The 128919-nt window shown below is 44.6% G+C and overlaps 2 protein-coding genes and 1 non-coding gene across 5 annotated transcripts; 2 read left to right on the plus strand and 1 right to left on the minus strand.

The window, feature by feature from the left end:
- The first annotated feature begins 4911 nt into the window (after positions 1 to 4911).
- LOC128840432 (core histone macro-H2A.2) lies at positions 4912 to 42226 on the plus strand. 2 transcript variants are annotated; one of them, XM_054034410.1, is made up of 12 exons: positions 4912 to 5184; positions 15421 to 15654; positions 20655 to 20761; positions 21519 to 21716; positions 25170 to 25280; positions 27165 to 27264; positions 34468 to 34557; positions 37164 to 37338; positions 39879 to 40082; positions 40518 to 40650; positions 40823 to 40965; positions 41590 to 41678. In XM_054034410.1, exons 2-11 carry the CDS (start codon positions 15483 to 15485, stop codon positions 40958 to 40960), a joined length of 1428 nt encoding a protein of 475 aa, XP_053890385.1. In that variant the 5' UTR covers positions 4912 to 5184; positions 15421 to 15482; the 3' UTR covers positions 40961 to 40965; positions 41590 to 41678. The 2 variants fall into 2 exon arrangements, with proteins under 2 accessions (XP_053890385.1, XP_053890384.1); XM_054034409.1 differs by lacking the exons at positions 39879 to 40082; positions 40518 to 40650; positions 40823 to 40965 and having other exon boundaries at positions 5039 to 5184; positions 41590 to 42226.
- A 535-nt stretch (positions 42227 to 42761) lies between these two features.
- Positions 42762 to 74686, minus strand: AIFM2 (apoptosis inducing factor mitochondria associated 2). 2 transcript variants are annotated; one of them, XM_054034408.1, is made up of 9 exons: positions 74366 to 74686; positions 72903 to 73121; positions 70276 to 70391; positions 67822 to 67941; positions 61385 to 61471; positions 60789 to 60897; positions 53576 to 53728; positions 45033 to 45233; positions 42762 to 43273 (listed from the first exon to the last, which is right to left on the minus strand). In XM_054034408.1, exons 2-9 carry the CDS (start codon positions 73075 to 73077, stop codon positions 43119 to 43121), a joined length of 1116 nt encoding a protein of 371 aa, XP_053890383.1. In that variant the 5' UTR covers positions 73078 to 73121; positions 74366 to 74686; the 3' UTR covers positions 42762 to 43118. The 2 variants fall into 2 exon arrangements, with proteins under 2 accessions (XP_053890383.1, XP_053890382.1); XM_054034407.1 differs by having other exon boundaries at positions 42764 to 43273; positions 61385 to 61477; positions 74366 to 74684.
- Positions 74687 to 90743: 16057 nt separating this feature from the next.
- Positions 90744 to 90826, plus strand: TRNAL-UAA (transfer RNA leucine (anticodon UAA)). The gene has a single exon. It is a non-coding gene; the product is annotated as a tRNA-Leu (tRNA).
- Positions 90827 to 128919: the final 38093 nt, after the last annotated feature.

Genomic DNA, 128919 nt, shown 5'->3' on the forward strand with positions numbered 1-128919 from the left:
GCAGATGAGAGCGTTGCACAGATGTAGTTATACTGATGTAGGTGCACCAGTGCAAACCCCTCACATAAACACACCATGCCAGTGTAAACCATGACTTGCAGTGGTGCCGCTGACCCAAGCATAGGTAAGGCCTCAGCTTCACCTTGACATTTACAACCAAAACCAAAACTTGCAAAATGAGACAAAGTGAAGATAGTCCTTGGAGGGGGTGAAAAAGGTAAAGATGCAAAGGTGGACTGGGAAACAACTCTTATGTACCTTCAAGGAACATTTTCAGTTATGGAATTTGTACAGAAAAAGAGGATTCTAAATTGTTTGTTAACATGAAAATTACAATGATGAATGACTTTGATAAAAGCATGTGAAGCAAACTAGTATGGCCCTTTGCAAAAACACGTGGGGATGCTGTAAATTAATAAGCTAGGAACGTCAAAGAAACATGAAAAGTATAACAGTGCTATAAGCTGGATCAGAGGGTAGAGGGATACACTGAAAGGTGTCTTTTATATGCTTAGTGCAAAAAGAATCAGGGAAGAAAAGGATTAAAATTTAAACTGATAAAAGGAAATACCTTTTTTGCATGATCTATAATTAACCTATGGAATTCATTGCCACAATATATCATTGTAGCCAGTATCTTAGTAGGATTCAAAAAATTAGATATGTACATGAATAATACTAAAAACAAAAACAAAAAACTAACAACTTTTGGAAAAGATATAACCACTCATGCTTCAGGGCTCTAACTACTGGGTGTTAGGAAACACAGGAAAGTTATGGAATTACTGCCTACTGCAGGGTTTCTTACAACTTTCTCTGAACTATCTGGTACTAGCCACTGTTACAGACAGAACTGGACTAGATGGACCACTGGTCTAATCCAAATCCAATATGGGATTTCCTATAACCAGCTGGGGGAAAGAGAATATATTCTCTAGAAATATAAGGCTTTTGTTTCTTTACTGAAGCTAGCCCTCCTGTACCTATTTAGTTGAGCTCTTATAGTTTATGGACTAGATATTTTATACAAATCATTTATTTTGTTTTAATCTGAACGTGCTATTCCTAATAAATTATATTTTTTAATTAGACCATTTGAGTCTTCGGTTGCTTTGAGGTAAGGTCACTGCAGTCAGGAGAGGTGGAAGCAGCCAAAAAGTCTGTGTGTGGGGGGGGGGAAATTGCCCAAACAGTGGCCCCACCCCCCAGTCCCATGCCACCTCTTCCCTGAGGCCCTGCCCCTTGCTCGCTCCTCTCCAACCCCTGCCCCAGTCACTCACCCTTACAACCTGTAAGAAGTGGGAGGGCTATGGCTCCTGGTCTCCCCTGTTCTGGTGCCCCTGACTGCAGTATGTGTTGTTAGGACCACTTATGAGAGGCAGTTGGGAAGAAAACAGTCCCTTGTCTTGACCACTCCGTTAACTCAACCTTCCCCAAGAAATGAACCCAATATCAGATGCAGACAGTAGGAACATGGGAAAGCCAGCTGACCATGAGGAATAGGAGGATGGAAGATAAGACTCCTCTGAATTCCTTGTCTTGATCAGAGCAGGGAACAAAATTAGTATTTTGGCCTCAACAGAAAACTAAAACTGGGCCTCATCCAAAAGCTGGCAGTCTGTGCTCAGGAAAGTCCTGGGAAAAGAAAAGGAGACAAGAACTTAAGTGCATTAGCATACTTTTGTTGAATATATTGATAACACAGCACTTGCCTACATTATGTCTGGATCTAGATCATTCATGTGTGCTGATAGAGATTTGATTATACTGAAAAATACAAAAACCAGATGTACTACCCCATTCTGCCCTCCCTTTGTTATTTCTATTATTGCCATAAATTAAAGAGAAAAAAAAAAGATTAAAACTTCAGGTCAGATCTCCAAGGTAGTCTGATTTTTAGCCTGAATATATTTGAGTATTTTTTTTTGGTAAGCTCTATTTCATTTGCCTCTTTTATTCTTTACCTTATAAGGTCAAGCATAAAATCCACCTATCCTTTTGGTTGAGAAAGGCTATAAGAGAATTCCCTCAGGAGAGCGTTAACAGTACCCTTGGAATAGCTCAACAGTGTCATTCAAGTCATGTATGGTGCTCCCTCCCACATAAAGGAGAAAGATCCAGATCCTCAATGGTATTTAAGCCCCTAACTCCCACTGATGTCAATGGGAGTTAGGCACTTAACTACCTTTGAGGATCTGGGCCTAAGTCACCAAATTCAGATCCCAACTTGCATTTCCTGCATAACAGTGCACCGAGTTATCATAAATCCACTGTGATGGTCAAAATTGTAGTTTAATTGAAAAATCTTCAACTACTATTTTAAAGTCTACAAAAAAATGTATTGGATTTTAAAAGAAAAAAACATCTCATAATAATGAAGTAATTTTAATACTGTTAATAAGATTCTGAAGTTATGAAATAGTCATTACAATTCTTTAGGAGTAACAATTTCTATTCACCAGTAAGTGTGCCATATACAAACACTGTGACTCCAATAGCTTAGGAGTTAGGCAATCAGCAATTCATAAACCCCCTTCAATAGATGTTACTTATTTTTACAAAGAAACAAATCTGTTTTGTACTAGGAAGTCAACTGGCAGATGGTCTTTGTAGAAATAAACAGGGACAGACTCCATTTGTGTGAATACATTTTTATTATCCAAAATTTGTAAATTTTAATCTTAAAAGATTGCTAAACAGTAATACCATCTTTCCCTAAGATAGAGATAACTGACAAGGAACATTTGTTTGGGTGGAGAGCCAAATGTTGTGTTTTTGTCTGCCTCTTTTCCTTGTACTATAGCTGTTGTGTCATGAAAACCCTGGATGCTTGATAACACTCTGCATAATAGCAAATGTGAAAATATATGCCAAGACTCCAGGATCATTGCCTAGAGCAATCCATCACCAAATAATACCAATAAGCCGTCAAATGTCATTTTTCCTGTTGCTGATGTATAATGAAATGCAGTTTGCTTTTAACTCAGTGCAAACACATTCTTTATCCATTAATAACTTTTCTCGTCACTCTATTCTATTCATGTTTTTACACCACCCTCATCACTGTAATATCTGAATGCCTTCCAGAAATGTAATACTTTGTTAATGCACATTTAAGGATGAGAATGTGTTCTACCTACAAAAATCTAAACTTACTACAGTGTGGTAGTCGATAATTTAAACACTAAAAAGGCAAGGAATTCTCAATTAAGATTTACACACCCAGGACAAGTTCAACAATACCAGGAGCACACTGTAAAGCTCTTCAATTTCATACCCTCACCAGATTCCTATACTATGCTAGGGCTTGCATTATCCCTTCTTATAGAAAGGGCAGAACCAGGCTTCCCATAGAGGTTGCCAGCTCTTCTCAAAAGACAATTGCAAATATTATATTATTTTATTCCAGGTTTCTGCTGTAACATTTGTTAGTTGATGCCAGAGGAGCTTGGAAACTGCTTCTAGATATGTAACATTCATAAATGCCTTACACAGACTGTAATCTCTGCTATCCCCAATTCACACATAGGAGATAACTCTTTGGGTGAAATTCTGGCCCTACTGAAGTTAATGGGAGTGTTATTTACTTCAGTAGGATCATAATTTCACCATTACTTCTTATATGATGCTTTAAATATTCACACTGCTGTTCAAACATTAATTAAGCAATTGAAAATTTAATGACAATTTCTCAAACTCAATAAAACCCTGTGCCCTTGTTCTCATGAAGAACGCCATGACAGAACAAGCAGTTTCTTGAGGTCAGAAAAGTACTGAGTTTCCACAACCCTTTAACTCAAAAATAGTTTGTTCAATTATCCCCAATTATGCTCCTTTAAAACTTATATACGGAAATACTATAAGTATTTGGTGACTCCATATTCATGCAAAGACAAACACTAATAATTATAACTGCAATCCAGCACGATTTGTTTTATATAATCCATTTGAATGGCATTTTGTGATAGCATACACTGCATCTATATTTTATACATAATCCAAAATACAAAAATATGTATATAAACAAAATCAGGTCAAGAAAATTATTTATTGATACAAATAAAATGGCTCAGCCTAATGACAGAAGTTTTTGGTGCTACATAGGAGACCTAGATTTATTTTTCTGATCCAGTTTCTCCCCCCCTTTTTTCCATTGTTACTGCATAGAACCTGCCTGATGTTAATCTAGAGCAGTTATAACAACATTTCAAAACGTTTCCTATTTTCTGGTCTCAAAATAGTATTTTATGACCCTTCTTGTTTATTTACAAAAGGTGTGTATTGTATTATGGTTAAGCAATGTTGCCAACTCTTGTGACTGCATCACAGGTCTCACAATATTTGTTGCTTTTTCAAAACCCCAACTCCTCAATTGGTGTGACTGAACAGCTCAGCTTTCATTTTGAAAAAAGGCAAGTCTGTAGCTTTTGTGGTTATGGCAACAAGCTTGAAAATACTAATTCCTAAACACTTCCAACACCATATGACAAATAAAAAGAACCCCAAATATGTTATTTTTAAAAACCCTCATGATTTTAAAGCCGATTGTGATATTTGAACATTTAGGGTTGACAATACTGCATACTGACCTCACGCAATGCCCAAAATATTCTACTGGCTGGCAGATCACTCCCCCCCACATTTTGGGATGAGTGGCTCCCTTAATACCAATTGGGGCACCAAACCCTGGACCTGGGTGTTATGAACCAGCCCTGGATATTATTTAATGTCCCATCAAACATGTCATTTAAAGGACCCCTAAACCTCACAATGGCGCCAACTCTATCTGCCCCCCCCCACACCCCGGCAGGCCAGACTATCCCTGCACTCAGGAAAGCCTGCTTTTATTTATGCACTGACCCACGGCACCCCCGCAGCCAAGGCCGGGGAGCCCTTTCATCGTCAGCGGGTCGGTTTTGGAAGACAGGAGCCAGCGGGCCTGGCCAGGGAGGCAGCGCGCTGTGTGCGGGCGGCAGGGGCTGTTGCAGGCAAGCTGCAGTGACTCCTCCTAGAGGCGGTATGTGGAGAAGAAGGAGCCCCCCCTCTCCGTCCCCCTCCAGAGCTGCCGCCGCCATTGAAACATACAATACAAGAGAAAGCTAGCGGCAGGCGAGAGCAGCCCAGGGGAGTCAGCGGCAGCAGGAGCCTCCCGAGGCGGGGAAGGCGGCGGCGACCTCCGGGCAGGTGAGGAGAGAGGCCCGGCGGGTGCGGAGCATTGGGGGGGCCGGGCGAGGAAAGCGAAGATCGGACGCTCTGTCTGCCCAGGCTCTCCACCCGCGGCTGAGGCAGGGCGGCTGCCCCAACCCGCTAGCCCGGGGTGAAGGAATCCTCCGAGGGATGGGGGCGGGCCGGCGCTAGGCGCGGGCTGACCCCAGGCACAGGCCTGGCCGGGGGCACGTAGGGCCGAGGCGGGCCCCAGCTGTGGGAGGTCTGGGCGCAGGGTGGTGACCGGACCCCGGGGATGCGGAGCCGGTGCTCCGTAGGCTGCCCTGTGCGGCGCCAGGAGCGATTCCCAGCGGCCCGGTCCGGAGGGGGTGTGCGCTCTCTCTCCCGCCCTGTGTGACTCTCCCCGGGGGAGTGGGGCGAGGCGAGGGCACTCCCCCTCCGCTTCCCTTTCCGGGACGCCCTTTCGGTCGGAGCCCGGTTAATGGCAGCCTCCATCGAGCTAAGCCTACAGCCCCCCCCCCCCCCGGAGCCGTGCTCTGGGGGCGGGGCTGGCAGCCCACCGGCACCTGAGACTCGATCTTTGGGGTTTGCGCGGGAAGATCCCTTCCCTCCGGCGGGCGCACGCCCTCTAACAGCCCCCTCTCCTCTGGCGCGCGCGCCCCAGTGGGTCGCTCGTATAGCCCCGAGCCGTTCGGAGCGCGCCTCGTACCCAGGGCCCCCTTATGCCCTAGTCGGCGCGCGACTTTCACCACCCACGTCAGAGAAGATGTCCTTCGCATGTCCGAGTCTCCAGCCCTTCGGCCAATCACTTCACGCCCCCCTAGTTCTCCCGCTGTGCGCGCCGGTGCTTTAATCTCTGGCTCGGCCAATGAGCGCGCGCACCATGCGTTGGGGGGCGGGTCTGTTGTCTGGCGAAGAGCGCAGACAGCCGAGTCGCGCAGGAGGTGCCGGGGAAGGGGCCTTGGCAGTTTGCATTTGAAAAAAAAGGCGGGTTCAGATTTGATAAAAGGCTGCTGTTGGACTAGAAGCCCGGCCCCTTAAATAGACAAGCGCCGCAGAGGCTACCGCGGGGAAAACAAAACAATCGCAGCCCGACACTGCTGCGGGGAGACGGCAGAGCCTGTTCCCGTTCGCTGGGCTAGAGCGCCGCCCGCCCCGCACCGCTGGGTCCCCGCCTCCGCTGAGCTCGGACCCTGCGGGGGCTGAGCGCGGGGTAGCAACGGAAACATGTCTTGTGCACAGGCACGTTCAGAGCCGCCTGCCCGCCCTGGGCTGCCCTTTCCACCAGGGCAGCGTGTGGGGCGCCCGCGTGGGCTGAAAATGACCCCCGTCCCCTCAGTTTCCCTTTGTGGCAGAGCTGCGGCGGCTGCTCTCTCTTGTCTAATGTCTATATTAGCATGTCACGTGCCATTAGGCACGCTGGTGCTGCACACTGCTGCCAGCCTCCTACAAACTCACCTGGGGAAAGGGGGCTGCTGATTATCTACCCTCTGGTCAGCCATATTCATCAACTCCTATATCTCTTCCTCAACTCCCACATTTCACTTCATCTCCATCATTGGGGTCAGAAATTTGCCTGCCACCAACTTCAAAACATCTCAAACATTCACAGTTATCTCAGTTACTCTTGTGCTGAAGCTCCTACTAACTCCATATTTTCTTATGATTATTCTCATTTTTGGCCAGTGGCCTTCCTTTAGGGCCTGTTTAAAGGGATACTGTTAACTTTAAATCCAGAGACAAGGTGGGTGAGGTAATATCTTTTATTGGACGAACTTCTGTCCAATAAAAACACCCCCCGCCCCCTGACGGACATAACTTTCACTGCCAAAAGTGCTGGTGTCGACTGCTCTATGTTGGCAAGAGAGGCTCTCCTGCTGACATAGCTAACATCGCTCATTGGGGGTGGTTTAATTATGCTGGCAGGAGAGCTCTCTCCACTGCAAGGTCCGTAGTGTAGACAGCCGGAGACAAGCTTTTGATCATACACAGGTCTGTGAAATGTACTGCACATAACTGCACATATTTCAAGGGACTATTCAGGGTGAAGTGTCCCGTTCAAGGTGATTCACCCTGAATAGTCCCTTGAAATGTGTAGTAACTACTTAAGCTAAACAATCTGTTCAGATCTTGTATTAGCTGTGATACTGAGTATGTTTCCCAAACCTGAAGTTTTGTTCTGTGTATGCTTAGAAGCTTGTTTGTCTTACCAACAGAAGTTGGTCCAATAAAAGATATTACCTTACCCACCTTTCCTCTCTAATATCCTGGGATTGATACAGCTAAAACACAGCACACAACTTGAAATCCAGTTAGTTTTAAAAATTGAGTTAGAAATAATTGCAGTTACTATATCTGCCTCTGTATACCACTGCTAAATTTGTGTGGATTTATAATCTTATTTGTTTACAAGTTTCTATCACTGTTGTTGCTGTGTGAAAAGCATACCTAAACAAAAAGGGGAAATAATTCAGTAATAGGATAAAAACAAACAATATATTACCAAGTACACAAATTAAGCAAAATGAAAACAATATTTTTGAATCACTTTTAGATATGGTAATCTTAGGTGTTATGTGAAGCAGTAGTAGGCAAACATTTTTTCAGACAAATAATGGTTTTAGTTGTCCTAGTTTTCCAAGCCCCCTTCCTGTACATGCAACAACTTTTTTTTCTTGCTGGTGCCTATAAAAAGGAAAATATCTTCCCTTTCTGTTAAATTTTAACAGGTTTCTTGTCCGTTGTAGAATGCACTACAAACACCCCCCCCCCCTTCAAGATACATTTTGAACTTGTCCCCTTCCCCACTTTAACCACTGGAATAAAAATTATAATGGGGGTGGCAGTAGCCACTACCAGTACATTTTAAATGGGACCAAATCTGGCAGGCAGCTTCTGAACACACCTGCTGAATTGAGTCCTGCATGTAAGTTAGGCAGATGAATGTCTATCTTCCCTGGGCCTGTAGATTGCTCTGGTGCTTAGGTGGAAGATAGGAGTCCAAAGGCCTAGAGTGAGGTAACATTGTGGATGCTCAAAAGCAGAAACTTAGGTGTCAAGGGAACTTTTACCCTGAAACATATAGATACTGTGCAAGTTTAGAAGCCTACGAGTTTCAGCACAAATTTTGTAGACTGCAGTGTAGTCTAAGGCTATGTCTACACTACATACGTTACAGCAGCACAGCTGTACCGCTGCAGCTGCGCCACTGTAAAGGTCTTCCATATAGCCACTCCATGCCAACAGGAGAGAGCTCTCTCGTCGGCATAATTAAACCACCCCCAACGAGTGGCGGTAGCTATGTCGGCATGAGAGCGTCTCCCACTGACAGTGCTGTCCACACTGGCACTTTGGTCAGTGAAACTTATGTCAGTCAGGGGTAAGAGTTCTATAAACTCAGCTCATGCTGGCAAAACAGCTTGAGAAACAGAAACTCAGAGCTCACTTAAATTAGCATACTTTGATTGGGACTGGATGAAATAAAGGGAAGTCCTATTTCATAACTAGTGTCAGAGGTGTAGCCTTGTTAGTCTGTATCCACAAAAACAACCAGGAGTCCGGTGGCACCTTAAAGACTAACAGATTTATTTGGGCATAAGCTTTTGTGGGTAAAAAACCCACTTCTTCAGATGCATGTTGTAATTTTCACTCCATGCATCTGAAGAACTGGGTTTTTTACCCACGAAAGCTTATGCCCAAATGAATCTGTTAGTCTTTAAGGTGCCACCGGACTCCTTGTTACTTTCATAACTGAAGCTTTGGTCCCACAAACATATGTGCACACACATGCAAATCAGGTTGATTTGTTTTAGTGATCATGCTGTTGAGGGGTAACATCATTAGCTAGAGCCAGACATGGTACATATGTTTAAGCTTTCTTTACTCCATTTGGCCAATGCACCTCAATCCTGACTTATTCTAACACCACTTGCATGTTCAGGTTCTCACAAGGTTCTGTTAAGGTATCTCAGCCCTGACCTGAAGCTCATAAAAACAAATTCTTTAGAATAAGAAGGAAAGAGTGTTGTAATCCAACGGTTCCTTGACAGTTGGGAAACAGCAGTTGGGGAGAAGTGCAAGGAACAGTTGCACAGAAGTGTGTGACAGTTGTGGGACTATTAGGAAAAATAATGATCAGGTAAAGGGAGAGGATGGAAAATTAGACACAGTGAGGGACGAGGGAGTCAGGAAAATGATTTAATTGCACAATGAGAGAACATATATAATGTAATAATTTCTCTCATTACTTTGTAGTCGAGTACTTTTTCATATCCACAGCTCTACCAATGTGCTTTGATCTTTTAACATAGATGCTGAATGCAACCACAACATTTCTGATGGGCCAAATCCTCCTCCTATTGTAGTTTTGTCATTGACTTAGAAAGAAGCAGGATTTTGTCCTTCAAAAACAATGGAAGAGAGATTAATTTAGTGTGAGTTTGAGCTAGATAGATACTTGATAGCCATTTGAATGACAATTATAAGAACTAAAAAGGATGTGTTAGTGAGATTATTCAATGTTATAAGATAAAGTGCTGAGTTTAAGACTGGCTTGTGACAAATTAAATAAGTTTGGCAGTTTCATTTTGGTTTTTATTGCAGTATGCTATCTCATGTCCTCTTTTGGTCAACATAATTTGTAAAGTAGCTTATGTAATACTCCTTCCATCTTGTCGGAGAACTTGCTTTCATCATTATTTTGTAAAAAGCAAAAGTTTATTGAACAGTCACTGGGCCTGAAAACACAGAACAGTTACCAAGGGGAAATTCTGTTAAAATGTTGTGAAATAAAATTGCAAAAAGTTGTGCAGCACTGCTAAAGTTCGGGATTGAGGTGCATTGGCACAGTTGTGTGGCAGTGTATGGCTGTTTCCTGAAGCCTGGCATAGTGTTTATCACAGTATTGCATCCATTACCATGATATCCCTAATGCAATTCATCCTTTGCTGCCAGAGTGTTAAATTCAGCCACAGAATTAAAAAGGGGGGGGGGGAATCAGCTAATGACATCATAAAATAACATTGTTTTGGGATTTTTTTATTTTTCATTCAGTAGTCCCACTACTGACATTTTAGAGCAAATATTTATCCAGTAATTAGATTTTAGATCAAATGGCAATTTTATTAGTTCCCATAATATAACATAACAGCACTTGATTCAAAATTGGTAATTATTTAGGAATTCATAATGAGGTCACGTGTATCTTGAATTCTTAGTATGTCTGTCTACAAGGTTATTAGTTTATTCTCCCTTAGTTTTCGTTACTATACCTATTAATAAACACATTCAGAAAGGAAAATCAGCAGCATGGTGGATAAGGACAAACCGGGGGTATTTTAGACCACTGTTGACTCTCTGGTGTTTTTCTTTCTTAAATGTGGCATAAGTGTAGCTAGAATTCAATTTAGATTCCCAAAGAAAGTGTCCTTGATTTCCTGATGGCTGTTAAAGATGAGCAATTTAGAACATCTAAACTAGTATTGGACAGGTGGGCCTTTTCATATAGTCACTCCCTTGGAATAAACAGAAGAACTAGACCTGGATTTCAGTGTTCTCAAATGGATTTTGAATGTGTCTTTGTGATGCAGTGATATCAAAGGCTGTTAAGATCCTGATCACAGAAGCACACTATATTATGTTGTTATTCCCGGTTATAGTTTTGTCCTTCACTCCCAATCTATCAGGGATTGCAAGAGCTGTTGAGGCAACAAGCTTAGCGCCTGCAATGAGTGAACAACACATGTCACAAAGCAGTGCCCTCGCCTCAATTCAAGAGGTTTCACATGCAGCCCCCTCAGAAAGTTTGGTCGTGACAATGTAGGACCTTGAAATTACACATGTAAAATTGGAAAAGATCAGGTTCTCTGTGGCAACCCCTGTTTTAGGGCATAAAAACTGAAAGCAGGCTGAAAAATGTGGGTGTTAAAAAATAAAAAGATTTGAATGGAGTGGGAAGAGAGTTCTGTGTTGTGCCTTCATCATGCTCTGGAACTCAGAAATGCCCTTATCTACAGCCATAGAATAGATTTCCCACAGTGCCTCACTTCATGTCACCACAATCCTTTTCAACTTAACCTTTTCCTTTTTTCTTGTTCCTTTGCTGTGAATGCATATGAGAGAAATTCTATACATATGTCTTCATCAGCAGAAGCATCAGGTGCTGCAGCCAAATTCTTCATATACTTCAGTAGAGTGGCACAGGACTTACTGTGGAGTAACTGGGATCAGAATTAGGCATTAAGGTGGACAGCTATCTTTACAAAATTAAAATGTAGCAATTACTTGACTAATAGCTGAAGCTGTATCTGTAGCTAAAAGCCTTTTATACTGTTTAAGTAAAATGGCTGATTCCAGAGTCGTCATAACATTTACCCGGGAAACTTGTTTATTGTTTCCACAAAACAGGAAGAAGCAAGGAGGGAGCTAGATTTTATTTTCTTTGCTCCTTAAGCCTAGCCTAGATTGTCTCTTCCCATGGAAAACTTCTACAGGAGGAAGCCAGAGGGGCAGAAAAACTGGTAATCATTCCCTTTAGGGCAAGAGATGAGGGACCTCCTCCCAGCTCCATGGAGGTTGGCTCCTGTGGCTGCCCAGTAGCAGCTGTGAAGGCGACCCAGAGGAGGGTGTTAATACACCTCTGACCCATATAATTTGCCTCCCAGAGTTCCAGCTGAAAAAGCAGGAGCAGAACAAAGAGGGGTGGTTTTGTGGAGTACAGCCTGTTCCCTGTTTCTCCCTATCTCAGCTCAGTTCTACCTCCTGAACTTAATGGACCTCCATTCACATAAGACACAGCAAGAAGGAGTGTTACAGAGGTGGCTTTCACTCTCTGCCACATGGAACGGAGGAACACTAAATATAGCCTTGGCAGAATTAGAGGGTTTTTTTTTAAAATATAATTTCAGTGGATAAAAATCGATGCTTATTTATAACTTATTTTTATCAATTTAAATTTTCACAATTGCTGGAAATTATGGGAGGGTCAGATAAAAATTATGAAGTGACAGTAGACATTGAGATTCAAAAGGTTATAGCTGTATAACTGTTAAAAGACAAATTGTCAATATCACATGTCAAAATATACAAGGTAAATATCCTTAAATGAAACTATGTTCTCAGCAGCATATTTCTTACTTTGCCTATCTGTAAATTATGGATAGAAATATTTTTCATTGGTTTGCGTGTGTATGTTGAAATCAACGTTTGCCAACATTCACCGATAAACATCTAATCCTTCCAAATTTAACTATGTACACGTTCACAAGGGATGATCCAGCTCCCTGTAGTTATTATAGGCAGAACCGACAGTGAACTACTGTGAACAGTGAACAGACAGTGAACTACAGGTAGTTCAGCTTGCCTTCCACCCTAACACCCTGCTTTTGATTGCTTATAACTGCCAAACTTAATCATTGGGGCTGCAATTTTCCATGCTGGTGTCTACCTCAGGGCATCACTACACTTGCAGATGTAGAGCGCTTTGAGTTAAACTGGCCTTCGTAGAGCACAGTAGGGAAAGCACTGCAATCTGTCCACACTGACAGCTGCAAGCGCACTGGCGTGGCCACGTTAGCAGCTCTTGAAACAGCCACAGAGAGCAGTGCATTGTGGTAGCTATCCCAGCATGCAAGTGGCTGCAACGTGCTTTTCAAATGAGGGGGGTGGGGTGGAGTGTGACAGGGAGTATGTTGTGTGTATGTGGGAGGAGAGAGAGTGGGTTTTTGGGGGGATGAGAGCATGTCTGCATGCTGTCTTGTAAGTTCAGACAGCAACAGACCCCCTCCTTCTCCCCCCCGCCTCTCTCTCTCACACACAGCATTCCACAGTGAATGGTTGCTTTGTCTTGGAGCAGATAAGCATGCCGGCTGTCAGAAATGGAGCTTTCAAAGGGCATATCCACATTCCTGCAGCGATTCCAAAACAATGACAAGAGTGGCCACTTGATTTAAGGGGATTATGGGATGTTTCCGGAAGCTGATCAGAGCACAGTAATGCAACACCTTGTTCACACCAACGCCTGGGCGTTTCAATCAATGTGCACCAAGTGTTAATCTTCTCGCCGAGGTGGAGTACCAGGAGCACTCTAGCCCTGGAGTCAGAGCGCTCTACGTGCCTTGCCAGTGTGGACAGGTAGTGAGCTAGGGCGCCCAGGGCTGCTTTAATGCACTCTAACTTGCAAGTGTAGCCAAGCCCTCAGGCTGGGTTTTTAACAAATGGTTCAGCCATTTTAAAGAATGAGGTCTTGTAAGTTCAGACAGCAACAGACCCCCTCCTTCTCCCCCCCACCTCTCTCTCTCACACACAGCATTCCACAGTGAATGGTTGCTTTGTCTTGGAGCAGATAAGCATGCCGGCTGTCAGAAATGGAGCTTTCAAAGGGCATATCCACATTCCTGCAGCGATTCCAAAACAATGACAAGAGTGGCCACTTGATTTAAGGGGATTATGGGATGTTTCCGGAAGCTGATCAGAGCACAGTAATGCAACACCTTGTTCACACCAACGCCTGGGCGTTTCAATCAATGTGCACCAAGTGTTAATCTTCTCGCCGAGGTGGAGTACCAGGAGCACTCTAGCCCTGGAGTCAGAGCGCTCTACGTGCCTTGCCAGTGTGGACAGGTAGTGAGCTAGGGCGCTGGGTTTTTAACAAATGGTTCAGCCATTTTAAAGAATGAGGTTGGGGAGAAATATGTTGCTTTGCCCATGTTAAAAAAATTCGTACAGCCTTTTAATTGAGAAACTCCAGTTCCTCCATGATTTGAGGTGTGACAGGAGGATTGCTATGGTGCCAGGAGACCTTTGAAAATCCACCCAACTTTGACCAAACCCTGCTTCGTTTAGTGCACAAGGTAGATGGAGTTCAAGAAATGAATCAGGGTTGAGTAGTGAATTAGGCTGTTGTCTGTAGGACCCCTGACCACATTTGTTGTTATAGTGGGAAAGTGTTTAGTAAATGAGGCATGGAATTGCAAGAGGAGGAAGGATGGTTTCATGGTTAAGATAGTTGAATGCCACTTTTGAGAACTGGATTTTATCTGCATCTGCCAGAGTTCCAATGGAATGCTGGGCAGATCACTAAAATCAAAATTTTCCACAGGTGGCCACTTGTGTGTTCCTCCCTATCTGAGTGCCCAGCTTGATTGAGACATTGGGAGCCTCATTTGCAAAAATGTTGAGCTCTCATAACTGCAAATGAAGTTAATGCGAGCTATGCTTTGAACATCTGAAGTACTATAAAAATACCAACTACTCTGAAAAATCAGATTTTAAGCATCTAAATTTGGGCAGCAAAATTAGTGGACGTATTTGACAACATAGGCCTTAATCTCTCAGTTCCCCATCTATTAAATAGTAATAATGCCACCCCATCTGATATGTGTGTTATAAAGAAATTCATTAATGTTTGTAAATCACTCAGATGCAATGATGAGTGCCATAAAAAAGCCCATACACAGGTTTTGAATGGTATACAGTAATTAAAGCATGTAGCCACACACTAAATGGTGAGGATAAAAAGAAATATTAATAGCTACCCATTCAATAAGCATTGCCTTTTTTTGTGTACTAATGAGACGGGGCCCTAAAGGAAAAAATAAATAAAAGTATGTGGCCATTTAATGCAAGACTGCATAAGAATGCATCCACATAAGGCAGCTGACTTAAGGTTGCATGGGCAACCTCACTTCTGGTATTCCCTAATTTTTGAGTGTTTTACCGTAACATTCTTTTAATGTAGTTTATTTTATGTAGTTTTATTTACCGTAACAAACAGAACCAAATGAAACTTCATTAAATAATGATGAGTGCTACATGCCTATCTCCCACCATGGTATGCTGAAAATATTCCCCTCACTTTGTAAACTGATTTTAAGGCATTTAGCAAGAATTAAATCCTTCCACTGCAGATGCATCATCACTGCTATACACAACAAAGAAATGTTTACAGATATATTGAATAGCAGCAATTTTTTTCTATATTATAATCAGTTAATGTGCATTCAATTTTCTTGTATTCCCCAAACTGCTCTTCCTGATCTATTTCTGTCTTAATATACAGTACGCAAAAGAACACAGATTATAGTGTTCTGAGTGCTCAGATTGTATGCTGTTTGATAAGTGATGCTTCTGCTTTAATATCTGTATTTATTGTGGACAGATCAATGTCTCTGTGAGAAAGCACAAGCAAGTCTATATTGATACTGTTCTGTAGAACTATGCTATACTCACCATCAATCCATCTCTTTTCCCTTGCAGCTTTGTGTAGGTGCAAGTAAATAAAAACTTTGTCAGCAAATTGAAAGGAATATAGCAGCAAGATGTCTGCCCGAAGTGGGAAAAAGAAAATGTCCAAAATGTCACGCTCAAGCAGGGCAGGTGTTATTTTCCCTGTGGGGAGGATGATGCGCTACTTGAGGAAAGGAACATACAAGTACCGGATAGGTGTTGGAGCGCCAGTCTACATGGCAGCTGTCATAGAATACCTAGCAGGTAAATTAAGAGCCTCATTTTAGAAGTGCTGATCATGTACAGAGCCAAGTGAAGTCCATGGGCTATGCACACTGGTGGGGGGGCGGGGGAACAAGCTCTAAAAGAGTATAGAATATACCAAAATGCATTTAATGGGTTGAGGTGGATTCCTTCACATATTGGAGCAGCAGAGGCAGTATGCTTGATCTCTATGTGGAAGGATCGTGTTACTGTTCTGCAATGATCTCTTTGCCTGATCTAAAAGTGTGATGGGCCATAAAGGGTGTTGCATTGAGTACTTTTTTCACAAAAGAGAGACCAATGTAGGACTTTGAGAGAGTTGAATGAGTATAACAGACGAGAAAAAGGAGAATTCACATTAATTTAACTAGAACATGCTATTAGAGTAAACTACATTCTCTTTAACTGCATCTACCCTTACCAAAAAAAAGCCCACAAACAAAACCCAAAACAAAAAAAACAAAACTTGTTAAAGTGGCTGTGAAATGTGGTTGTGGTTCAGCTTTGTTATGAAACCGTTTCTGCTTGCTTACATGTCCAGAAAACAAACAAAAACCCAACCCCCTTTTCCCCCCCACACACACCTACCTTTAATGATGTTAGAGAATGTGTTTTAACTTCAGTAAATACCTAAGCTTTATGTGGTGCCATGAAATTGAACATAATGCACCAAGGATGGGGGTGGGGGAGGTGACACAGGTTGCTGTTGCTGCACTAGGTTTTCCCCTATGAACACATTCACGTTCATATTCTTATTCAGATCTAGAAGAATTAAGCTTCAGTTTCACCATAATATAAATTTGTTCACATCACAAAATAGCCCCTTAGCATAATGTCATTGTACCTGTTGGAGGGAAGGCTCAGGTTGGAATTACAGGGATGTCACAGTTGAAGACTGAGGTGTATTAGGAGAACTGTGAGGAGTCTGAGGCCTGGACTAGTTGAATGTGCTGCAATTCACAATTACAGTTCATTGCAAGAGCTGCATGGGGGAAACTTGCATGGAGTCTGCCTGTCTATGTAACAGCATATGTGTCTGTAGCAATTGCTATCTAGTCCCTTTTACACATATTTGATGCAGCCTCCGTTATAACTCCTCTCCTTGTCAAAAAAATCATAAGGAATAAGTTTCCTTTTCAAATGCATAATACAGAAGGCTTATTTTGAGACATTGAAGAAATAAGCAAATCTAGTTTTCAGGCTTTTGATTATGTCTAACAGGAGGGAGCAAAATGCTGGTGACACTTTCATATTCGCCATAAAGCAATTCTGGAATCAGAATTCACCTTTATCTAACACTGGTTTTGAAGTTAAAAAGAAAAATATTGTTTATATGGTACAAATACAGTTAAGTTTAAATAAAGCATTTCTGTACACCTATAGCTCATCCAACTGCAAGAAATAATAAATCCATAAAAATAAGTTAAGAATGAAATGCCACAGGAAAAAGATCCAACCTCCAGAGAAACAGACTCAAAGTCTGAAATGGTGGTTGTGCCTTCCTCTTTTTCATTTTCTAATATATTATCAATTAAGTTGTTTGTTCCAAAATCTCGAGTGTGCATACGTAAATAAACCCATATTTACACAGTCCTATTTTATATATTAAAGAAACATTGTTTCCCTGACCATTGTAGGAGCCTAAATCCCTCTTAGAAGGATATGGTGAAGTTATGCTATACAAGGGCAGGGGCATGATTTGGGAAGACCTTGCAGAGCGTCCTTAGCCCTCTGTGGCATGGAACACGGCTCTAAGGGGATACTTGCATAGCTGAGAGGGAGATTGGGAAGAGTGAGGCCAAGAGGATCCATTGTTACATGGATCCTCCAATATCTCCTCCCTTCCTAGCAACTGTCTTGGGACTTCTGTCCAAATTTGGCCAAGTTGTAAGCCTTTGAAAAAGCTGCAGTTTGCATATACTCAGTAGAAAGGTCTTTGATTTTTAAGAGTTAAAATCCTTGTAGCTTGCTCCAGCCTCACAGCTCCTACATGTGACTGGACTATGCATTCACCATGCCCACAATGGCCCTGAGCCTTCTACTGCCCAGGGCTACAGGGGCTCAGAAGGACTTTCCCTGTAATTACTGCTCCTGACTAGGGTGAAGCTGGGTACTGGAACTGAGAACAAGGAGCCTGTCTCTCCTGTGCTCACAATGATCCCTCTGCTGGTACTCAGGCTGTGTGGAGGAGGAAGTCATCTGAGCTGAATACAGAAGGGAGAAAAGCTGGACTGAAGGAAGGAGGGAGAAGAAGTATAGCAGAACCCTGTTTATGTGATCCAATTGGTACCAGAGCCAGATCAGATAATCAAAAATTCAGATAATCCAGAGAATGGGAAAGTGCGAGGCTGCAGCACCGTCTAGCAGCCACAGGAGAGATCGCCCACTTCTGGACCTGTGTGTGCTGGTTGTTCAATTAATAAGGAGAACTGGATAATGGAAGGTCAGATAAACAGGTTCTGCTGTATATTGGGACAAGCAATCTGGTGAGATTGGGATTGGAGGGGCGGGGAGAGATTGGGACTGGTTAGGATAGGAGACTAGGAGCCGGGGGAGTGAAGGCAGACTGGGAATAGCTGGGCAAAAAGATTGGGGTTGGAAGTTGGGGGAAGGGAGGTTTGGACTGCTTAAGCTAGGAGATGAACTGGAAGTCATGGGAGGCAGTTTGGGACTAGGAGCCATTTGGCAGGGGAAGAAGGAGAATTGAGATTGGACAGAAGAAACTGGACCTAGCTAGACAAGGAGACTGGGGATAGGAACTAATCAGGAAGAATGGGCAGCTAGGGGGGAGAGACAGATCTGACAAGGAGATGGAGTGTTGGGTGGAAAATAAGACTGGCTGGGCAGAGCTACTGGGACAAGGAGCCAGGGGGAGATTGGGATTGGATGAGGCGCCTGGTGAGAAAGACTGGCAGCCAATGTTTAAAAGAACATTATTAAAGTTGCAAAATTAAGCAATCAGAATTTAGGAAACACCAGAATGAAGGTTGCCTGTGCAAACTAAATGTTCCACAGATCCCCTGCCTCCTTCAGTGCACAGGATGAACCTGCACTGGGATGAATGTATATGTACAAGGGAGTCAGATTAAGGTCACACAGGCAGTCTTAATTCTAGCATCTAATTCTTGAGTGCTTGATTTTGCAACTTTAATAATGTTCTTTTAACATAGGTAGTGTTTAATAGTTTATGTATTAAACAGCTGCTAATAGTTTTTTACATAACTCATTACTAATAATTCCAAACAACTTTTACAGCTTTAACATTCATATTTTGCTGCTTAGGGTTTATTTTGTACACTAAGAAGTAGTAAAAACGGGAGGACAGGTTTGCAGTATTGAAGACCTCTTTTCCTCCTATGGAGTTAAACCTCCTGCCAGGGATGCTGGAATAATGTTTATAGTGGGGTGCTTAGAGCCATTCAACGAAATAGTAAATCAGTATATGATGGAAACCACTTCAAGCCAGGAGGTGTGGCAGCACCCCTAGTTCCAGCACCTGTGCTTTCTGCTGTTGTCCCTGGATGATAAGCCAAGTAGTTTTCTATAAATTTCCAGTGAGTTTTCCTTGGAGATTTTTGTATTTATACCTCTTGCAGTTATTTTTTTTTTCTATGAGAAAAAAGTACAATATCACCAATGAAGGACTGATGCAATTGTGACTTGAACCCCAGTTAACAAAATTTTAAAAAGCAAGAGAAGAGCGGGACATTGGACATTCTTAAAATGAATCAGTGCTCCAATATTATTTTTATGCTTGCTTAATGCACAAAGATACCCAACCAAACAACTCCCGCCCCCCATTAATATACTAGTAGCGGTACAAGGAACCAAGGAACAGGTTCTTCCTGTTTTTCACTATATACAAGGTTAAATTTGAGAAGTTAATGAGTTCCACTGATGGAGTTGAACATCGTTTTAAAAAAATTGTAGCAAATAAAGAAAAATCACATTGGCCTGTGTGTTACATCTAGATAAATCACAAAAAAGGTAACTGAGGTGGTAGGTCACAGCTGAAACCTTATTGCAAATCTAGAGAAACTACTTTTCACATCAACTATGGCATGACCATCAATCCCTGAAATTTCTGGAAGGGATCACAACTAACAGTTCATGCAGTCAGAATCTGGGTAGCAAGTTACCTGCTTGCATCCAAACCAAAACTCTTCCTTCTGTAAAATGAATCTTCACACAGCTTTGTCAGTGCCCCTCAATCTAGACCTGTAGCATTTCCTTTCAGTTCTATTCTACTGGCCTTCACCACAATTATATCAATGCACCTCACTCCTTGCCAGCAGCACTTTTACTTGTCTAGTCCTAAGAATCCTCACCATCAAGACTCTCTACTAGATTTTTGTTTTTTTCCGTTGGATGCTCACACTGTTTTATTGTTGTAGGATTACTTGTGAATTTTGGGCTGCTGACATTTTTTGAAAGAGCATTTTAACTTGAGATTTGAAGAAAGCAATATAGAATTACATGAACCAATTTTTAGCACCCTAGCTTTTTACAGTGTCTGTTTAGAAAAGTAGGAAAGGATCACAAAATATTTTTGGTAATCTTACATAAACATTGACTATTGTTTAGTTTCTATGTTTTTCAGTAAGGAGTGGTAGATTTGTAATAAAAAAGATGTTTAGCCTGATTTTCCTTTACACTAAAGCCAGTTTACACTGCTTTGGCGATATAAAGTGGCATTAGTGTAAATGAAAGTCAGGCTGTTCTTATCTTGAGAACATTTGCCACCAAAATAGGATAATTTCTAAGTAGATCAAACCTGGGATTTCAGTTATTTGCTATTGTCCCTTTAAAGCCAAAAAAAAAACCCCACATCTGGAAACGATACCTTACAGAAGTTGGTCAGAAAGATGCTGTGATACTGCACATCAGATTCTGGAGTGGGGAACAAGATGCTTGATTATTCCCTGAAGAAAGCCTGCACTCCAATTTTGTTAGATTTGTTGCTTTTCTGTTGCTGATTTTTGCCCCCAATGTGTTTGCAGCTGAAATACTAGAGCTAGCAGGGAATGCAGCAAGAGACAACAAAAAGGGAAGAATTGCCCCCAGACACATCCTCCTGGCAGTTGCCAATGATGAGGAACTGAACCAGGTATGCTTTCAGAATTTTAGTGTATGGTTGTCTGTACACTGTCGCTCAAGTACAGCTGCCATACTTAAAGTTTAGAAACAGTCCAGTGTGGTATTCAGATGAGTCCAAGATGGTTCCCACAACAGAAAATGAAACAAGAATCTGCCCGCCAACATAAGAACAAAAACGACTTTTATGCCATGGACTCTTATTTGTGTAAGGAATGGAAAAGGAAACTGTAGGTAATCCCTTGTTCTTTATGTTTTAAATGGCCACCTGCATGTTCTGTCAAGTGATTTGCCAGTAATATATGAATGCGTAGTTGACTTTGTGGGAGAGATTTTATTGTGTGTACATCAGGACCCCATTCCTACAGTGCTCCCATAAATAATGCCAGAATCTATCATTGTCACTTAGAGTTTCAGCAGTACTCTATCTCTAGTTTATTAATCTGATCCATAGCTGAGTTATTTTTTATACTAGGCTTGGCAGATGGAGAATTCCTTAATTGCTTTTATGTCTATAATTCTGTATCCCTAGCCAGCATCCTTTAATTTCAGGCTGTTTACCTTTGCTATTAAATAATTATTGTGAAGTGCATTGTTACTTTTGTATGAGCATTACAGTACAAATGCCACAAATAGAATAAAATGAGTGTTTTAAATATTGTATACTCTACTTGTGTATAGTGCAGTGTAGTCTATGAGGACAGTTCTAGTCAAGAGTGAGGGATTTTAATCAGATAAGTCATGCTTCTTTACACTGCCTCTCCCTGCAGTTGCTAAAAGGAGTGACCATTGCAAGTGGAGGGGTCCTGCCCAGAATTCAACCAGAGCTTCTTGCAAAAAAACGAGGTGCCAAAGGCAAATCTGAAACTATCCTTTCCCCATCTCCTGAAAAGAGAGGGAGGAAATCCTTGGTGAGCAAGAAGAGTGGAAAGAAAGCAAAGGCTACCAAAGCCCGGGCACCCAAAAAGGTAAGCAAAAACTAGGTTTGGTGTTTTGGGAAGTGGGAGAGACTGATTGAATGAAGAATGATACAGGGGAATCGGAGAAATTAGATGGGTGCCTTCCCATTGCTTATTAGTTGATTGGTATCTTGTTTGTGACAACTGGAAGAGGGAGGTAAGGGTTGATAATGAGTGAGAAGTACATGGTCCAGGATTTTCTCTCAAAATAGTAGAAGGTAGTGGAGAAATGAGCCATCAGATTATTTCTGTAATGAGATTCCAGAATCGTGGCAGTCACTGTTTAGAGGATACTTTTCAAGTACATTCACATTACCTTCTATGATACCTTTACGAAAACCCATACTGTCACTAGGATCCTGCAACACCTTTGTGGAAAGGATGCTCTAGCATATAAAACACACTTCCTCATCACCCACCCTTATTTTTTCCACCCTCCTTCCCAAGAAGTCCAACAACAAACCCACAGACCATCACCAACTTCTAGCTAAAAACTGTAAAGTTTTCAGCCACACTACTGCGACAGGATTTCTGGTTAAGATTTCCAGTGGTCAGAGAACTTGTCCTGACATGGGATATATATTTGGTGCTGAAAATGATGCATTATATCAGCCTTTTGTAATTCTCTCAGAGTAATGTCTGTATATTCACATCAGTCTCCATCTTCTCCTCTTACCTTTTGGTCTCTTGCTGGAGACATGATTTCAATGCTTTTAAAATATATATATTTTTAATAGCAATTACATCTGTGAGAAGAATGAATGGGAGGTTTTGACTGCTAAACTTTCCTTCACTCTCTAGGCCCTGGGGACAAAGCTGTCCTGTGTCCCCACCCAAAGTTTTTACCAAAAGTAGTAAACATACTCACCGTGAGTGTACTCCCTTGTGTTAGAGTGCAGTGCTGCCAGAGATCCTTATCTCTAGCACTCCTTGCAAACCACTAGTCTTTCTTTGCACACTGATCACCTCTAGGGTCTTCTTTGGCTTAGTCCTCTAGTCAAGTCACTTAGAAGTTTAAAACCCATTCCAGGGTAGCAAAAAAGGGGCAACAAAGACCAAGTAAATCTTTAAACTTATTAGTTTTCCGCCCCCTCAGGGGCCACTGAAGTGCTTTTACTGGGCCTATCTCAGGGTCTCCCACACAGGACCCTAACCTGCTTCTGCAGAGTTCTTTCTCTGTTGTTTCTTGTCTAGCAAGTTTTTCCCTTCACTGACTCCTCTCTCTGGGGACTCTAGTTGCTCCCCTTAGGGACAGGGGCAGCTCCAGGCACGAGCGCACCAAGCGCGTGCCTGGGGCAGCAAGCCGTGGGGGGCAGCCTGACAGTCGCCGTGAGGGCAGGAGTCAGGCAGCCTTCGGCGGCATGCCTGTGGGAGGTCCACCGGTCCCATGGCTTCGGCGGCGGATACGCTGAAGGCGCGGGACCGGTGGATCTCCTGCAGGCATGCTGCCGAATCCGCGTTACCAGCGGATCTCCCACAGGCATGCTGCCGAAGGCTGCCTGACTGCCGTGCTTGAGGTGGCAAAATACATAGAGCCACCCCTGCTTAGGAATCTCCCTGCTACTTACAGGCCCTAGTTTAAGGCTTTCCACCACAGGAGCCTACCCTGCTCCCTGTATGTCCTGCTGGAGAGTCCTGCCTTCTCTGCAGTCTCTCCCCTATTGAGCTTCCTTAGTCTGCTTATAAGGTCCAGGTATCTAATGGCTCATCACCTACCTCTGTCCCTGTCTAGCAGGAGGCCATCAGTCAATCACCCCTCAGGTGGAGCATGTATCTAATTGTGTTTTTTTCCCCATTGCTAGAAGTTGAAGGAGGTTCTGAGTTCCACCTAACTCAAAACATTACTCTTGTAGTCTCATTTGGTTTTTCTTTCCAAAACCTGATGAGACTACATACTCTGCATGTTAAGAGGTCTATGAGATTTTGTTTGGATAGGACTAAGTCATTTAGGTCATCACCTAGACTTTTTGAAGCGTTGGGGGATAAATGTAAAGATAATGCCATTTCCATACATCATCCATTGAAATGGATGAGATTATGCACTTACATCTTAGCTAGAGTACCTGAGCACTTTAGGGCTCCCTCTACAAAGGCTACAGTGCTATCAATTCATCCTTCTGTAATGTTTTCATCGTAGAAAACTACTCTGTTTACCCCTTTATGCAGTACTCTGTTCTTGACTTGGCACTTAGATACAATACTTACTTTGCAATCGTTGCCTAATTAGGGTTGCTCAGCCTGTCTTTCTGGGTTTGTACTGCTTGCCATTCTGCCAGAGCTGGGAAAATGCAGAGACCACCTCTAAAAAAAAAGTAGAATTACTTAACAATAACTGTAGGTATCTGAGAATAATACCTCTACATATTCACATCACTAGCCACCTTCCCCTCTTATTCTGAATTCTACATTCTCAAAATTCTGGGGTTTAGCAGGAGGAGTTGAGGTGTTGGTCTGCTTGGCCTCTTACATCCTTTGGTCTGAATGTTCAGAGCTGTGAGGGGCTCTGGTTTTTTTCCTAGAAGATTCCTTAAGCTAGGCTGCACCAAGGGGTGCATCTCATAGGTGTGAATTTGCAGATGCAACACTCTTGAAAAACTACAGTTACTGGTGACAGGTTTCAGAGGGGTAGCCATGTTCGTCTGTATCAGCAGTGGTATAAGCTACGGGTGCAGGGTTAAATCAATCTAATGCTGCTAAATTCGACCTAAACTCGTAGTGTAGACCAGGGCTAAGAGACTAACAAATTTATTTGGGCATAAGCTTTTGTGGGCTATAACCCACTTCATCAGATGCATGGAGTGAAAAAAAATAGGCAAGTTCAAATATACAGCACATGAAAAGATGTGTTATGTGCTGTATATTTATACCTACCTACTTTTTTTCACTCCATGCAGCTGATGAAGTGGGTTCTAGCCCACAAAAGCTTGTGCCCAAATAAATGTGTTAATCTCCAAGGTGCCACAAGGACTCTTCATTGTAGTTACTGGTAAGTTACTTTTTATCTAGGTCTTCTGAGTGGTTGTGTGATGGGTAATTATGTGATGAAGGCGCCATTGGATTATGATTTATTTTCAAGTTCTAGTGGCTGCTCCCAGTTTGTTTTTCCTTATAAATTAGAGCATTTGGCTGTTATTTAGTTTGAATACTCATAAATTAATGCAGCACAAGTAAAATTACAAAAACAAAAATCCTCAATAAGCTGCAGACATATGTATGTATTACTAAATCTTACAGTACCACAAACCTCCACTGTGCTCCATCTTTACTTTTCCTATGTTTAGTAACTAGTAGAAAAGTCTTCTAATACATACATAACTTTGGGGTAGTAAAACGCTGTGGTTTGGTTGTCATTCTATGAAGTTTAGATGAAAAAGCTATTGCTTTTATCTTTTGAAAGATTATAATCACAGACTTCTTTTTCCTGACTGTTATTGCTTAATTTTGCCTTCTTTCCCCCAATAGAGCAAGCAGAAGGAGAATGAAAAAGAGGGGGCCTCAAATTCAACATCTGAGGATGGACCTGGGGACGGATTCACCATCCTGTCTTCTAAGAGCCTCGTTCCAGGACAGAAGGTAATAGAAGTCAGAGAACAGATGTTATATAGTAAAATATGATCGCACCACGGAATCTAACATCAGCAAAAGAATATTTCCCATCATGCATGAACACAAGCTCTCCCCCATCATTCTGGCTCAGTTGTTTGGGATTTAAAGATGGATCCAAACCCCATTGAAGTCAGTCGGTTTTGGATTAGGCCCTTATAAGATTTGTCTGCAGACTGAAGGTTTACAAGATCAAGACTGGATATTATTTCTTCCTGGTGACAGTGAAATGATGATTTGGGTCTCCCAGTATAGCTATAGGAGAGGAGGGGGCTGTTTTAGTTAAGGCCTAACTATGCTGCTTCTCGTTGTGTTAACAAACCACGTTTTAATCTTCCAGCTAAAATGATTTCTAACAGTTTGGCTGGCCAGAATTCTAAAATGTTTCTAACAGGATTTTGCCATGTCCACATTGTCCAGCTAAACTGTTTAATAAAACTCTCTCCTTCCTCTTTTTTTTTTTTTTTTTTTTTTGCATGGAGGTCAGGATGTTTTTTTAGCTTCCTTAACCTCTTATTATCATTCTATTTGAAAGATACTGCATAATTTCTTACAGACTTAACTATGGAGATATCCTTCAAGCTTTTTCATTTTAAAGAGTAGGATCTTTCAAAGAAAAATATATTTCATGAAATTTCTTCTGAAAATCCCCCCGTAGGAGTTGCATGCCCTGCCTTATGAATCTCAGAACCTTTTAAAAATACTAAAAATAATTGGAGCCATATGTATGCTTTATCAGGCCCTCTTTGGCACTGGCTCCATTTGAAATCAGCACCCACGGCTGTTGGCCTGGGTCCCTTAGGCACAAGGACCATGTAGGCTTGTGCACCAAATCAACAGCACCTCTCCCAGGTTTCAGTTCTCCAGTGTGAATTTGGTTTGATTCACCAGAAACTGGACATGTTGGCCCCCACTCCTTCTGGTTCTTCAGCCCCTGCTAAGCCAGTGCTTTAGCATATGAAGGAATAGCCCCAATTTACAGATTGCATACCACAGCACATAAATCTGGCAGGTTCTTTTGGAGCAATAGTGTAGCTAAGTGGATGAGTGTTGGGTCTGCTCTGTTTGAGATTTGGGTCCTATTCCCAATTCCACCAGATGTGACTTTGTGCAGCCTCCCATTTACTTCTGTAAAATGGGAAGGGCTGATATTTACCCTACTCCTAGAGTAGAGTTATTAGGCCTTGCTCAATAATGAAGTGCACAGAATTCCACTCAGTGGAATTGGTAAAACTCATTGTTTTCTGGATACCAGCCCCACATATCTTCTCCAGACTAAAGGGCATTTTCAGCAGCAGAAGATTCAATTGTGTATCATCCAGAAGTTTAGGTCTGAATTTCTGCTTCAGAATGAAGTAGGTAGACTCAGTGAGGTTAGGGAGCATGCTCACTGCAAATGAAGTACTAACAGAATTTAAGAGCAAATCTCCAGCAAACTCTGCTTAACGTGCAAATGGTGAGTTTCCAAAGCTTATAGAGCTGTGATGTCATTTTTTGTGTGATAATCTCAATATTTCTGTCCTTTTTGTTGTTGTTGAGATTGAACAAAGAGAGAAATGAGACTGTAGAGTCTGTAGAATAGCTTTTTGAACTCTCATTAAGGCTTCAATTATTGGTTGTTTCCAGTTCTGTGATTGATGTGTGGGTGGGGAATTAGGCCTGGTCTACTCTAAGAGCATATAAAAGTAAAGTTTAAAAGTTGGAATCAGACAACTTGACTACAGTAAAATGAATGACCCATGAAAGTGGGGTCCATCTGTCTTCTCTTGTAGTAATTTGGTATGAAATTTGGTATGGTTTCACAATTAAAATTATTAGTTTAATTCTTTCTACATTCTCATTCTCATCTTGCAGCTTTCTCTGACACAAAGTGACGTCAGCCATATTGGCTCCATGAAAGTAGAAGGCATTGTTCACCCAACAACTGCTGAAATAGACCTCAAGGAGGAAATAGGTAAGGCTCTGTTGGAAGCAGCAAAGGCAAATCTAGCATTGGACTGATATCTGGTCTACTGGCTGACTGCTAAAATTTAATACTCTTTCATTTCTGTCCGGAAAACCAGGCTGGAATTGAGCAGGGATGGCAGGCTCCAGATATTTGCAGCTAATCAGTGACTTGCTAATAATAGCCAACATACAGATGAGATGACAAATGCCATGATCAAAATAGGATAGGTTTGATATCTTATCATTCTCCCTTCCAAGTCAAGACTTGTTAAATCTTCTGTGGTCCGTAGTATTAAGACTAAAGGTATGTCTATTCATACAGCGCTGCAGCGGCGCAGCTGTACCAATATAGCCGCGCTGCTGCAGTGCATCTGGTGAAGACGCTCTATGCTGACGGGAGAGAGCTCTACCGTTGGCATAAAAAACCCACCTCTGCGAGTGGTATAAGCTACATTGTCAGGAGAAGCTCTTCCACCAGCATAGGGCTGTGCACATGAATGCTTATGCTGGTGTAACTTATGTTGCTTAAGGGGGTGGAATATTTACACCCCTGAGTGACATAAGTTATGCCAACATAGGCTGTAGTATAGACAGCCTAATTGTGGACCTAGTTGATCTTTTATTACTGCCTTTCTCTTTTATTACTGCCTTTCTCTTTTATTACTGCCTTTCTCAAGTTTTCATCTTTTTAGAATCCAAGGGTGCTAACGCAGTTAAATAATCAATTGTTCTTCAAGTATTTTCCCTGTGGGTGCTCCACTTCAGGTGCGCATGCACCTCTGTAGCCCTGGATCAGAGATTTTCAGTTAGCAGTGCCTGTTCAGTCCACGCACCCTATCCTTCCTTGTGTTGACACTGAGGCTATAAAGGAATGTGCGGATGAACTGCCCTCAGTTCCTTCTCAACTGCCTTGGTCTGAGACGGAGCCTTGATGTGTCTCCCTTGAGCATGCCTGTAGTAGGTCCTAGCCGGGGCTCGACCCTTCCGGACAGGAGGGGAGCCACACCGACTCACTACTGTGGGAACAAGCAGTCAGTTAGTCCCGAAACTCCGGCTCTCTAGTGCCGAGTCGGAGCAACCACAGTTAAAGCTCAGACCCTTGACTGCAGGGGCTGAGCGAGCAGACAGTTCAGAGCCCAGGCCCTGGATCAGGGCGGGGCAAACACAGTTAGCTCAGGCCCTTGGTTGCAGGGGCTGAGCGAGGAGACAGTTCAGAGCCCAGGCCCTGGATCAGGGCGGGGCAACACAGTTAGCTCAGGCCCTTGGTTGCAGGGGCTGAGCGAGGAGACAGTTCAGAGCCCAGGCCCTGGATCAGGGCGGGGCAAACACAGTTAGCTCAGGCCCTTGGTTGCAGGGGCTGAGCGAGCAGACAGTTCAGAGCCCAGGCCCTGGATCAGGGCGGGGCAAACACAGTTAGCTCAGGCCCTTGGTTGCAGGGGCTGAGCGAGGAGACAGTTCAGAGCCCAGGCCCTGGATCAGGGCGGGGCAAACACAGTTAGCTCAGGCCCTTGGTTGCAGGGGCTGAGCGAGGAGACAGTTCAGAGCCCAGGCCCTGGATCAGGGCGGGGCAAACACAGTTAGGCTCAGGCCCTTGTTTGCAGGGAGCTGAGCGAGTGAATAGTTCAAAGCCCAGGCCCTGGATCAGGGCGGGGCAAACACAGTTAGGCTCAGGCCCTTGTTGCAGGGCTGAGCGAGCAAATAGTTCAAATAAGGTACGCCTAGGCTTCTGTAGCCGAGCGTTGGGTGAGGGGGAAGCCTGCCACCCGTGCGGAGGGTGGCAGGGGGGAACGCAGGCCCACCCACTCCACTGCGTTCCAGCCCGGGGCCCTAACAGCGGTTGCTGCCGCTGCTGGTCAGTGGGGTATCCAGACCGCAACACACTGACATAGGCTCACACTCAGTTGCAGCCGGACCGGGGTCGGCTACCCCCGGGCTACTTCCGTGATCCCCCTCAAAGCCTACCTCGTTCGTTGCGCCGGGATCGGGCCAGTCCACCTGCATGGGCTCCTCTCTGCCCGGGCTCGGCGGCAAGTCTGGTAGCTCTGCCGGGAAGTCCGGCCAATGGTCCTCAGGCGGCTCCTCTGGATAGCAGCAGGGGCGAAGGGGTTCGGGTCCAGTCTCACCCTCAGGGTTAGTGGGGTGCAGTTCCCAGGGATTCTCCCAGTAGCGGGCGTGAACGGGCTCCGGCGGCTCCTCCTCGTAGCGGGCCCGGGGTAGCTCAGGCCAGCTAGGGTCCAGGCCTCGGTCTTCGACGGTCTCCTGGCCGGGAGCTCCCGGCCGCACGTCTGCTCCCTCCGGTGGCTGGCCGCCGACTGAGCTCTGGCGGCCGGCCTTTATACTTCCTGTCCCGCCCCTTGACTTCCGGGGGGCGGGGACAGGCGGTGGTGGTTCCACCCACTCTGGTGCCTGCACGTGGGCTCCCTCTTCCGGGCAGGAGGGGAGCCACACCGACTCACTACAATGCCTCACTTTATCTTTCTTAGAATACTTGGTGTAGTTAGTTGTTAGTTTCAGTGTTGTTATAGTTAGTTAGTACAGTTAAGTAGGGAGAGGATCATTTCTCCTTTCTTTCTGTCTAGGGGACTTGTTTCCTCCTGGCAGGGCATTCCTGACTTCTCCAGGCTTCAACGCTGCCTTTCCTGCTCAGAGACCATACTGGTGAGCGACAGCCCTTCTAAATACTTCCATTGCTTGGGGGAGTCCTATATCACCAAGAAGTGCAACTTCCATCTAGCCCTCAAACCCAGGGCGAGGAAGAACAGGGAGATTAAGATCAGATTAATCATGGAACGCTCCCTTCAACCATCTTCTGAGCCAGGTCAGGAGACTCCCAACCCCTCTCCCTCTGCACCCACCCCCATTCATCTATCTCAGGAGAGATCCAGCACCTCTTCTATCTTAACACAACCTTCTCCTAAGAAAGGGGAGACATTGGAAGTGTCAGGGAAAGCTTCCAAAAACAGGAGCACAGACTCTCACCTTAAGGAGCCAGCTCCAAAAATGACCAGGTCTCTGGAGAGATCTACAGTCTCTGAAGCCTCAGCTTCTTGGCTTAGTACCAATGACTTGAAGGACTCCTCCTCTGGTACCGGCGGGTCCGTGGAATCCCAGAGACACTGCTCTGATAAAACTTCATTACCATCTTGGAGCAAGGAGGGTGAGCATAGACACTTGGGATGGGAACCATTGGGTTTGGCCCAGCCATTGGTACCCTTGCGTTCATCCCAGCTGTTACCTGTGTATTCTGCCCAGCCATCGGTACCTATGCATTTGGCACCCGTGGCACCAAGCATGTAACAGTGCCAGGTATTATTGGCATCAACTTTTGTACGCCCACCAGTGGTACCATCAGCAACTCTGTCAATGCAGCTACTGCATCGGTACTGATCTCTTACTCAGGATCGCAGGAGTTTAGGTATACAAGGGACCTCTCAATAACGGATGAGCAAGAATCCCCACTCCTCTTGGGTACTGACCATCTGTAGGTGCTGAGACCCTGATCTCTGGATTACCGCCTCTGGTACTGCAGGACTTTCCACCGTTTTCTGTGAGTGTTACCCCATTGGACTTGATGGAGGAAGATGAGGAAGATTTTCAGTTGGTCTCTTCTATTTCTGTTCAGGATTCTCAGACATGTCTCTCCAGGAAGCCTCTGTCTGATAGATATAGGGAGGATCGCACTTGCTATTAAGGGTGGTGGAACCAATCCTGCATGCCACACCCACTTCTATATGGGCCCCGCAATGGGGCATATTGGGCTGCCTATTAAAAGCAATTTGCCAGACCACTGGTACCATCTCATAGGGAGGCCAGAGTTGTTCAACTCTCCCATCCCCAACCTGTCCCCACCACAGGAGGAGACAATTGAGGAACAAGAGGCTAAGGTGAGTAAAGAGGTAACCCCTCAAATATATATTTCATCCTTGTCCCTGGATGAGGCCACCACTCCTTGGGAGATGTTTTTCTTCTATCCTGGAGGAGGGGACTGTTCTATGCATTCCCTCCAATGCCACTTAAACTAAGGGCGATGAACAAGATCAGACAGTTATCTGAACAGAGTTATCCTTACAGTGCTGACCTGGCTGAGACAAGATTGGTACTCTTACCTGCTTCACCCATGTGCCGAAACATCATTCAAGCTCCCAACCATTCCTCATCTCCTATCACAGGATGTGGGTCGCATGCTTCTTCCCAATCTAGCAGTTCTCTGCCTCAGAGCGTGGCTCCTCGATGGTTCACAGGGTTATAATCCTCCTGCTCTTCGGAAGTACAGCAGGTATTACTGAATAGTAGAAAGACGTCAATCTGTACTACTTACCTGCAGAAATGGAAGAGACTCTTCCATTTGTGTTGTCGCTGCCTTCTGCTTGAATCTGTGTCAGTTTCAGTCATCCTGGATTACCAGTTGGATCTAAAGAAATCAGGGTTATCAGTTAGCTCAATTAAGGATCATTTGGCCTTAATATCAGCTTTTTAACCTCCAGTAGAAGGGTGCTCCATATTTGCTCACACTGTGTCATCTAGGTTTGTAAGGGTCTGGGGAATTTCTTTTCCCGGATTAGGGACCCCATGCCAATGTGGGACCTCAGCCTGGTACTTAAATACCTTATGAGATCTCCATTTGAACCTATGGCAACCTGTTCGCTCTTGCATTTGTCTATGAAGACAGTCTTCTTAGTAGCCATCACGTTGGCCCGAAGGGTCAGGGAGATTGGAGCTTTGATGGCAGGCCCCCTGCCATCTCACGGCATTCTTTAAGGACAAGGTCTCTTAATGTCTATATATTCTTGCCTGAAGTTCTACTGGAGTTCCCGAAGCCACATAGTTCCCTATAGGAATCCTGCTTACATACCTGAACGTTAGAAGGGCATTGATGTTTTACTTAGATAGGACCAAGCAATTTAGAAAGTCACCATTTCCTTTGGAGATAGATCCAAGGAATCCTCAATTTCTAGTCAAGAACTATTGAAGAGGATTTCTGGATGTATTATTGCTTGCTATAAGGTTGCAGGTGTTCATCCCCCCAGAGGGTTATAGCACATTCAACCAGATCACAAGCAATTTCTATGGCACTACTGAAGAATGTACCAATATCTGAAATATGTAGAGCCACTACACATGCTTCAATACATACATTTTTGAAACAGTAGGCCCTGATCCAAGCTGTTAGATTCCATATAGCACTTGGTTCTGCAGTACTGTCTTCAGTTCTGGACTCTATTCTGAAATTCCCTCCTCCATTTGGGGATACTGCTCAGAAGTGGAGCACCGATAGGGACATTACTTGAGGAAGAGGTTACCCACCTTGTGCAGTAACTGGTTCTTGAAGATGTGTCCCCCTATGGATGCTCCACTGACTGCCCTCCTCCCCCTCGGCTTCAGACTGTTCCTTAAGGGATGTTTGGGTGGAGAAGGAACACAGTGTGGTTTGCCTGCACTCCTATATAGCCTTGGTGTTCAGCATGAGGAGGCATTGGGTGCATATGCATGCTGAACAGATGCTGTTAAGTAAAAATCTCCAATCAAGGGCTTGAGAGGCACATGCGCACCTGAAGTGGAACACCCATAGGGACACACATCTCGAAGAACTGCAGTTACTGCACAAAGTGAGTAATCTCTTCATATATCCCTTTCTGTATTACAATTATTTTGTATTTGCATTTGAAAAAGCTCAGAAGGAAATGAAATGTATTCATAATACTACTTATCATGTCTTTCGCTGTAGATCTCACATGCTTTGTAAATATCAGTGTCGTAAGCCTAACACCACTCCTGTGAGATAAGGAAGTACCATTATCCCCATTTAATAAGTGGGGAATCCGAGGCACCGGGCAGTGAAGTTACTTGCCCAAGATCAGTTGCAGTCAGGATCCCAGAAATAGGCATAGGGTCAGGGCTTTATACAATCATTCAGTAAGGATTTCATCCCCACTGGTATCTCAACTGTTTGTTTATTTTATAAATGATTGCAGAAAAACAATTGGATGAGTTACCTCAGCTGATTCTGGAAGTCCAATAAAATACAATTTCTGCTGGCACAATTCTCCCGATTGTTCCCTTTCTCCACCAGAGAACTGAAGTGAAGTTGCAGAGTAGCGATATCTCTGCCAATAAGCACTGTATTATCTTCTAAATGGCTGAACCTGGCTTTTAGGTTAGCAGTTTTGGGGCATTCTTGGAAAATTCTTGCAAGGCACATTTTGTATTTTGATTAGAATTTTTTCATATACTGTGCACATCTTATTTATGACAGTTTCTAGTATGAGATATCTGGTTCCCATGCTTTCATCCTTCTCAGAGCTATCTGAGGAGCAAGTACTGCAAACCCTACAATACACTTTTCTTTAAACCTATACTACAAAAAAGGTGGCATATTTTATAGAGAACTAAAGTTCAGGTACTTCAAATAATGAAATACTAACTCACTGTACCAAAACCAGTAAAAACATGCTGTGTTATTTTCAAGAACTCAAATAATAAGCAGACGTGTTGGACAATACAAAAAAGCATACCTTAACTTCAAGATTTTAACAATAAGGTCATTCTGCCGGTATCTCATATTATCGGGAGATGACTTAATTTAATTATGCATATTAAGAACAATGATGGTCAAATGTAACTGGCATTTAGAAAAATTTAGCACATTTAAACCTTTTAAATTTCCCATTCATGTATATCCTCTCACTTTTTCATTATCATATCAGGAAAAAAAAATAGAGGTGGCTTTCTGTTTGTGATGTCAGAATCTCATTTTTACGATATATCCGGAGAACTGAACAGGCTTCACTTAAAAAAATGCATTTTTAAAAAGTTAAATACAACATTATTTCCTCTTGGTTGTTTATATACTAACCTTTTTGCTGAGTGAAGTAGGAAAGAGGGAATTTTTTTGTTTGTTCAAGGTGAAGAATACGTGATCATTCCACATGGTTTAAACATACAATGTTTATTTTGTACATTTTTAGTTCACACATGTTAAACATTTATTCATTTGGCTCTTGTAAAATGCATAAATGTTAATAAAAATAAATACTAATAACAACAGGCAGTTTAGGATTGATAAATAAATCCTGGCGAATAAGAGTGGGTCAAGATAATACATGTATAATTTTTGTTCTTGAAACAATTTGCAGTTGTATTTCCTTTTAAAAAGAAATACAATTTGTTTTGTTTGTTTCAAATAAAAGCCTTTTGCTTTGTTTCCTTGCAGGCAAGGCCTTGGAAAAGGCTGGAGGGAAAGAATTTTTAGAAACAGTAAAGGAGCTCCGCAAATCACAAGGACCTTTGGAAGTTGCTGAAGGTAAAAAGGGTGCTATATTATCTTTTTGAAGATACCAGCTTTTCCTCCTCCCAAATACTCATTCCTTTCTCCTGCCACTCTGATCTGTTCTTGGGTTAATCTAGAGCTTTGTCTACACTAGGAAATATTTTTTAAAAAATCTCTTTGGTGATGTAGAGGCTCTTGTGCCTTCCTCCTAACTGGTTCTGTTATAGGGGATATACCTAGATGACACGGAGGGGACTAGGATCCCCCTGTTCTGTGCCCATCACGTGGCTTTGTTTTTTAGCCCCATGGTAGTAGTTAGGCTGCCTTAGCTTACACCGGGGGACCATTTCTGCCCATGGCAGCCCCAAGATTGGGGGAATGCAAAGGTGAGCTTTACGACCTTTGACCTATCCTCCACCCCCAGACTTGCACATTCTGTGTTCCTCAGCCATAGGTCAGGATCTAGCTCACAGTATAATATATTCAGTATAAAAAGAGCAGTATTCATAAGTTACCTTGTATTAAACCAATTTTATTAGGACTAATAATCAAAGCAGAAGTTTTCCCTAACTGTACTTTAATTGTTTGAATATAAATATAGATGTAAATCTTGTGATTATCTTTTTCCTTAAATTGCTATTCTCCACAACAGCTATATTATCAAAAATATAATTATGAAAGAAATACTTTTGGAATTTTAAAATATCTGTGGCAATGTATAGCTCTGAGCTTACTTTGTGGAGGTTGCATCTTACTTGTGAACAAAATTATCTGATTTATAGGGGTTGAAGATGGAAAAGAGATTATATCCAATGTTCCGTACAATACATTTTCTAATACATTGTCCAATCTAGTGTCTCAAAACCAGAGACTGGATGTCGTAAATAGTCTCATTTTAAAAATCCCCCAAATAAATAGCCTAGTTTTAAAAGTCCCAAATAAATGGTCTTCATTCAGGTAACCTGTTGCCAGGGAAGATAACAACCCCAATGAAATGAATGTATTTTCCATTTGTGTTGTCACATGCTATGTCGGTATTTTTAAAATTGCCACTTTCATTATTTTAGAGGCTAATGTATGATACTAAAAGTTTTTTAAATGGCTGGAGCTCTCCTGTAAATACTGTGCTCCATCCCAAAGGTGACTGACTGTATGTTAAAGTGATAGAGCAAAAAATTCTTGTGTATTTTTTAAGCAGCACCACTTATAGGTAAGGTTTCTTAACAATTTCCATTATAATATGAGTAAGGAGTAGAGATGTTATTTTACTATGTTTTTGGCATTGTTGTGAATACTGTGTCTAGTTCTGGTGTCTGCAATTCAAGGATGTTGATAAATTGGAGGGTTTAGAGAAGAGCCACGAGAATAATTAAAAGATTAGCAAATGTGCCTTATACTGATATGCCCAAGGAGCTCAATGTATTTAGAGAAGCTTAGGGGGTGACTTGATTACAGTGTATAAGTACCTGCATGGGGAACAAATATTTAATAATGGGATCTCGAATCTAGCAGAGAAAGGTATAATACAATTCAATGGCTTGAAGTTGAAGCTGTACAAATTCAGACTGGAAATAAGGTGTACATTTTTAACAGTGAGAGTAACTAACCATTGGAACATCTTACCAAGGGTCCTGGTGGATTCTCCATTACTGGCGATTTTTAAATCCAGATTGGATGTTTTTCTAAAATATAGTCAAGGAATTATTTTGCGAAAGTTTTATAGCCTATGTTATAAAGAAGATCAGACTAGATGATAACAATGGTTTCATCTGACCTTCTAATCTACAAATAAGACCCTGTTTTCAGTTGCTTACAACTTTGCCAAACTTTATCCATTTCCTTGAAGTTGAGTGGGACCCCGGAGAATTGGATTCTATTCCAGCCCCTGCCACCAAGTTCCTATGTGATCCTGGGCGGGTCATTTAAACCATACTTTTCATAGTTGGGCACTAATTGTATGTTCCTCGTTTTCTGGGGGGCCAATGTGAGACACCCTGGTGACAGATTTGAAGAAGTGCTACGCACTCACAACTGCAACTGAGGTTGATTGGAACTGTACTTTCAACATATAAAGTGCTATCAAAATATTAAGTACTCTGAAAAATCACCACCTAGGTGCCTCAAGCTGGACATTCAAAACTCTTGGAGAATTTGGTCTTAATCTCTTTGTGCCTCTATTTCCCATATGTAAAATGGGAATAATGAGACTATCTAATCTCAGAGGGGTGCTGTGAAGATAAATTCATTAAAAATCTATGATATAATTGAGAGAATACCATAGAAATGCCCATCAGAAAATTAGTAATACTGTATTCAATACAGAGTTTGAATGATGTGTGTTAAATAAGGCCTGAGACCTCACACTGCATGAGGATAAAGACAAGTATCTGATCATGTAATTAAACAACTGGATCTTAACATATAGCACAAGGGGGGCAATTAAAGTTGCAAGTGCAACCTTATTTCTGGAACATACCCTAATTTTTGAGTGCTTGATTTTGCAGCCTTAATGTTCTTGTAACAGTTTTCTGGAGTGAACAATAATTAGTGTTGTGAGTGAAGTGCTTTGGGATGGAAGGTGTGGTAATTGTAAAATGATTATATTAGAAACTAATCATCACTTTTTCTTTATGTATTAGCTGCCCTCAGCCAGTCCAGTGGACTAGCAGCAAAGTTTGTGATCCATTGTCACATCCCACAGTGGGGTTCAGACAAATGTGAAGAGCAACTTGAGGAAACTATTAAGAATTGCTTAACAGCTGCAGAAGACAAAAAATTGAAGTCCGTGGCTTTTCCACCTCTCCCCAGTGGCAGGTATGATATATTATTGCAAATTGACTATTGTAAGGGGCATCTGTGGCAGGAAGGGGGATTATTATAGAGGCCAGATTCTACTTCCATTGAAGTCAGTGGCAAAACTCCAGTTGACTTCAGTGGTGCAGATTCAGGCACAAAGTGCTCTTCTCGAGTAAAATGGTATGAAGTGTCATTTTTGCATGAAGTTATCAATAAAAAAAACTTTATAATAAATTATGTAGAACATAATCTAATAAAAAGGAGATCCAAATCTGGTAGATCAAAAATTGGGCCTACCAACTATGTTTTGTGTTGTTGGTGAATAATTCTCTTAGTCTCTGGGCCTAATTTATGACTGCGTTACATCAGTTTTATGCTACCTAATCTCACAATGATGTTTCTCACTATAAAACTCTGTTAGCTTCAATGCCAGCATAAAATTGGATATAAATAATAGTGAACCAAGCGCCTAGTCTATGCCTGAGCAGTTTGATAGAAGAAGGTAAATTTTGGTTTGTTTATATAGGTTTTCCCAAGAACACCCATTAAACAAGATAGTTGTTCAAAATCTTTTTTTAGATAAAAATTGTTTTGTTTTTAGAGTGTGATTCTGCTCTGAAAAGCAACTGTAAAAATCATTCTGGGATTGCAGGTTTGTCTCCCAATAATTAACAGATCAAATGTGCTTGGTTGACAAGTAAAAAACTGTTTTGCTATTTTTTTAATTGCCTGCCCACTAACCCACTTTGGACTCTGTCAGTAACAAAGCTTATGCAAGCCAATTTAAGCCTTCATTTACATTTATGCAACCCTGCTGGGTGCAGCAGATGCTCTTAGTTACACTTGCACAATCTTTTATGTTTGAGTTTGTAGAGATTTAAATGGTTGGACCAAAGTAAACTATTTTCTTGGTTACTTACAAGAAGGAGTAGACGCTATCTTACTCTTTCTCATGGTGTTGGCTCTACTGTGTTAATAGGAATAAAAAAGGTTAAAAAACCCCTTATTTTTACTCCTAAAATGAGCAGGTGTCGCTGAATGCACAGAAAGAGCTGATCTGATAAGTAATATGCTATTTTTACATAATCACTTTTCAAAAACTTCATATTTTTAAGGGATCAGGATATAAGTGTAAATGGAAATGGAGTATAGTTTAATGCATGTGTTGATTCATTCACTGTTTCCGTCCTTGGTTTGACTGTGTTTTAGTCAGTCAGGTTTGATAGGTCAATAGTGTTCTCTCTTTTTATTATTAAATTGTAGCTTTTAAAATAAATTTGATTTCTAGTTTTCAAATTAGTGTAATCTCCACTGTGACCCTCTTCTTTAGAGTGCTTGTTCATATATATTCCATGCTTGGTGCACCCGCACCCCATGCACTCGAGATTGGAGTTTTTGGCCAGTAGTGTCTATTGGGGCTGCACATGTGCCAACTGTCCTGGTGCTTCTGTCCTAAAGACATAAGGGGCGAAAGGGCCCAACTGCCACTTCTCACCATCCATGGCGGTGAGATGGAGCCCCCTGTGTCTCCCTCTCAATGTATCACTTCTTTCATAATCTCTAAAAGTAAAAGGTATTTATTAGTGTTCATTAGGATAGGTAGGGTTAGTTGGATAATTACCTGTTGGAACATTCTGAATAGGCTTTCTTTTGTTGGTAGTTTAGGAAGTTTTTATGTTCCTTCATTATTATTTTCCTCCCTGAGATCTTTTTCCTGTTAGTGGCACCTAGGGATGTCTCATCCTAAAGCACATGATTTTAAATATTGCCTCTTTCATGAGGCAACAATTCCTGTCTCTCTCTTTTTTATTTGGGGAATCCCATATCTCCACTAAATGCTTGGTGTGCAAATCCTTTTCTAAAAGGACTTTAAAATCTAGGGAGGCAAATCTAAAAATGTTTTTATTAGACTGCTCCATGGGACCAGCCTCTGATCTGGGCACAGCTGGACAAGTTCCACCATAATCCAGAAGTGCTCCAGTGAATTATGGATCCACTAGATTCGAGGTTCCATCTTCAGATTCCAGTAGGATGATTATTAAGTCCTCAGAGGAAAAGGAGCATTGCTGCTTTGGTAAAGTGAAAGATAGATCCTCTCCGGGAACTTCTAAAAAGATGTCTAAGTCTACGTACTGCTCCGATTCAGAAGAGGCTCCATGGCCCAAATTGGGTACAGTTGGAGCTTAGAGGGAGAATGGTGTGAGACTTTGGTATTGTATGGCAACTCAAAGTTAGCTGCCTCAGGTACTCAGACTAGAGCATCAGAGGTTACTTGAGCACCGAATGTCAACCAAGAATTGCTCCAAGTGAAAAGGACCCAAAATTCCTTGACTTATTTGGTCATGAGTGTTTCTCTACCATCTTACAATTCAGAAATTTGAATTATCAAGCATTGCTGGTTATGGTTTTTTGAACTAAAACAAATTTTTGGATTTTACTGATAAACTACCTCAGAAAAGCAGAGGAATTTAAATCTTTAGTTACAAAAGGAGACTTATTAGCTAGAACATCCTTACAGGTACCTCTAGGCGCTTCTGACCCTGCTTTATAATCCACAGCACCAGAAATTATGGGATGGGCACCCTGGCTCCAAAGTTCTGGCAGACAACTGTGGAGAATCTTCTTTCTGAGGGCTCAGACCGTCTTAGCTTTAAGACTGCCGATATGCTCCACACGTGGAAAGATTCCCAAATCACACTTCACTATCTTAGGGTTCATACACCTGGTGCCAAGAGAAAAGAGTTCCTGAGTTCCCACCCAAGGTAGTTTCAGACTTCCATTTGAATCAAATGTTCTGTCTGCCAGTATTCTTTCCCAAATGGCATTCTAATCAAGGAGGATCTAGGTTGCACACTTTACACGTTTGCATGGCCTCAGCGTTTTGCTTTCAAAGGACCAAGCCCTTCAGAGCTTTCCCAATATCATTTATAGAATTAGCTGAAAGAATGAAAAGGTCAAGTGATTTCAGGCCAGTGTATGGGTTTCAGGGTGCATTAAGCTTTGTTATGAGTTAATTAGTTTAGAACCCCCAATTATATTAGAGCTCACTCTACTAGGGCACAGCCAGCCTCTGTTGCTTCCTTGTAAAGCATTCTCACTTTGGACATCTTTAAGGCAGCTACTTGGGATTTAGTGCATAATTTTACCAAGCATTACTTCATAGTGGAAGCATTGAGGTCTCATGCTTCCTTTGGCAGAGCTGTGCTGCAATCTTTATTTAAATGGACTCTGAGCACCCACCTCCACGCATCAGATCACTACTTGGAAGTCAACAAGAATGGAATATACATGGACAAGCATTCGAAGAAGAAAAGTTACTTACCTTTACAGGTAACTGGAGTTCAAGATGTATTATTCATATGTATATTGCCTGACCCACCCTCCTTTCCCACTACTATGGAGTCCTATTGCACTGGGATTCTGCAGTGGTGAAGGAACTCAGTGGCGAAGGATCTGAGTGACGATTGGGCCCACACCATCCTTTATGTCCTCCGTATGGGAGCATGAGAACATGCAGGGCACAGGCGCAGCCCCCACAGACACTGCTGGCCAAGACACCAATCTCACCTGCATAGGGAGCATGCACACCAAGAGTGGAATATATATGGACAAACCATCTCAAATGAACTTCAGTTACTGAAAAAGGTAAGTAACTTTTACTTTCACTTAAAATTTGAGAATACATCCTGCTAAACAAGCAAAGGAACTAGTCCTGAGAATTATATCCATACCAAGTTTCAGATCTCAAACATTTTTGTTGTAGTTTTGTTCAAAAGAATGTTAGGGATTTTTGCTGGTATTTTTTTTTAAGGGGGGGGTGTTGTTTTACACCGAGAAAATATTTTTTCCACTCCCCTTTGACTGGGAAGTTGCTTGAACTTCTATGCCTGGGGGGAAAGGGGAGAAATGTAGGCATAGACCATTGATGGAAAAGGTCAACCCTAAAAATGAACATTTCAGAAAGATGTGTGAAAACAAATGATAATTGAAACTGTTTTGTAACCTTATAGTAACTGCTGCTGGTGAGTATAATACAGTGTCATTGAGTTCATGTTGCTATGAAAAACTAGAGTTTTATTTCTTGACTTGTGTGTTTTATACTTGCAATTAGTGTTGCCTTAATGCAGGATTTCTCATGTAATAGTATATACACTCATTTTGAAAATGCATTTTGTTCTTTTCAGTATCATGAGTACAGTGTTTCCATGCACAATTAGAATGACTGATTTTGAGACTAACTTCCTCTTTTCCTTTTCTTCTGCTGCATAGAAACTGCTTCCCAAAACAGACCGCAGCCCAGGTGACTCTCAAAGCCATTTCCACCCATTTTGATGACACTAGTTCTTCCTCCTTGAAGAACATTTACTTTCTGCTCTTTGACAGTGAGAGCATCGGAATCTACGTGCAAGAAATGGCCAAGCTAGACACCAAGTAGCTATGGCAGCCAAATGAAGCTTTATTTTTCAACATAAATTTGAGTAGCATTAAAGAATTAGAGGTGGGTTTTATTTTTAAAATGTGGTGAAGAGGGGGAATGTTAGTAGTTTGATGTTTTGTGACTTAATGGAGAGCTTTGCTATGGAGGAGAGGGTTTAGTCTGTGATTAATTCTTGCTATAGATACCCCCTACCATTTTATATCACCTTAAAGAAATCTTGAGTAGTTAATTTGCCAGCTCTCTTCAAAAGTTTGTTTAAATGTGTCTTGCTTTTTTAGTTTAGGACTCATTTTAGATTTGTAGCTTTGAATTTTACACACACAGTTCTTTGCTCCCCTTTCTTTTTTTGAGGGTGGATGGCAAAATGTTAATTTTTTTTGTCTACATTCCATGTTGGAGAGAGAATTTTAAAGATGTACTAGGACCTTCTATTTTGTTTTACCCCATAATAATCTCTGTAATTACTGAGAATATTTCATCTTGTTTTTTGTTTTATAAGAAAAAAGAAAAGAAAATATGTGTCAAGAGTATTTATTATAAACCGTACCCTAACTGCAGACACTTTTGCCTTAAAATGAAAGTCAACAATACCTCCAGTGTGTGGAAATATTTGACATATGAATACTTAGTGTACAGATAGTACCAAATCTGTGGCCACAAAATACTTCCATATAAAAGACACTGAATTAAACCCTGTGTGGAATTTTTGCCAGGTAATGGGTGCAATGCTGTGCATCAATTCAGGATGGCAGCCATCTGTTCTGAGTGTGTCTCAGGGCCAGACTCAGAGTATTATTGTCTTGAAGACTTAAGCAACCCAAGGCCTTCACTTGGACTATAAATTCTGCAAAAGCAGCTCTCTATGTTGTGAAGAGATAGGATTTGCTGTTGAACCAAACTGAGCAAAAATAGCAAATGAGGGTAATGGACTTGCAGAGACAACATATCACACATTTCACTCAAAGAGAGGACTGGTAAACAAAAATGAATGGACTTTTGAAAACATCTTATTCTGCTACTTATTTTAATTTAAAATACATTTAAACTGGATTCCTTTCTCAGCTCCATCTTAGCACGTGAATTGTGTTTTGAAAAAGTTTCAGCAAGAAATACAGTTTCTGTGCGGATCCACTTAACATAACCGAGAGCCACTTTAAAAAGAGGGCTTTGTGTTGTTGTTATGCACCATGCTAAAGAATGGCATTCGTAATACATGATGTTTTGGTGCAGTATTGATATCAGTCAAATAGCCATATAGCTTGTGTCATTTTGGTAATTATGCACCTTTTACTCTTTTCCAGCTTTGTTCATGCCAGTTGATACATGTATTCTCTTGCTACTTCATCATTGTCCTTTCTATCTAGCAGGGCATAGTCTGTCCCATAGTCTTCCAGCTCTTAGAAACAAAAAGGTCCCGGCTCTTGGCAATAGTCACCAAAAGACGTCCCACGTAGCATCCATTAATCTGGCCTACCCCATCATTCCGGCCCATCGAGAGCAGGAAGGTTAGTGATCCTAGAAGTGAGAAACATACACAGTTAGCCGTCAAAAAGTTGCAAATGAGATCAAACAGCATGATCAGCACCTGTGTGCTTCATAGCACAATAGAACCAAATTACATGGCAAGAAATAAAAGATTTTTTTTGCTGATTCTCTAGAATGCCCAGCTCTACGGGATTCAGTCATAGGGTTTTCTGGGCAGCCTGGCTTAGAATCTCCTCCCTGTATGCCAGGGAAGTAGGAAGCTTGTCAGTTTCAACAATTCATTTTCTCATCTCCATGGACTTCAGCCACTGCTCTGTTTGCCAGGTAGTCTAGCTGTCCAGCCAGCACTTCTGGCTCCCAGACCCCACGCTGGCTGGTTCTACATAACAATGAAGGAAGCATGCACTGCTATCCAGTTACTTCCCCCTTGTACAGAGCAAGGAGGACTTCCACACAGGTCCTTCACGGCCACGAGGGAGAAAACAAAATGTTTGGTACCAGGCTGCAGCAAAATGAATTAATTCTATAGTATCTTGGACAAATGCTAAATTCCACAGCTGTGGAATCACAAAGTCCATGGGGCCCTGCACTAGCTAAATTGGTCAATTCACAACCTCACAATCAGAGTCTCAGGCTCCTTTCAGACTTAAATGGGCATCAGTTGCACTCGATTCACATTTTTAATGTTTTTGCAACCACAGGGGTAGACACCTTTTTATTGTAATTATTAATTATTATTATTATGATGATGATGATGATGAAAGCTGAGATTCTGGAGCCTAGTTCTCCAACAAAGGGCAAATTCTGCTGCAAATGCCAAGGAACCATAGAATACACAAGACACTGATGATGCTTTTGCACAGCTATATCCTTTATTCTTATAATTTGGAAATAAGGGTGGGAGATGAAACAAGAGAACCTTGTTTCCTCCCTCTCTCCTAAACCAGAATTAACCTTCAGGTAACAGATGTTTCCATTTATAGAGGACTGTTTGTTTCTTATCTTTTACGCTGCTGTACCTCCATGAATTCAATGGAATTATTCATGATTTAGAGTAATATAAATCAGAGGAAAATTAGGCACATGGCATCGTGACATGTATGCACCTCTTGTCCTAAGCCTTGGCATTAGAGTGGGTCCATCCAAGCCCCTGAAATGTAATTGAAGAAGATCTGGAAAGCGATTCCAGAGAATATGTACACGGGCATCAAGAGCAAGTGGGCAATGCACTCTGGATGTCCTATTATCCCACTGCTACAGCAACTAGCAAGGAAGGCTACTGGTAAATATTTACATAAGAAATGCCACTGACTTAAATGGGACTAATTGCATAATAAAAGACTACGCATGTGATTAAGATTTTGCAGGTTCGGGTCATAAGAGTTAAGTCATGATATTTTGCTGTTCCAAGGACTTAATGTCATAGTTTGATAAACAACTCATTAAGATAATGGTTTCCTTTATAAACTGTAACCACCATATCCTCCCACCAATATAACAGTAATCGATCAGCAGCGAAGGGGAAGAACATTTCAAAGTACAGAATAATCAAACAGTGTGCTTGTTTTGTTTCTGTGTCAAAAGAATTGCTGAAGAGTTGGCAAGAATATTTTTTAAGAGGAAGAAAGTAAGAGTAATATCAGTGACATAATATTCAAATCCAAATTATTTCCTTCAACTCTAAATACAGTCCTGTGCAAGTTATGGATTTCTTACAAAGTAATTCTATATAGAGATGAAGAAAGAATCTCGTCAGCTAAGACTTGTTATGAGCAGAGCCCAGTTTTACCTGGCTGGTAGGTTTTAAGAGGTTTCTGTGTCAGACTGTTGATGATGTTTGTCACCACAATATTGGCATGGAGCCCAGCATGGTATGCCATTTTCGGTTCCTTCACATCAGTACAATCACCAATAGCATAGATGTTATCATACCCTTCCACCTGGAGGTACTGGTTGACCTTTAAAGCACCATTACTCGCCAGCTTGTCCCCTGTTTAAAAAAAAGAAGTGCATCACCTTACGGCCTGAGGAGTTGAAAAACAATGCATATCCAGTGACACAGCGCATACAGGTGAATCACTACCAAAAGCTAGATCATTAACTATTCAGTAAAGTAGTTGTGTAACTTATATTTGCCACAACAAGAGAATGACACTCGCCATGTAAGAAGTCACTCCTATATGATGCATGATAAATCATGTTTAATTGATACTTCAGCGGGTAATATCACCCGAGAGCCAACAGTGTATGCAAACCAGGAAAAGAATGGGCCAAGTCTTCAGCTACTGTAAATAGTCATAACTCAATTGAAGTCAGTGGAGCTATGAAAATTTACACAAGTCAAGAATCTGATCTGAAAATGCTAACTTTAGTATCAGGCTCTCTGAATTGACTTTCAGGACTAGAGTCAAAGGGTGGCCTGAATAAATTTGGTTGTTGAGGAACAACAACACTCCTAGTTTTGCCAAATGATAACAAGTCTTTCTAGTGAGAATTACAGAATTTCAAATCTATATTATAGCACATTAATTCTAACACAGACACATATCCCTGCTCCGATTTTCAGGCACCTATATATTTTTTAGGTGATAAGTTACACTTCGACTTGAAATTTTTTTATGAATTTTCTCAGCAGAAATTTTAATAGCTTTTCCATGAACAAAGGGTGATTTTCACTGTTTTTTTAAAAAAAATAAAGCATCTGAACTTTTTTCCACATGGATGACTCAATTACCCTTTTAAAACAGTAGATCATGCATGGGTTTCATCCTCTGAGGACTAGTGCCTTTCAGCTGCTTGAAAGAATTTCCTTTGAAAGTTGTTCATTGTATGTGTACAGAACACTGGTTCTTCTTCGAGTGCTTGCTCATATCCATTCCATTAGGTGTGTGCGCGCCGCGTGCACGATCGTCGGAAGATTTTCTACCCTAGCAACACCGGCGGGTCGGCTGTGGAGCCCCCTAGAGTGGCGCCTTCATGGCGCTGAATATATACCCCAGCCGACCCAGCGCCCCCTCAGTTCCTTCTTACCGCCCCTGACGGTCGTTGGAACTGTGGAGCGCGGCATAGCTGTTCTCCACTCTCCCTAGCTTAGTTAGTTATTCGCAGTTGTAGTTATAGTTATAGTTCTAGTGTTTGTAGTTTAATAGTTAAATAGTTTTTAAAGTTGTTAGATTTGTTATAATAGTCCAGGGGACTAAGGGGGTCGTCGCCCCCTTTCTCCCCCGGCCGCGGGCCCGGGCTCATGCCCAGAGCTCCCGGCTTCAAGCAGTGCGCCTCCTGCGCTAAACCTATGCCCACGAGCGACTCGCACGACTCCTGTCTGAAGTGCCTGGGAGAGTCCCACCAAACAGATAAGTGCAAGATCTGTAAGGCCTTCAGACCAAGGACCAAGAAAGAGCGGGACTTTCGGCTCCGGCAACTCCTGATGGAGGCGGCACTTAGCCCGGACACTCCTTCTACGAGCCAGGCCCAGGCACCTAGCGCCTCGGTGCGCAGTGCCCCAGCAGCACCGGCAATGCCGACAACGCGGGCGGTGTCGGACAAACCTCCCCGGCACCGGACCTCGTCGGCACCGCAGCAGGCACCTCGGCGCCGGTCATTATCCCCGGGGCATAAAAAAGCCCATAAGACGGGGACCTCTGTACCGAAGACGCCGGCTCCCCCAGTGCCGGGGGTAGAGCCGAGTGCGCCGGTGGAGCACCGGAAACAGGTGCCTCCAGCACTGTCGACTCCGGCACCGAGGCCGTTGAGTCCGGTGCAGATAGCGTCTCCACCGAGACCGGCAGTAATACAACTCCCGTCGACTCCGGAGACCTTCGTGGCGGCGAGAGACTTGATAGCTCTCACGGAGCCGGCACCGCCTCAACCACTGGCACCGACGGCACCGTTGACCCGCCCGGTCCAGTCAAGGGGGAAACCTGCCTTGATGCGCCCTCCATCATAAGGGCTGGAACCTCGGCACCGGTCCAGGTCCAGAAGCAGGTCCCCATGCCGCTCGCAGTCCCGGCACCGAATATCACCTCGGCACCGGTCGTACTCGCGGCCAAGATCTTCGTCGCGGCACCGGTCTACGTCTCGGCACCGCTATGATCGTCGGCACCGATCAACGTCGAGACGTAGTTCTTGGCACCGCTACGGTCGACGCTCGACGTCGAGAGGCCGCTCCCGGCACCGGGCATACTCCAGGTCCTCGTCGAGGTCCAGATCCGGCTCCCGGCACCGACGAGGTCATCGGCACCGATCGCGGTCCCGGCACCGTTCGCCGGCACCGCGCAGAGATAGATCATCTCCGGACCGGTACCGTGCGGCACCGCAGCCCACGGGGGTCGTTTCATCTCTCTCGGCACCGCCATGGCCGTCAAGATCGGTGTCTCGCTCCTCGGAGGACCTGTCGAGATCGGCATACCCCCCTCAAGGGCAAGCCGAGGAACGGAACTTGGGCCATTGGCAGGAGATGGCAGAGGACCACTCTCATGGACCATCTCACTGGTCATTTTGGACCCCGTGGGCGTACCACCAGGAGCAAGGGGCTCCAATACCATCGACCTCTCGCTCGGGTCACTCGGTTAGAAGGGCCCCAGAATCCACCATCTCTCGGCCTCCGCCAGGGGGCATGGAGGCTTCCGTGTCCACGCCACCTGACACCATAGACCCGAGTACAGGTGATGCTCCGGCCCAAGAGCAGGGGGATCAGGACCCCCCCTTGGATCCAGTACCACCGGAGGCGTCTTCCTCCTCCTCTCCGGATGAGGCAGTGGCGGGCACTTCATGTACGGGTCCCCCTCCGATAGATCTTCGGGCTCACCAGGATCTCCTGCGTAGGATGGCCCGTAATATGGACCTGCAGGCGGAGGAGATAGTGGAAGTACAGGACCCTATCGTGAACATCCTCTGAGCGGATGCCCCATCGAGGGTGGCGCTACCCCTGATCCGCACGATACAAACCAATGCGGATACGATATGGCAAACTCCTGCCTCTATCCCACCCACAGCGAGAGGGGTGGAAAGGAAGTACTTTGTCCCGTCTAAGGACTACGGGTACTTGTATACCCACCCCCAACCGTGTTCACTGGTGGTGGAATCAGTGAACGCACGAGAGCGCCACGGCCAGCAGGCTGCAGCGCCTAAATCAAAAGAGGCTAAGCGGCTCGATTTGTTTGGCCGTAAGGTTTACTCAGCCGGAGGGCTGCAACTTAGAGCGGCGAACCAACAGGCGCTATTGAGCCGTTACAATTTTAACTCCTGGAACTCTATGGGGAAGTTTAAGGAGTTGATTCCCCAAGAGTCCAGGGAAGAGTTTGGAGCCATGGTAGAGGAGGGTAAGAAGGTGGCTCGGACCTCCTTGCAGGCCTCCTTGGACATAGCAGACTCAGCTGCGAGGACCCTGGCTTCGGGTATCGCTATGCGGAGGATCTCCTGGCTTCAAGTTTCGGGTTTGCCTCCGGAGCTACAGCAAACCCTACAGGATCTGCCCTTTGAGGGACATGGATTGTTCTCGGACAAGACGGACTCTCGCCTGCAGAGCCTCAAGGACTCGAGAACAATCATGCGCTCCCTGGGGATGCATGTTGTGGGCCCTCAGCGCAGACCATTTAGGCCGCAGCCTCAGCGCTTCTACCCCCCCCCGCCTCGTCAGAGACAGGACTCGACCCGGAGGCGAGGGCGAGGTGGTAGAAGAAGGTGGGCCGGCCCTCAACCCGGCCAGAACCAAGGGCCACCTAGACCACCTTCAGGCCCCAGGCAGAACTTTTGAAGGTGCGGTCGAGGACGGCGCCCCAGTCATCCCCCAGGATCCAGCCCCCTCCTTTCGGGATCGTCTCTCCCACTTCCACCGTGCTTGGTCCCTTATAACTTCGGACCGTTGGGTCCTCCGCACAGTGGAGAGGGGATACACTATCCAGTTTTCTTCTATTCCCCCCTCCCACCCCCCTTCCCCGTCCCTCTTCAGGGACCCTTCTCACGAGCAACTTCTTATACAGGAGGTTTCCACGCTCCTTGCTATGGGGGCCATAGAGGAGGTTCCAGTAGAGTTAAGGGGCAGGGGATTTTATTCCCGTTACTTCCTGATCCCCAAGTCCAAAGGAGGTCTGCGGCCCATCTTGGACTTGCGCGGACTCAACAAATTCGTAGTAAAGTTGAAGTTCCGCATGGTCTCTTTGGGGGCCATTATCCCTTCCCTCGATCCTGGAGACTGGTTCGCCGCCCTCGACATGAAAGACGCATACTTTCACATCTCAATTTACCCACCTCACAGACGCTTCCTGCGATTCGTGGTAAACATGGTGCACTACCAATTTGCAGTCCTTCCCTTCGGCCTATCCTCGGCCCCAAGAGTGTTCACGAAATGTATGGCTGTCGTGGCAGCGTACCTTCGTCGGCAAGGGATACAGGTGTTCCCGTACCTAGACGACTGGCTGGTACGCGGTCGCACCAAGGAGCAAGTTCAAGCTCACGTCCACATAATAGTGCACACATTCAACGAGTTGGGCATCCTACTCAACAAGGACAAATCCACTCTAGAACCTACCCAGAGAATAGAATTCATAGGCGCAGTTCTAGACTCCAGACGTGCACAAGCCATCCTGCCAGACAACCGATTTGGCACCATCACGAGCCTCATTCAAGGGCTCCAGGCGTTCCCAACTACCACGGTGAGGTCGTGCCTTACCCTGCTGGGTCACATGGCCTCCTGCACGTACGTAACCAGGCATGCCAGACTTCGGCTTCGCCCACTCCAGACCTGGGTGTCGTCAATATATCGACCAAATCGGGACAGCCTGAACATGGTGGTCACGGTCCCGATCTCGGTCCTGACCTCCCTCACCTGGTGGCTAGATCACAATGTGGTCTGCGAGGGGATGCCATTTCACGCCCCACAACCCTCTCTGCACCTGGTCACAGACGCTTCATCTCTGGGTTGGGGCGCCCATCTCAACGAACACCATACCCAGGGCCTGTGGACTGCACCCCAGCTAGCCCTGCACATCAATGTTCGGGAACTGATGGCGGTGCGCCTGGCGTGCCAGGCATTTCTCAACCTCCTACGTGGCCGATGTGTGTTAGTTCTCATCGACAACACCACGGCCATGTTTTACATCAACAAGCAAGGAGGAGCACGTTCGTCAATTCTATGCCAAGAGGCCATTCGCCTGTGGGACTTCTGCATCGCCCACTCAATCCATCTCACGGCATCGTTCCTCCCTGGAGTCCAGAACACTCTAGCGGACCGACTCAGCAGGTCCTTCCAGACGCACGAGTGGTCTATCCGTCCGGACATCATACATTCCATCTTCCGGAGGTGGGGGTTTCCCCAGATAGACCTGTTTGCATCTCGAGACAACAGGAAGTGCCACGTGTTCTGCTCCCTACAAGGTCGAGCTCCGGGCTCCCTCTCGGATGCGTTTCTCCTTCCCTGGAAAGACCACCTGTTTTATGCCTTCCCTCCGTTTCCTCTGGTCCACAAGGTACTGTTAAAATTGCGCAGAGACCAGGCACAGATAATTCTGGTCGCTCCAGCGTGGCCGAGACAACATTGGTACACCACACTGTTGGAACTCTCTGTTCAGACACCGATCCCGCTTCCGTTGTGTCCGGATCTCATCTCTCAGGACCACGGCCGGCTGCGTCACCCCGACCTGCAATCACTCCACCTCACGGCGTGGCTGCTCCATGGTTCACCCAGGCAGAGCAGCAATGCTCACACTCTGTCCAACAGATTCTGCTGAGCAGTAGGAAGCCCTCAACACGCACCACGTACCTGGCCAAGTGGAAGCGGTTCTCCTGTTGGTGCGAACAACGAGCCATGTCCCCGTTGCAGGCACCCATTCCTCTCATTTTGGAATATCTCCTCTCCCTAAAACAGCAGGGGTTGGCGATATCTTCAATTAGAGTTCACCTGGCCGCTATATCGGCCTTTCACCCAGGGGAACTCGCGTCCTCGGTATTCTCTAACCCGATGGTCGTTAGATTCCTCAAGGGCTTAGACCGGATGTACCCACAACAACGTCAGCCCGTTCAGACGTGGGACCTCAACCTGGTTCTCTCCAAGCTCACAGGTCCTCCATTCGAGCCACTGGCCACCTGTTCACTTTTGTACCTATCCTGGAAGACAGCCTTCCTTGTAGCCATCACCTCAGCAAGGCGCGTTTCTGAACTCAGGGCGCTTACATCCGAGCCCCCTTATACAGTTTTCCATAAGGATAAAGTGCAGCTTCGTCCACATCCTGCCTTTCTCCCTAAGGTGGTTTCTCCTTTTCATATCAACCAGGACATCTTTCTCCCGGTCTTTCATCCCAAACCACATGCCACTCGCCAGGATCAACGTTTGCATTCCCTGGACGTACGAAGGGCCCTGGCCTTCTATATTGACCGCACAAAGCACTTTAGAAAGACGACACAACTCTTCGTTGCAGTGGCCGACCGAATGAAAGGCTCACCGGTCTCCTCACAACGCCTATCCTCCTGGATTACGTCTTGCATCCGGACTTGCTATGACCTGGCAGGTGTCTCAGCACCGCACCTCACCGCTCACTCCACGAGGGCCCAGGCTTCCTCGACGGCTTTCCTGGCACAAGTTCCGATCCAGGACATTTGTAGAGCAGCGGTTTGGTCATCAGTCCACACATTTACAGCTCACTATGCACTAGTGCAGCAGTCCAGAGACGATGCTGCTTTCGGATCAGCGGTTTTGCACACAGCAATGTCTCACTCCGACCCCACCACCTAAGTTGGGCTTGGGAGTCACCTAATGGAATGGATATGAGCAAGCACTCGAAGAAGAAAAGACGGTTACTCACCGTTGTAACTGTTGTTCTTCGAGATGTGTTGCTCATATCCATTCCAAACCCGCCCCCCGTCCCCACTGTCGGAGTAGCCGGCAAGAAGGAACTGAGGGGGCGCCGGGTCGGCTGGGGTATATATTCAGCGCCATGAAGGCGCCACTCTAGGGGGCTCCACAGCCGACCCGCCGGTGTTGCTAGGGTAGAAAATCTTCCGACGATCGTGCACGCGGCGCGCACACACCTAATGGAATGGATATGAGCAACACATCTCGAAGAACAACAGTTACAACGGTGAGTAACCGTCTTTTTCTATTTTGGCCACCTAGGATACAATTCTCCAGATACACAACTGTAATACAGTTTGAGCCAGACTATTCTGGATCCTCCTTGCACAATAGGCAGCATTTGCTCCCCTCAAATCCCTTTTACCATTTCTATCAGAAGGTGAACACTTGAATGTGCAACTGGTACAATATAAAATTCCTACGTCCTTTCTAATGCTGTCTAAAGGAAGAGTGGGTTAAGGTCATTAAAATTTGAATTAGATGTGCACTTGTTAACTCACACATTTAAGAAAATGCAGTCACGTGCAGTTGCACTAATTCTCACATTTTATTTGTCTTCCCCTTGAAAACACGGAAGACAGATGAGTGATATTTACTATACAATACAATTGGCTTTTAATTTTAAAATGTAAAATACTTTAATTGAAACATAATACCCTTGGAAATATTTTGTTGCATAGGTTTTTAAATAATTCACCAAGTAGGATTAGCTGAACACCAGGGCACAGATCCTTAAATGGCGTAAAATGTCATAGCTCCAGACTTCAGTGACAGTGTTATAATAGCTGAAGATCTGCACCCAGGCATTTTAGTAGGGGTTAACCCTTCACATTTAGGTGGAGAGTCCTACAAGTGTTATAGGCCCACTGCTAAGTGCACCAGCTACTAAAGTTTCATCCTAATTTCCCCCATTCACCGCCAAATGCTGTGTTTCTAGAGCACAGTATTACCAGCACATTGATGGATTCATTGCACTCATGGAGAATATTTGTTCTTACACAATTTAGCACATCTGGCATTCTCTATACAGGAGAGCTCCAGGACTGGAACAACGGGTAGCGGGGCTCAAGACCGTAGTGCACTGACAGATGAGTTTAGCAGCAGGAGTGAAACCCTGGCCTCACTGAAGTCAGTGGGAGTTTTGCCGTTGACTTCAGTGAGGCCAGGATTTCACGCAGGACCACAATAGTAGGATATATTGGGTGTCTAGCTAAAGTTAATGGTTGGGGAAGGTGAAGAAATAATACAAACCACTTAGTACATAAATATACGTCCTCTTCCACAAACTTCCACCAAAGGGCCACTTTCTTTTTTGAAGTGTAAGCTTTAACCACAGAGATTAAATGTATTCTAACTATACCAAGTTAAATTTCAATACCACTTGCATACGGTCTCTAAAATATGGAATGGAGATCAAGTTTAAAACATTTTATTACCTGTGCTGAAGAATCTTAGCCCCACCCTGTCCTATGGTTTTAACTTACCAAATGCACTGCTGTATGCTGATGAATTGATCTTTATACCAGTGCAGAGAATCACCATGTCAGCAGCAACCGCTGTGCCCTTTTCTGTCTTGACTGCCATATTCTCTTGGAATCGGTTTAAAGTCAGCATATGCAGGTTGCTGACTCTGTCACCTGTCATAAGAAGCAGCATATAGGTCTTTGTGATAATCAGCAGGGATGCTGCTACCCCTCTAAACCAGCGACTCAACCTTTTACTTCTTTCAGGAATCTGATTTGTCTTGTGTATCCCCAAGTTTCACCTCACTTAAAAATTACTTGCTTACAAAATCAGACATAAAAATACAAAAGTGTCACAGCACACTATGACTGAAAAACTGCTTACTGTCTCATTTTTACCATATAATTATAAATCAATTGGAATATAAATATTGTACTTACATTTCAGTGTATAGTATATAGAGCAGAATAAACAAGTCATTGTCTGCATGAAATTTTAGTTTGTACTGACTTAGCTAGTGCTTTTCACGTAGCTTGTTGTAAAACCAGGCAAATATCTAGATAAGTTGATGTACTCCTTGGAAGGCCTCTGCGTACCCCAGGGGTATGCGTACCCCTGGTTGAGAACCACTGCTCTACGCAGCGTAAGCTGCTTCCTTGGGCACCAAAGCCTAAGGAGTCCAAAGTGTGCCATTTTTAACAAAAATACTTTTATAAAGATTGTACATTTAGAACACATTACAATATCTGTTCTACGCAAGGCATACTAAAATATCTCCCAAAGTTTCTTTTCAGAGAATCATATTTAGTTTCCTCCATTTGTTCCTTTCCTGGAGTTTATCGCGTTTTCATCCTGAATTCCCACTGTCCCTTTTATCTTCTGTGAAATGCCTCCACATCCAATGGCAAAGCCTCTGGTCTCTGCAGATAGTCCAGTCACTTTTCCATTACCCAGAAAAGCCTGATCCTGTAGCACGCGGATCCTGTACCTCTTGGGTGATGCTGAGTGCCCTTCCTTTCCATTGAAGTCAAAGAAAGCTGCCAATGCTCCGCAACTTTGAAAATCACTTTGGTGTTGAAATGTGAATTTCAGAACCTAACTTTAGGACCTAACATTTTAAAACGTTGGCCAATATATACGATTATAGGCAGAACTGGTAAGCCTGACACTGTTTTAAGACCCTCTTTTCAATTGCTTATATATAGCTTTGCCAAACTATTAGGCTGAAATTTTCCATACCGGGTGCCTCCATCACACTGATTTTTTTTTTCCCCCCTCCCCAAAGCTTCAGCTAAAATTGTTCATACAATTTCAGAAGATAAGACTCGGGGGTTGGGGGGGGGGGACATTGTTTTGTCAGTGTTAAAAACAAAATCATCATTCTGTTTTGTTGAGACACTCTAGACCCTCCATGCTTTGGAGCAAAGACTTGAAATTAGCCAGGAGGGCTGGCTTTTTGTCAGAGACATGCCTTTTGCCATTCCTGTGACCAGCCATCAAAATGTATCCAGCTTATAAACCTCTGAAAAACTCAGTTTGCATATACTCAGTAGAGCCGTAAGAGTGTGTCAGCTAAATTCTCTTATGCATCTGCTCTGGGCATGCTCCATTCCAAACCTTTAGGGGCTGAGCAGGACTCTCCTGTAATTGCTCCTCCCAGCAGTCATGGGATACTTTGGTGCCAGACGGAAACTGAGAAAGGAGACTGTCCCTCCTGTGCTCTCAATTCTTCTGCTAGAGCCCAGGCAGAAAGGAAAAGGAGGAGGAAGCAGCTGATTTGAATGCAGAGAGATGAGAAATGGCGAAGGCATGCATGGCTCACAGGACCAGCTCTGCCAATGCAAAAATGGTTCTCTCCTGCACTACCTGTGGCAACAACTCCTTTTTCCAACATAAGATCTCTCCAGTATTTTGGAGGGGTTTATCCCCACCTTAGCTGCTTCTCACCCCCAAGACTGTAGGCTGAGGCACATGCACTTCATCTCTACATTTTGTTTCTTGTTTTGTTTTTTAATGTCAGGGTTGGAAGGGACCTCAGGAGGTCATCTAGTCCAACCCCCTGCTCAAATCAGGGCCAATCCCCAACTAAATCATCCCAGCCAGGGCTTTGTCAAGCCTGACTTTAAAAACCTCTAAGGAAGGAGATTCCACCACCTCCCTAGGTAACCCATGCCAGTGCTTCACCACCCTCCTAGTGAAAAAGTTTTTCCTAATATCCAACCTAAACCTCCCCCACTGCTCCTTGTTCTGTCATCTGGTACCACTGAGAACAGCCGAGCTCCATTGTCTTTGGAACCCCCTTTCAGGTAGTTGAAAGCAGCTATCAAATCCCCCCTCATTCTTCTCTTCTGCAGAGTAAATAATCCCATCGAGTTAGTGCACTAAAACAGGGGTAGGCAACCTGCAGCACACGAGCTGATTTTCCGTGGCACTCACACTGCCCGGGTCCTGGCCACCGGTCTGGGGGCTCTGCATTTTAATTTAATTTTAAACATTTTAAAAACCTTATTTAGTTTACATACAACAATAGTTTAGTTATATATTATAGACTTATAGAAAGAGACCTTCTAAAAACGTTAAAATGTATTACTGGCACGTGAAACCTTAAATCAGAGTGAATAAATCAAGACTCAGCACACCACTTCTGAAAGGCTGCCAACCCCTGCACTAAAAAAATATTAGTGTAGCCAGGTTAGTGAGAGTCCTGGCGAACAGCAGGATGGGATAGGCACGCTGACTACATGCCCAGGGGGTTCAGGTGGATTTGTACTTGGCACAGCCTATGCTGCTGCTCACTGCTACCCATGCTACTGCAGCTACACTGCTACATGTAGAGGGCTAGCTCAGAGATAGCTAGTACAACTATGTTTAAGCAAGCAAGAAATCACACCCTCAGCTCCAAGTGTAAACACACCCTACAAGTGCTTTTTGTAAAATAGAAGGTGTGGAGGGATACATGGTATGTAGCAGCATATTATGTAGAAATAAAACCTTTGGGTTAGAGAATAGCATGTCACATCTACTTCACAACATATAACATTTGCATGGTTGGATCACTGTGGGGGTGACCCAAGAAATCACAGAGTCTCAAAATTTGGTCCCAGCCATTCAGATTTAGTTCCTTATTCATTTGAATATTATATTAATATTAATTTTCTTTATAAAGGAAAGTGCCAGGGAGATGCTGAGGTGGCACAAGTGGAAATAGGACGTGGGGTGAGAGGGCGGGGCTGATGTGGCACAAGCAGGAACAAGGTTTAGGGTGAGAGGGAGGCACTGAGTTGGTCTGGCAGAGTGAGCTCAGTTGAGATGGAGACACTGAAATGATAGGGCTGGAGCTCAGAAAGAGGTGCTAAGGCTGCAGAAGCTCAAGCAAGGACAGGGTGAGAGTTAATTGGCATAAGATGAGCTTAGGCTCAGGCTTCAGTGGGATTCTGCCTGTTCCTAGAGAAGGGCAACAAAGGTGTGACAAGATTATGGCGATCAACAGATGGCTCAGGCAGTGGTGCTATAAGGAGGGCTTTGGGATGTATGGCCACTGGGACACATTCATGGACAGAGGACTGTTCTCTCGGGATGGATTTCACCCAAGTAAGGAGGGAAACAGACTTCTAGGATGGAGGCTGGCACAACTGATTAAGAGAGCTTTAAACTAGGAATTTGGGGGAGATGGTTGGGAGATGTCCAGGTAATCTCCACGCCGGAATTTAACGTTGAGAGGGAAGAAAACGAAGTAAGAAAGGATACAGACGTGGGTATGAGAATGGACATAAGGAGAAAGGGTAGTGTAGATACCAGTCTAATAGGTGATACTGGTGGTAGAATGTCTGTGCCTAATCGGGTAAAGAATGTCAGTGAAGACAAACGGCAAAAATTATGATGCTCGTACACTAATGCAAGAAGCCTAGGTAACAAAATGGAAGAACTAGAGCTACTGGTGCAGGAAGTGAAACCAGATATTATAGGGATAACAGAAACGTGGTGGAATAGTAGTCATGACTGGAGTACTGAAGGGGATGTGCTGTTTAGGAAAGACAGAAATAAAGGCAAAGGTGGTGGAGTAGCATTGTATATCAATGATGAGGTAGACTGTAAAGAAATACGAACTGATGGAAATGGATAAGACAGAGTCTGTCTGGGCAAAAATCACATTGGGGAAGAAAGCTACTAGAGCCTCCCCTGAGATAGTGCTTGGGGTATGCTACAGACCACCGGGATCCGATCTGGATATGGATAGAGACCTCTTTAATGTTTTTAATGAAGTAAACACTAATGGGAATTGTATGATCATGGGAGACTTTAAACTTCCCAGATATAGACTGGAGGGCAAGTGCTAATAATAATAATAGGGCTCAGAATTTCCTGGATGCAATAGCTGATGGATTACTTCACCAAGTAGTTGCTGAACCAACAAGAGAGGATGCCATTTTAGATTTGGTTTTGGTGAGTACTGAGGACCTCATAGAAGAAATGGTTGTAGGGGACAACCTTGGTTCAAGAGATCATGAGCAAATTCAGTTCAAACTAGATGGAAGGATAAACAAAAATAGATCTGTGACTAGGGTTTTTTATTTCAAAAGGGCTAACTTTAAAGAATTAAGGAAATTAGTTAGGGAAGTGGATTGGACTGAAGAACTCGTGGATCTAAAGGCGGAGGAGGCCTGGAATTAATTAACGTCAAAGTTGCAGAAACTATCAGAAGTTTGCATCCCAAGAAAGGAGAAAAAATTCATAGGCAGGAGTTGTAGACCAAGCTAGATGAGCAAGCATCTCAGAGATGATTAAGAAAAAGCAGAAAGCCTACAAGGAGTGGAAGATGGGGGGGATTAGCAAGGAAAGCTACCTTGAGGTCAGAACATGTAGAGATAAAGTGAGAAAGGCCAAAAGCCATGCAGAATTGGACCTTGCAGAGGGAATTAAAACCAATAGTAAAAGGTTCTATAGCCATATAAATAAGAAGAAAACAAAGAAAGAAGAAGAAGTGGGATCGCTAAACACTGAGGATGGAGTGGAGGTTAAGGATAACCTAGGCATGGCCCAATATCTAAACAAATACGTAGCCTCAGTCTTTAATGAGGAGCTTAGGGATAATGGTAGGATAACAAATGGGAATGAGGATATGGAGGTAAATATTACCACATCCAAGGTAGAAGCCAAATTCGAACAGCTTAATGGAACTAAATCGGGGGGCCCAGATAATCTTCATCCAAGAATATTAAAAGGAACTGGCACATGAAATTGCAAGCCCATTAACAAGAATTTTTAATGAATCTGTAAACTCAGGTGTTGTACCGTATGACTGAAGAATTGCTAACATAGTTCCTATTTTTAAGAAAGGAAAAAATAGTGATCCGGGTAGCTATAGGCCTGTTAGTTTGACATCTGTAGTATGCAAGGTCTTGGAAAAAATTTTAAAGGAGAAAGTAGTTAAGGACATTGAGGTCAATGGTAATTGGAACAAAATACAACATGGTTTTACAAAAGGTAGATCGTGCCAAACCAACCTAATCTCCTCCTTTGAGAAGGTAACAGATTTTTTAGACAAAGGAAACGTAGTGGATCTAATTTACCTCGATTTCAGTAAGGCATTCGATACGGTTCCACATGGGGAATAATTAGCTAAATTGGAAAAGATGGGGATCAATATGAAAATTGAAAGGTGGATAAGGAACTGGTTAGAGGGGAGACTACGACGGGTCATACTGAAAGGTGAACTGTCAGGCTGGAAGGAGATTACTAGTGGAGTTCCTCAGGGATCGATTTTGGGACCAAATCTTGTTTAATCTTTTTATTACTGACCTTGGCACAAAAAGTGGGAATGTGCTAACAAAGTTTGCGGATGACACAAAGCTGGGAGGTATTGTTAATACAGAGAAGGACCGGGATATCATACAGGAAGATCTGTATGACCTTGTAAACTGGAGTAATAGTAATAGGATAAAATTTAATAGTGAAAAGTGCAAGGTCATGCATTTAGGGATTAATAACAAGAATTTTTGTTATAAATTGGGGACGCATCAGTTGGCATTAACAGAGGAGGAGAAGGACCTCGGCATATTGGTTGATCACAGGATGACTATGCGCCGCCAATGTGATATGGCCGTTACAAAAGCTAATGCGGTCTTGGGATGCATCAGGCGAGGTATTTCCAGTAAAGATAAGGAGGCGTTAGTACCATTATACTGTACAAGGCACTGGTGAGACCTCATCTGGAATATTGTGTGCAGTTCTGGTCTCCCATGTTTAAGAAGGATGAATTCAAACTGGAACAGGTACAGAGAAGGGCTACTAGGATGATCCGAAGAATGGATCTCCTGTCTTATGAAAGGAGACTCAAAGAGCTTGGCTTGTTTAGCCTAACCAAAAGAAGGCTGAGGGGAGATATGAATGCTCTTTATAAATATATCAGAAGGATAAATATCAGGGAGGGAGAGGAATTATTTAAGCTCAGTACCAATGTGGACATAAGAACAAGTGGATATAAACTGGACATTAGGAAGTTTAGACTTGAAATTAGATGAAGGTTTCTAACCATTAGAGGAGTAAAGTTCTGGAACAGCCTTCCAAGGGGAGTAGTGGGGTCAAGACTAAGCTTGATAAATTTATGGAGGGGATGGGATGATGGGATAGCCTAATTTTGGCAATTAATTGATCTTTGATTATTAGCGGGAAATATGCCCAATGGCCTGTGATGAGATGTTAGATGGGGTGGGATCTAAGTTACTACAGAGAATTCTTTCCTGGGTGCTGGCTGGTGAGTCTTGCCCACATGCTGAGGGTTTAGCTGATCACCATATTTGGGGTCGAGAAGGAATTTTCCTCCAGGGCAGATTGGCAGAGGCCCTGGAGGTTTTTCGCCTTCCTCTGCAGCGTGGGGCATGGGTCACTTGCTGGAGGATTCTCTGCACCTTGAGGTCTTTAAACCACAATTTGAGGACTTCAATAACTCAGATATAGGGTAGGGATTTGTTACAGGAGTGAGTGGGTGAAATTCTGTGGCCTGCGTTGTGCAGGAGGTCAGACTAGATGATCATAATGGTCCCTTCTGACCTTAAAGTCTATGAATCTATGAGAGCCCTGTTCAGTCTTCCTCACCAAAAACAAGCATCAGAGACAACGGTTCCTTACAGGAGAAGGAGTTAGAGATGGGGGAGTAGGAGAGGAAGCTTTGAGGATTTTTAGAGACTCAATCTGAGTTAGAGAAATATTAAATGAAATTGGTTAAGAACATACTTAACAAGAGACGCACTTCTTTCTGGAGAAGAATCTCCTTCACCATCTGCCGGACACTTGGTAGAAGCTCCACATCAGCCAGTGCAATTTTTGAATGAATGAGGGTGACCTGCGGACAAATGCAAAATAACTACAGCCAACTGGGGAAAAACAAATAAGAAAACAAAAACAAATCAGAGTCAGCCAGGAACAAATACTATTTAAACAGGATTGCATCTGTCTGCTGTCCCAGCAAGTAGGCAAAAGCAATAGCCAAGGCTTAGGCTTCTGGCTTTCAGCATGCATTTCTTGGCAAGAAAGGCAGAGTAGGGTGGATGGGTGAGTGGAGGATCTCGGGAAGAACACTAAGCTATTCTGCTTCCAGCCAACCCCAGCACCAGGACGCACTGCAGGAATGCTGGCTGCGAGGGCGCTCACAGTTGCTCCACTTCCAACCTTGATGAATATGAGGCTCTATGGAAAATGGTTGTGAGGGAGTTTAGCTACGGCAATCCCAAACTGCTCTAGCAGGGGCATTGTGGAAGAACACATTTAAGTCACCAGATGAAGGAAGCAGCTGGTGGAGCATTAATTATTGTGCAAGTTGTTTCTTGTACCTCTTTGGCTGGATATTCTGTTTTGATCTCTGCAGCCATCTCCACTCCAGCAGCACCACCGCCTATTATCACGATACGTGGAGATTTCTGGAGCTTGCAAAAACAAAAAACAAACAAAATCATATCTCCTTGTTGCATTATTTCATACATAAAGTAACCTAGAATGAGGCATTCAGCCAGAACACTCATTCTGGCAGCACCAGCCGTGCACCTTCCCAACACGTAGGAAGACCTTCTTATTAAAGTGGTGTCCACACAGAAATTATCAATAGAACACCCTTTATCTTCTACCCTCTGGAACGAGAGGTGGAGTTGTCCCACCAAAAGCACCTTCTAAATCCCATCCTAACCTTGAAACACCCTTGGCAGTTTTGGCCCTCAAAAAAAAAAAAAAAAAAATCTTGTATTTCAACAGGAAGCATTGATTAGGATACCTGAGTCCTAGGGAAGGGCTGGCAACCATCAAATGCAACTTGTTTACCAGATTTCAGGTGAATTTTTACTATAACAATAAGCCACTCCAAGATGGTCATTCGTAGGGCAGCACTGCAGCCTGTTATGAGGCATGAGACGATGTGCCTTCATCTAACTAAGAAGTGCACCGATCACCTATTAATGCACAGTTTTACTACCATCAGAATGCAAGGCCCATTCATTTAGATCTAAAAAGAAAAATAAGTTTGGGGGCAGGGAGAAGGAGGAGTGCAGGAGCGTTGTGCAATATGTTTTTCCACTATGAAAAATAGTACTTGGAGGATGATCAATTAATAGTCAAAAGGGAAATGGCTGCTATGGGATCCGGTGGGTCTAGCATTTTACATGTCCTGCTTTAAAAATCATCGCACCTTTTTAATATAATGGGTAGAAGAATTTTCTTCTTTCAGGATGAGAACCCAACAGTGCAGCCTGGGCTGATGCCTGACTGTGATATCACCAAAGAGGTGTTTAGCAGTGTGGCTTGCCCATTAGGGTTGGAAGGCCTGGTGCCAACCAACTATGGTTAAGGGGTCCTGCTAAGGCAGGAGCGAGACCCTGATAGGGGAGTTTGGCAGTCAGAGCCTGAAAGCTGAGCTCCAGCTAAGTAAAGCCTGGGAGTAGTGACTCAATAGCTCTGAGGAGAGGGGGTGGATGGAAGAAGGATATACTGAACTGGCATAGGGCCTGGAAGGGCAGACGGTGTGTACAGTTCTTAAAGAGGTCCCTGAAGAGAAGGAAACAGGGAAGGTGCTGAAGCATGACCACTGGCCATGAGGGACTGTGCTGTTGGCAGCTGCCCTGTTACAAGGTCCAATGGTCTAATCTGCCCATAGCTTTGTATGGTCACCATCCCCACCCATAGCCTGTATTACAAGGAGGCCTATTTCACTACTGATACAGGCATCGGAGCCTCAACCCACAATTCTTCAGTTGTGGTATGCAGGATGCTACAGGAAATATTCCCTATTAGCCCTCATCCCTTGGTCCAGACTCCACTGTTGATTTAATCACCATGTAGAAAGCCTTGATTTAAACTGATTCTCCATTTGTACTTTTCTAAAGAAAACCGCTCTCTCAGTGATTGAGATTAAAACATGTTTTACTGGTTGATTTACAACTAAATAGAGCATTTACTCTAGATTTGATGTATTAACTATATACATTTAAGCAATTATAAAGCTTAATAATTTCAAATCCTTAATTGTACATTCAGTCTAACAGATGAGCACAAACAAGGTTATCTAGTAAATAAGCAATATCATTCACCATTTTGTGTCAAGGTGCAGTAGGATGGTAACTGGAATTTAATCCATCACGCAACAGCACAATGTTTATTAAATAAAGCCATCTTAAATGTTTTAGATACATAACTTGATCAAAACACATTTCACATTTACAACTAAATGATTTATTAAACAAAGGCATTAACTATATAGTGATGGAACTAAACAGATTTCAAGTCAGCCTGGAAAAAATTTCAAATATGCTTAAGTGAAAGTTCCTTACTGCTTAAGTCTTTTGAAAATGAGACAGTTACTTAGGCTGTCCTTCAAACTTTTGCAATAAGTAGCTCTCAACGTCTTCCTCATTTTTGTTCACAGACCGGAAGAGACAAGTATTCCTGCTTTTTCAACTCCCAATTTCTCAACTTTAAATGAATTAGTCCAAATTCAGAAAATATCCTCTGTGCCTGCAGAAGAGGCTACTGCTGTCAAGAGCTAGTTTTGCATATTCAGTTCTGGTTCCAGGTGCTTAGCTAGTGACTTTCAGTTCAGCTGCGACTTTTAAAAGATCAAACATATTGCTTGAATGGTTCACCTCCAGTCCTGAAATTTGTTCTGGTTGGATATGATTGATGGGTGATAAGATACCCATGTCATAGCACCATCTTCTTCTGCAGTTAGGCATCTACCCTGGTACTTTGGGTAGAGAATGTTGGCCTGAAAACAAGGTGGAGTAAGTGATTGATCCCATCCATCCCATTTCTTCACTGCTGGCAATCTAACTGTTGTTGGGTATTTCTTCAATGTCTCTTGAAATTCTTTACAGAAAGACTGCTGATACGGTTGATATTTAGAGTTTGTCCAAGGTTATCAAAAGAAGTTTCAGTATATTCAGCATATCCTCTACATTTCTCTTTAGTCCAATGTAGACTACTGTGGCTCCATCTATTTTGCCATGATTCTTCACAAGTTATCAGAATAGGCCAGTTCATAAGAAGTAGCTCAAAACAGCCAACCACTGAATTCCATTGTACATTTTGGAGAATTAGTTTGGATCTTCCTGCTCTCTTCAGTGAAGCTGAAGCAAAGTGATTATGGGAAGTATTTTGCAATTTCAAAATTTTCCTTAATTCCTGGAGTTGTACTTTAGTCTTTGGTTAAAAGGTGCATCGAATGAGTACTGCACACGTTATAAGTTTCAGGGTCCCTTCATTATCTTCTAGATTTATTTTCATCTGTGTTACATTTGCAGTATTATCTGTGACAAAACTTTATACTTGACACTTGAATTTTTGTTCAGTTTGTTATTGTTTTTACTGCTACTTGTAAGTATTCTGCTGTATAGGCAGTGTCTAATTGTTTCTGTAAGTTTGACAACAGAAAATAAGGTTGTCTCAATCAAATATTACTGGACCATTGTATACACCGTTCCACCCATCAAGACTCAGATTAACAAGCTTCCTGTCAATTTTTTGCACACTGTTCAGTTTTCCTTCTCATACACTGTATCCAGAAGTTTTCTAGCAATGTCTGCTTGCTGGGTGGACAGTGACATGATTCAATCATTATGGACCAGGCTAATGACATGTTTGTTCTGAACTAGATGAAAAGGAGACTTGTTGCATAAGTGAACCAAGTAATCTTTTCACTTATATAGTCTTGCTGGAATTTGCTGGTCCTGATTACCATGGGTTTATTGGATGAAGAAAGTCTCTGGTACAAGAAACTGACTTTATGTTTAATTGCAGCACTGCTAGTGATACCAGCAGATGATGGAAATTCATAACCTCTTACTGTATATCTAAGCTAGGCCCTGAAACAAAATGGCAAAGTCAGTCACTGAGTATTACTTAATGCACAGCTTTAAAAAAACCTGAGATTCCCTCCTACTGCAGCTGTGTGTATCACTGTTTAAATGATGATTTAGTCTAAACCCAGTTTTATAGGGAAATTAAATAAAGGATTATCTGTCTATTTAAACCCTTAATCCTAGCAACATAAAACATCTTGAGTTTAAAGGTTTAAATTCATAAATGCCTAATAAAACTTTAAACAGGAATAGTTAAACTAGGATGTTGGATTATACTGAGCAATGAGAGATCATTTCAGAAGTCCAGCAGTAACAGTAAAATTGAAATTAATATATTCCCACAAAAAACTGGCATACCAATTAGATTTTGAATGCTAACATTTTGAAATACATAAGCAATCCATTCAAAAGGTAAGCTTATGACCATCTAAACTGTTTACTAGCATAGTAAGACATGGTGGACGGTCCATAAGATTGGGGCAAAAATAAAGTTTGCTAACCAATTGATCCACATTGATGTAGACATGCTAAACAAAGTCACGGTCTTCTGAAGAGCATTTTTCACGGTGTCTTGTTCTGACAATCAGGCCTTGCAGCTCTGTTTACATTTGGCACATGTTCCTTTTTACTCAGAGGTACAGGAATTTCTTGAAAATTTTCCCAGATAGGATCTCTTTATGATCCGCAACCATGGCAGGCCTTCCCTATTCTCCCCACCCCCACAGTTCTCAGGTGTTGAAATCAACACTAGAGACTGCACTCTGAAGAATGCTATCCCTTCCTCCCACCATCCTGTTTTGACACCAGGGTTGCTCCTTTCTGGTTGCACACTCTGCTCCTGCTCCCTTGTTATAGACTCCCCTTATGACATTCTAGGGTACACTCCAGACCAGTGAGGGGCTGTGTCACCCCTGCCCTGCAAACTTGGATGCCTCACAGTGCTCTGCTGCTGTAGCACTCCCACCTGAGCCACTCACAAACAGCCTTCTAGTATGCAGGTTACACCCCAAGTGTCTGTGTGTAGTTGCAGCCTGTCAGCCACACACCAGTCACACTCTGGCTTCCTCCAGCTGTGGTTCCCACTTCCAGAGTGACCCCAGCACAATCCCAGTCCTGGATTTTCCTCCAAAATGTATGTTCTGCCCTGTCTAGTGCTCTCCTGAACAGCCCAGATACTAGATCTGTTGCCCCCCTAAAGGGAACCATTTGCTACCATAAATGGTGTTACCCACACAATTCAGTTTAGACAACACTGGATTAGTTTAATTAAAAAATAAAACAAGTTTAACTACAATGAGATAAGTTTTAAATACAAGTATAAGGGATCAAACTCAAATGGTTATAAGGTAAAACACTTCCTAGTACTAAAACTTAAACTAGGCTTGATTCAAGGTGAAGTCCCTTACACATGTTCCCAGTAACATTGCTGACCAAATTCTCAGGCCTGGATCTGCTCCCAAAGGCTGTTCCTTTTGTTATCTGAAGTGAAAAAAAAGATTTATAGGAAAAGGTATCTTCGAGTGTTTTGCCCCTCACTTTGTAGTCCTGTCCCCCTCTAAAATGCATTTTCCTGAGGTTTACCCCTAGATAAAGTCCATTACTGCTGTGAGGCTGGAGTTATGGAGTCTTGTGGTGAAAGGTTTCATGTTTTCTAAGATGCAGATCTGTTTGTTCCTGCTTTACCCTTTCTTGCCATACAATGGCCACTTGACACGAGATTGCACATCAACTTTGACACCCATCTAGAGGCATCAGCTTGTCCTTTGTCTTTGAGAAACTGGTTTACCCAGACTTGTCTGATAAATACATTTCAAATCTAATTTCGATTTGTTACTACACACTTTTCATCATGATATTACCGAAGTTTAGTGAGTTAGTTCAGATGATACTCAGAAGGCATATTTTGTACAAAGGTTACTACAATAGTGTGTAGGGTGTGCATTCAGGGGTGTATTCTGCTACACCCCGGCCCCATCCCCACACAAACCAAAAAAATTTACAATCCAAGACTTCTGCTTCTGTAACCCAAATCTCTTTTGCACTCCAATATTTTATTTGTTTAGAGACAGAAGAAGGCAGTTGAGAAATTAATGGATTTATATCTGTCTGCATATATAAGCAAGGAGACTGGACAACGCCATTTACTTGAAGTGCCCAGAACCAACCAGAAGCAAGGGCTGGTAGTTGCTGGGCAGATCCATGTTTTCCATGAGCTGGAAAGTGTTGATGGCGGGTGGAGTCATACGTATTCCTAATTTGAGATCGGAGCTTATCAGCACTCAGGTAGGGAGACACTATAAATAAGAGTAGAAGATCACCCAGGTGGGCTCAACGGATGATCCTGATGAGATACACGATGGTGACTCCTGGAGAGAGTGAGTGAGGCTGGGTCCCAACACCTGTGATGACTTTACCAGTTTCTCACACCCATCAGCACAGCCACAGGGTCCCTCACAAGATCGATCCCTTAATACACTACATGGACCATTGTGCCATATTTATAAAGTTTGATCTCAAAAAGGTAGAATGTTTTTCCCCTAGTTCTCTCTAAAAAGCAGCTTTTAACTCAACTTTTGATGGAGGATCATGGATTCAGTATTTATTTAAAAGTTTTGAAATTAATACAAAATGTGTTAAGGTCTAAAATAATAATTAAAGTTTCATTTTTAAAAAGAAAAAAAAACTTCAATCTGATTTAAATAAAATGTATCCATTTTTCTAGCCCGCTCTCTGATCCAAGCACCACTGCATTATAACACCCCACTCACCCCTGAACTCCAAATTTGGATGTTGCCAGCACTCATTAGTTTCATCCTCCCTCATCTGGAGACCAATAAGAGCTCTCACCATAACTATAATTTCTTATATCTTTCTCAAAAGGGACAGAACCACCCATCACTTTTTCCACTGATGGTTTTCAATCTCACCTCCTTGACCATGTCTTCATAAGTCTGAATGGCAGTTTCCATGTCAACGATCTGGTTAAACTTCCCAGGGAAAGGCCCATCACTGCCTGTAGCAAGGATGAGGTGAGAGTAGAAAAGCTCCTACAAGGGGAGAGAGTGGGATCAGACATCACTTTGAGAAGTCCAAGATAAAGGATACCGAACACTGGAGTCGCTTTGCAGGTGGTGCTCCGACACCTCCCCCTGCCCTGGGGCTAAATAGCAACACTCAGTTCAAAAACAAACATCTTTTGCAGAACTAAATGATTCATATAATTGTTTACCTGTATTCAATCCGAAGATATTAATGGGGACTGGGTGAGTCTGAGTTTGTAATGGGATATCACAGCCTCTTTTCTAGGGGCAATCACTATGCAAAATGGGTATTGTGGCTTCAGTCCAAGTTGTGACAGACAAATATGTACATGACAAGTTACCAGCAGAGCTGGCCCTCTTACTGGCCATCTCTGCAGAGTCTAGACCAGGGGTAGGCAACCTATGGCAAGCGTGCAGAAGACGGCAAGCAAGCTGATTTTCAGTGGCACTCACACTGCCCGGGTCCTGGCCACTGGTCCGGGGGGCTCTGCGTTTTAATTTAATTTTAAATGAAGCTTCTTAAACATTTTAAAAACCTTATTTACTTTACATACAACAATAGTTTAGTTATATATTATAGACTTATAGAAAGACCTTCTAAAAACGTTAAAATGTATTACTAGCACACAAAACCTTAAATTAGAGTGAATAAATGAAGACTCGGCACACCACTTCTGAAAGGTTGCCGACCCCTGGTCTAGACACTGAATGGAAATGGTGCAGACACATGGAAATGGTGCAGACATATGGAAATGGTGCAGACATAGCTACTCTCTCCTTTTAAGGGTGGTCCCTCCAGAACAGGGTTAAAATGCTTTGGCAGGGCAGTTCTGGGAAGCTTACACTGCTGCTGTCCATACGTTTATCCTGTGATTGAAAGACTTCTGCGCTGTTAATTCAGCATTTCTTACCAGCAACAAGGAAGGGAACAGCTTGCCTGAGGGCCTGACAGGATTGAATGCTGCACCACAGATCCAAACTTACTGAATAGTTGCTGTGCTCCGCTTCCCAGCTCAACCCTACGCCCTGTCGCTTTGATAAGTAGGAAGCTGCCACATGAGGCGTGTTTTGGGAACAAAGGGATGCAGATGTCTCCCTGGTGAAACACTACAATTAAAGATGGGCAACTACTCTAACTCTTCTGTAATCATTGGCTTGGGCTTTAAAGTGAGTTTGCTTGGGTCATGCCCTGCCCTCTTTTATATGGTCACTTTGCACAACAAGGGAGTTATTTGCAGAGGCTCACATAAAGGGAGTTTTTAGCTTGAACATCTGAGTACTCATAGGCGCTGACTCCATGGATGCTCTGGGGCTGGAGCACCCATGGAAAAAAAAAAAAAAAAAAAAAAAAAACAGTGGGTGCTCAGCATCCACTGGCAGCCCCACAGGTCAGCACCTCCCCCCTGACCGCCACCTGCCACAGAACAGCTGTTGCGTGGCGTGTAGAAGGCGCTGGGGAAGAGGGGGAGCAGTGGGGGTGGAAAGAGGTGGGGGGGCATAACCACAAGGGGGCCGCAGCCCACCCACTTAGCATCCAACTAGGCCCACCCAAATCGGGGCCGGAGCCCGCCGAATCCAGAGGCTGTAACTCCTGACCCTGGCTTGGTGTCCGTCCACCTGGCTATGTTCCTCTCCTGCTGGCGCTGCGCGCTTCTGCCCCAGTCTCTGGCCCCAGGTGCATTGAGTGTGCCTAGTGGGGGCAGGTGGGAGCGGGGCTAGCGCTGGGGCCGAAGATCAGGGCAGCAGCACATAGTACCAGTAGGAGAGGGATGTGGTCAGGCGGCTGGACACCAAGCCGGGGTTGGGAGGGGTGGGCGGAGCTTGAGCTTGGGGGCTTGGAGGAAAAGGGGTGGAGCAGGGGTGAGGCCTGGGGCACAGCAGGGCTGGAAGAGGCAGGGTGGGGGCTTGGAGGAAAAGGGGTGGAGCAGGGGTGAGGCCTGGGGCACAGCAGGACAGGAAGATGCAGGGTGGGGGCTTGGAGGAAAAGGGGTGGAGTGGGGGTAGGGCCTGGGGCAGAGCAGGGTTTGAGCACATACCCCTGGCAACTTGGTAAGTCAGCACCTATGTGAATATCTGCACCACACATGGGTACATAGGCAAACCCCAATTATCCAGATGATACGTCTGAAATTCAAAAGAGTTGGAACTTCAACACCACTTGAATTTCAGGTGGTATTCCCTCAGCTAGTAGTTTGCAATCAGTCCAAAGAGATAAACCCTGTAAAGAAACAGTAAATCTGAACATGAGAGTGAGAAGAAAATCATCTGCTCACTGCTGCATTTGCAGAGTAAAATTATTCATTGGAAGTCATTTAGTCAGTCTGTCCCCAATGCACTCACCTCATCATCATTCAGCAAGACTTTCTGCCTCAGTAGGTCTATTCCAACCACCTTGGCTTGTCGGAAGCTCTCCTCAAAGGTCACAGAGTAAGAGATGAAGGTTTTCTTGGCAAATCCTGCAATGAAAGGAGGATAATGCCACCTATATACTGGTTAAGAAAAAAGGAAAGTAGGGGGACTAGAAACCCCATTTTCCACTATGTTTCCAGAAGTCCTATTCAAATGGCCCTCCTTTGGTTATAAGAATTTGCTTTCTTGTTACACAAAATAAAGGCCTGCTCCATGGCACTAGTGTCCTGACATCTATTCACTCTGCCACACAGTAGAACCCAGAAAGTTTTTGCTTCAGTTGACAAGAACTGAAAAAGGCAGGCATACAATTAAGGGTGTCTCTACACAGCGACATCCTGGAAAACTAATCAAATTAAGTAAAGTGTGAATTTTAAGTGGATTAGTTAAACTGCATTAAATCCCTGTGTGCAGGCTTTTATTAAAGTACCTTTAATTTAGTTTAATTCACTTTGAAAGTGAATTAAACTAAAAGGAATTAAGACCACTTTAATTCAGAGGGCTTATTTTCATGTACAGTGGTGCAATTGCACTGGTTCAGCTGTAACTCTGTACGTGAAGATGCCCCTGCTGACAGTAGAGCTTCTCCCATCAGCATAGTTAATCCACCTCCCTAAGAGACGGTAGCTACATTCACAGGAGAAGCTCTCCCATTGACATAATGCTGTCTATACAGGGAAGTTCAGTCGGTATAACTATGTTGCTCAGGTGTGGATTTTTCATCCATTTTATAATCGATATAGGTCTGTAGTGTAGACCTAGCCTCAATGACAATGTACACACAGAGGTTTACTGCTATTTAACTAATCCACTTCAAATTCATACCTTTACTTAATTTGCATTAGTTTTCCTGGAAGTCCTCATGTAGCCAAGCCAGAAATCTCATTTGGAATTAACTGACTGAGGGAAGAAGTGTTTCATAAGAAAACCACAACTCAAGCCAACAAGGCAAAGCCATCTTAACTTTGGGGATAGTTCAGCAATTTTCAGACTATGGTCCATGGACCTCTAGTAGAACCCTATACAGTGAACCACAGAATGAATATTGACACCAGACCACTGGAGGGTTATGGGGATGGAGGGGAGGTAGGCCCCTGAAAGTCTCTCTCAAGGTGTGCAGTCAGATTTAGAATGAAAGAGTTGGAGAACAACCATGCTATTCCTAGCAGGGTAATCATGGGCCACAACAGGAGCTATTTTTCCTTAAACTGTCTCAGCTGCAGAGTAATGTATTAGACAAAGACATTAGCTGTTGGGAGGCATACCATTTTAATGTAGATCTACATTTGGTCTCATGCTATTTGACAGCATTTCTTTTATGACTTTTTACATTAAGTCCAGGACCAGGATATGTACTGGAACACTGAGGCAGGCTGAGAGGAAGGGATTTGTGTTTTTTAAACTAACTGATCACTATTGAGAAGAGAAAGTCAGTACATTACCAGTCATATTTTACACCCAGGCAGCATGTCTTCAGTAGGGGGGTTGAACTGGCATAGCTACACCAGTATTGCCAGCCCCAAGCATTCTCTCACACTCACTCACACAAAGCTACACAAGTCAGCTGACACCCTACCCTACCCTGTCCTTCCTCCCCTCCTCCCGCCACCAAAAAAACAACTAAAGATGAATGGCTCTAAAATCATTTACTTTTTTTAAGAAGTTAAGCTGAAAGTTCTTATTTGCCTTCGGGATGTTGAGCTTTCAGTGTCACATTATCACGCCTCTCTCCAACCTTAAGGGCTAAAACTCAATGTAATTAAACTGAGATTCTCAAGTAATTCCATTACTTCTGGAGCTGGGGCTCTAAAGGAAAAAGCCTAATATTGCAAGGCCCTCAACAAAACCATGTCACTAAAACCCCAGTGCAGATGAGCCCTAAGATCCTGAGGAATCTCAGCAACAGGGCTCATGCCCCCGCTGTTAGAGTAACATTCTAAGTATCAAAGAGGCTTAAGATAGCAATTTAGAGTAGCAGTCATCTTTCACGGTCTTGTTTATGGTATCTTTAAATCTTCACAAATGCCTGTGCAAACTCACAGCTGGCATAACTTTACAAATTTGTCTTTGCAGATAACTATTAGTGGGAACAACTGCATTTGTGCTGTCACTGTGCAAGTGAATCACAAATCTGCAGCTCAGGTTTCTCAGAAAGCACTAGCGGTCTCAAGTTTTATCAGAATATAGAAATAACTTAGTTTAACCACAGCTAGAGATATTTTTCTCTTTTGGAATCTTACAAGAGTTTTTTAAACCTGCGCAGTTCATCTTTCAGAAAGAAGCTCCACATATCCCAGTAGAAAGAAGAACAGGAGTACTTGTGGCACCTTAGAGACTAACAAATTTATTAGAGCATAAGCATCCGAAGAAGTGGGCTGTAGTCCACGAAAGCTTATGCTCTAATAAATTTGTTAGTCTCTAAGGTGCCACAAGTACTCCTGTTCTTCTTTTTGCGGATACAGACTAACACGGCTGCTACTCTGAAACATATCCCAGTAGGGTAAACATATTTCAAGGACCAGAGATGGTCCACAGACTTTAGGAAAAAGCAAAGTTACCACTCTCTACAGAGGCCCGGAGAGCACCCACATTGTGGTGGAATGCATCTCTCATGTCCACAAGAACAAAAGGGATTCCCCAGGACTTCAGTTGTCTGGCAGCTTCGATTCCCCCGAAACCTCCTCCAATGATCACAACACGCACTGAGTCATCCACTGAGAGCTTGGATCCCATCCTAGATAGCAGAGTTGCTTCTTCGGGAAAAAACACCCACCACACTAAGAACAAGGGAAACAATAAGGGTGTCACAAAAGCTCCTTACCTGTGGAAAATAAGGACTTGATCCTGCAAAGGCTTAAATAGTCCTATTGAAATCACTGAGACAAATCATGTACTCAAAGTACTAACAATGAGTAAAACAGAAGCCAGAATATGTATGGTCTGACGATGAACTTTCAGAACAGTTTGAAACAGGCACTTGTACAGCTCAGCTTCTTACAGACTATCTCTTGCCCCCCAGATAGCTGACAGGACTGCAGCAAAGAACATGCAGTGGAAACAGCATCACAGAAATTTTAAGCAACAGGAATAGTTGCTTGAGATACAAGTTTTATTCTTCCTCCAAAAAGTCATCACTCTGCACCTTGTGAAAAGGCAGAGGGGAAATCGGCCCTACATGCTAGAGATTTGTTGTCAACAGAAATCTGTTTTGAGAAGGATAATATGCTTGTAAGAAAATATTTTAATTGAATGTACCAATATCTCCTACAATGGGGTTCTCAACCTTTTTCTTTCTGAGGCCCCCTCAACATGACATAAAAACTCCACGGCCCAGCAGTGCCACAACAACTGGCATTAGAGGGTAGCAAGCAGAGCAATTGCACAGGGTGCTATGCCACAGTGGGCATTGCTAAGCTAAGTTGCTCAGGCTTCGGCTTTAGCCCTGGGTGGTGGGGCTTGGGGGTCCCGGGGCTGCAATCCTCTGCGGCAGGGCTTTGGCTTTCTGCCCTGGGTCCTAGCAAGTCTAGCACAGGCAATGCTTGGTGGACCCCCTGAAACCTGCTCGTGCCCTCCCCCCCCCCCCCCAGGTGCTCCAGACCCCTGGTTCAGAACCACTGTCCTAGAAGAGCACTTCCTGTTTCCTAACTGTCTCTGTCAATGGTTTTCAACCTGTGGTCTGCAGACTCCTGGGGGGCCTCAGACTATGTCTAAAGTTTCCAAGGGATCTGCACCTCCATTCAGCATGTAGGGGTCCGGGGCCCGCACACCTTTAGGAGTTGGAGGAAACTTTTTTTTTTTTTTTAAACAAAACATTTCCTTCCACCTCTCCGGAGACTACACTGTAGAAGGCACTGCTCGGCTAGCACTGAATTCAATGTGGAACCGAACTGCGGGACCCAGCACAATCCCTCGGGGGAGCCAAAGAAAGCCCTTCGGAGCACAGCGAGGACACGGGCCAGCGCGGGCTGGAGCCCTGGCGTGCAGAGCAAGGGCTGGCTCCGCGCCTGCCTGCTCCACTTACCCCCTCCTCGCACCACTGCAGAGCCGGGAGGGCGATGGAGGAACCGCAGCCGGCGTCCCCGACTCTCCGCTCACGCCAGGCAACGCGGCTGAGGGGACAGCTGAGCTACCACGCAGTTCCGCGGGGCACGGAGGCGGGCGTGGGCTGAGCCGAGTCTTTGCCTCTCACGGTGACTCGGCAAACGTGGCTCGGACCCTCCGGACGGCAGACCCGCTCCCTGCCCTACGGAGCCGACTCCTGACGCCCTCTCCTGGGAGCCCCGGGCGCGCTGCAGGGCCTCGGGGGAAAGCTGAGGCCGCAGATACTCCCAGTCTCCTGTGTTAGAGGCCGTGACGGAGCCCAGCCCGCCGCCTACCCATACAAAAGAGAGAGTTCAGCTGAGCGCTCTGCGCCGGCTGCCTGTTGGTCAGGCAGGCGAGAGTCATGGGCTCCACCCAGGATTGCTCGGGGGCTGCTTGGTTAGAGGCCCCACACTAGTCTAAGCTAGGGTGACTAGATGTATGCATCCGAAGAAGTGAGGTTTTTACTCACGAAAGCTTATGCCCAAATAAATCTGTTAGTCTTTAAGGTGCCACCAGACTCTTTCCTATTTTATTGGGATAGTCCCAATGTTGGGGACTTTCTTATCTAGGCACCTATTACCCTCCACTCCCTGTCCTGATTTTTTCATGTTTGCTATCTGGTCACTAGTCTAAGCTAGCTGGTTACTTTTGCAGGGGGATGAGGTAGCAAACAACTGAACCAGCTGCCGAATGATAGCTATGAGGGGGTGCCTGAGTCCAGCTGGTGGTTTGTTGCGTGGCAGTGGGGTTAGGCAGTATGCTATTTGGGTTCAAGGGGGAAGTCACAGCACTCACAAGGCTCGTGCAGCATAGCCTTGCACCATGCGAAAGCTGCTGCGGCAGGAAAGTAGCACTGAAGCAAAAGCAGCTGCCTCCACCTCGTGCATTGCTGCTGGGGGCTAAATCCACTGGCACCAGTCTGAAGTGATTTTACACTGCTAACTAGATGCCAATACATGCATTTCTGCTGTGCTGTTTCATTGCAAATAAAGGATATTTTCATTAAAATAATTCAGTCAGTGACTAATGGTAATTTATTCTGAATGTGTGACTTTTGCCTGTTATCGTGCCCAAGTTTTAGCTTTGCCCTGATAAACCACTCCCGAAAACTCAGCATTCAGAATGTCCCCAGGTTAAACTGCCTGGGTGCGGAAAGCATTTGGCCCAAACTACTGGGAGGTATTTGGTGTCCATCACCATTCTGATCTGTATCATACTAATGGCACTTCTAGTAGGTAAAAGTGCAAGAAGAATATATTGGAAGACTTCAGAGACCATAATAAACATTTTAAAACACCAAACAGCTTCCTTTTTAGTAGATCTTGGTGAGCAGCTGGAGAGTAAACTGCTGTTTACTTCAGTTGTGAGTTGTAAAACTACCACCCCCAGAGCTGAATTGGGCTCCTAAATTTCCTTTGACAGAGGCAGAGCACAGAGGCCATTTGTGCAGTTAGCAGTTGTATGTAAGTGCAGGTAATTTGGGCTTCTACAACACAAGCTATTCCAGAAGACCAGTTGTTACATGACACATAAAGTCTTGTGAATGCCATCCTATCTAACAGGTAGGCAGGAATTGCTCTGGGCCTGCCTAGGAAGGCAGCAGGTCAAACAGCAAGCCAGTTCAAGCGCTTCCCTCCACAGCTCTGTACAGATTAATTTTATTTGATTGGATTTGTTGTTTTTTCTTTTCCATGTTGTATTTGCCACATCTTGTGCTATTGTCACATTCCCAGGGTTAGCCAGCTAGCACGGCAGTTCTGCTACAATGCTAAAGGCTAGAGCAGATTTAATTCTCCAGCTGTGAGGCTGGCCTTCAAAGAGAATCTGACCTCTCTCAAGGAAGACAGGATAACCTGAGATAAGGAACATAAACAGATGCTTCACTCTTGCTTTCAGTGAAAACAAAACCATCTGGCAAATCCTGAAATCTTGTATATTAAGTATTTCTCCAGACACTTTGGCCTTTTTGAGTCCCCTCTGGAAAGGCCCCAGGGAAAATGGAAAGTGAACAGGCTGCCCCATGTAATGGCCTTTCAGGATACCTGGAGTGGAATCTATCTCACAGCCTCTGCTTTTTAAAATGCTTGTATGTTAAAGAGGCCAAACCATACAGCTCTGCCATCTCCTCTACAATAGAGTCATTAGGCTATTTGAGCACCTTAAAGGTGACCTAAAGAGGCAAGCTTGGGTTTGTGACCTTTTTTGCTTAAATGTAAACAGCCAATTAGGAGCAGCCCTGATTCAGCAATCATCATAGCTGCATTGGTGCACTGCTGGCCTCTTAGTATAGACAAGGGCATGCAAAGGTGTTCATCAGCTGAGCTAATTAACCAGGTAACTCAAGTACTGCCAGCCCTGATTTTCCCTTGTCTATAGGGCTTGGCTACACTTGCAGATGTAGAGTGCTGGGAGTCAAACCAGCCTTCGGAGACAGCAGCAGGGAAAATACGGCCGTGTGTTTATACTGTCAGCTGCAAGTGCAGTGGTGTGGCCACATTAGCAGCTCTTGGAATGCCACAGAGAGCAGTGCATTGTGGTAGTTATCCCAGTGTGCAAGTGGTTGCAGTGTGCTTTTCAAATGGGGGGGGGAGTGGAGTGTGACAAGCAATGTGTTGTGTGTATGTGGCAGGAGAAACTGTGTTTTGGGGGGCAGAGACTGTATCAGCATGCTGTCTTGTAAGTTCAGACAGCAGCAGACCCCCCCCGCCTCTCTCTCTCTCTCACTCACACACACACCCCCTCAGCAGCAGCAGCATTCCACAGTAATGGTTTGCTTTGTGTCCAGGAGCAGATAAGCATGCCAGCTGTTAGAAAGGGGATATCCACATGCCTGAAGCCGAGTTTAAAACAATGACCAGAGTGACCACTTGACTTCAGGGGATTATGGGACGTTTCCGGAGGCCAATCACAGTGCAGTAATGCAATACCTGGGCGTTTCAGCCAGGGCACAGCAAGCTTTATCCTTCTCATGGAGGAGGATTACTAGAGTGCTCCAGCTGCAGAGTTCAGGCGCTCTAAGTGCCTTGCCAGTGTGGACACCTCAGGAGTTAGGGCGCCCAGGGCTGATTTAATGCGCTCTAACTTGCAAGTGTAGCCACGCCCTATGCTTACAGTCAGCACCAGAGTAGCAACACGAACAAAGGAGACCTGAAGATTTCTTTTTTCAAAAGATAAGATTCCTTCCCTGCCCCCCTTTAGAAATATCAGAAAAGTCAGGACATGTTTTCCTGGTGTGCAAGAGGTCTTTCTCAGAGGGCCTAGGAGCCCTCTCAACCCTTAACTGCAAGATCAGGGTGCTGAAACTGTAATAGAATAACTCTCCTTCCATCTCAGGCCTTTGAGTTAAACAAAAGCAAACCCAAAGCAAAGAGGGCTTAGCCTGACTAACTATCCTTTCCCCTCTCAGTTAATCAGAGTTTAGTTCCATGGTATCTGTGAGGTCTTAAACCTGGTAGTTTGCCAATCCTGCATAAGCCTTTGTCTACACACTCAACAGAAATTAGTATTTGTGTCACAGCACCTGCCCCCAACAGTGCAGCAGCACCAGTGTAACAAAGCTGTAAGTGTCAGTATAGACAGGACTCAGATGTTTTTTGTATCAGGTGATGAAAACCAACCTATTGTTAGATTCCTTTCTACAGTAGCACCTTAATGCTGCTGAAGCTGCATCAATGCCAGCTCTTTTGTAAGATGGACACTAAATTTACCAGTGTAGCTGCACCCATTGAGTCTTTCACGAAGGTGAAAGTAAGCCGGTATGCTAAACCGCGGCGGATCGGCTTCCCCTGGTGGCAATTTAAAGGGCCTGGGGCTCCCAGCAGTGGCTGGAGCCCTGGGACTTTTAAATTGCCCAGAGCCCTGCTGCTGGAGCCCTGGGGAAGTGGCAGCAGACTCTGGCGGCTATTTAAAGGGTCCGGGGCTGCAGCAGCCATTACCAACCCGGCCCTTAAAATAGTCGCTGGAGCCCCGCCGCTGCCTCCCCAGGGCTCCGGCAGGCTCCGGGGACAATTTAAAGGGCCCAGGGCAGTAGCGGCTACCAGAGGGCTATCCTGGGGGCGGCAATTTAAAGGGCCAGAGGCTTGGTGGCTGCTACCGCCCCGGGCCCTTTAATTTGCCGCCAGAGCACCGCCGCCACTACCCCAGGGCTCTGGCAGCAGGGCTCTGGGGATAATTTAAAGGGCCCGGGGTGGTAGGGGCAGCCGGAGCCCTGGGCCCTTTAAATCACTGCCCGAGCCCACAGCTGCTGCTGCTACCCCAGGGCTCCTGCAGCGTGGCTGGGGTAGTGATTTAAAGGGCTCGGGGATCCCACTGCCACTACCCTCCGGGGCCCTTTAAATTGCAACGCGAGCCCCGCTGCTGTAGCCCTGGGATAGCAGCAGCAGCTGGGGGCTCAGGCGGTTATTTAAAGGGCCAGGGGCTCCCAGCTGCCACTACTGCAGTGGAGCCCTGAGTCCTTTAAAGCTCCACCAGAGGATGGGGCCCCCTCCGATGGTGATGTAAAGTGCCTGGGGATTTAAAGGCCCCGCCTCTTCCAGTAGAGGCCACGCCTCTTCTGGTTGAGGCCCCGCCCCCTCCTAAGGACTCCGGAGTACCAGTAAGTCCTTTAAGTTACTTTCACCCCTGGTCTTTCAGGAAAGACAGCATAGATAAGATCTGAACTCCTTTTGTAAGAGACAAGCCAGAAGTATTAAGGCCTTTCAGGTCCTCTTTATGCAGCATAAATAAACCAAAAGGGTACAAATAGTTTCTGTACTTTTCTAAATTATCTTTAATAGGATGTCCACAGCTGGGACATTCAAACCAGCACGTAGGTAGGGAAGTGCCCACCTTACATGAGTGACAATGTGAACATCCAAGGACAAGCAGCCTGACGTCCTACTGAGACATCTACAGTTAAAAACTATGCGTTGTAGTTAAGAGCCAATTGACATATACGAGTAGTAGTCCCCAAATGCTGCTGGCATTGAAGTTTTCTGCATTGTAATTGCACAGCAGGAGAGATTGCTAACTCAGCACAATTGCTGAGCCAGAGGCATGTCGTTGTTTGCCTGTCCTGCTGCGCAATGGGCTGCTATTTCACTTTCTGCCCAAAGTTCTACATTGGCTGGGGGGGTGAGGGAAGAAACAACAGGCTTCATTAATACTGAAGTCATGTGGATTGCTAAGAGTTCATGTGAAGAATAATACTTTAGGAAAACTATGGGGCGCAGGGGAGTTTGCAGTAATGCATGCACTTGGGAGGGGCAAGGCTTTCTTCAGAAGCTAGAGAACACAAGTAAATTCCTGATGCAGTTGGATCAGGTACCACACCTGCAAGTCATGTGTGCCTTGAGAAGGATGTGCTGAGCTCCTGGGGGAATTCTCATTTAGATGTGTCAACCACCAACAAGGATTTTGCCAGAGGCCATTGCTGGTGACAAACACAAAACTCTAATGCCAGATCTGTGATGGAGAAGTTGTGAACCTCTTTTTAGTGAGGTGAGCCCTACCAGTCCCACTGCTGTTATAATAATTTGTTATTTAGATTGTGGTAGCACAATTTTGGGTGCTAAATTTGTTCCAACCATGGAGACATCACATCCTGAGGAGCAAAACAAAAAGGCAGGCAGAGGATGGGGCTAGGGTTGCAATGGACAAGCAAAGCAATCAGGATATGATAGGTTTTTTTGACCTTGGGGTTGGCTTCCCCCCCATAATTCAGCTCTCATCTTTCTCTCACACTAATTCCCTATTTCAGTCTCCTTCCTCCACACAGAGGAACAGTTCAATTCAGATAGATAAAGAACTGGAGGCTTGTTCCAACTTCCACTGACATTATACAAGTCTTCCCATTGACTTCAATGAGAGTTGGATCAGACTAGTTCCTTCCAGGCATCCTGGAAGAATTGGGGCATCAAGAGGGATTTAAATGAGGAGAAGATAGAGCCTTTGTAGACCAGCTCAGGAAAGGCCTGTCAAGCATCGGAGAGCTAGGGAAGAAAGCAGAGAGAGGGTTGTGGAAGAAACTGGCTGTCATAAACATACAGCTAAGGGCAACAGAGAGTCCTGGGGCACCTTTAAGACTAACAGATGTATTGGAGCATAAGCTTTCATGGGTGAATGCCCACTTCGTCGGATGCATCCAACGAAGTCGGCATTCACCCACGAAACCTTATGCTCCAATACATCTGTTAGTCTTAAAGGTGCCACAGGACTCTCTGTTGCTTTTTACAGATCCAGACTAACACGGCTACCCCTCTGATACTATACAGCTAAGGGTAGTATAAAATCCCTCCTTTACCTGTAAGGGGTTAAGAAGCTCAAATAACTTGGTTGGCACCTGACCAAAAGGACCAATAAGGGAAGAAGATACTTTCAAATCTGTGGGAGGAGGTTTTGTTTGTGCTCTCTTTGTTGTTCTCTCCAGGACAGGGACCAGGGCAGGAAAAAACATCTCCTAAAACTCTACCTGAAATAAGCATCCAAGATTACAAAAATTGTAACTAATAGCAAGGAAATGCGTTAGCTTATCTTTTGTTTTAGCTTGTGAATTTTTCCTATGCGAAGAGGGAGGTTTATTCCTGTTTTTTGTAACTTTGAAGTTTTGCCTAGAGGGGAATCCTCAGTGTTTTAAATCTTATTACCCTGTAAAATTACCGTCCATTCTGATTTTACAGAGGTGCTTCTTTTACTTTTTTTTCTTTATAATAAAGTTCTGTTTTTAAGAACCTGATTTAAGAACCAAGGGTCTGGTCTGGTCTGTGCTCACCTTGTTTAGCTATTTGGTTGGTATATTATTCTCAAGCCTCACCAGGAAAGGAAGTGAAGGGGTTTGGGGGGGATATTTTGGGGAAACCGGAACTCCACGTGGTCCTTTTCCTGAATCTTTGTCTAACTCACTTGACGATGGCAGTGATACCATCCAAGGACAAGGAAGAATTTGTGCCTTGTGGAAGTTTTAACCTAAGTTGGTAGAAATAAGCTTAGGGGTCTTTCATGCGGGTCCCCACATCTGTACCCCAGAGTTCAGAGTGAGGAGAGAACCCTGACACTGGCAGATAGGGCAGTGAGGCTGGCATCATTGACAGAATGGAGGGGATGGGGTTTTACAATAAGAAACAAGGGTGGATAAGAAGGAAAGGCCAGAGTTCTGCAGGGCCTTGAAGGCATTCAGTGTTGACAGGGAACTCAGTCCTCTGGAGAGGAGGTGGCAGGAGTGGAGAGAGAAATTTACAATAAAAGGGTATAATCAGATCCTGAAGTGGTAAATGTGGGTCTGTGATGTTGTTCTGCAGCACAGAAATTATCCCTAAGAGATCCAGGTCCTGTGGCATTCCAGATAAATGTAGCCAGTTGCTTGGATAAACATAGGTTTCAGAGTAGCAGCCGTGTTAGTCTGTATCCGCAAAAAGAACAGGAGTACTTGTGGCACCTTAGAGACGAACAAATTTATTAGAGCATAAGCTTTCGTGGGCTTTCTTGGATAAACATAGCTTTCCTCCACACTGCAGTTATTGTGGGCTGATAATTCTAAATATGAAGCACTCTACAGAGGCACTCTCTCTCTCCAATTTCTAAGGGCCAAGTTCTGCTCTTACACCTTGTGCAAACCCACTAACTTTGGGCCAAACCCTGGTCACCATTGAGGCAACAGCAAAATTCCCATAGATTACAATGGGGCTAGGATTTGACCCTTTATCTTTAAGAAGGCTGCACAAAGTCTAAGTCAGTACAGAATTTGGCTGTTCCTCCTGCTCTCATTTCTCCTCTTTTCTGTCCCCTTCCTCCTCACTTGTGCTAGAGAAGAGTGGCAATGGATTGATAAGCCCCTCGGAACAGAAGTTCTTTTGCCACAGAGAAGGGACAATGTGAAAGAAGCTTCCTACCTTTATGCCTCAACCCTGTCGTTAGGGGACCCCTTTTAGCCAGAGGGCAGTTTGATTTCTGGGCTTGTGGTCTAAGAAGTCTGGAATCAAAAGTCAGCTGGTGAAACTGCGGATCCTGACTTGCTCCTTTCCTTCTGGAGAAGTGACAGGAGTAATGTCTTTCTTTAGGTTCCTGTGTTCCCTTACGTGGGCTGCACCTGTATAAAGGGCTGGCAACTGAGCTTGCCCCTCATTCTGTCAGGGGATAGGGTTGACCCTGCATCCTTGATGTAACAGAGTTCACTTCCCCCATTCCCCAAACCACAAGATCCCCATGGATATTTTGGGGGGGAATATATTGGAGGCCAAGGCAAGTCACATGGAGGCCCAGTGCCTCTGCACAGGGTCATAGCCACATATGGCCTCTTGGGAGTATGGCTCTTGGGAGTTCTGCAGACCTCTTCTGACAACTACTGCTCATGGAGAAGTGAGTTCTACTGCACAGAGGAGAATCTGAGTATGAAGAGTCCCTAGGAGTTGGGGGCGGGGAGGGGAGAATAACAAGAGAAAATGCCAGACACAATACAGGGAGGCTTGTGCTGTCAGGAGAGCTGTAGGAGCATGGCCACCAGGGGGCATAACTGACCCATCTGCAGCAGAGTCATCACACTCTTGGCAGGTTCAGCCTGGGAAGGAGACTTGAGGTCAGCTCACGTCTGTATTTGTCAGTCAAAAATCAAAATCTGGTGTATATCAGTCTGGTGTCTAGGCTCAGTGTAGGGGTTTTTTTTTTTGTTTTTTTTTTTAAATACTAAAGATGGAAAATTGGAGGCAATGCCTATGTTAGATATTCAGAGCAAGTGAAAGCCTTTGAATTAAACTTCCCAAATCTCCTTGTTAGCCACTGAGTGAGCAAGACACCTCAGGCCCTCTCCTCTCCCCACTTTCCCCCATATTCAGCACACACCCCCTTTGTAAGTGAATGGTCTTGGTTCATCATTGACACTCCTGAGCCACCAAGAGTAGGCTTTATATTATAGGAACAGGGTTCCTCCCTCTCTCCACAAAGCCCTTGGGGCAGCATGTTCTCATAGGTGAGGGAGATGGGTTGTGCTTTCTATAAGCAAGGGTATTTGCATGAGTGGGTTGAGCTGTGTCTCAGAGGGGAGTCACTTCTGGTGAGAGCTCCCAGGTGTAGCACCATGGCCATTTAGCAAGTGCTCCTCCTGGCTAGGAATCACTTCACAGGTACCCTGCCCCTGTTAGCCCACTCTTGGAGGCCCCTTAAACACTCCATACAGTCTTTCTTGTTGCTCACAGCACTCCATGCTGGGGCTGGTTTAATATCAAATAAAGCTCTGACCTCAGAGTCCTGAATCACAAAATAATCCAACCAGTCCTCAATGAGTCCTCAGCATAAAGTCCAAAATAATAATTCAACAGTTCAGAGCTAGCTCCAGTTCTTCAGCCACATCTAGAGCTCTTTCTCCATCAGTCTGCTCCGTCTGAAGCTGAGAGTCCCCAGCCCTTTCCGGCTAGAGAACTCAGCTGTCTGACCTTGCTTCCTTCTCCTGCATCTTCTAATTCCTGAGCTTCTCTCAACCACACCCTCCCCATCGTTTTCCGCAGCCTTTTATATTTGAATTACCTTATTCTCTTCAAGGGGGGCTCATGGTGTAATCAGGGTTGGCTTAGCCTCAGGCCATGGGGCATGCCACCCTGCTACAATTGGCAACAACAGATTCATCCTAGAATTTCCCCTGAGTGCAAAAGGGATTTGACATGACCAGGAAAACACTGCTACAAATACCTCTATTATCTGTCTGTCTGTTTAGTATGATCCATGATTTATGTGAAGGGAGGCTTTTGAAGTAGTCTTAAAAAATACTGGTATACAACAAAGTGTCAAGGAGCACTGAAAACAAAGATTTGACTCTGATTTTTACAGAATAATTGAAAAAACCCAACACTAACTATTTTTGAAGCATTTCAGAGCTTTGAATGAGTCTCTTAACATCTTACACATGATGTAATCATTTCCTGCAAAGAGAATAAATACATTTGTTTTTCCACCCTGTGTTTTTTAACCCATCCCCTTTAACAATAGGTTTGTGCTTTACCCTCAAAACACCCATCTAACATTTCACCCTGCTGTAATCTTTCCAGGTTGGGGAAACTGGTTAGGTCATGACATCCTAAGGCTTGGTCAGTAATGATGACAGGGTTTGGGAAGAAGCTACAGTTTCTTGACAGCTAACTATCCCCTTATCCTAATACTCCTGTGGCCCATGTGCACAGCACTTGTCGTTATGTCCATCCTCCTGGCAGGAACACCGAAGTGAGTACTGTTCAGAATTCTGCTAATGGCTCTCCTGCTCAAGAAGGGCACCTACAAATTGAGGTATGCCAGCTCACTGGCTACTTTAAAGACTTTGATCTTAATATTTATATAGCTCCATGCATGGCATGGCACTTTACAGGGCAGATACTCAGCAGGTTTAAATGGTCATAGCTCCATATGTACACTAGCTAAGAGGATCTGACTTTACATGAAGATATAATCCCTGCTCCACAGAGTTTTCAAATCTAATTCAATTGTATCCCTGTAATCCTATTAACTAAACTCATGGCAGACTTCTCCAACCTGGGAACACTTATGCAAGCCAATAATCAACTCTCAGAAAGGCAAAAAATGTGCTTGTGTATTGACAATGCTTTTTTCTTAACCTGCCTTTAAAGTCAATACAATATAAGTGAAAATAAATAGATCCTTAGAACCCAGAAGGCATTTCTCCAACTAGATAATAAATATTTTTAAGGTAGATCAAATTTTAAACCAAAACTACTCAACAGTGCCCCCTTTCAGCACTTGGCAAAGGTCAACTTTTGCTGCGTCAAAACAACCTTATGAAACTTGCGAGCTGTAGGTCTGGAGCACAACCAACATGGGAGACAGGGCCAATGTCAAAAAATGAGCCCAAACACAACAGCTGATGTAAAAGGAGTCTTTATGAAAGGAATAGAAACCCCAGATTCTAAGGGAAAGCATCAAACTACAGGCAAATGGTAAGAAACTCAGAATGCAGAAAATAGTGTGGTTGGATTGAAGACTTTTATGTGCACTCTGCAGGTGTTTCCTCATGCTTTTCAAATATTGTTGCATACCTCCTTGTTTTGATGTTATTTTTCCTACAGTCGGCAAACAAGACACCTTAAGTAATGGCCAGTCTGCTTCAGAGAGAGATTTGTCTTATTTCAATGGTCTGTAGTACTGCAAAAATACATTTTTGGACTTCAAGTGAGATCAGGAACAGTCTGGGGGAAATGGGTAGCCATCTATTTTTGACTCACATTTGCTGTGCTCAGAATCCTAGAATTCCGGACTGGTCACACCCACAAAGTAAAATACGGGGCTCCCTGCTTCCTCTCCCCCCTGCTCCACCTGCTCCCCACTGCACTGATCCGAACCAGAGATAAGGAGCGGGGCAAAAGGAAGAGCTATATCTGGAGTACTGCTGTCCCCTTCTTTGTTGACATTGAGAGCACTGATGCAACAGGCTGCACCTCTGCTTCCATGCTGAGCTCAAGTGAAAGGAGGAAGAATGTTGTGCCATCCCACTCCCTTCCTCTCTGCTTCAAGCTGTAAGTGTGATGCAGATTGCTGTGAATACATGTGTGTGATGCGTGCTGGAGTGTTAACACTGTATGAGACCATGAGCGGGCCCCAATCCTTAACTTAGCCTGGGGCAGTGAACTGGCCCCAGCCTCAACCCTCCTGAGTGATAACCCTAAACATTGGATGGGATCTCCAGCCAGGCCCAATGCTAACACTTGCCCAGGCCCACAAATGGGTGCCAACTCTAACCACAGCCAATGCCCACAAACTGGTTCAAACCCAAGCCTGGAGGCACAAACTGACCCCACCATCACCCTCGCCTGAGTCCACAAGCGAGACCCAATCCTAAAAGTCACCTAAGCTAACAATCTGTTCCCAACTCTATACCTCGCCCTGACTTTCAAATTGGCCCGACCCTTATCTTAGCCTGACCCCACAAGATGGTCTCAATCTTCACCCTACCTTGGGCTTTCAGACTAGCTCCAACTTCAGTTCTAGCCAGACCCAGAATCTTGTCCCCACTCTGCAATTAGATCTGGCCCTCAAACTAGCCCAAGGCCATGAACTGGCACTAATCCTACTCCAGGTTCTCAAGCCAGCTCCAGTTTAACCATAGCCTGAATTTATGAACTGGCACCAAACCAGTAGAAATGCAAATGATGCCTATGTTATGAGCTTGATGCAGAAATTACTGGGTGAGTTTCTATATATAGCCTGTGATATACAAAAGTTCAGATTAAATTATTTTAATGGTCTCTTCTGTCTTTATAATCTACAAATCAATGAAAATATCTGACTAGCAATCTAATAAAATACCAAATTCTGCAACAAGCAGTGTCTGCTTCATTCTCTTTACAAGGTTCAGCCCCGGTGATGTATGAACATGCACACACAGGAATACACTGTAGTGTATAGTAGGTATAGTAGGATGGTTACCCCACTTTTGCCCCTTCCCACCCTTTTCTGTAACACTCATCCTTGTTTTCATTCTGGTTGCTAAATGTCATATTTTCCTTATCTGCTCATTGTTAGATAAACATATTTCTGTCTGTTTCTTTTACACAAACTCCATCTGTAAAATGGGGGAAATGATGTTGAATTCCTTTGTATAGCTCTTTGAGATCTACTGATGAAAAGTGCTCTATGAAAGCTAGGTGTTACTATTATTAATTAGTAATTATTATTATTATTTTATTATTATGAATAATAACAACAGCATAGTACATACCTTTTAAAAACGGGGAACAAAGACCACCTGGGGAATTATAGACCCATCATCCTAACTTCGATACCTGGAAAGATACTGGAACAAATTATTAAACAATCAATTTGTAAGCACCTAGAGGATAATAGGGTGATAAGGAATAGTCAACACAGATTGGTCAAGAACAAATCATGCCAAACCAACCTAATTTCCTTCTTTCATAAGGTTACTGGCCTAATGGATGTAGGGAATCAGTAGATATAATATCTTGATTTTAATAAAGCTTTTGACACAGTTCCAGATGACAGTCTCATAAGCAAACTAGGGAAATGAGGTCTAAATGTAATGACAATAAAGTAGGTGCACAACTAGTTGTAAAACCATACTCAGAGTAGTTGTCAATGATTTTCTGTCAAACTGGGAGGATGTATCTTGTGGGATCCCACAGGGCTCTGTCCTGGGTCTAGTACTATTCAATATTTTCATAAATGACTGGGATAAAGGAGTGGAGAGTATCCTTATAAAATCTGAGGAGGACAGCAAACTGAGTGGGATTGCAAGCACTGGTCTGAAATCAACAAGATGAAATTCAATAATGAGAAGTGCAAAGTACTACATTTAGGAAGAAAAAAAATCAAATGCACAACTACAAAATAGGCAATAACTGGCTAGACAGTAGTACTTCAGAAAAGGATCTGGATCACAAATTGCGTATCAGTCAATAATGTGATGCAATTGTGAAAAGGGCTAATCAGTCTGGAATGTATTTACAAAAGTGTTGTATGTAAGACATGGGAGATACTTGTTCTATTCTACTCAGCACTGGTGAGGCCTCAGCTGGAGTACCATATCCAGTTTTGAGCACCACACTTCAGGAAAGATGGGGACAAAATGGTGAGAGTTCAGAGGAGCATAACAAAAATGATAAAAGGTTTAGAAAACTTGACTGACGAGGAAAGGTTTAATTTTGAGAAGACTGAGTGGGGGACCTCATAGTCTTCAAATATGTTAAGGGCTGTTATAAAGAGGATGGTGATTAAATGTTCTTCATTTAGATATTAGAAAAATATTTCTAAATACTGGAATAGGTTACCTAGGGAGGTTGTGGAATCCTCATCACTGGAGGTCTTTAAACACATTTTGGACAAATACCTGTCAGGGATGGTCTCGAGGTTTATTTGGTCCTGCCTCAGCTCAGGGGGGTGGACTAGATGGCTTCTCAAGGTCCCTTCCAGCCCTATGTTTCTATGATTCTTTCCCTAATGTTGAAATGAGCTACCACGTTTGTATGGCATTGTTAACAATGTTCAAGGGATTGGGCTCCCTCACAGCCTGCATCCCTATAATGCTACGTCCTAGGATTGGCTAAGACTGAACCATCACAGTCCATGGTTGGTGACCTATAGACCTCACTGCAACAAAAACAAAAGGGTCATCTTCAAATGGACATAATTTCCTGTCTTGAAGAAGGAAAGGAAAAAAAGCCCACTCACCAGTATAGAGTACAAATGTTTGACTCGTTTCTAGTGATCAGTTTGTTAATGAACTGCAACGTCAGGTTCATCACCACAACAGGGGACTGTATGAAAGTCTAGCTATGCATTTTGTGGCATGTAGATTTCTTTGGGGAAATGGAGCAAGGAGTGTTTATGTGTCTGGGGATGGAGATCAACCAAGTAGCGATTAATTTTGTTTGACCAACTGCATTGTTTTTTCTTGACCTGTTAGCTATGATCACGGATACTGTCTGATACAACTGTCAGGAGACTATATCCTGCTTTTGCCTGGGAATAGATGTGATGATCTAATAGATCTTTGCTATCTCTGGCATCTGTGCCCGCAGGGGCGGCTCCAGGCACCAGTGTAGCAAGCATGTGCCTGGGGCGGCAAGCCGTGGGGGGCGGCCTGCCGGTCGCTGTGAGGGCGGCAGGCAGGCGGCTTTCGGCGACATGCCTGCAGGAGGTCCACTGGTCCCGCAGCTTCGGTGGCAATTTGGTGGCGGGGACGCCAATGGTGCAGCACCGGCGGACCTCCCGCAGGCATGCCACCGAATCTGCGTGACCAGTGGACTGCCCACAGGTGTGCCGCCAAAAGCCACCTGCCTGCCGTGCTTGGGGCGGCAAAAAACATAGAGCTGCCCCTGTGTGCCCGTATTCTGGGGGATCAAATCAGGTTAAAGCAGGACAGAAAATTCTCTGGAAAAAAACAAGTTCAGCCTAGTTTCTGATTGTTCTCTCAAAATCAACACTGGCTATTTTTGCTTTATAAATAAATCCCACTTTTAACAAAAACCAACAAACTTCATTTATTTATTCTTTTTCTTTTTCCAAACAACTCACTTCTCATTTCCATTTTTTCTGTGACATCAGCCTAGTCATCGGCTCATTTCCACATCCCACACTCCTAGGCCAAAATAGTCCTATATTTGCTGGGTGAGGTTAGGAATGGTACATCTATTTATAGATAGTATGTGTGTCTGTGAGAGATCATACAGGGTTGCAGAAATCCCACTGGAAAAGGGATTCTGACACAGAAAAACCCAAAGGGGGAATCAAGCCCCTTCTAAAATATTGAACTAATCTTTGTGTCTAATATGCAGTGAAAAAAATGGCCTGGGTTATTTGCCAACAGGGGGTCTGGTTTGTCCTCAGTTTTACCACAAGACTATTCTCCCTGTTCCAGTGCTATGAAAAAGGCTTTGTGCAGCAGGATGGACGTAGGAAGGAGCTCACTGTACACTCTGTGGCTGGCCTAGACTGCTGAGACAGAAGGGCTCTTAAGAAGTCCCTCCACTCTTCCTGTCTCCCCTCCCTCCTCCCCCCACTCTATATTGCAAAACACATGCTATAAAATCAAACATCCCTCCCTACCTTGGCCCTTCAGCACCTATTTTCTGTTTCCCCTATATAAAACAGGAGAGCTGAGAGCTGTTTTATGGGTATTAGCTTTCCTTGTGCTGTGACTGAGCACCTGAGTTTCAATCCAACCCACTGTTGCAAATATGATGAGTTTTCCGAACTCAGCTGAACCCTGCGTGTGGCCATCTGCATTAGAAACAGAATAGGACTGCCCTCTTTGGTTTATATCCCGATATTATGCTGAATCAAATCAGATGCCTATTAGTCCTTCCCAGTCACCAAAGAAAGGCTGGTGTTTCTGAAAAGAGCTGAAAAAGTGAGGAAGCTGAAGATGGAATGAACATGGAGATCGGAGAGTGAATCCCATTTCACTCTAGCAAGAACTGGTTTCTCCATGTCAAGACTGGCATTTGCTGAAGTATCATGTTAAGGAAACCCAGAGATATAAAACCATGGAGTAGAATTTCCCTCCCATGTATGAGAAGGACACATCCTCTGAGGGAACATTCCCGGAGCTTACTGCAGCAGCATACAATTTCACAGAATCATAAAAACGTAGGCTGGAAAGGAACCTTGAGAAATCCTCAGGTCCAGGCCCTGCACTGAGGCAGGACCACATAAACCTAGGCGACACCTGACAACTGTTTGTCCAACCTGTTGTTAGAAACCTCCAGTGACGGGGATTCTACAACCTCCCCCGGAAGCCTAGTTCAGAGCTTAATTACCCTTACAGTTAGAAAGTTTTTCCTAATAACTAACCTAAATTCCCTTGCTGCAGATGAAGCCAAGCACTTACCAGAATGGCCAAGTGGTTAAGGCGTTGGACTTAAGATCCAATGGACATATGTCTGCGTGGGTTCAAACCCCACTTCTGGTAGCAATGTTTTTTTGGGATACCGGGAGGAAGCACAAGCAGGAGAGTGCAAGGGGGAGGATTCCTGTCTCAGACTGAGAAAGCGGGGACAATCAGCGAGTTATCGTAAGTGCCTATACACAAATGCAAGAAGCCTGGGAAACAAGCAGGGAGAACTGGAAGTCCTGGCACAGTCAAGGAACTATGATATGATTGGAATAACAGAGACTTGGTGGGAAAACTCACATAACTGGAGTACTGTCATGGATGGATATAAACTGTTCAGGAAGGACAGGCAGGGCAGAAAAGGTGGGGGAGTTGCATTGTATGTAAGAGAGCAGTAAGACTGCTCAGAGCTCCGTATGAAACTGCAGAAAAACCTGAGATTCTCTGCATTAAGTTTAGAAGTGTGAGCAACAAGGGTGATGTCGTGGTGGGAGTCTGCTATAGTAGGGTTACCATACGTCCGGATTTTCCCGGACATGTCCGGCTTTTGGGGGCTCAAATCCCCGTCAGGGGGGAAATCCCCAAAAGCCGGACATGTCCGGGAAAATCGGGAGGCTCGGCTGGGGCCTCTTTGTCCGGGGCCGGGGGCATGGTGCTGGGCCGGGGTCGGGAGCCGGGGTCGGGGAGTGAGCCGGGCCGGGAGCCGGTGTCGGGGAGTGAGCCGGGCCGGGAGCCGGGGTCGGGGAGTGAGCCGGGGGGTGCGCCGGGGTCGGGAGCCGGGGTCGGGGAGTGAGCCGGGGTCGGGAGCCGGGGTCGGGGAGTGAGCCGGGGGGTGCGCCGGGGTCGGGAGCCGGGGTCGGGGAGTGAGCCGGGCCGGGAGCCGGGGTCGGGAGCCGGGGTCGGGGAGTGAGCCGGGGGGTGCGCCGGGGTCGGGAGCCGGGGTCGGGGAGTGAGCCGGGGGGTGCGCCGGGGTCGGGAGCCGGGGTCGGGGTGTGAGCCGGGCCGGGAGCCGGGGTCGGGAGCCGGGGTCGGGGAGTGAGCCGGGGGGTGCGCCGGGGTTGGGGAGTGAGCCGGGCCGGGAGCCGGGGTCCGGAGCCGGGGTCGGGGAGTGAGCCGGGCCGGGAGCCGGGGAGGGAGCCGGGGTCGGGGAGTGAGCCGGGGGGTGTGCCGGGGTCGGGAGCCGGGGTCGGGGTCGGGAGCCGGGGTCGGGAGCCGGGCCGGGAGCCGGGCCGGGGTCGGGGCCCCGGGGAGTGTCCTCCATTTGGAGGCACAAAATATGGTAACCCTATGCTATAGACCACCAAACCAGGGGGATGAGGCGGATGAGGCTTTCTTCCAGCAACTAGCAGAAGTTACTAGATCACAAGCCCTGGTTCTCATGGGTGTCTTTAATCACCCTGATATCTGCTGGGAGAGCAATACAGCGGTGCACAGACAATCCAGGAAGTTTTTGGAAAGTGTAGGGGACAATTTCGTGGTGCAAGTGCTGGAGGAACCAACTAGGGGCAGAGCTCTTCTAGACCTGCTGCTCACAAACCGGGAAGAATTAGTAGGGGAAGCAAAAGTGGATGGGAACCTGGGAGGCAGTGACCATGAGATGGTCGAGTTCAGGATCCTGACACAAGGAAGAAAGGAGAGTAGCAGAATTCAGATCCTGGACTTCAGAAAAGCAGACTTTGACTCCCTCAGGGAACTGATGGGCAGGATCCCCTGGGAGAATAACATGAGGGGGAAAGGAGTCCAGGAGAGCTGGCTGTATTTTAAAGAATCCTTATTGAGGTTGCAGGAAAAAAGCATCCCGATGTGTAGAAAGAATAGTAAATATGGCAGGCGACCAGCTTGGCTTAACAGTGAAATCTTTGCTGATCTTAAATGCAAAAAAGAAGCTTACAAGAAGTGGAAGATAGGACAAATGACCAGGGAGGAGTATAAAAATATTGCTCAGGTATGCAGGAGTGAAATCAGGAAGGCCAAATCACACTTGGAGTTGCAGCTAGCAAGAGATGTTAAGAGTAACAATAAGGGTTTCTTCAGGTATGTTAACAACAAGAAGAAAGTCAAGGAAAGTGTGGGCCCCTTACTGAATGAGGGAGGCAACCTAGTGACAGAGGATGTGGAAAAAGCTAATGTACTCAATGCTTTTTTTGCCTCTGTCTTCACGAACAAGGTCAGCTCCCAGACTGCTGCACTGGGCAGCACAGTATGGGGAGGAGGTGACCAGCCCTTTGTGGAGAAAGAAGTGGTTCGGGGCTATTTAGAAAAACTGGACAAGCACAAGTCCATGGAGCTGGATGTGCTGCATCCGAGGGTGCTAAAGGAGTTGGCGGATGTGATTGCAGAGCCATTGGCCATTATCTTTGAAAACTCATGGCGGTCGGGGGAGGTCCCAGATGACTGGAAAAAGGCTAATGTAGTGCCCATCTTTTAAAAAGGGAAGAAGGAGGATTTGGGGAACTACAGGCTAGTCAGCCTCACCTCAGTCCCTGGAAAAATCATGAAGCAGGTCCTCAAGGAATCAATTCTGAAGCACTTAGAGGAGAGGAAAGTGATCGGGAACAGTTAGCATGGATTCACCAAGGGCAAGTCATGCCTGACTAACCTAATTGCCTTCTATGAGGAGATAACTGCCTCTGTGGGTGAGGGGAAAGCAGTGGATGTGTTATTCCTTGACTTTATCAAAGCTTTTGATACAGTCTCCCACAGTATTCTTGCCGGCAAGTTAAAGAAGTATGGGCTGGATGAATGGACTATAAGGTGGATAGAAAGCTGGATAGATTGTTGGGCTCAATGGGTAGTGATCAATGACTCCATGTCAGGTTGGCAGCCGGTTTCAAGCGGAGTGCCCCAAAGGTCGGTCCTGGGGCCGGTTTTGTTCAATATCTTCAGTAATAATCTGGAGGATGGCGTGGACTGCACTCTCAGCAAGTTTGCAGATGACACTAAACTGGGAGGAGAGGTAGATACGCTGGAGGGTAGGGATAGGATAGGATACAGAGGGACCTAGACAAATTAGAGGATTGGGCCAAAAGAAACTTGATGAGGTTCAACAAGGACAAGTGTAGAGTCCTGCACTTAGGACGGAAGAATCCCATTCACTGTTACAGACTAGGGACCGAATGGCTACGAAACAGTTCTGCAGAAAAGGACCCTAGGGGTTACAGTGGACAAGATGCTGGATATGAGTCGACAGTGTGCCCTTGTTCCAAGAAGGCTAACGGCATTTTGGGCTGTATAAGTAGGGGCATTGCCAGCAGATCGAGGGACGTGAACATTCCCCTCTATTCAACATTGGTGAGGCCTCATCTGGAGTACTGTGTCCAGTTTGGGGCCCTACTCTACAAGAAGGATGTGGAAAAATTGGAAAGAGTCCAGCAGAGGGCAACAAAAATTATTAGGGGGCCGGAGCACATGACTTATGAGGAGAGGCTGAGGGAACTGGGATTGTTTAGTGTGCAGAAGAGAAGAATGGGGGGTGATTTGATAGCTGCTTTCAACTACCTGAAAGGGGGTTCCAAAGAGGATGTACCTAGACTGTTCTCAGTGGTATCAGATGACAGAACAAGGACTAATGGTCTCAAGTTGCAGTGGGGGAGGTTTAGGTTGGATATTAGGAAAAACTTTTTCACTAGGAGGGTGGTGAAGCACTGGAATGGGTTACCTAGGGAGGTGATGGAATCTCCTTCCTTAGAGGTTTTTAAGGTCAGGCTTGACAAAGCCCTGGCTGGGATGATTTAGTTGGGAATTGGTCCTGCTTTGAGCAGGGGGTTGGACTAGATGACCTCCTGAGGTCCCTTCCAACCCTGATATTCTATGATTTTACTTATTGTGGCCCTACACTGAGTGGTATGGAGGGGAGGAAATAAGTTCAGGGGCCTGCAAAATGTGAGTAGGTCATAGATACCCACACCCACTCCATATGGTGCTCTGTCTCCCTCTATTGGTGCTGCTCAACTTGTATACAAGTTAACGAGCCTGCTACAGCTTTGGCGAACAGACCTGGGTCTTTTAGTTCAGGCGGGAGCAGCTCGTGCTTAAAGATGCAGGACATGGCATAATGCATGCAGATGGAGAGCACAGAGGAGGGAAACAGTGCTAATGTACTGCATGTGCACACACACACACACACACAATCCTACAGAAGCTCCTTTACCCAAATACTATGATTTTCAGAAGTGCTGATCCCCTGCAGTTGCCATTGACTTCAAATGGAGTTTTGGTGCTTGACATGGCTGAACGTCAGGCCCCATTTGGTTGGGATACATAGGGAGTTGAGCTAATTTTCCTTATGGGGTTAAGGACTAGAAGTAGGGTTGAGAGTGGGGGTGAGAAGAAATTCTGATCATGGTTCTACTTAAGGAGTGAAGAACTAGAAGGTGGACTAGTTAGCTGATGTTTCTTCTTAAGGGACAGAGAACTGACTGGGGGTGCAAGATAATATCAGCTATTAATTATCTTTAAGAAGTAGAGAGCTAAAGGTGTGTCAGGGGGTGCTTTTCACTAAGGAGTAGAGAAGTGGGAGGAGGAGGGACTGGAGTGCCTGCTGCACTCTCTTCTCCACATGTGGAAAGTTTCCAATGAGAGCAAGTTTCACTCCCCCGTTAAGGGATCTCTCCCCCCGCCCAGCATTTCATTACAGTGAAAACAGGGCATATAATAAAACTGTGCCCTTTAAAAAAAAAAAAAAGTCAGCCTTACAGATGTCCTTTGTGTGAAGGTGTAATTACAGGATAAATATGGGATGCTGACCAAGAAATATGGTCTGGTGAGGCATGCAGTCTCTTTAAATAGATAAATTTGCCATTTAATTTTGGCATATTCCTGTGTGCTGCAGCCACTGGTCTCTCTTTGGCCCAAAGGTCCTATCTCTGACCCACAGGAGGAAGCAAAAGTCCAGTGGGGTAGGTGTTACTATATAAATAAATGAACTCTAGTCAGGATAATGTACATTTAAAGTGTTTTCTGCGGGAATGCTTAGCTATTTCCAAGAGTGAGTAAGGCAGTTTATGCTCCTCTTTCAGACATTGCTTAGCATGCTCTTTGTGTTTCTAAACCAAAAGGAATAGAAAATATAGCTTGGTAGGGCAGTGCAGGTTCCAAGTGCCAACATGCAATGGTTCTTCTCCTCCTTCCTAGAGTGGGTAGTGGGAAAAGCTGATTTCTGTGTGGACTGGATGGGAAACAAAGAGATACTCCAGCCCTGATAGACCTTAACTTTTTAACTAGGAACAGTTGGCATTGAAGTTGGGCAAACAGTTTTCTTGTCGCATGGTGTTCAATATCCCTTTTTTCTTGTGCCTCCAAGGTCACTTCCTGTGTGTGGCAGCCAAAACAGGATGAATGTTGGAAATGAAAAGGTTCAGGCTAAACCTCCATCTTCCCCTGGCCTCATGCTGGCACTTGAGTGGAGGTCCTCAGGACTGGATTTGTATTATGGATCTGACATGTCCGTTGCTTCAGGCAGATGCTAATAAATAAATTGCTTCTCAAAAGTGTTTATCAAACTGCCCAATATAGAAACCCACCTTGATAATGCTGAGAGGGACCTAGAATTAAACTAGGCCATCCTTCTTAATCAAATGGAAGTGAGGGGGTGGAGGTGCTGATGGGATGGGGTGAGAAGTGGAGTGTTTCTTTCTCTGAAAGTTTATCTCATAGAAGTTTGGCAAAATCCCCCACTTTTCCAGATCAGCCTCTTATTGACCTTCTAGAATGTCAAACACAAACACTTAATTGTAAAAATTCATCATTTAAAAGTTAAAAAAACTTTACCACACCTTCAATGAAATAATAATCTTCGGTATTTCCCATGCATCTTTGTATATCATCGGCACACGCAATCACTGTTGTATTTACATACTCCACCATGTTGTGGTGAATAATATTAAATCCAGCACAAATCCCTATGAACCATGACATCTCCCTTTTTTTGAAGTGATACCATTAATAATCCAGTATAACTGAGTCAACGAGCTGTTTTGACCCATTGTCCAGACAATATTTCTCTATACCTAGAGCGGTCCATGTAGGTCCCTCATCTTACATAGTTAATGTTGACACCTTCTAATGTTTTTTTCCCTATGCGTTTGCATAACTCCTTTATGCACAGTTGCTGCTTTTGGCAGAATGCATCCCACACATTAATTGTCGTCTGTCTAAAGAAGCTTCTCTTGAATTCCTTTCCTGATCAAAGCTTACTTAGCTTTTACCTAAACTGTTTTGGTTATGACCCTGTTCCCATCTCACACTGTTGTTCGTCATCTACCTTCCCTATACAGCTCAGAATCTCCCTCACTGCTCTTTTCAGTTCCTCTAGTCTAAAAAAAAGAAAAGGCTGATTTTTTCCCCTAACTTCTCACCATGACTATAGCCCCCAAGCTCCTGAATCACCCCTGTACCTTTCAGTTCTCCAATATCCTTCCCTCAACAAGAATCCCCAAACTGTGCACAATATGCCCGTCTCCACCTTTTTTTCTTTCTGTCCATTTACTATTATGTATTTGTATTCTGTATTTTTCTATGTGCCTAGACAGTTGTCTGGCTGACTCGTGGTTAGCTAGCCATTCGTCCCTGTGCCTGCTGATCTCCCTACCTTGTACTTACTTTACCTGAGTGTGTAGACTAGAGTCCTGGCTCATCTTATTCATTTCAGACGCTTGTAGGAAAGGGATTCAAACAATAAATAACATGAGTGAAAGAAATATCCTCCTAGTTTAAAGCCGAGAGGAAACTGGACTTGGATTTGAAAGGAAAGGAAAATGCTAATGTTCTCCAAGCTGCTTGGTCTCATTAAATTGTTTAATGAGGTTTTTTTTTTTTAAAATGGCTGTTGATATTTTTCCTGCAGGTGAAGGATCCTTGGAATTTTCTCCAGAACCTGCTGCTAGAGCTAACTTAAACAAGAATAGTCCACTTTATGGCAAACCTAGCAATGCCAGGACAGCTCCGGAACAAACCCTGAGTGTTTTTGAGAGAAGGAGGGAGGGAAAAGGCAGGGCATATTTTCTGGTCCAGTGGCAAGTTTGAATTAGACCAGTAAGGGGAAAACACCAGACAGAAAGGTTACATTTAGGCTGGAACAAGGGTATTTGTGAGCTCCTCTCAGCTAGCAATCCTACACCATCTCCCACAATGACTCCTTCTGGAAAGGGATGGCACTGGAATAATTGTGAACACCATCACTCCTATTACATAGACTCCAGTTAGGAGACATTAGGACTTGTGTAGCTGCATACAGCCCCCTAAATCTTTACAGCTACATCACAGCTGTTGCTCTTATACACCCCTCCCCTCGCAGGGGTGATAAAGGGAACATGGTTCTCTAGTTTTGTACTGTCATGTTGAAGTACTGGCTGAAGCACTCATGAATTCTCATTCACCCACCCCAAAATATTTCTTTTTTAGATTGCACCTATGCCAACTCCTTCCCCACCGCTAATGCTCATGTACCATCCTACACAGCTCCTCCACAATCGGTACTCCCATACTATTCTTGACATTTCCCCCAGAGATTCTGTACCGTCCTGTACAGCCCCCGCAGAGCCCATGCTCTTAAATTAGTACCTACAGCTCCCCATAGCCATTGCTCGTATACCATAGTGTATAGCTTCCCCAATGCTCCTATACCTTTCTGTATAGCTTCCCCACAATCAGCACTTCTGCATTATTCCTAACAGTAAAAAACTAACTTATTAGTGACATAAATAGTTTCCTTAATAGGCAAAACTTTCTCTGTGGGTGGAACAGTGAGGTAAATGATATCATGGAGATATGCCATTGGCATTCAGATATTTGGAGAATCTGTGTCCATTGCCTTAACTATCTGCCTCTATCTTACAGCCTAACTAGATCTGCTTCTAACGTGTGTGTGTGTGTCTGTATCTGTTGTGGGGCCTGTATACTCGGTCACCCTTTGGGGGTGGGGGAAAGGGCATTCAGGCACCGCAATCGCATCACTAGGGCTGCCTTTAGCCTGAAGGCTGCGGGGCCTAGTGGCCAGTGGCAATAGGGCTTTGGTGGGTCACCACCACAAACAGTTGGGGGGTGGGGGGAGAAGAGACTCCAGCCTGCAGTCTGGGCAGAACCATTATCTGTCTAGGGAGATCAGTTCTCTGGTGGGGCAGAATGCAAACAGTCTGCCATCCTATCTCTGAGGGATGGCAGACCAATGCAGGCATCTCAGCCTCAAATGGGGGAACTGCCACCCCCAGGGGTGGGGTGGCAAGGGATAGGGGGACACAGGCCCATCCAATTCCACCGACTCCCAGCTCAGGGCCCTGATAGTGGTGAAAGCTTTGCTACTGAGTCGGTGGGGGGGGTACGACCAAACACACCAGCTCCTCAGGGGACAATGCCTAATCCCCCGATGGCTATTTCCTACCATGAGTCCTAGCATCGTGATTTGGGTGTCAGTGTCTCTGGGCTCAGCAGACTGCGCTGCTCCTGGCAACTGCAACCTCCCTGGGGCATCTGCTGACACTTGGGCATCGGTCTGGGGCGCAGCACCTCTGGCTCTTGCAGTCCAGGCTTTCCAGTGCTCCTCAGCTGGAGCCAGCGAGGTGCATCCTTCCTCCTCTACAGTCAGCCCTGCCTGGGCGTCTCCCTTTTATACTGCTAGAGCAGTTGGCGCATGCTCAGCAGGGATGAGGGGGCGTGGCTTCCGCTGTCAAGAATACTGCCTTAACCCCTTCAACTCCAGTGCAGGGCCTGTATACCCCATCACAGTATCATTCACCCATCCTGCCATCTGTTGTGATCTATTTCCCATTCACTCATCCGTTGTGGTTTATTTACTTCCCAGCATACACCAACACTTCCATTTCAATCTCTTCTGCACTGTCTGGCATTCCTTGCCATAGCAATGAGTGGCATAGCATATAGAGTAATAATGATTATCTGAGTGAGACTGGTATGCTAAGGCAAGCCTAACATATTTGATGTACATAGTCTTATCACAAAGAATTACTGCAGGGGACAAAAGATTTTCTGGTTTAAGCACAGGCCTAGGAGTCAGGAGATCTGGGTTCTATTCCCACTTCTTCTGGAGACATCCTGTGTGACCTTAAACAAGTCACTTTTTTCATTCTCTTTCAGGGTGATAATACTGTTCTGCCCTACTGGTGGTATTGTAAGGCTTAATCCATTAATGTGTGTAAAATGCGTGAAGTTCCTCAGCTAGGTTCTGATTCTGCTCCATTGAAGTGATATAGGGTCAGGCCTATGAAAGGTGCTGTATAAGTGCAAAAAGAAGAACAGGAGTACTTGTGGCACCTTAGAGACTAACAAATTTATTAGAGCATAAGCTTTCGTGGACTACAGCCCAGTCCACGAAAGCTTATGCTCTAATAAATTTGTTAGTCTCTAAGGTGCCACAAGTACTCCTGTTCTTCTTTTTGCGGATACAGACTAACATGGCTGTTACTCTGAAACTTATAAGTGCAAAGTATTTCCTTAACCCTGGATACCATGGTGGACTCTGTCAAAGCATGTATCTCACTTTGAGAGCAGCTGTTTTATCATCTTCATGGGTGTTTTTTCTTTTTGCCACAGTTAAAATAAATAGCAAGTCCCTCGGCCCGCGCCGCTTCCAGCAGCCCCCATTGGCCTGGAGCGGCGAACTGCGGCCAGTGGGAGCCACGATCAGCCGGACCTGCGGACAGGGCAGGTAAACAAACTGGCCCAGCCCGCCAGAAGCTTTCCCTGCACAAGCGGCGGCCCCAGTTTGAGAAACACTGCACTAATCACATGTTATTAGTGAAAATACTCATCTGAACTATGACCAGCGGTTTGGAGAAGACTAAACATCCGTGTGCCTCCTTCATCCTGGGATCGCTGCCTCTTGCTGTGGCTTTTGTAATTCACCATGAAAGCAGCCCTCTGTTGCTCCTCTCCAGGTAACAGATATAATCATTGTTGATGTTGGAGAGAACCTTCATCCTCCACACATGTATGCTTGGGCAGGTTGCAGCCAGCCCAGAAAAAAACAAGCTACTGCTTCTTATTCATGTACATGACAGTGAAGATTGTGTTACTAAATATTATTGCTGCTCAGTATTATAGTCTTAAAACGTCTTAAGCTTTCTTCTAAGGGCTTGGCTACACTTGCAGTTGTAGAGCGCTGGGAGTTAAACCAGCCTTTGGATACAGCAACAGGGAAAACGCTGCTGAGTGTTTACACTCTCAGCTGGAAATGCACTGGCATGGCCACATTAGCAGCTCTTGCAATGCCACAAAGAGCAGTGCATTGTGGTAGCTATCCCAGCATGCAAGTGGCTGCAACGTGCTTTTCAAATGGGGGTGGGGTGGAGTGTGACAGGGAATGTGTTGTGTGTATGTGGAGGGAGAGAGAGTGGGGTTTTGGGGGGCTGAGAGCATGTCAGCATGCTCTCTTGTAAGTTCAGACAGCAGCAGACCTCCCCCCAGCCCGCCTCTCTCTCACTCACTCAAAGCAAGCAGCATTCCTCAGTAACGGTTCCTTTGTCCCAGAGCAGATAAGCAGCCAGCTGTCAGAAATGGAGCTTTGAAAGGGCATATCTGCATTCCTGCAGCGAGTTCAAAACAATGATGAGTGGCCACTTGACTTAAGGGGATTATGGGATGTTTCCAAAGGTCAATCAGAGCGCAGTAATGCAACACCTCGTTCATATTGGTGCTGTGGTGCTCCAGCGGGGGTGCAGCAAACGTTATTCCACTCACCGAGTTGGAGTACCAGCAGCGCTGTAGCCACAGAGTCAGAGCGCTTTATGTGCCTTGCCAGTGTGGACAGGGAGTGAGCTAGTGGTCCCGGGGCTCCTTTATTGCACTGTAACTCACAAGTGTAGCCAAGCCCTAAGACATCTCTGCCTTTGATTTGAACCCAGCATTTGGAAAGATCAGAAGGTACAAGTGAAAAATGCTTCATGCCCTGGGTGGAATGTGAATGGAAACTGCCAATAAAACAAATAGGACTGGAGTTCTTGCACACTCTGTTGGCAGTTTCCATCTTGCTGAAAAATCACACCCTTTGTGACATCTCCATTTTAAATCAGTTTCTCTTTGACTTTACTGATGACTCCCAAGAACTATTTTACTGTCACTGTTTAAGCGACCAGTTTTGTATTGTATTAGGACTGTATTGTATTGTATTGTAGTTCTTGCAATTGTGAATACAATAGTGAAGCTAGATGGAACCTGGCTTGGTTTCCCTGGACTGCTAGGCCTGGGCTCCCTTTGAAGACTTCCAACTTCCTTTTCAGTTCCTAGTGCAAATCACTCAGCCTGAATTGTAATGAAGGCTATATTTTTTTGGTTTTGACACCTGTCGTATCCCTTTTTAATGCATAAAAGCCATAAGTATGCCGAATAAAGCTTCATTATATTAGCCATGAGAATCAGACACATACCACTGCTGCTCTCACTATGGGACACGGCCAGCTGGAATTCACTTTTGCAGCTCATTACACATCCATTAGCAACTTCTGTTCTGTTCAGTAAGAATTGACCTTGGAAGCCTTTAGTGATTGTACCATACACTGGCAATTTACCTTTTGATTGCCTCACAGAAAACCCTCACCTTCTACTAATCTCTCTCTCTCCATCATATGCAGAAGCTGCAGTTTCTATTTCATTCTGAAATAACAAAAGAACACAAGAATGGCCATACTGGGTCAGACCAATGGTCCAGATAGCTCAGAATCCTGACTTTCACCACTGGCCAATGCCAGATGCTTTGAATGGAATGAATAGAGCAGGGCAATTATCAAGTGATTCATCTCCTGTTGTCCAGTCCCAGCATCTGGCAGTCAGAGGCTTAGGAAAACACAGAGCATGGGGCTGCATCCCTGATCATCTTGATTAATAGCAGAGGTTACCTGTGTGGGGACATGCAGTGAGTGTCACATGTCCCACCAGATTTACTGCTTGGCTTGTATCGAGCATGCTAACATGGACTGAGCATGCTCAGTAACACTGATGCAGTTGGCTGCCCTCACTCTGTCCCCCCACTATTGACAGTCACGGGGTGTCGCTAGGTAATAATCATTGATAGACCTATCCTTCGGGAACTTATCTAATTCTTTTTTGAACCAAATTATAGCTTTTGGCATTCACAACATCCCCTGGCAATGAGTTCCACAGATTGATTGTACATTGTGCAAAGAAGTACTTCCTTATGTTTGTTTTAACCTGTTGCCTGTTAATTTAATTGGGTGATCCCCTGATTCTTGTGTTATGTGATGTGGTAAATAATACTTCCTTATTTACTTGCTTTACATTATTCATGATTTTACAGACCTCTAGCATATCCCTCCCTTAGTCATCTCTGAATGGTCCCAGTCTTTTAAATCTGTGTTTATATGGAAGTTGTTCCATACCCCTAATTTTTGTTGCCCTTCTCTGTACTTTTTCCATTTCTAAAATATCTTTTTTTTTTAAATGGGATGACCAGAACTGTACACAGTATTCCAGCTGTGATGTATCATAGATTTATATAATGGCACTATGATATTTACTGTCTTATTATCTATCCCTTTCCTAATGGTTCCTAACATTGTTAGCTTTTTTGACTGCTGCTGTACATAGAGTGGATGTTTTCAGATAACTGTTCACAAGGACTCCAAGATCTCTTTCTTGAATGGTAACAGCTAATTTAAATCCTATCATTTTAGATGTATAGTTACGATTGTTTTCCAACGTGCACTACTTTGCATTTATCAACATTGAATTTCATCTGCCATTTTGTTGACCAGGCACCCAGTTTTGTGAGATCCCTTTGTAACGCTTCACAGTCTGCTTTGGACTTAACTATCTTGAGTAATTTTGTATCATCTGCAGACTTGGGCACCTCACTGTTTACCCCTTTTTTCCAGATCATTTATGAATATGGTGAACAGCAGCACAGGTCCCAGTACAGATCGCTGTGGGATGCTGCTATTTACCTCTCCATACTGAAAACGGATAATTTATTCCTACCCTTTGTTTCCTGTATTTTAACCAGTTATTGATCCATGAGAAGACCTTCCCTCTCATTCCACGACTGCTTAGTTTGCTTAAGAGCCTTTGGTGAGGGACCTTGTCAAAGGCTTTCTGAAAGTCCAACTATACTATACCCATGGGATCACCCTTGTCCTCTGTCGTGAAGCAGAGAAACTGCTGGCCAGCACACTAGCAGTTAACGAGAGCCTGTGGGCCCAGCTAGCCCCACCTTATTATATTTGCAACAATGCCAGATCTGGAGGGGAGAGAAAAGTATGGAGCCTGGCTCAGTATGAGGCCAGTATGAGGCGAAGAGGCAGGTGCTAGCTGCCTCCCTACCTGAGGGATGGATCACCAGCCTAGCCAAGGAAGCCACCAGGAAACAAGCAGTGTCTTCCTGGTCAAAGGAGACTGAGAAAGATTCCTAGGAGCACCCGGCCTAAGAGGAACCTGGGTGATAGAAGTGCAGAGACCTTGTGGGGGTTCCAACCCTGTCAAACTTATGGCTGCCCCACCTGGAGGAATCTGGGACCGCAGCAGGACGCTGCCCAGGGCTCACCAGGGGCACTACTAGAGACAGCAATTTGGACTATAGTGGCCATGCCCCAAACTGAAGGGATAGCAGTAGGAAGTAGCCCAGGGCAGTGGGCATAGACTTGCCGCTGGAAGGTCTCCTACTCTCCCTGCCTTAAAGGCTGAAGTATCTGATCAAGGGGCTGGAAGTTAAATACTCCAACCACTAGGTCACCTTAGGGTGACCAGATGTCCCGATTTTTTTAGGGACAGTCCCGATATTTGGGGCTCTCTCTTATATAGGTGCCTATTATCCCTCATCCCATGTCCTGGTTTTTCACACTTGCTGACTGGTCACCCTAGGTCACCTGGCCTTCTAAGCCTCCTGTTACATCCACATGTTGTTTGGCCCCCTCAAAGAATTCTAATAGATTGGTGAGGCATGATTTCCCCTTTACAAAGGGCATGTTGACTCTTCTCCAACAAGTCATGTTCACTTATGTATCTGATAATTAAGTTCCTTGCTATAGTGTCAGCCAATTTGCCTGGTACTGAAGTTAGGCTTACCGGCCTGTAATTGCCAGGATTGCCTCTGGAGCCTTTTTTTTTAAATTAGCATCACATTAGCTACCCTCTAATCATCTGTTACAGAAATGGATTTAAATGATAGGTTACATACTACAGGTAGTAGTTCTGCTATTTCATATTGGAATTCCTTCAGAACTCTTGGGTGAATACCATCTGGTACTGGTGATTTATTACTATTTAATTTATCAATTTGTTCCCAAACCTCCCCTATTGACACCCCAATAGCGACAGTTCCTTAGATTGGTCAACTAAAAAGAACAGCTCAGGTGTGGTAAGCTCCCTCATATCTTCTGCAGGAAGATCAATGTGAAGAATTCATTTAGGTTCTCCACAATGGCCTTCTCAATTGTACATGGCCCCACTGATTGTTTGGCAGGCTTCCTGCTTCTGATGTACTTTAAAAAAAAATTGTTGTTAGTTTGAGTCTTTTGCTAGTTGCTCTTCAAATTGTTTTTAGCCTGCCTAATTATACTTTTACACTTGACTTGCCAGAGTTTATGCTCCTTTTTATTTTCTTCAGTAGGATATAACTTCCAGTTTTTAAAGGAAGTGTTTTTACCTCTTATTGTCTGTTTTTTTCTATTGTTTAGCCATGGTGGCATTTTTTGGTCCGCTAACTTTTTTTAAAAAATATTTGGAGTATATATTTAATTTGAGTCTCTTTTATGGTGTTGTTAAAATGTTTCCATGCAGCTTACAGGCATTTAACTCTTGTAACTTGTGACAAAAATGGCCAATGTTGGTATGGTGGGTCCCATGCTTTTTGGGGAGGGAGGGTGCTGGGTTAGGGCACCAAGGGCCCCACTAGTGGTCTGGGAAGGTGGTAGAGAAGGGAAGCAGTCTGGGTTTGCTCCTCACGCTGAGCCCCAGCCCCTCTCAACACCTGCGGGTTTTTTACCCTCTTCCCGCTTCGGTAGGATTACCCTCTGTCCTTGAGGCTGGGGCAGGATCTTACATCCTCCAGTTCTCTGGTCTTTCAATTCTCAGCAACACACCTACAAACTCCAGTCCTCTCACCTTCCTCACTCCACCCTATCTGCCTGAACTGGGGTATGTGTGTGGAGGGGAGTGGTATTTGGTTCCTGACAGAGCCTTAATTGGCTACAGGTGCTCCAATTAACTGGTAGTCACCTTCTCTAGTCTACAGGGAACCACGTCTTATTTAGCCTTGGGTTTATAGATCTCCCCTCTCCCCCTGCTCCCTGGCCCTGCTGTATCACAGGCTGTTTCTTTTAATTTCTGTTTAACTAGCTTCCTCATTTTTGTATAGTTCCCCTTTTTGATGTTAAATGCTACTATGTTGGGCTTCTTTGGTATTCCCCTCCTCCCCAAGGATGTTAAATTTAATTACATTATGGTCACCAAGTGGTTCAGCTATACTCACCTCTTGTACCAGATCCTGTGCTCCACTTAGGACTAAATCAAGAATTGCCTCTTCCCTTGTGGGTTCCAGGACTAGCTGCTCCAGGTAGTGTCATTAATGGTGTCTAGAAACTTTACCTCCGCATCCTGTCCTGAGGTGACATGCACCCAGTCAATATGGGGATAGTTGAAATCTACCATTATTATGGAGTTTTCTATTTTTATAGCTTCTGTAATCTCTCTGAGCATTTCACAATTGCTATATCCATCCTGGTGTCATAACTATAAAGGGAAGGGTAACAGCCCTCCTGTGTACAATACTATAAAATTCCTCCTGGCCAGAGACTCCAAAATCCTTTTACCTGTAAAGGGTTAAGAAGCTCAGGTAACCTGGCTGACACCTGACCCAAAGGACCAATAAGGGGACAAGATACTTTCAAATCTTGGTGGGGGGAAGGCTTTTGTTTGTGCTCTTTGTTTTGGTGGTTGTTCGCTCTTGGGACTGAGAGGGACCAGACATCAATCCAGGCTCTCCAAATCTTTCTGAACAAGTCTCTCATATTTCAAACTTGTAAGTACAGTCGGCAAGGTGTGTTAGTTTTATCTTTGTTTTCTCAACTTGTAAATGTACCTTTTGCTAGGGTGTTTACCTCTGTTTGCTGTAACTTTGAACCTAAGTCTAGAGGGGGGTCCTCTGGGCTCTTTAAGTTTGATTACCCTGTAAAGTTATTTTCCATCCTGATTTTACAGAGATGATTTTTATCTTTTTCTTTAATTAAAAGCCTTCTTTTTAAGAACCTGATTGATTTTCCTTGTTTTTAGATCCAAGGGGGTTGGATCTTGATCCACCAGGAGTTGGTGGGAGAAAGGAGGGGGGATGATTAATTTCTCCTTGTTTTAAGATCCAAGGGGTTTGGGTCTGTATTCACCAGGAATTGGTGAAGAGTCTCTCAAGGCTACCCAGGGAAGGGAATTAGCACATTGGGAGTGGAGGCAGCGGACCAGATCTAAGCTGGTAATTAAGCTTAGAAGTTTTCATGCAGGCCCCTACATCTGTACCCTAAAGTTCAGAGTAGGGAAGGAGCCTTGACACCTGGTCACGTGGTTGGTAGTGTATTTCCTATTGCCATGCTCTTATTATTCAATTATGGAATTTCTATCCATAGAGGTGCTATAGTACAGTTTGATTCATTTAAGATTTTTACTATATTTGACTCTATGCTTTCTTTCACATATAGTGCCACTCCCCTACCAGCATGACCAATGTTAAACTAAGGTGATGCCATTGATCCGTGTCTCCTGATCAGCAAAATATTAGCTCTTCCTTTAATAGTGTTACTATTATTTACAGTGCCCAGAGATCTGATAGGCACCTTGTAGAACAGATAGTTAGACGTGGTCCTTATATCAAAGATCTAACAGTCTCAGATTAGAAATTCCAAGCAAGGGAGAGAACAGAAAGCGAAGGGATTGGACAAGGTTACATAAGTATGATGATGCAGGCTATTGTAATACAAGTTTGTTTTTATACACCACACATGGCAGGATCTCACTGCTTTGCAAACATCAATTTAATGTGAGCTATAAACATCCCCTGTGAGATAAGGGAAGTGTCACTCTCTTCAGGTGGTTAAATGACTTGCTCAAAACCACACACCCAGTAGGGAGCAGAGCCAAGAGCAGAACCCAGGTGTCCTGCTACTGTCAGACCTTCCTCCCCAGAAAGCAGCCAAGATTTGAGCCTGCTCATATGGGAAAACAATGGGAATTTTGCCATTGACTTCAATGTGAGATTGGGCCCAAAATGTGTTATTAGACAATAAAAGGAAATTAATCATAGCCCAGAGATGTATTGTTCTCCCTTCAGAAACAGCAATACATTAGTAAATTTATAAATGGAGTAGGGCAGTATCACACTAACACTGGCTAGTCGTAGTATATACTATACTCAGAAGCTAGATTCCCCCAGGCAGAGAAGGTCACAAGGTTCCTGAGGAGGTCAGTTATAAGACTTAATTATGTCTACAGGATGAAATTATCATGCCCCTTCTTTGTCCATTTTGCCCCTCCTGCTTAGCCTTCCTCAGACAGAGTCTGGGGCAGCAAGGACTGTAGGATCTACTCACCCAGTACTCTCTGCTGTGGGCAGGTGCACAGGGACATGGTGGGAGAGGGCAGGGAATTGGGTGGCGTGGCACTACTTCCTCCTTCCCTCTTCCCCATCTACCAGCCACAGAAGCTGGCTTGGCACATGAAGGAATAAGCTAATGAGGCGATAACTTAGTTCTCCCTGAAAGCAAGGGTGGACAGGTGACTTGGTGAGTCAGAATGCCTTCTCTGGTCTGGGGCCCAGACAGTTCCTGTGGCAGTGCAGCTATGCACTACCCCTTACCCAGGACAGGTTGTAAAGTTACACTCTAGCCCACAAAGACGAACTCCAGAGCCTTCCATTCCTGCAAAATAAATATTTTGCCACTCTCCATATTCAATAGGCCGAGAGAGCAGATATAAATGAAATAAAAATGCAGACCTAGTTCTGTGAAGAGCCTCCACTCTGGAATAAAAAATGTTGCCTTTGAGGAACATACATTAGTTTGCAGTCTTTTTGTGATATCATTTATATTATTTAAAAAATCTGTTAGTGAGCAGCCTCCCGATGGGCTGTGGTATATCATCACAATGTGATCATGACTAAAGCACGGACAAAAATGCATTTAATGGAAAAGCTGCAGCACAGTTCCAGACCGGAAGGTGTCACTTTGTAAGAGCTGAAGTGCTGCATGATCAGAAAAGGGAGGTAATGATATGAAACTCTGTGCTAAATGCTTCTAAAAAGTGGATGTAAGGAACATGGCCCAGAATTAACCCTTGGTTTGCTAAATCTTGGGAAAATTAGAACAATAGAATCACTTACCAAGCTCCACACTGTAAAAGAATAAAAATAAAGCATTTGCTGTACTCCAGTGGCTCTCAACCTTTCCAGACTGCTCTCCCCCTTTCAGGAGTCTGATTTGTCTTGCATACTCCCAAATTTCACCTCTCTTAAAAACTACTTGCTTACAAAATCAGACATAAAATACAAAATTGATGCAGCATACTAGTACAGAAAAATTGCTGACTTTTTCATTTTTACCATATAATTATAAAATAAACCAATGGGAATATAAATATTGTATTTACATTTCAGTGTCTAGTATATAGAGCAGTATAAACAAGTCATTGTATGAAATTTTAGTTTATACTGACTTCACTTCTGCTTATTATGTAGCCTGTTGTAAAACTAGGCAAATATCTAGATGAGTTGATGTACCCCCCTGGAAGACCTCTGGATACCCGCAAGGATACGCATACCCCTGGTTGAGAACCATTGCTAAATGCTGGTCAGAGTTGCTTTTCACAATGAAGTTCTATAGCCTGGTGCACAGAGAAGGTTGATCACGATGTCAGTCGATATGTTTTGCTTTGCTAATTGACCACAGCTACCAGTATAGAAATAGGTCACAGTAATGATTCAAACCACAACAGCCCACAAAAGAGTGTACGTGTCATTACAGTGTTTGAGGCCATTGCTATAAATACTATGTGTAGTGCCAGTTGTAACAGCACCAATGATTACAATACTTAATTTATTAAAGGAAGTAGTGTCTGATGGGTAAAGTACAGGACTGGGAGTCAGGTGATCTGGGTGTGTTCTTGGGCAAGTCAATGAAGCTGTCTGTGCCTCAGTTTCTCCATGTGTAAGGTTGGGAAAATGATATTTCCCATTCTCAGAAAGGCGTTGTGAGGCTCAATTCATTAGTGTGTGTAAAGTGCTTTAAGGTCTGTGGATGGAAGGGGCTCTGGAAGTGCACCTAGTATTGTTGCACTATCACTGTTCACAAATGTTAGAGCACCTGTGAGAATTTTCCCTTATTTTAAAAGCAGCTGCTAGTGATGTCTGCAATGTGGAGCACAGGTATGTGTGGGCTCCCTGTGTCTCAGCGTGGAGTAGGCTTCTTCGGCAGGCCCGGTGCAACCCATTAGGCAACCTAGGTGGTTGCCTAGGGTGCTAGCATTTGGGGGGCAGCATTTTGGGTTCTTCGGCAGCGGCCGCGGTGGCCAAATCTTCGGCTGCCCCGGTCATCGTCGGCATTTAGGCGGAGGGAGCTGGGGCAGGGGGGAGCGGGGAGGCCGCCTGCAGCAAGTAAGTGGGGGGCGGCACACAGGGGAACTCCCCGCCCCTGCTCACCTCTGCTCCGCCTCCTCCCCTGAGCACGCCGCCCCGCTCTGCTTCTCTCCCTCCCAGGCTTGCGGCACCAAACAGCTGATTGGTGCCGCAAGCCTGGGAGGCGGGACAAGTGGAGCAGCGATGGCGTGCTCGGGGAGGGGGCGGAGCAGAGGTGAGCTGGGGTGGGGAGCTGCCACACGGCTCCCTGGGCAGGAGGGAGCTACCACCGGGGGGGTTGGGAGCTGCCGCGGGGGGGTGCCTTAGGGCAGCGAGGGGGAGCTGCCACAGGGCTCGGGGAGGGGGTGGAGCAGATGTGAGCTGGGGTGGGGAGCTGCCGCACGGCTCCCCGGGCTGGGGGGAGTTGCCATGGGGAAGGCGCCTCGGGGGGGGGGGGGGGAGAGCTGCCACAGGGCTTGGGGAGGGGGCGGAGCAGAGGTGAGCTGGGGTGGGGAGCTGCCACACGGCTCCCCGGGCTAGGGGGGAGCTGCTGTGGGGAGGTGTGCCTCAGGGCGGGAGGGTCTGAAGCAATCATTCCCTTCACAGAAGGGAGAGTAGCTGACACTGATCCATTTCCCTGTGGATGTGGCAGTGGGGGGTAAGGGCAGCAGTAGCTGTGAAGTGGCTCTAATGGCATGCCACAGCCTTTTGTTTCCTTCCCCTTTTGTTCCCCATCAGACTCTTCGCTGTTTCATGTCTTTTACTCTTAGAACAATAAAGAATATGTCGAAACCCCATGGGTACAACTGGGCCCCAAATAACTGTGTTTCCTAAATGTACACAAATACACAAGGCCTAGCCACATATATATTTCTGCTCCAACTAGTTTCTAGTGGCTTCTAAAACACAGAACACAGTCAGCACACTAGAGGGCTCACAAACTATTTAAAGAGATACTACCCTGTACCTATACACTACAGTTACACAGCCTGGTCACTGCCAGCTCTAACGGAGGTGGAGTAATTATGCCGATGGGAGAGCTCTCTCCTGTCGGCATAAAGCATCTTCACCAGATGTGCTACAGCAGCACAGCTGCACCAATGTAGTGCTTCTAGTGTGGACTAGCCCTCAGTTTCAGGCTACAGATTTAGGGACAGCAGGACACGCTGTCAACTTCCAGCATTTTGAACAAGGTGACAAAGCAGCACTTGGCTTTTCAGTAAAGAACGCCAGTGTAATTGGAATCACTGGCATAATTAGCAAGTCTTATGGGAAATATCCAAGGGGTGAATTTGGCATAGTGCCAGCAGTCACATCTTCCACAACTTCAAAGTAAATTGTCCCCACTCATGCGGCAGTAGGGTTATAGGGTACATTGTTCACTCATTTACATCAGTGAAAAGTGGGTATAAAATGCTGCCATTTCTTTTGGTGGGATTTTGCCCTCATTTTGCATAGGTGTAAATGGTGCAAGGCAGTGGCACGTCAGACCCAGAATCTCCATGTTGCAAGGAACATGGCAGAGAGCAGAACTTTGCTTAAGTATTTAGTCTCCAGGAATTTTAGACACCTCCATATCGAACTAGACAAGTTACAATTTTATTCTATGCTTGGTTCATCACATGACTGGAATTAGTCCAAACACCCTCAGGAAGAAGATAAGGAAGCTTTAAAAAGGTCTCAGAAGTGATTCACCATTGCATTTGGCTGCACTGTTGAGGACGGGAGTTGTGTTCTTGACAGATATTTTATTAATCCAACCGCTGTTCTGTCTAAGCTGGTTTCCAAGGGAAATTATAGTTCATTTATTTGTCTTGCTGCATCATGCACACACAAGAACTTCCAAGATAGTGATACTGTCTCTTGCAAACACAACACAACTGAAAGTGTTCTCACAATCTACATGTACACAGTCAATCCACCCCAGGAACAAATATATATAACTCTATATAACATATAACTGAGCTGTTTTCGTGTGCCCTAGAGTGCATGGCCATGACATGATTGGTTCTGCTTCTGGATTTGGAGTTATCCATAGGGTGACCAGATGTCCCGCTTTTAACGGGACAATCCAGTTTTTGGGGATTTTTTCTTATATAGGTGCCTATTCCCCTGCACCTCCTGTCCCGTTTTTCACAGTTGTTATCTGGTCACCCTAGCTATCCAGAAATCATAGCAAGGAGCACAACTGAACTGTAAAGGCAGCAGCACATGAGGATCCAACCACACAGCTCTTGGCTGGGCCTTCATTATCCATTATGGTAAGGAAGGGATATCAGACCAGAGAAGGCCCCCCAAACCGATCTATCCCAATCTGCCTTCCTAGGCACTGCGTAACTCAGATCCTGGCTCTACTTCTACATCCTCCCTCAGCCCCGCCCGCTGTGAAGCAGACAGTACATGTCCCCTAAAACCTCACAAAGCCTCGTACAGCACCCAGCTCCAGACCAGTGCAGGCTGCAGGAATAGCTGGCTTCCAACAGATTTAAGTTAAAGAGTTTGGCCAAGGCAGACTAATTAGGGTTGAATTTCAGCTGCATTCAAAGCTAAATGCTGGTACAGCATGCAAAGCCGACTGAACTCTTCTAAAGGGAGAGAGACCCAGACAGGGAAACACTTCATGACAAATGCAGTTTACAGCTGTGTAAACCAATGATAATGTGATGCAGTTCTCCAATTTACACACACATCTTGAATGCGTGTTTCCAGACCACATTGACAGGGTGAACGGCCTACACTCAGCAATGCAAAGCACTCCTTCCTCAGCAAGCAAGGATGTGCAGCTTGAGTTATTATCAGATTTATATTAATGTTTAATTTAATCTTCCCGTTTGCTTGTTTAACTTAATACAAACCAAAATAGGAATTCCTGAGTGAGACACACTAGCATGGAGAAGGGGGGTGTTCTTCAGCCTAAACATTCTTTCCCTCGTGTTTACTATTGGGTGGTTTGTTTAGTCTTTTATGTCAATGGTCTAATTATATTGATCAGCTACGACACCTAATCCTCCATTTTCCTGCCCACCACCCATTTCAAACTAGCTGGAAAATATAGGGTTCTTCTCCCTAATCTCCATATAAGGAGAGAGATCTTCAGAATGATCTGTTCCTTTGGAAAGCAAAGAAGTTAGAATTCCTCTTTCCCAGAAAGCTCACTAAGGATAGAGTCACACTTTTTAACTGTTCTAATTGGACTGTTCCCACGCCCAGCTGTAAATGTAACAATAGTATCATGTAATTGCCCATGGAAAAAGCCTCTGTCTTGAGAAGCAAAGGAAATAATTCCCCTTTCTCTTGACTGAAAGTGAAATGGAGTCATGTATTGGAATTCTTAAGTCAGACCCCAGGGAATTTAGTCTTTCTTGGAACAGACCAAAGTGCAGTGAAAGCTCCTAGATATGAAGTGTTTCCTCTTTAATAGGGCACAAGTGCTTTAGAACAGTGTTTCTCAGCCTTTTTGATACCAGGCAGCAGCTTGCTGCCTTCCTAAATGGTATCAAGTATCAGGGGGGTAGCCATGTTAGTCTGTATCTACAAAAACAACAAGGAGTCTGGTGGCACCTTAAAGACTAACAGATTTATTTGGGCGTGAGCTTTCGTGGGTAAAAACCTCACTTCAGATGCATAGAGTGAAAGTTACAGATGCAGGCATTATATACTGACACATGGGCCTGGTCCACACTAACTCCCCACTTCGAACTAAGATACGCAACTTTAGCTACGTGAATAACGTAGCTGAAGTCAAAGTATCTTAGTTCGAACTTACCGCGGGTCCACACACAGCAGGCAGGCTCCCCCGTCGACTTCGCGTACTCCTCTTGTGGAGCAGGAGTACTGGCGTTGACGGCGAGCACTTCCGGGATCGATCCCAGAAGATCAATTGCTTACTGCTGGACCCAGAGGTAAGTATAGACGTACCCTTGGAGAGCAGGGAATTACTTCTACAAACCTATCCTGGAAAATGATCCCTCACTCTCACAGACCTTGGGAGGCAGGCCAGTCCTCACTTACAGACAACCCCCCAACCTGAAGCAAATACTCACCAGCAACTACACACCACACCACAGAAACACCAACCCAGGAACCAATCCCTGTAGCAAACCTCGTTGCCTACTCTGTCCCCATATCTACTCTGGTGACACCATCAGAGGACCCAACCACATCAGCCACACCATCAAGGGCTCATTCACCTGCACATCTACTAATGTGATATATGCCATCATGTGCCAGCAATGCTCCTCTGCCATGTACATTGGCCAAACCGGACAGTCCCTCCGCAAAAGAATAAATGGATACAAATTGGACATCAGGAATGGTAACATACAAAAGCCAGTAAGTGAACACTTCAATCTCCCTGGTCATTCTATTACAGATTTAAAAGTTACTATCATTGAACAAAAAAACTTCAGAAACAGACTTCAAAGAGAAACAGCAGAACTAAAATTCATTTGCAAATTTAACACCATTAATCTGGGCTTGAATAGGGACTGGGAGTGGCTGGCTCATTACAGAAGCAGCTTTTCCTCTCCTGGAATTGACACCTCCTCATCTATTACTGGGAGTGGACTACATCTACCCTGATTGAATTGGCCCTGTCAGCACTGGTTCTCTACTTGCGAAGTAACTCCCTGCTCTCCATGTGTCAGTATATAATGCCTGCATCTGTAACTTTCATTCTATGCATCTGAAGAAGTGAGGTTTTTACCCACGAAAACTTATGCCCAAATAAATCTGTTAGTCTTTAAGGTGCCACCAGACTCCTTGTTGTTCCTAAATGGTGTAGCTTATCAAAAGATCTAATACATTTATTTGAGCATAAAATAAATTTGTTAGTCTCTAAGGTGCCACAAGTACTCCTGTTCTTTTTGCGAATACAGACTAACACGGCTGCTACTCTGAAACTTAGTATCTAATAATATGTTGGACCACAAGTCAAAAGTCCTTTTAGATATAGTCCATAGGTTATAGTCCAATGTCCATATTCAGGGTGGCTCCAGTCAATGACTGGGGATCTCAATCCTTGTGGCTTAAGGTTTCCCCCTCTTGGAACCCAAAGCAGATCTGAGATGCAGAAGGATCATGTCCCAAGGTTTTTATACATTTCCAGCAGCCTTTCTGCCTGTGAAAACAATAGGCTTAACTCTCCTTCTCTCAAACATCTTGGCAATTAGCACAGGGTAATTTATCCATTAAACAAGTTCACATACAGGTTACCACAACCTTCAAAGAGACATATAGACAATAATACTATTTCACTCAAGTATCATCATAAATGTTAATATTCCTTTTTTGATCTTTAAATTAAAGCTATAGCAATAGACAAGAATTGTTTGCTTATATTACAAGACCTGAGCAAACATCTACCCTTCTATCTCTAACAATGCAGACTTACACTTACCTATCTTCCTAGCCAGTCTCTAAAGTTCACCCCTGGGTCAGGTCAGTCTGTGAGTTAATTAACTCTTTCTGGCCCTGTCATCTTTCAACGAGATATTATATTACACTCATAATGTCGCAGACTTATATGGGGTTTCTCATTTCGTGTGCTGCTCTCCGACTGATGCTACCAGGCCAGAATACTATCTAGTGGAGAGGAGTGTGAAGCCTGGAACTGAGCAGGTAGCAGAGGCAGCTGCTCTCAGCTCAGCTCACGTCCTCAATCATAGCAAAGGAATCAGGATACACAGAGCAGCCCAGCAGCAATCTTGTGGGGGACAAAATTAACCAGAAAGCTTTGCCCATTGTCATGGTTAACCGGGTTGCTGCCCAGTCCTGCTAATGGGTTTTTAAAACAATTTGAATGGCTTTGTTCTCTTACCCAACCTGGAGCTAACTCAAGCCACGTTCAAAATCTAGCTTTTAAAAATAGTTTCGAGCAGTCTCCTTTGCAATGTAAGGAGCGCCCTTGAGGCCACTGGTCTAATCTACCAGACAGCTGAAGGTCCAGACATTGGGAGGGACACGAGCCATCCTCAAAGGAGGTCCGCAACAGCAGGAACGTCCAGCCCAGTGAACTAGGAGAGACATGACTCCTGAAATGGCCTGAAAGGGCCAAATAAATCCCTGATGTAAATAATGTCACTGATTTCACTGCAGTTGCACCCAGGGCCGGCTCCAGGTTTTTTGCTGGCCCAAGCCAAAAAAAAAAAGGAGTGCTGCTGCCACCAAAACAAGAATAATAAAAAAAAAGAGCCAGAGTGCTGCCACTGAAGCAAAACAAACAAACAAACAAACAAAATTTTGCCGCCCCTTGAGAAGAGCCGCCCCAAGCACATGCTTGGAACGCTGGTGCCTAGAGCCAGCCCTGGTTGCACCAGGGCTGGATTTTGTCTCTCATGTGGAGGGGGCAGCCCAGGAGTGCTCAGCCTGGTCAAGACACAAGGTGCAAAGGTTAAGTGTCTGTTTAATGGTCACTGAAGTCTGTATAGTGTAAATGCTTTGGTCCCATGCATTTACCTGCTTGTCAGCTCAGGACTCTTACCTTAACTCTGCCAGGCTAAGGATAAAGGCTCCTTTTGCTTGTTGGCTACAGCTTCTCCTGCTGAACCCACCAAGTGGTGGAGACCCACAAGGCTCTACAACACCTGGCGCATCTACAGTACTTGTCTTGGAGGTCTGTGGTGGGGTTGTCACTGCCAGCAGTGTTGCACCACAGTTCACATATCATCGGGCCTGTTCTGAACAAGGAGGAGTTTGGTCACTGCTTTTACCTCAGGGTTTGGGAGCGTGTTCCTCTTCTTTCCATTGCTCTTGGACTGGTATTTACATTTATGTACTGGGGTTCAGGCACCCGTAGTCAGGGCTGCTCTAAGTTCAACCCACAAGGGCAATTTTGGTGGCCGGAGTTTGACAGAGAGCAGGAACACCCTGATCATGCCTTGTATGCCTGGAAGAGCTGCCCTGGAATCTTCTGCAGACCAGTTAAACTGGCCATCTAGCTTCCTGCTGTGCAGCTGGAGCGTAGGGGAAGATCGGTGCCTTTGTTATTATGGGATTTGTTTATACAAATCCTTTACAACTTGAAGGATTTAGCCACATTTTTTAGGCATTGTTTGGAGAAGTTATGCTGCCAATTTTTAGTCTTGAGATGTAGAACCCTATTTCTATTCTGGGATCTATATCTGTTTTTTGTCTCTAGGGAGTGTGTCCCTCTTTTTTTTTCATTCTTTGTATGTGATTCATATCCTGTATTTTCTAAAAGTATTGTTCGGGGTTAGCAGTGTTTTCCCCCTCATGATAGCTAAAGAGATTTCAAATGACATAGTTACAAATTCTTCCCATCCCTGAACACATCTGTGGGATATCCAGCTGAATTCAATGACATTTCCGCTTCCCTAGTAGGATAGTTAAAAACAAAAACTTGGGAAGCAAGCTGTGCTTTGGAATGGCTGCTTGTCATTTCAGGACGAATTCAAGACTGCAGTTAACTTGAACAATCCAAGACCATGGCACAAGAGATATCTATTTATCTATCCATTGTTACTGCCCTCATCAGAGTGGTATCTGAGCTCTTTCACAATTCTAAAAGTAAATATTTCTACAGATTCCAAGACCTAGAGCCTACATCAACATAGGTCCATTTACTTCAGGGATATTATGCTGATTGACATCATCTGAGACGCTGCTGTAGTCTTCCAGAAGAGTGAGCAGGAGAAGGATGATCCGGTGACTGGGGCGTCAGCTTAGAGTAGTGGTTCCCACGGGCCACTTGCAGCCCAATCAGCAACAGCTGTGGCCCATGTGACATACTGAGGGCCATACAGGTAGTATTGGATGCGGCCCACAATGATAAATAGGTTGAGAACCACAGAGTGTAGGAGGTGTGATATCAGTTCCCTGCTCTTTTACAGACTTCCTATGTGATGCTGGGTGAGTCATTTAGCCTCCCAGTGTCCCAGCTCCCCATCTGTAATATGAGAATAATAACAGGGGTATTATGAGGATAAATATATTAATGATTGTTTGGTGCTCAGATACTGTGATGATAGAAACAGTATAAGTACCTAAGATAGATACCTAGACAGAGAAGATGTTAACTCTCACCCAGTTAAATACAAAGAGAAACCTCTCTCTGTAATATCTTCCAAACCTTCCAGATTAAAGATGAAGTCTTGAATTTATTAAAATCAGTCACATATTGAGAACAGATGCTCCACAACAATTGAGGTGGTCATGGTTAAAAATGGGGAAGAGAAAAATCTAACAGGCATGACAGGATAGCCTTCTATATATTTTGGTTTGCTTTTCCCACCCAGTTCTCCCTGCAGCTCTTCAGTACCTCTTCTATTCTTCCTGCTTACCCATTCAATCACACTGTTCTAAAATACAATTTTGTAAACTTCCAGGTCTCACTCAAACCCCAGCTCACTACAGAAGCCCATGCTGTGAGAACACATTCCGTTTCCTTAGAGTGGATATGGAGTATTCAGAAAATATGGGATGTGGAGTGTGTACAAATTTTGTATTTAATGACCCTCTCTTCGGAAATTTGAAACTGAGCTGTTTGCATCTTGGAGTGAAAAACACTGTCGAGCAATGACCTCAAGTTCAAGTCTTACAGCTGCATGGCAGGAGGAGTGGGCAAGGACTGGAAGGAAGGTGCTAAAAATGTAGTTGTTTAAAGACGCCTTGTAGAAAACTGAAATATAGAGAAACAACCCTTCACAATATTGAAATTTATTATTTGTCCCACAGTAGTGCCCAAAGGTCCTAGTCAGGATTGGGGCCTTGTTGTGCTGGGTGCTGTACAAACATGCAATAAAAAACAATCCCTATCCCAAGAAGTTTGCAATCAAAAGCCATGAGCCTGGAAAGTTTTATGCCCAGGTCTAATTTAAAGCATGTGAATAGTCTCACTGAAGTCCTTAAAGTGAAGCATGTGTGCAAGTGTTTGCAAGATAAGGGCCTAAATACAGTCAAGAGGCAACAAGAGGAGTAGAATACAATGGACAGAGAAAGAGGGGAGACAAAGGTGAGTGCAAGAGGAACACAAGCTTGAATATGTTCTTAGCTAAGTGAACAAATTGGAGGCATAAACGTTTGTTTCTTATAAGTTAGGTGGAAAAGATATTAATGAATCACTAACTGGCCACCTGCCAAGTCAGCATCATTAAGCAGTTTACTATAGACAGCATGGAAGAGAGGGTCCTAGGAAGAGCAGCTATTTGGATAGGGCGTTCATATATAGAGCATATTAGATTTTTCTCTTCTTTCATCCATCAGTGTAAATAGACAGTCTGCTCTTGAAAGTTCAACTTTTCCTATGGCTTTCGTTAACTAAAGCCTTTGTCACAATTAGCTTCTGAGGAAATGTTCATGAAGTCACATAGAGGGGATTATCTGAGGTGTGGAATAAACAGCAACAGTCGATGAGCTCTGAAGAAATAAAGGCCAAGAGGTTCAAACCTGAGTGCCTAAAACTGCCTCCTAAATCCGTGTCAAGTCACCTAACAGGAAGTGGCCTGATTTTCAAAGATTCCCAGCACCTGTAGTTCCCAGAGGTTGTTGGAGTTGTTCAGCACTTCTGCTAATGGGAAGCCTGTGTTTCTTGATTGGGGTGAAAGAAGTGGGGGACCTATCTATGGTGTTTCCAGGGCCAGATGTCCAAGAGAGCTCAGCATGAAAATCTAGACTTCATTTAGGTGTCTCACTGGTAGTTGAGCCCTTTAGAAAATCTGACCCTGATTGGATCAGCTCTTCCATTGCATTGTTCTCTCCTCCTCTTCTCTGCTCCTTCTTTCAGTCTCTTGATTTGTTTTGCACTCTGCCCATTTGCTGATCTGTTTTTCACCCTGTTTTTTCATTGGATTTTAATTTTCTCTGTCACCTCTCTGCTCCTTTTTTCATAGTTTCTCCAAGGTGAAATGGGAACCTAATAATAACCGAGTGTGAATTAAATTTTCAAATCCGTAATGTTGATACTAGACAAAGTGAGTTATTAGGTGTATTTTCAAAATGAACCGTTAAGGAGCTGATCCTGCAAAACCTTCTCATACAATTATTTCAAGGGGACTTAGTGAATAAAGATCTGCAGGACTGGGCCGTAGAAGGCAAAACAGCAGCCAACCAGTCAGTACCTTGTGCTCTGGCAGGAACAGCAGCCAACCAGCAAATGCCTTGTGCTCTGGCACACCATTATGCATTTTAATGCCTCTTTAATGTGCTGTGTTTTCATAGCTAGGGACCCAGAAAACTCCCGGGACTCTGTGCTGGATCAAGGTCAATATCTCCTTGTTGGTTTCCATGACCTGCACAGAAAGCCTCAGCAGCTGTTCCTGGCTTGCAGCTGAGAGGACAAGTTCCAGTTACTCCCAGTCATTCCTTGCAGGTTTCTACTGAAGTTTGCATCCTGCTGGTACATCTTATGGAGGTCAAAGATGTTTTTTTCCATGAGTAGACAGTCTCCCCTGCTCTAAGCAATCTGTGCTACTGAATCACATGGTTTGGGCCAGCATTTTCTAACCCCTAGAGCATCAAAACAAAATGTCCATTCATGGTCACAGTCACTCTAGTGTGATGTGTGTATGTTAAAGGGATTCTCTTTGATGGGCAGATAAATGGGTGATGACTGAATGTAATCATTCATGCCTATGACACTATATAAATGAGGAGTTCAGTTCTGCTGAAACATGCTGGATTTTCAGCCCTGGAAAAGGAAGCTCCCTCTTGGTTCACAGTGGAGTATGAAAGGATCCCTGCACCTTTCTGGTCATACTCCTCAGCTTTAACCTGAAAGGATCATCTCTGTGCTTGAGGTAGTTCAGCCTGGATAAACTAGAAGTAAGGGGAGTTGGCAAATATTTAGTGGAGTTAAGTCTCAAATAAAGAGATTTGCGGATACAGACTAACACGGCTGCTACTCTGAAAAAAGTTGGGTGTTTTTTATGTACCTTCTGGTTTTTGAATTTGTAGTGTGCACTCAGCTCACGTTTTCCAGCTTTGTTCTGCAACTGTGCAGAGTTCTCTGCTAGGAACTTTTGGGGTTTATTTTCAATGAAAGCTGAGATTCTGACTCAGTCACATGGATCCAGAAGGTGGGGCTTTAAGAAAAACACCAAATCTTGTGAGACTCTCTATAAAATTGCAAGAGTTGGCAGCCCTGCATTTCTACAACGATCATCTAAAAGTCACCTGACTGCAGCCAAGACCTAGCCAGCATCTGAGAGACTGAGGACACTCAGCTTATTTGGAAAATTGCCCTTGTAAAAATGTTTCAAACTCTGCTGGCAGCTCTCCATGTGGGCCAGGTTCATTCCTGAAAATCTCAGCCCCGTTGCGTATAGCATCTACAATTTCAGCATTCAGAAAATAACATGGAGTTCCCCAGGAGGGATTCAGACTGGCTAGTGGGGAATATGATCAATGCAGAAGCTCTGTCTTACACGAGGGAAACAGCAGCATGTGAATGGTTAAAACCCAGGCCCAGTTCCCAGTCATGTAGTTTCACACTTTTTGGTAATAGTGTTATTCTTGCCCCTCGCTCCTCCTCGGCCTCTTCTCTTGCCTGCTTCTTATGTTAACCCTCCATTAGGCAGTCAGCAAAGCCTCTCTCACTAATGGACGTTAATGTGTTTCCTTAACCCCTCGGAGTCAATGGCTTCTCGTTCTCTTTCTGAGGTCCCTTTGTGGTATGGAGGGCCTTGCAGGCAGCCCCCATTCTGCTGCCCCAGCTCCAATTTTCAGGCTGCCTGTTGCCAGATGCCCCACTGGTGGCTGTTCCTACTTTTAGATACTGTGTTTTGGGACAAAGGGTGGAAGGGATTCAGAGGGGCTTTTGAATCAGACTGGACTTGATTAGGGGGCCACAAGGCTGAACTGCTCAAGGATGGGTCTCGCTGTTATTAGGAATGAGTGGTGGTCAGCAGGGCCAATGCTACCATTAAGGCAAACTAAGCGGTTGCCTAGGGTGCCAAGATTTGGGGGCGCCAAAAAGCAGTGCTCCCAGTTTTTTTTTTTTACAGCGTTCCTATGCCCCCTCCCTGAGCGCCCGGTTGCCACTCCACTTCTCCCGCCTCCCAGGCTTGCAGCGCCAATCAGCTGTTTGGCGCCACAAGCCTGGGAGGGGAGGAGAATTAGAGCGGGGGTGGCGTGCTCGGGGAGGAGGTGGAGCAGAGGTGAGCTGGGGTGGGGAGCTGCCGCACGGCTCCCCGGGCCTGGGGGGTGGGGAGCTGCTGCGAGGGGGGGCGCCTCAGGGTGGGGGGGTGCCTAGGGCGGGAAACTTCCTTGCACCGGCCCTGGTGGTCAGCCTCGGCGCAGGAGCCAGCCCAGGCTTTGGAAGAATTCCCTGGGTCTTGTTTAAGGTTTTGGTTTTATTCGTGGCACTGTTCTGGTCTCCTTTCAATGTGGCCTGACTGTTCTTTTTAAAAAGCAAGGCAGCCACACTGGCTTTGCCATCTTGGCCTCCCAGGGCTATATGGCCAGCAAGTCCTCTCCCTGCTGACCCCCACACCCTCTCCAGTGGTGCCTGACATGTCATTCTGGGATGGAAGGCAGGAGGATGTCGGGAGGCGACTGGGGTCCTTGAATGGGTGAGAAAAAGAGAAGTAGCACAGCATTATACGCTTGTGAAGCCTGGGATCTACCACAAGGGCCAACTGGCATATATTTCTTGAACTGCAGCCAGCTTACTATTGTGATGGCCAAGGTCTTGCCTGGATCATATATGCTATACAGACAGTGAGGAGGATAATATGTAGCTGTTTGGAAGCTGTGCTGCATAACCTGCCTGTATAGAGGACTCATGTCCAGTTGAATGGTAATGCAAATATTCCTTCCTGGTATTACCAGGGAATCATACTTTTAGGTGAACACATGAGGTCAACTTAGCACCTGATCCTCCTGCAGGGAGCTCCATGCAGACAGACCCCAATCAGGTTTGGGGCTTAATGAAATTGGGCAAGAAAGCCTGTGTAGTAAATGTAAATGATCATTCTAGACACATTGGAACTGTCTCCCCCCCACCCAAAAAAAGACCCAATTAGTGTGTTACATGAAAGCTTAATTTTCAACCTTGTCTATGCTACATAAAGAACTGTTACTGACAATGGGTGTTAGCAGTGGGTGCAGCTGCACTGGGGCAGCTGAACATAGTTTAGCTGCAAGCGTGGGCAAGGCACGATTTCAGAAAGCTCCATGCAAGTGCGGGGAGGAGGTATAACTTACAGGAGGTGCTATTAGGGCTTGTCTAAAGAGAGAAGTTGCCCCAGTTTAACTTAAATCAATGTGTTCTTCCTTCTTCATCCTCCCGCACCACCAGGTGCACAGGCAGCTGCCAGTTTCCATCATTTATTTCTGTCTTGTGCTGCTCTGTTCAGGCTTCCGAGGGTCACGTGTGTAGATTTAGCAGCAAGTTACAACAGTGCAAATCCAAGCATGGACTCTCTTCCGTTTTGTATAAAACTGGTTCTATCAGATTAGCTCGTGCCTGTGAATTTCCTGAGGCAAGCCAAAGTGATGTATGCCAGGCTAACCATTTACAAGTGTCCCCACACAGCTGTACTGGTTGAACTGAATTGGTATCCGCTCCCAATGTTAAGGGCATGTCTACACTTGCCATTTAAAGCAGAAAAAGTCCCTTTTTTGCGCAAAAACCATGGAAGCGTCTACACACTTGCCAATGACTTTTTGCCGTGAAACTCAGAAGTTTCACCGCAAAAAGAAAACCACCTCCATGAGAGGCATACAGCTCTTATCAGTGATGCTTTTGCGGTGATGTGCAAGTGAAGACACATTCTTCCCGTTTACAGAGCTTTTAGCCTCCGGAGGATATCCACAGTGCCTAGGTGACCACTCTGGCCAGCAGCTCTGCTGCTCTGTTGCCAGGTAAACAGACATCCACCCCTCCCCCTGTAAAGTCCCCTTCCTGTTTTCTTGGCAAGTGCTCACTTATCTGGCCAGATGACAATGGCTGCTCCGCGCAGCAAACGATCCCCTGCTTGGAGCAATGCTGAGCTACTGGAGCTGATCAGTGTTTGGGGAAAGGAGGCTGTGCAGGGACCCAGGATGCCCCGTCATCCCCGCCCCCCCACCACCTTCCCACAAGAACCATCATCAAACTGGAGAGAGCTGCACTGTGGGATAGCTGCCCTAGAGCAGTGTTCTCATAGACGATGGAAGTGCTGCTAATGGAAACACTCTCTGACGCCGGAGGAAGTAAGTGAGAACACAAACCAGCACTTTACTTTCACCGGTTCCCTGTCACCAGTGAAACTTGCAGCACAAAAACTCTGCAAGTGTAGACATATCCTTAGTTAAACTAGTGTGTGTAGACCCTGGCCTATGCGAAGAAGGAATATATGACAGGGGTGAACCTGCATCCCTTGCCTGTTCTATTGATACACACTTTGCACCTTAACTCTTTCCTATGGAAGGTTTTTGTGTACTGATTTACTATACTGGAGATTTGCTCATTGAAATGTTGGAAGGAAAGTGGGTTTGGAGAGATTTGTATTATTTCAGGGAATTCAATGGAACAGAGATGTATGATCTAGATGGGGGGAGGGAAGGGTGACCAGACAGCAAATGTGAAAAGTCGGGACGGGGTGGAGGATAATAGGCACCTATATAAGAAAAAGACCCAAAAATCGGGACTGTCCCTATAAAATCGGGACATCTGGTCACCCTAGGGGAGGGGGCAGACAGAATCAGTGTAGCGTGTACAATCTAGTCTAAGGAAATGGAACAGAAGCCAGGAGGAGAGCAGGAGCAGTGGCACAGGAAAAGACCATCTGCCCTACTGCTTATGCTACATCTTAAATCATAATCCTCTCTGCCTGATATCACAGGCATTTTCTCAGCAATCATCAACTGCTCTGCCACTCCTTGCTGGTCTGACCTGTCTTAATGGGGAGAATTACTTGCCCTATGCCCCGGCTGAACCATTTGGCCTGCTAACGCCAGTCTTCTGCAGCTTTTTGGATCACATGACAAGTCACTTTTGCTGCTTAGCTGTGGAATTACCAGGCAGCAGGGAGACAGCCTGTAGGATCAATTTGTGATTTTTGGATCTAGGTGTTGAATGAGGTGTTAGTGTTCACACTGCAGACATCTTCCTTTATCACAGTGGAAGGAATTAATAGTGCCCCAGTGTGTAGGTTACGTGTGAATCACTGCAGACATTTTTTGAGTACATTATTTCTTCTGCGAGGGCCCATAATGTGTACATGCACCCAGCAATTTGCTTGTTTATGCATATTCCCAATTGATTGCAGTCACACACAGACTTGTGTACATGCACATACACACAATCATGGATTTGAATATTTGCAGATGTACATGCTGACATACATCTGCCTGCAGATAAGCATACATGCTCACAGACACATACATGCACTTTCATACAAAGACAGACACAAACAGGCATGCATGCACCTGAACAAACCAGCAAGTCCACACCTACTTTCTCTTTCAAGGAGTACAGTCATACACAGCCATCCCTTGTCCACCTGTCCCAGTGAATGAGACGTGCTCGTCCTTTCTTCTCCAAGCTATGAGCACTTGGGTAAACCTTGTCCTGCTGAGCTTTTACTACCTGCCTGTTCTCTCAATAAACCGCAGGGCTGCATTTAGCAAGTCTTTTACTAGCTATTAAAAGATTACACCTCCAGGGGATCTGTTTACTATTTGGAGCCTGTGTCCAGCCATTTTGAAATGTATACCCGTTACGAGTATTTGTATACAAGCTCATTAATAGATCTGTGTGAAATTCACAATTGTTGTTTCACAAAGTTTGGCACAAACACTTTCACTGGTGTCTCCTTATGGCTGAATTTTATTGACAATGTTTGTAAAGTGGCTATGTTAGCAATGAAAAGGCAGGAATGTGTGAATTTTCCCATTCTCCAGGCAAAATCACCCTTTCTCTAAAAAAACTGGTCCATTTCTATTGTGTTTGCTGTTGCATTTGTGAGGTGAGGACAAAATACTCTGGAGGCAAGAGCTCGTGTTACCCTTTCTGCTGAGCCCTAGTTCATTTTGGGAAATCTGCCTGTGACCTTGGTAAACCAAGTGCCAGCTCTGGCCAAGGCCGTAGGCGTTAGCTAAGAACTAACAAACTCATAGTTGGAAACCAAACCAGCTCTCTGTATGTTAGTTTTGTTCAACATAGGTATTAGTTTTGTAAGAATGTATTTAGTGTTTAGATTCTATGAAATGCTTGTATGTTGCTGCATGCATTAATCTCACTTGTAAGTCTGTGGTAGAACGACAAATTTAAGTTTTGCTTTATAACTTTGAAAATGTTTGCACTGAACTTGTGAACCCAGGCACATTAATCATCTCCTCCTCCCCACCCGCCCACTAAAGGTGCCTATCAAGATTAAACAGGTCATCAGGATACAAAAGATTGGTGAATGGCCCCATCACACCTTGGAAATGCTACATGCAAAGAAGCTTATCTCATAGGTATGTCTACATTGGAAACGTAAGTCAATTTATATTAGGTCGATTTATAGCCACTGCAGTAATTACTGCAGTGATGCATGTCCATATTACCCTCCTTGGAGCAATAGTGCGTGCCTTCACCAGGAGTGCTTCCACCGATCTCAGAGGGGCAGTGTGGGGAATTGGAAGTCTGATCTCTCAGCTCTGCTGGCAGCTCCCTACCAACTGTCACATAGGCACCCAGTGGGCTGCCCTCCCCACCCCCACTCCCCATTGGGAGCTGGGGAAGCTGCACAGGGCTTCTCGCCTTCCCGTTCTCCACTGGGAGTGGGGAGGAAACTGCCCAGGGCTTCTCGCCTCCCTATTCCTCGCCGGGAGTGGGGGGAAGCCACCTGGGTTTTCTTGCCCCAGGGAGTTGCCCTGGCTTCTCACCCCCTGGCCCACCCACACCCCACTGGGAGCCAGGCAGCTGTGAAATTGACAAGACAGCTAATGTTCCCAGCTGGGAGTCGGGGGTGGGGATAATACCACCCAGGCGTCTCACCCCTGCTCCCAGTTGGGAGTGAGGGGAAGGGATAGCCCAGGCTTCTCACCCCAGCTCCCAGCCAGGAGCAAGGGCCATTCTCGCCCTGGCTCTCCCGGGGGGCCAGGGACAACTGGGCTCTAGCTAACCAGATTTCTTGTCAATTTCACGGCTCCCCCCCGTTAGGTTGACCTAACTGTGTAGTGTGCACCAGCCCATAGACTCGAAGGCTAAATGTAAAAGATAAAACAGAGTTACAAGAAATGTTTTCCTCTCTTTGCTGTTTGAACTTTCACAAGGCCAGAGATGCTAAATGAAGGCAGAGATCCCCAGGGGTTACTCCTGGGTCCACCCTGAAAGACATTTTGAACTGACAGATTACTACATCTCTGTCATCTTTAGGATCCATTGATGGTAATGCATTTGTGCGTATATGCTTTAACCTGTAAATAACTGTCTCATTTCTTTTCCCTAGTTAATAAACCTTTAAATAACTTATTAGAGGGTTGGCTATAGGCATTGTCTTTGGTGTGAGAACTAAGATACAAGTTGATCTGGGGTAAGCGATTGGTCTCTTGGAACTGGGAGAAACCTGAATATTTTGTAATTCTTGGTGTAAGTGACCATTTATAATTTAGTCCATCTTGCCTGGGTGGCAAGATAGACTGGAGAGCATAAAGGTATGCTCCGAGGTAAGACTGTTACAGCAATCCAGGAGTTCACATTTGTTCCTGGGCTGGTGAAATTTAATTACAGAACATACCGCTAGCTTGGGGTGCCTGCCCTGGTTTTAACCATCAGCTCTGAGGTCGGCACTCCTGCTCGTGAGCCATTCCAGGCAGCGTGACAAGATTTGCAGCTGAAAGATGCCTAAAGTAAGGCCCCATGATCCAAAGAAGCCTCTTTTCTTTTGGAGCCTGGCAGGACAAAGGGGGCAGTGCCCTCAGATTCTAGCCTGCACAATTTGGCAGTAAAACACTTGTACCTGAAATCGAGGCAGCAACATCTCAGAACATAGATATTTCACAAATGACTGGATACTTGGGCAGAACGTTTTGGAACTGATAGGAACAGCCTCATTAAAAATCCAGAGTTAATGGTGTTCCTCCAGCTAGATGCTTGCTGGGGATGGGTAGGTTCCAACACTTCACTGCAGCATCTTCCTACACCAGCTCCAGAGCTGGCCATAGGTATGCAAGACCCTGAGCAAAGTGAGACTGAGCCAGTGGCTGTCTCCATCCCATCATTTACCCAGAATAACCCGGGCTGCCTTCCTCCCACTGCCTCTGAGCTGCAGTGAGTCCCACCATGGATGCCTGATTATGGGTGAGGAAAAGAAACAGGGTGGAGCCCAATAATTCTCTCTGGTTTGTTAAGTCCTCTTAGGTTCCTGAAGATGATATTTCCCACATTCATTTTAGCCTTTTCTTTTCCCTTTGATGGATGGTAACATTCCTCTCTATATTTCTGATGGATTTGAAACCAACTTTTTTCTTCATCTCTGCGGTATTGGAGATAGCACCAGCCCTTGTGCACACAGCTCTGATACCAAGGTTTGCTAAACAGCTGCTGCACAGCCCTCCTGATTGGAAATGAGCACCTGCAACTTCCATTAGAGTGAATGGGAGTTGAGTGCTCAGTACCACTGGGGTAGGGGAGGGCGACTAGCTCGTTTAAATTCTTGTCAGCAGAGCAGTTTCCTTTTTCATCCCC

The sequence above is a fragment of the Malaclemys terrapin genome, chromosome 7 (assembly GCF_027887155.1).
Source record: "Malaclemys terrapin pileata isolate rMalTer1 chromosome 7, rMalTer1.hap1, whole genome shotgun sequence".
Classification (NCBI taxonomy): Eukaryota; Metazoa; Chordata; order Testudines; family Emydidae; genus Malaclemys; species Malaclemys terrapin.

Coding starts and splice junctions, on each gene's coding strand:
- AIFM2 (XM_054034407.1), bottom strand. CDS start 73,077: ATGGGATCCAAGCTCTCAGTGGATGACTCAGTGCGTGTTGTGATCATT. Junction 70,392..72,902: donor CCGGGCCTCTGTAGAGAGTG/GTAACTTTGCTT, acceptor CTTTCATTGCAG/GATTTGCCAAGAAAACCTTC. Junction 67,942..70,275: donor TCTTGCTGAATGATGATGAG/GTGAGTGCATTG, acceptor CTCCCCTTGTAG/GAGCTTTTCTACTCTCACCT.
- LOC128840432 (XM_054034410.1), top strand. CDS start 15,483: ATGTCTGCCCGAAGTGGGAAAAAGAAAATGTCCAAAATGTCACGCTCA. Junction 37,339..39,878: donor CCACCTCTCCCCAGTGGCAG/GTATGATATATT, acceptor TATAATCCACAG/CACCAGAAATTATGGGATGG. Junction 40,083..40,517: donor TTCCTGAGTTCCCACCCAAG/GTAGTTTCAGAC, acceptor TTCCTTTGGCAG/AGCTGTGCTGCAATCTTTAT.